Source organism: Phalacrocorax aristotelis, chromosome 17 (assembly GCF_949628215.1).
Source record: "Phalacrocorax aristotelis chromosome 17, bGulAri2.1, whole genome shotgun sequence".
In the NCBI taxonomy this organism is placed as follows: Eukaryota; Metazoa; Chordata; class Aves; order Suliformes; family Phalacrocoracidae; genus Phalacrocorax; species Phalacrocorax aristotelis.
Window position 1 is genome coordinate 11,024,741 of NC_134292.1, and position 137,311 is coordinate 11,162,051.

At 45.9% G+C, this 137,311-nt stretch overlaps 4 protein-coding genes across 9 annotated transcripts; 2 read left to right on the top strand and 2 right to left on the bottom strand.

Annotated features, from left to right (window-relative positions):
• Positions 1-838: 838 nt before the first annotated feature.
• On the bottom strand, positions 839-54,945 carry TTLL11 (tubulin tyrosine ligase like 11). 6 transcript variants are annotated; one of them, XM_075111745.1, is made up of 10 exons: positions 54,495-54,945; positions 47,486-47,582; positions 45,549-45,682; positions 37,124-37,699; positions 36,442-36,537; positions 35,804-35,922; positions 10,695-10,952; positions 8,264-8,370; positions 2,253-2,354; positions 839-1,933 (listed from the first exon to the last, which is right to left on the bottom strand). In XM_075111745.1, the coding sequence occupies exons 1-10, from the start codon at positions 54,840-54,842 to the stop codon at positions 1,896-1,898; spliced, it is 1,875 nt and encodes a 624-aa protein (XP_074967846.1). In that variant the 5' UTR covers positions 54,843-54,945; the 3' UTR covers positions 839-1,895. The 6 variants fall into 6 exon arrangements, with proteins under 6 accessions (XP_074967846.1, XP_074967849.1, XP_074967850.1 ...); XM_075111748.1 differs by lacking the exon at positions 54,495-54,945 and adding exons at positions 41,684-41,796; positions 41,959-42,116 and having other exon boundaries at positions 839-2,354; positions 47,486-47,510; XM_075111749.1 differs by lacking the exons at positions 47,486-47,582; positions 54,495-54,945 and adding exons at positions 41,684-41,796; positions 41,959-42,116; positions 44,876-44,926 and having other exon boundaries at positions 839-2,354; positions 45,549-45,619.
• Positions 54,946-64,037: 9,092 nt separating this feature from the next.
• LOC142065599 (carboxyl-terminal PDZ ligand of neuronal nitric oxide synthase protein-like) lies at positions 64,038-103,110 on the top strand. Its single transcript, XM_075111877.1, has 11 exons — positions 64,038-64,338; positions 68,261-68,332; positions 92,423-92,515; positions 93,207-93,265; positions 94,719-94,827; positions 95,268-95,409; positions 95,797-95,957; positions 97,608-97,775; positions 99,109-99,274; positions 99,662-100,019; positions 100,480-103,110. Exons 1-11 carry the CDS (start codon positions 64,234-64,236, stop codon positions 100,967-100,969), a joined length of 1,923 nt encoding a protein of 640 aa, XP_074967978.1. The 5' UTR covers positions 64,038-64,233; the 3' UTR covers positions 100,970-103,110.
• A 15,833-nt stretch (positions 103,111-118,943) lies between these two features.
• Positions 118,944-121,216, bottom strand: NDUFA8 (NADH:ubiquinone oxidoreductase subunit A8). The gene is made up of 4 exons (XM_075111775.1): positions 121,077-121,216; positions 120,824-120,987; positions 119,662-119,827; positions 118,944-119,190 (listed from the first exon to the last, which is right to left on the bottom strand). Exons 1-4 carry the CDS (start codon positions 121,125-121,127, stop codon positions 119,053-119,055), a joined length of 519 nt encoding a protein of 172 aa, XP_074967876.1. The 5' UTR covers positions 121,128-121,216; the 3' UTR covers positions 118,944-119,052.
• MORN5 (MORN repeat containing 5) lies at positions 121,178-134,988 on the top strand. The gene is made up of 5 exons (XM_075111776.1): positions 121,178-121,347; positions 121,430-121,577; positions 121,897-122,008; positions 122,916-123,047; positions 134,903-134,988. The coding sequence occupies exons 1-5, from the start codon at positions 121,301-121,303 to the stop codon at positions 134,980-134,982; spliced, it is 519 nt and encodes a 172-aa protein (XP_074967877.1). The 5' UTR covers positions 121,178-121,300; the 3' UTR covers positions 134,983-134,988.
• The last annotated feature ends 2,323 nt before the right edge of the window (positions 134,989-137,311 follow it).

The window sequence follows — 137,311 nt, forward strand, 5'->3', positions numbered from 1 at the left end:
CTCTGTCTTCACAGGACATCAATCACAAGATGAGAGAAACTGTAAGCTCTTTTCTAGTAACACACTGCCAATCGCAAGACAAATGTCAGATGTCACAAAACAAGAAGTAACCATTTTTCAACTTGTGAATGTCTTCAAATATATTACAATGAAAGTGTGAAAAAAATGACCCTTTCGGCTTCATTTGTTCTGACAGATGCCAGACCTTGGAGTCTGGCATTTTATCTTCATCCTGCAATAATATCTATGAAACTTAAACAAGGCTGAGGGCAGTAGCATTAGACTACAATTGTCCTCTTATGTACAATACATAAAATTTCAAAAAGTCTAGCTGTTGAACTAAAAAAGGCCATCTACTACTACTCTTACTGGTGTCTCAGAAAAAGACAGAGAGAAGAAGGGACGCCCACATCTGGTATTAACACATGCTAGGTATTAGTTTCTCGTGGGCTCCACTTGACTTCTGCATTGTATTGCCACGCTGCTGCTTGCCACTTAGCTAAAACGCATGCTGCTTAAACCTAACATCAGGAAAAGAAATTCTTAAACTCTTCCTGAAGTGAAAACTCACTCGATACCTTGTGTGCATTTAGTCCATGACATTAAATGGGTAGACTCCCTCCGCACTGACAGCATGCTTCCTGTGAGGGTCATGTTTCCGATACACCAGCCGTGGAAACACGTAGATATCAAGCTCAGGTCATTTTCTCCAATCCAAAGCTAAAGGCCCAGACACTGTGCCGTCTCACAGCTGGGCGATTTTTGACAGTATGGAGAACACTAGAACGTAAGTAAATTCGTTAACGTTAAAGAATAGAACACAGGAGAAAAAACAAAATCAGGTGTAGACATATATTCTTGTAATAAAATATGAGACTGAAAACAATTTGACCAAACAGCCCTGAAGTTCCAAGGTGTTCATGTCCTTTCAGCCAGTGCCATGTTCTGCTTAGGCCCCCCCAAGATGTGAGTGATTATGGCAGTCATGGTTCATTTCTTGAAAAATAAAGACTACTCTGTACAACTCCAGCGGTCTAGTCCAGCATTCAACAAAATATCCCGTTGAACAGTGTAAATCTAATTTGTACAGAGTTATACTGTTATTTAAGGGGAAAAAAGAATATGTGCAAAGACAAAAAATTCTGCTCTACATGTTACTGCAGGCCAATATAGGGTAACAAACACGCAAAAGGCAAAAAAAAAAGCAAACCTAGAATACAATTAGTTTAGCCTAAAGTCAGTGACAGGGCTGGTTTCACTGGAATTGAAATGAACTCTTAGGCCTCTACACTGTAAAGCTTTTTGCAGAAGCAGTGTTTAGTACCTGAAGACAAAACCACCACTTGATTCACCAGATTCAACTTAATGAAATTTTTTTTCTGTGAATAAGTATAAGCTTATTGGTTCTGTGGAAGCAAAAGGATAAACATCTTTAGTTTTTCTTTAAAAATTTAACAGTGTTTGTCATGGCAAAGACTTGTACAAAGAAGTAGAAGCCAAAATACGATTTCAGTGTTTTAAGACTGACTTAAAAAAATAAGTATATAGACAATGGCCACATCTGTATTGATTCCAACACATACAGTCCAAGACACCCGAAGAAGAGGGTCAAAGCCTGAAGTTTGACCGCAAACATAATTCCAGGTTTCAGTTTTCTGAAGTCTACAAATGGTATTTGGGATTGCAGCTCTGCTTACTCGGTTTCCATGATACATCCAGTGCATGCAAAGCAATGCAATTCCTTTGACAGGAGTGTGCCTCTTGATCAGTGCAACCAATCCCATGAGGCTGGTTATCATCCTCTGTATTTTGGTCCTTGTTTTCACAGCTGCTTTTCTATATACACACATGGTGTACTGTAGGTCCAACAGAGAAGCAAACAGCCATTGCCAGGGTCATTGAGAACGGGAGCTTGCAGTAGACTTTTTGAAGACTGTAAAGAAAAATGCTGAAGTAAGTAATTGTGACTATCACATGCAGGAATTCAAGAGTCTGTCTCTCCTCCTGCAGTACCACGTAGGTAGCTGGGGTTAATTCTCAGTTCTGTCCTGGTGAATTAGTGCTGTTAATAGCGATGATTTCTATGACCTGCACATTTACTAGCTGTGGTTGTGCCACTCAGGAGGGGTTATGTGCAGCTGGTGTAAGGTGCAGTCCATCTGTCTGACAAGGAACTACTGCACTTCGGCGCTCCATGATCCCACGGCCACAAACCAGGCGCCTTTCATCCAGGGCAGCCAGCTGATACTCACAGAAATCGATCAGCGATGCCACTTGCTCGTGAAGTGGGAGGGACTTGTATTTTTTCTGAGCCAGGCAGAAGAAAGCTTCGACAAAGGCTTGCAAACACATTCCTGCAAGGAAAAGGTGTTTACAGGAGATTCACAGCACAGTGTTCTCTAGCAAAATGCATTCTTTAAATATAATAATAATAATATCTCCTGTTTCTTTAGCACCAAGGTCAAATGTGTACATGCTGTGTGTGGGCGCATACAATCGTGTTAGTTAACATTTTCTAATTTAAAACAGCAGCCATCTAGAATGCTCACTAGGGAAAGAAATTGCCCGTCCTCAAAAGCCAAAAGACAAGGTTTTATTTGTACGGAACCTGCACATGAGCTCATTTAGTGTTTCCAAACAGGGTGAGCCCAGGCTGGGTTACAGACGGGTGATACTCTCCATCACTGACACCGCTTCTGGTTTTACAGACATCAGCCTGACCAGCATCCAGGGGCAAACTGGTACAGCAACAACCGATTTTAAGACATTGTACAATTATATTGATGAAATATCAGCCTTGATTTCTGCTGCCTCAAATATTAAGCTGAAACCAAATCAGACACACAGTAACATATTGAGCTTCATGGAAAACAATCCACCTGAAGAGAAAAAAAAGTTTATATCGGCAATTGAATTGGGTCATTTGGATCTTGTATTTTTAGAGATGGACCTAAAACAAAAGTTCAAACGTAAAACTAATGAAAACAGTATGGCATGTCAATCTGTAGCACTACAAAGATAACCTCATTACCAAGCATCACCTTACCACAGAAGTGAGTTTATTTAAGTGTTCCTTTCCCTCTGCAAAGACTGTACTAGGTATGAACCCTTAGCCTTCCTTTTGAAGGTGAAGAGGCCATTTGTTCAACCATACCCAGTAATTCTACAGTAGTAGTTTTGTTTCAGCTGAATGAAAAACAAACAGCTGAAGTGGGTACAATGGGAAAATGGTGCAGTGCCAAAAAAATTCTTTGCTATAATAAAACTCCCTGCTCTGCCCTTTCACAAACAGAAGTACCCTGCAGAAGCCACATGGTGCCGAACAGACTTCAGGTGTTGTTTGATCACGTCTTACTAATAACACGTTACCGCAGCCAGAGGAAAGAGGGGCTGCATATTAATGCTAATTATTGCATTTAAGACCTTGAAGTAATACCTACTCTAATTCTTAATTAAGAAGCCAGACCACAATCGGTTTTGCAGAATGCCAGCAACAAGGAACAGTTATAGCTGCTTTGTGCTTTAACTGGCTCTCCCAGTTTGAACATACACTTAAGAAGATTATTTTAGGATGAAATATTGAAAGGTCTGGGGTTTTTAACTTAATGTTGGCTTATTGATGCTGCAGGAAAGGCACCTTTTCAAAATATTACAATTACTCAAGAGAAATTATACTTCAGAACCTAAGACTGCAGCTGGGGTCGCTTACGATCTTGGCTGTAAAACAGCTTGCAAAGGAATCGTTGGGTTATCTGAAAGCAGCAGCTGCCAGCTCAGTAAATTATTTCATCAGTCACGGTGAGCTGCAGGCAGGGAAAGCACCTTTGGTAGCATACACACTTTCTCCCCTGTAAGTGACACTCATGTGAAGCATTTAATGAAAAAAGTTAGAAGTTGCTGTTTTACAACAGCAGCAATAATCACTGTATTGGTTACAGCTGGAAGTGGCCCAAACACAAAGCCAACAGAAATGGTTGGGTTGTGTTTTAACACCTACAAAACATCTGGTTCATTGCAACTCCCAAGAAATCTCTTTGACTTCTGAAAGCCTGAAGATTAACTTGCATTTCTATTTTTTTTGCTAGTGAAAGTCTATCAGCTAAGTGACTTATACCCGCCCTGAAACGCTAAATGCAAATACTCAAATTTTACGTGCCTGTGAAACTAAGGTGACCCTAACCTACCTGAAGTAGTACGGGAGTGCACACACCTCCTCTGCACTAAACTTTCATTTTCTCCCTTCTACTCTTAGGTCTGCATTTATTCTTTCTATCAGCCATGTGGACCGTCTATTTTCCTTATTCTCCTTTGCCTTATCTGACTTCATCTACACAGACTCTACAGGGTATTATGGGATACATACATTCAAGCAAAACAAAATACTTATCTATTTCATACAAATAGAAGCTTCATTAACGGTTCTGAAACAAGCTCAAATATTAAAGAAAAGGTTACACACAAATAATTTTACTGCTGTCACACCTGACCACCGATCATACGTGTATCACTGATTCTTGATGTTTTTTGCAAGGGAGAACTACAGATGTATTTTAGGGAGGTGGGGTAACAAATACAAAAGTCAGTCTCAACTTGAAGACTTTTGGTTGTTCTGCTATTTTAGCAGTTTTTAAAAAAAAAGATGCAGGAGTATATATATTGATGTCCAAGTTTGGTTTCTTATATAAAAATAAATTTTGAACCAATTTCTGGGAAGATGCCAGCTGCAGCTGGGACCAGCATGCTCGTTTATACCAGCAGCATCGAGGTGGATTTCTTTATCCCACGCTGATTGAAATGGAACCTTGACAATCCTCCCTGACGGCCATGAGAAGCAGTGGTATAAACACTTCCAGAATATTCCTGCTGCTGTTTCCCTGCTATCAGTGCCTAAAAAAACCCAATGATGTCAGGAACAACTTCTTGTTGCTGAGATGGGAATATTAGCACAATTGAAGTTATTCAACATTTTACAAAAGCTGTGGAAAAGTTGCCAAATTTATGGATTTATGTTCACACAGAAATGTCATAGCAATTTTAGAAATTAAGTTATATATTGTATTTAGGCCATTAATGTAACAAGAAAATAATCCCTGACCTCAGCTATTCGATAGATTACTGTCTCAGATCTAAAAATGTGACCAAAACAGATGGGGAGGTTATTCGCCACTGAAGGCTAGGTTGGCTGTTTGTTTCTCTAGCAAATTATACAAGGTTTTCTTCTGTTTATTCCTTTTCAATAGGTTTTCTTCATAGATGTCAATAACAAACTCACCAACTCATTGCAAACACCTCACAAAATGATATCTAAAATATATGGATCAGGTGCTCATTAAGCTTTCGAAAACGCCTTATGCAAATATGATTTCTTTAGCCAGAGAAACACTCTTTGTTCTCAGTTACTTCACAGAGAACTGCAAACCTTCCTTTGCATTAATAAGGCTGAGCACATAATAGGAATGTAGATATTCTGGAGCTTTCCAAAGAGTCTTGTCTTCCGACCAAAGAACTGAACGCCCTATTACTGTTATTAACCTCCCACTTTTTGCAGAGGACATTCTCAGGCTGTACAGCCTAGACCCCTGCTAGTGCACGCCCCCAGGCAACCCTACGAACACAGGAGAAGACAACAGAATGCAGACTTTGATTGTTTGAAGCAAAAATGCTTGAGAATCAACTTTTACAAACATATTTTTACAAATATTTGCCTCATACATAGGGATCTCGAACAAATAACAAGACTTAAAACTGAAAACACATTTTTAAAGCAAAGACTGACAATTATAGCTGGGCTGGCTGCACAGTCGGGGTTTTTAGAAGTAGAGCTGGGCTCCGCATGCAATGCTCTGCTGCCCTAGTGATGTCTACCATATGAACACCTCAATAATATTTCAGAAATATTTATGAAGCAAATATGTTTGCTTTAAAGACCGAAGTCCATAAGATAGTCAACAGAAGAAACCCATCCTTGATGTTCAGTAGTCACCTATTCTCAGAGGCAAGTAGTTTTCTTTAGCAACCTCAGGTAAACATGGAAATGCGACTTCTATTAAGAGACAGAAAATGGAGCATCCTGGTATTATCTCTGGCACCTGGTACTGCCAAGTCCTTTAATGCTGCAGCAATAGCGTGCTACCACTTAGGGAAAAATTATACCTTCAAACATTTACTAAAACTAGATTTAAAGAGGTTTTTTGTTGAGATAAATCTTTTCTGAACTTCAACACCTAAAACATTTACATCAGAAAGTTATCTCACTGATCGGCACGTACTAAGTCAGCTCTAGGGTCCGAGGGTTATCAGCGCAGATCCAAAGCTATTATAACGATTTCTCACTGTAGGGCAAGTAATTGCATCTAAGACCGCCTATCCTTCAGCGTGAGCAGGAGATACGCGCCAAACTCACAAAAGAAAACACAGACATTTTAATTAGTTTGTTTTCCTTTGAAAGGAATTTATGAAAAATCTTGTCTTATAAGCCCAAGAAGTGCATGTGGGTGAACTCTACTGTGGGTACAGGTAAACTGAAGACAGTTTGTAACCTCAGCCTGAACGAGATTTATACGGTCAGGAGTTGGGCAGTTGGAGGGATCTTTTTTTTTCAGAAGATGAAACTGATTTTCATGTTTATGTATAAATCCAGAAGAAATAACCAAGCAGCGTAGTCCAATTTTAAACAGAAACCCGAAGACATGAACAGAATACTCCCTCTGGCCTGCTTATTAAATTGTGAGGGATTTATTGTAATAGTTTAATATTATAAATGCAACTGTGTAATAGGAGAGTATTTATAGTCATTCTTGCAACCACTCAACTGCACTATCAAGAAGATACGTGACGGTAACACAGTAAATCACCAAAGAAGCTGGGAATAAGACCACAGTTTAATAAACATTGTCCTTTTGGCTTTAAAACTGTAGAAAATCCTTACTGCTGTTTAGCAAATGACTTCCCATAGCCTCTGTTCTTGGCTAACATCTTTAAGTAAGTGCTGTATTTCAATTTAAATGCATATTCCTAAGTCAGAAACAAGTAATTTAGATGAATGACTTGTGACGTTTCTCCCAGAGGCTGTTCAATGGAAAGGACACCAAGCGGCATGCTGTGGCACAGACCTGGCACCTCCTGCAGAAGGTGCCTCTGACCAGTTGAAGGCAAGAAGTGACAGAACAAGTGAATCCTTGATGGGGTAGATGAATTTCTTACAAAAGCCTTTGAGCCATTCTGAGTACACTCTTACACTGAGCGTTACAATCCAAGTTGGATGTAAAAATGTTTAAAAGTGACTTACCTGACTCATGCTCCTATATGAGCAAACAGGAGCACAGCTTCCGTAAGGGGTGCTTGTAGCAAAAAGCACTGCTGCTACTTAGGATGAGAGGAAACGGCCTCAAGCTGCATCAGGGGAGGTTTAGATTGGAGATTAGGAAGAATTTCTTTACTGAAAGAGTGGTTGGGCCTTGGAACAGGCTGCCCAGAGAGGTGGGGGAGTCACCATCCCTGGGGGAGTTCAAACACCGTGCAGATGTGGCACCTGGGAACATGGTTTAGGAGCCCTGGGGGTGTTGGGCTGTCAGTTGGACTTGATGATCCTGGTGATCTTTTCCAACCTTAATGATTCTGTGATTCTATGATTCTTAATAAAAGCCCGTTTAATAGCTGAGCACTGTGTGAGTTTGTAGAGAAACCTACTGTCCTTCCCTTTCCTATCACAAAGACAATGAAGATGAAAAAAGGGAGTAAGTACACTGTTGGGCAGGGAGGAGAGAACTCCCTGGGAAAGGAAAAGTAACACAGGTAGTTACGTTTGTCCACAAAGTAGCCTTTTTGGGGAACAGAATTAAATCAAAAAGAGAAGTTAAGCATACTTATTTCTACCTCCTGCATAGTTTTTTGTTTGGTTGGTTTTTGCTAGACCATGTAAGCTACTTTAATATGACGCACCTTCTTACATTGTAATTAAGTTGGCAGTTCCATGGGCAATGTTTTTAAATGCTCCTCTGCGAACAGCAGCAAGAATTACAACTGCAAAATTGCAAGCATAAAAAGGGGCTTGCAGAAGGCTTGTTCCAATCAATAAATTGAACAATAAATGACCTATTCTATAAAGGGAAACTGCCATGGAACTTAACAGAGGAATCTGTGTACATGCCTCAGATGTACATGCCTTGTTCCCATTATTTTTACTGAATGTTTGAGGTGTGCTTGAGCTACCAAAACTACAAAAAAACAGCTTCCATAGTCTTCAAATATAAAATAGTATTACCTGATTCTTTGTGGTCTATTCCCATGCTGTTCCACCTTCTTGTGATATCAATATATAAGATATCTACAGAAGCCATTGAAAAATTGCTATTACTCAGTTTGCAGTTTCTGTTAAAGATACACAAAGACAAAAAAATCTGATTACATCCAAACTTCCCAGTTAGGAAAAATTCTGCAAGGGGAACTGAGAGAACACTGGGAGACAAGTTTACCCATGTCCATGTCATATGTACGCACCCAGTGTAACACATACAGCAGACAGCAAACAAACTGTGTTCATTAAGTGTACACATCTGAAACGGAAAAGGCCCTGTTTCCACGGGCAGAACATCTCCTGTACGTACCTAGTGCTGCAGCCTGTTCAGATCACGCAGGCACCACCTCTGCCAGAAGCGGCTCTGGGCAGGAGCGGCCCTCTTTGATTCATGCATCTAAATCCGATTTGCACACGCGACCTCACGACAGCCTCCAGCCACAAGAAGGCAGCAGGTCAGATTACAAATTAACTGGTTTATTTTGGTTTTGCAACAAAGCAGAAGAGAAGAAAACGAAGAAAATCCTGAATATTTCGATTAAAATATGAGTTGACCATTACACACAGCCTTCTCCCAGGCTACTGCTAGTACTCCTGAGGCTGGAACAGAATGGAACCAATTGCGGAACATGAGGCAGAGAAATACTCTTGTATTTGACTCATTGATACTGTTTGAAAAGGGTTGGAGGAGAGCTTTCAGGCACAGAACTACTTCCTCATGCCTGAACTCTGAGCAGATTTACCCTGTGCATTACAGAACACGCCATGGAACACAGCAGCATCTCTGGATGCATCTCAGGCGTTTGGTGATAAGCACATGTAGGAGATCTGACGCTTGTGTGGTCTGAGCCCGCAGTCCAGCGTTGATCAGTATATGAGAATTAGCCATCTGTCCAGGATTTCCAGATGTCTGGCAGCCTGGCTGGAGCTACGGCACATGCCAAAGAGCTGGCCAAAATTTCTAGCCAGAAAAGAAAAAAAAAAACCCAAACCCCCAACTCCCCAATAATTTAAAAGCATCTTACTCTTTAGTAGCCTAAGCAGAACTCTCTTAAAACAGAGTTAAGGTCTAGCCTAGATAGTCCCAAAAAAATCTTAAGCAGCATCTGAGCAGGGACTAGAGCCACGTTCAGCATTTCCCTTTTAGTTGTTTTTTTGAAGGGGAACAGACTTTGATTAGCGAAAATTTGAGTGGATAGTCTCTGCAACCACTTGCCCAAATGCACACACAAAGAAAATCACATGTGTGCCATTTTGCTCTTGAAAAGTGATACAGCACGCATCTTAGAAGCATAACCTTAGTTCTGAAATGAGTAGTAATGACAGCATTTCAGAATAGGGCCTTATAGTTGGTATAGATCCTCTGGGAAAAAAATAAACAAAATATTTGCCAATATTAAAAAGTTTAATTTAACATGCATTAGGAAACTGCAAACGCTATTTCACTGAGACGTGGCAATTTATTTTAATATTCTTCAAAGAAAATGTTGGCATTTATTCTGTGTTCCTCTGACAAGTGCCAAATTAAGGCTGGACTAAACAATAGAAAATACAGAACTGGAAACAATCCTGTACTGGTCTGTGGATAGAGCAGATGCCTTCAGTCATTTTCTATATATCGTAATTTGTATAAATCAGATTGTTTGTATTCATTCCTGCCTGAATGGTAAATGCATCTGCATAGAAACAGGATCTGTATTTTAAGAGTACATCTGCTGCTGCTGCTTATTTCGTTTGTCATTGTCAATGAAAGACAGAAAATGAGATATTTGTACCATGACTAGAACAGATATATCCATAAAAAACAATGAAAAAAACCTCATAAATAAAAAGTAGGTGAAAAAATAAATTGAGTTCCTTGCCGTTGCAAGTTGCAATTTCACAAGGCAAATCCTCAGCGCACAATGCATCAGCAACTGGCATTTGGAAATCCTTTCCTGTGGCCCGGGGCAGGCGGCAGTGCCCCCACAGCCAGCAGATGCAGATCTCCAATGACCCAATTTCGGCTGTCACATTCTCACAATGCTATTCCTGCAACTTACTAGAACACAGCATGCGGGCTAAGACTGCAAATAGTATCTCCCCGAGTATCGCTGATCTGCTGTAGAATAAAGACCCAAGCTCCTGCTAGACACAGTTTCATAGGTCGGGTACTTTGGGAGCTTGGAATGATAGAAATACATCTGTTTTTATTAACAAACATGCAATGTTTCAATGGAATTTACAGGGGAAAGTTTCTTTAGACGGTATTAGTAAACCTCCAGGCTAGAAGTGCAGCATTGCTAGGCCTGCTCTTGCTCAACAAAACTTAAGATAAGCACAGGGAGAGCAGTGCTACCCCATAAGATCCTGAGTTTCTAATTTCTCGACTACGCTTTAAGCAATTCACCTTACTAACCTTATAAATGTTCGGAAACCTGTTGGCCCCAACTTTGTTGTCCCTTTTACACCAAGAAATCGGATAAACAGCGCGGCCACTCTGTCCACAAGTCGCAGGTAGTTAAACTGCTTCGCGTACTTGGGAAACACTTGCTTGAGACAAAGGGAGGGGAGGCCAGCCTCCGGGCTTTTGGTAGTGTCGTATTCCGGTCTGTCTGCCGGTCCTGCGCCCAACAGCTCTTCGCTTCCTTCTGACACATGCTCCAAAGTCTGACACCTGTAGCACACAACGTAAATGTATCTTAGGTTAACCTTGTTCTTACAAGATTCAATATGCTCTCTTTCTGGATTTTTTTTTTTTAATTATAAAACATTACTTTGAGATCTTTACAATAATGAAAAAAATCAAGAATAAATACTAAGGTTCCCTAAAGCCTTATAAGAAATCGTTATAGGAGTATGTAAAAGGATAACGAGCAGACCATTCTCTGATGCCAAAAATAACACCTATAAATACAACTGACAAAGAGACGCCGCATCATTACCAGATAAATTGTGAGAGCTACCGTTAACTCATAACTCCTGGGAGACGGGCACAATCATACCATTTTGCTGTAAGTTTAGAAATCTTGTTTCATACTAAACCACTCCTTTAACAAAATCTTGGGTTTACAACCCCAAGAAGGTAAGAATGGATGCCTGGTCTCCGCAACACCACATGGTCACCCTGACCCTGCGCGGTCCTTTTTGTAGGGACCTTTGGCTATTGCATCCGAGGAAGAGGTCAGCAATTTGCTACGCAGGTATTAAACTGTGACGAGTTCTAGCTGTGTATCTTCTGGGCACTGCCCAAGCTGCAGAAACCAATGGAAAACATTACCCGTGTTCAGAAATTCAGGGGGATGGCTATCAACCCGGCTACAAAAATATAAAAATGAGTATTTTTTTGAAAAGACAGGTGATTTTAGGACCTCAAAAGTATGACAATTTAAGACATTACATTTTCCATATCACCTTCAGCATTTTCTGGAAAGCATATTCCCTTAAATTATTTCATATAATATGTTCCAAAATTGAAACACTGACAAGTACTCAGAAGAGAACCTTGATCGAGGTATGCCTGCAGGGTTCCCTTACAACGCTTCAAAAATATTTATAGTGCGTTCATTGACGAAGACATTTTAGTTTATCTTTAATAACAGAAAGCCTGGACAGACATCAGATGGCATTGCTCCTTTTTGCACCTTGATCTGGACAATATTTTTCCTCTCATCCTAGTTTTTCTTTAAATTTTTTTTTCTCCTTCCCTGCTTACTTTTCCTTGCCCTAACCAGTAACGCTCCTTAAATCATTTAATAAAACTGAGGTAACAACAAGTTCTCAACAAATTGGGCCTTGCTAAATTATTTTTTTTCTAAAATGGCAGTTGTTTCTTTTTAATCCACATAGTTAAACATTAAAAGCCAAACATTTCAACCTTCCCCACATAACACAGAAATTTTTCTTCCTATGTAGATTCGTTGCGATGCTGTAGAATATCCATATTCCTGCCAAAAGGTCTTTACAACCCCACAAAAGGTAACAGAGTAGCTTCTTCCACCCAGATGAGGCAACACCAGATCGCAACCACATGTTGGCGTTATCAGCATTGAACAAATATATAGGTACGTAGAAAAAAAGATGAGTTAAATGGAATATTTCAAGGGAAATGTTTAGAGATTGTAATAATCTAATGATATTTAAGCGTATTTTCCAATAATGATTAGAAGCTTTTACCCTCTCTGATAAGTAAGGTACAAAAAGTACAGTAAGGTATATTTGCAAAGAAGAAATTCTAATGATGCATTCAGAAGCAATACGGTTCACAAACACACACAGACACTACTCAGAAGACAATTTCTGGGCAATCCCATTATTTTTTCTTCAACTCCTCTGCGCGTACCGTCAAAACACATTATTTCATCTTCACAGTCGTTGCCAATTCCCTAAATAAAGCTGAACGAGATAACGATGTTCCAAAATAAATGCTACGTGTTTATTCAGCATGACATATTTTTACTTTTTCCCCATGTTTGACATATCTAGATAAAATTCAAGACTGCTGTTCTCATGAGTTCAGCAAGTCGGGTAGGCGATGGTAATTATTTGGCACACACTAAGCATATGCATGTTTTCATTTTCTTTTCAGTCATTTTTCTAAGTAACCATCATCAAGCATAATTCACACTAGGTACTAAAAGAAAAAGTGCTTTTACTACATTGATCTTTTGTGTACTTGAGCAGATTTAGTGTCCTTCAGAAAGTTCTGTTCCAGCAGAGGATAATAATCAACGTAGTTATTATCCACCCACAGCATTGTAACAGTTATTAAGTCAAACCTACAGTAAATCTGTACCTTCCGACTTGAATTTCAAAAGGCAGCAGATTTCCTTAGCCCTTGTACAACCATCCTATAGTCATTCATCCATAACAAATATCCCCATGGGATTTGTAGCACCTCTTTCTACTTAATTTCCCTGCAAGAATTTAATCTGTTGCCCTTTGTAGTATTCTGTACTCAAAGTTATATTTTTACCTTCCAGTGAGAGGTACGTCGAACATAAATGTACGGCCACTGTAAGACAAAGGGCCCTTACAAAAAAAAAGTCATAGCAGCAAAAAGAAGTTTTAATACGTATGAGTTAAATTGTGATCTTTAATTCCTAAAAGATATTTTTGGGGCCAAGTTTTCAACCCTGCTTGAATCTGGGCTTTGAACTCATTCGCACCTCCAGGTGATACCTTCAAATGGCAGCAGCCCACAATCCGCAGCAGCACCTGCCCAAGCCGTAGCCGCGACTGCTCAGTGCAGAGCCGAGGCCGGGAACCTCTCCCTGCCCCAAACGCCACCTCCACAGTTAGGTAGATGAACTCTGAACGTTCGCAGAGGTCGCAACAGTTCTTTGCAAAAAGCATCCGTGTTGAGTCTCTTTTTGTGCTTAAGCACTTGTAACGGCCAAGCGGCTGCTGCTCGGATGGGGCCGTCGTGCCGCGATTCACGGAGCCTCTGTTCTTCTAAGACTATTGTTACAAACTTCTAAAGTAATGGTGCTTTTGTACCCACGCTTACATTCATCAATACTGAGCATCTGTAAACGTGATGATTTTTTTGGATAAAAGACTCTAAAAAGTTTTAAAAATAAATCTTAGGTAGCGCTTTGGTAATGTTCCTCATGGCTGCGCACAGCAAAGTAGAAAAAGAATGTTATTTTTGTCTTTACTTAAGTAAAGCTTAAAGTAATAAATGATTGCTTTTGGTTTTCCTCTTGTAAGATTGGATGGTGGTTTCACCGCCATCAAGTCCCCTCTGGCTGCCAAAAGAGCAAGAGTATGTACAGCCAAGAAACAATAACCATGCAGGCTTCTATTTTTGCTCTTAAAAGGTCTGTTCATGAATTTAAAAATTCACATCTTCAGCCAGTTGAACTAGACCTTGACCAAATGTGAAACCTTGCACTCAGTAGGAGAGAAGGTTGTGTTGTTTGTAACATAACTCTCGTTTTAATGATGCCTAGAAGCCCTGAACCCTTTCTTATTCTAAATTCAAGTGTTTTGGATTGTACATTATTCATTCATCAATAACGTTTCCAGTTAAAAAAATATAAAGCTTTACTTCAGAAGATGTAAGCAGACCTGAGGAAGTTTCACTAGATTTTTTTTCTTTTTTTTTTTTTTCAACAGAAACTCCTGAAGAGACTGTTCAAGGGATCAGCTTCAGAGAAATCAGCTACAGCCCCAGTGCTCCTGGCTCCTGTGCTGCCCAGCCGCGGGCGGGAGGCCGGAGCGCCGTCCATCCACCCCCCGTTACCGAGACAGAGGTTTGGCTTGGGGAACAACGGCTCTCGGCAGAGTCTTCATCGGCAAATCCATACCTCCCTCCTGCTGAAGTAACAGTCCCTGGAATGCTGGAGGAAGTACAGTAGTTTAAAAGAGTTTTTTTGGTTTTCAGCCTTTCTTTTTTTAACCCCCATCCTCAAAAGAAATGTGAGGTGGTCGTGAAGAGAGCACCCAGACCATAAGGGTAAACAAATACTCCAGAGACGCGTCACTGCTGGGAGCCACAGAAGGCTCTGTCTCCCTGACTGACGCAGAATGGACACAGTCAGATCATTAAATGGGGCTAAGTTTGGTTTGTATTAGGGTCATAGAAAATCGTGTTCATAGAGGAAAAATCCCAAACCTGTATTATGGTCAAAGAAAAAAATATCGTTGAATATTGCAAAGCAGAGGCTTTAAGTTACCACCTAGAATTTCCTTCTTCCTCTCTTTTCTATGGAGAAAAGCCTACAGCTCTCTTTGAGGTCATGGATAAAAACTCAAACCCAGCTTCTCATTTCCAGCTTTTACTGAAATAGCTCTTAAAAACAATATTTCATATTAGAAAAGTATTTTTTTAAAGAAAACCAGCTCTTTTTTTTATGCTACCGCATGTCTCCTTCCTTTCCGTTTACGATTCTATGATTCTGTAATTGGGAGAGTCCATAAAATATTTAAATCAGAACAAGAAAACTTAATTCTGATCTTTATTGCCAAATCTTGTATTTCCATTAAGTAAAAAACAGAGAATATAGTTCTTATTTCACTTTTACAGGTCACTGCTTTTATAAATTTTAATGATTTGTTTTCATTCTTTAGCTTCCCCCTATCCCCCAAGATTTCCCTAGGTTTCCTTTTCTAATGCACTAGAGCTTGATTAATTTCATCATATAATTTGGATTAAAGTAAAAGTTACATTTAGCACTTTTAATAAAGCTAAGACTTTCCGAAACAACCCTGCACAAGAGCTTGTCCGTATCTGTAAAACTGAATTGATACATGGACTTGCCTATTCCATGTGCTCACCTTAATGGCACGCATTCACACTGACTATATGCAGAGTATAATTCTCTGCTGCTACCACAGACACCACTTCAATAAAAGTTTATTTTCTGTAAATTTATTCAACACACTCGTATGCACCCAATCCCAATGTAGTCTCAACACGAGTAATTAAGAAAAACTGCCTAACTAGGTACATTACAGCCAGACTCGGTATCTATAAAAACAGGATTTTACTGCGATCTGCACATTTTTGCAAGGAAACAGTGCACAACATATTTTTTGCGCTAGCACTAGATAAATTACCCTCGCTTGCAATGCACCATTACATTTTCTTCTGTGTTTCGCTGCCATCTGCCATCGCCACACCATAAGGGTGAGCCGGATGACATAACTCCCCAAGGGTCACGCAATCAAAGACCAGTATAAGCCTTGGCAGTACACCTACACAAAGCAGAAACACAGCCCAAAGTCCAGCAACGATGAATACGTAAGGGGGATTTTCACCTCCATTTGTACCAGTAATTCATCAGTCCATTGGGAAATACAGAAGGACACATTTTTGTGATGTCACCTGTCAGATTCAAAGTGTCACTAAGAACTCCTACACCTATTTACCATCCAGTTCTTTAACTCCAGGAAGTGACTTCCAAGAAACAGCATATATATGGTGTCATTCAGGACCTCTCCTTGAGAGCCCGGGTACACCACAGGGCTCTCGTGCTTGGCCCTCGACTCCCTGAAAACCCTGCAAAACATCCGTGGACGTGCAGCAAAGTTGTGGGGAAGGGATCGGAAAGTCCAAAAGGCTGAAACAAATCTCCAGAAAGAGAAACTTGCACAGGTTTCCTCCATTAGTTCCCTTCTCAAGGGATTTCCAACAGGCAAGGGGAGGAGAAGAAAGCTGAGCCCTGCACTTTAAAGCTGCTCCTTAGAATTAATTGTTTTGACTGACACAGCTGAGTCAGGCACAATGAATGAAAGGTCAAATATAAGGTAATGCTTCTGTTGCCATACAGAATAAAAGCAAGGCTTAATTTACATACTAATGTCTGACCTCAATACATTAATTTCTCTAATTCTGCAGCTCCTGACAGATCTCTCTTTAGAAATGATCAACTGTGGAGACAATATTAACTGCGTCTTTAAAAAAATAATTTCAATTTTAATAAAGCTTATGGAAATGACATCTAAGACTACTTATCTTTTATACATGATTACTAATTTATTAATGTTTCCTCCATCTACATTTTATCCCTTTCATTGTGACCGGCCTTAATCTTTATGCAAATACAAGTTGCTAAGGGACAAACAAATTTGCAGCTACTAATTAAAGGCTTCAAAATTCCCAACATTTTGCATAGTTGCATATAAAATCTAGCTGTCAAGTTCAGAGTAAAATTAGGTGAGAATCGCAATATTAATATTTCTAAGAATGCTCACTTGATATATTTAAAATTTAGGGCATTGCTAGAAGTAAAAATTAAGCAATTTTTGTATCAGCTGACAACTGCTTACCTAATAAAAGAAAATAATATGTTCTGGATTCTGAAGCTATAATTATTCCCTCAGCTGAGCCGCTATTCTCAAAGCAAGGACTATGTTAACATAGTTAAAAGCAGAGAATATTTTGCATGACAAATCTATCTACCCACCCCTTTATCACCACAGTGTACGGACCTCCCAAGAAACAGATACGTGTGTGTTACTGGGGTGCGTAGGTATGAAGATGTTCCTGTGCTCATTCACAGCAGTAAATCGTTTAGGAAAGAGGAAGCCAAAGCCAGCACGGTGCCTGTGCATTATCACCCATTCAAGAATTCTCTTTTATGAACTAATCCCATTACTTTTATTAACACACAAAGATTTCTAGCACTCTCAGTACACGACAGCAAGAAGCTGCACAGTTTCAGTGCACGTTGTGTGAATCATCAGCACCTTTTGGTTTGTACCAGGCACTTACGAGTTTCATTTGAAGAAACTGAATACTCATCTCCTCTTCACCCTCCGGCGAAGCAAAACACGTCAACAGCACCATCATTTCCGCCTTTCATAATAATAATGAAGTTGCACAAAGACAAAAGTATTTTAAAAAATATTAAAACCCACAGCGGAAGAGATTTTTTTGAAGTTATATTACAAACGTTATTGCTCTTACATATAGTTTACCCAACACTTCAAGAATGCTTTGAGGCAGTCAAAGCAACCACAGTAGAGAGCCCATATTTCAAAGAGCAGAATCAATCACATGAAAAGTAAGGGCTGATAATCAGCACGTTGTCAGCAGCCAACTACCTTAGCATCGTACAAAATACAATTGGAAAACGCAGCAGCTATCCTGTCCCCTGGAAGCAGAAAGAGCTGAAAGGAGTTACAATTTCCACCTCTCTAAGAAAAGACAATGCATAGCTCAATTAGAGAAATAAAGCAGTTAAATCACCTCGCTTGGATTTTAACCTCATCGTGAGCATGACCATGTCTAACTTGGCTTGCACCTTCAAGGCCTAATAATGCATTCGCTCTGGGAGGGTGAAAGAAACGGAGCACACTAAAGTTGGTTTCTGAGAGTTGGCAAACGCATTTTAGGTGAATCTAAGGATAAACTAAGAATGTACTCCACAGCCTTGCTGTTTGCTTACCAAAAACAAAATAATTTATCAGATTTTTGAAAAAGTTAAATGGAAGCCCCTGCAGTCTGTCATCAGCAGCTCTCAGGCACAGCATCTGCTGGTTGCAGGCTTTCTATTTTCTGTCCCATGAGTGTTGTTTACCTTGTATCGTACTCTGTAAGCTCCACATACATCAGACCCCTTTCTGAGAAGGATGTTTTACTGCCTCTTCAGATTGGGTGGATTTATTATAAAAAGAAACACTTCTCATTAAAGATTAAATAGCTTTTGAAAGAAAGCAGAAGAGGCTCGAAGTTTCCCACCTTAACTCATTCTTAATGAGTGCTTCTAAGATGTAGAAACTTGGTGTGGATCCTGACTTGCTCCACACCAAGGACACACTGCGATGGATGAGAATATTACTGACATTTTCGTATTATAGGCAGAAAAGACTTGATCTCCACTTCAGACTCACTCGAAACCTAAGACAAGCTAACGTGCTGTCCTGCACATTTTGTTTAGGAAGAAATGCAGTTTGTATTGGGAAGCATCCAATAGCCGCCCCAGTGATGATACGCTTACTGCCATTATCAACAAGTATTATTCAAGGATTAACAGTTCCCTTTCAAAGGGGATGTACAGAGCCTTTCCTATTGGAATCACACAAAGCTCAGAGGAATGTCTGAAACAGGAGACGGTGCAGAGGCACACTGTGCTCAACTCTACTTTGAGCCTACAAACACGCAGTCACTTCTGTTCCCTCCTAGATGATACCATTCAAGATATTCTGGTCTACTTTTGTATGGAGAATGCTCCAGAAATAACAGCTTCCAATGGTCCATAATATAAGTAAATTTTTGGATTCCATTAAAAAAAACTTAAAAAAAATCACAATACGGGCAACAGGTAACACTGTTGCAGCAATCTGTAAAATACCAGAGCATAGGGAACAAGAGAGATTTACATCCTTCCCTTGGCAACACAGCCATGGAAGGAGCTCAGAAGATGACCCAGCCGGAGAAACCACTGGTTCAGAGAAACCTGAGAAGCCTAAAAGTCAAGTCATTCAGTTATTTGAAGAATTCTGCATAGTTTGGAGTGGATCTTAGTTGCCCTTATTAATAATTAAGGATTTGCTCCACTATCCTTTGGAAAAATCCATTCTAGACAGTTTAGGTGCTGGTGATCTTAGTATCTTCCAAGATCAGAAAGGGTTTCATTTTAGGGTGTTTTAAAAAGAAACATGTATGAAAAGAGCTGTTTAGGTTTTCAACAAGCCTATTACACAAATCAGAAGTCAAAAAGGCCGTGTTGATTTTAAACTAAAGCTCAATCCAATACACCATTTCAAACCTGCTATCCAACACCGCAAGTGTGCACCAGTGATACTGTCATTAAATCTAGCTTTGTGGAACACCTGCCTTACCAGGTGTGACAGGAATCAGTACAGCAGCACACCGGAGGGAGGAGAGACACCCTTTAGAGATACAAAGCAGATACTGCACACTTGGGACAAACATCCAGCTGGATGTAATAGCTGCATTTGACCTCTGTTTTTATTTCTGCAGCACTCCTTAATACATAGTTTAAATTATTGAAGTGAAGAAATGCATTTGAGGAGTTTCAGGTGCAATGGGCTGAAAAAAATAGTTATTTCCTAATTTTTAATTGAGATTCTTCATTTCCAACCTTCTCTTTTTAAGAATAATGGTAATATCAGTCTGCATTAGCTAAAGATTTATTCCTTTTAATGTAACAGAAGCAGTGAATGCTTATACTATTACCTGTCATCTATTTGAGTGCTGCAGAAAATATGCCATTACTATAATGAAATAATGCATAAGCAATGCAAAACCTGCATCGAAAGACTTTGTTCCACTGCAGCAAAAAATTATTATAGAACAAAGACTATTAAATATGGGCCCCAATACTTTATTTTTTTGTGGAGGTAGCTTTTATTATTCCTGGCAGATTTATTTGTGTTCACTATTTGCTTTTAAGGTACTTGTGTGCCTCATAATTTTTCCAGAGCTTCCTTTGTTTCTTTAGAAAAGCATGCCTTAAAAATAGTAATACAGGATACTGCAAAGGCAACCCAGTTGTAAAGCCTGGTAATATACTGAAACCAATATTAAATTAGACCACCAAGTCTCTTACAGTAGAACAGAACAAAACCGAAACCCCATGGTATTTCTTCTCATGTTGAAATTATTCTTAGAAAGCAGTCACGATTATGCTAGGGTAGAAAAGGAGCTTTACCCTGTCATCCAATGGGGGAGAAAGCAGCAGTGCAATCGTGGTTTATCAGCAGTAATCCTCCCATTAAAGCAGGTGAATTCTACATACACAAAATAACAGCAGTGTAATCATCAGTAGTGTTAAGTCATGTGCTTTCATTTTCTGGCAACTGGGTGCTAGGCAGTTTTATTGCTTTCTAATTTTTTCCAGAGACTAGAGACCAATTATTACTTAAAAATAAGCCAATCATCTCTCCTGCTAAAAGATGTCTAGCAGCAGAAGTTAAATTATAGAGAACATCACTGCCCCCAATACATTAATTTCTGTCACTCTGTCACTGTAAAAATTTACAGCAGATATAATCTCTTTGAAGGGGGATCAAGTCATAGAAAATATGAGCCTAGTTTTAAATAGAATTTTAATTTTAATGAAAGCTTCAGGGAATGATGTTTATGCTGCTTATCTTTCATACCTGGTGATTAAGTTAATTTATACTTAATGGAAGAGGATATTTCTAATCCCCAGACAGGCTCAACATCCGTCTGTGACTATGTTTTTGGAAGCCTTAAGCTGCTTGTGATTGATGTAATGAAACCAGGATCCTGCCGAACTGACACCTGAAGGATATCTGTAGGAGGGAAAAATGTTATTTTTCTGCTCAATGCTGATGCTTAAGTCAAGCCAAAATCCCAAGCACTTCATTTTGCTGTCCCTTAAAAAACTTGCCTTGCACTCCCTCGCCATTATTATGTGAGTATAAACAGGGGAATAAGCCAACAGTTCTCAGATATGGTTATGATCTAATATTCATACTCATTATTATGTGCAGCATCTGAGAACACGTAACTTTCTGATGGCCTGAAGCTGATGAGAATAATAAAGCTCCTGCAAAATCAGAAATGATCTCTGTTTTTCCTTCACTTCTCATCCCATGTCTATTTAAGACCAAACGCTAGCAATATAAATGCTTGCATTTACCCTGTAGTTACAACAGAAGAAAAAAAAGTCTTGAAAAGTAAACATTTTGCCAGGAAAAGACACAGTTTTCAACTTTGCCTCAACAAATCACTGTATTCCTGTAGAAGGAAAAACAAACAAAAACATTGGTATTTCCAGCTGTCATCTATATCCATGTTATTTTAAAGTGATGCTCTTCCAGAGAGGAAAGCAGCTTCCAGAGATTCCTACGAAGCAGTCCGCCGACACTATCACACATTGGAAAAATCTACGGAAGTTCAAAGCAACACAGAATGGAGGAAGACCTAGAAGGTAAATGGAAGTCAAGTAGCAAAAGAAAAACAGAGAAACAAAACTGCAGGTTTGAGTGCTTCATCTAGAACTGTTTCTGGAAAGGGATAAGATAGTGCCCACAGGTGCCTGAATAAGTCTCCCTGGAATAACTAGCATTTACCCATTAACCAATAAGCTGGGAACATGCTGAAGGAGGGCAGTAATATCTGAACTCCAATACTGCATCAAGTGTCTTGTAAGAATGTCTGACGTGCGTTGCTATGATTTCCTCAGGCCTAAAACCCCCTTGTTATATTAAAAATACCCTCCAAAATCTTATTATTTATATAACTTTATATTAAATTGTTAGTACAAATCATGGATTTTTCTCTCCAGTAAAGTAGTGGAACACTTAAAATGTTAGCATTACAAGCTGGACCCATTTCATGGCTCTGTTCTCTGACATCCTTGTTGGACAGCTGTTGACTGGGTCCATCCTGGCACAGATGGCCGTCCTGATGACCAGGGAACAGGCGGCCCAGACACAGCTGCTCACATAAAGCAAGGCTCCAGGTCTAGAACAGCAAACACACGTGTAACGCAGCACCACACCAACCAACGTACGAAGCACGGAACAGTCAATGCACCTAGATATGTCCCAAGGGCGCAGAGTGAAGTTTGCTTTTGCAAATTAGGAACCTGCCTTTAAACTCTGGCACTTTCTCGGCACCGAATTAATCTAAGTAACAATTTCCAGTTAAGCATCCATGTGGAAAAGTCTAATTAACAGGAAATTCTTACATTTCCCTATTCTATCAGGTTACATCTCAGGGAATCTCTTATTCACTTCTCCCTGTCTTCTACTTCTGTGAGCCCTTACGTTGATTTTCTCTCTCCTCCTGGTTCTCCTCTAAGGATTGTCACACAACTTAGATTTTACAGGACATACTTGTTCAGAAACTATCGAGTCTTTAATCCCTCTGGTTTTGGTATTTTCTTGGGAAGGAAAAAGACCCTACATTACATTTTGATATCCCACTTCAGAGGTTATTGGAGTAAAGAAAAACCTAGTGAAGCTTCATTTTAAAGGATGAAAAAGAATTAAGATCTCAGCAACCTCAGTTGAAAAAAGATTAATGACTGCCTGCGAAAATTAACTTTGCAACAAAAAACAGGATCCTTTCTATCTCCTTCCAGGTATCTTAACAGGTTTACTCAAAACCCTTTAAAAGCAAGAGGGCTTTTTCAACACAGAGAAACTCTTTAGACTGAAAAGAATACGATAACCTCATTCAAACACTATTGTCTAATTTTTACTATTTAAACATATGAAAAAATCATGCAGAAAAAAATTGCTTCAATTAAAATTCTAAATAATGTTAGAATTGAACTGACTTTTTTCAGTGCTCTCCCCAAATCATGCATCCAGGTCAGAGAAACCTGCTGGCTGAGAGTCGCTTTGCAGTCAATGGGAAGTACCTGCACTTACTTCAGTCCATCACAAAAGAAGAACGGAGTGTATTTTCTTCAAACTATCAGTACCAAAGTTGGGCTTTCATATTACAGTGCAGTGAATTAATGGTTTGCATCAAATGAAAATACATAAATGGTGTTATTTCTGATAACAACATGGGGTAATTAGATCATTAAATTTGCTCTATAATTCACAGCGGCACCAACACTGACAATTATTTGCTACGAGTTCTCCCATTCCTAACCCTAACATCTAAATACATTGCAAATAAATAATTCTCAGAAGGCACGTGCACGTAGGAACTTTTCACTGGTATTCAGGGATATAATCCAAGCCTATCCATTAATTTATTCCATTTTACTGTTACCTTGATAAAACACTGATGTGGCCCAGGAGCCCTACTCCACAGAAATTATGTCCTTCTTTTATTAGTAAGGTGATGCACCTTCATACACCCTTGGCTGATCGATTTGCTATAACATCTTCTGGGTTGCAGGAAATCTTTTCCTTTTTTTTTTTTTTAAAATCAATTTGTTTGTGGGCTGTGCCATTCCTGAGAGAACATAAAGTACACGTTGCAACTCAGCAGCCACATGAGGAACTTAAAAAGACATAACTGGAAACCACGACAAAGTATTCAGGGCTCACCCAACAGATTTCATGCAATCAAAACTATCACAGGCAGTCGTAGTTTCAGGTACACACAAGAGAGATTTTAAAGATGGCAAAGAGACAGGTACAAAGACATTTTTATACCATATACAAAGAAACACATAGGCATGCTGTATACACAGACATACATACACAAATACACACTATATACACTACAATTTATCTTTAAAACAAATGCTTGTACACTTATTTTATGAAAACTATCTGGTGGGAAGTAATTTAGTATTAGAAGGATTACAGAAAATTAGAAGTTACTGGAGTTATATATTATAGACCAAGTGGAAAATTTGATTTAAAAGCAGAGTTGCTTCTGTGCAGCACAAACATACATTCAAGAAGGTAAAGGGAAAAAACGTCAAATTAAATAGACATCTATCCTTAATTTTAGACAAGGCAATTAAGCTAACATTCCGAAAAATCAAATTTCATTCAAGAAGTATTTAACTGCAGGGTAGTAATGGAAACTGTGCCATATACAAAAGCCATGAAAAATCCATATATACTGAAGAGTGCAGCTGAATCAGTACTGCTGCAGTAAGTCAAGACACCACCCAAAAACCAGATTATGTTTGCAAGCTACAGGGTAAGTAGAGGTGAAGATTATTTTGCTGATAGCAGAAATTCAGCTCAAATGATTAGCATATTGAAGTGTCAGGAAGAAAACAATTTGCACTCAAGCCTGACTACTAATCACCTTCCCTGTATGAACATGGAAATTCAGTGAACCCACTTGGACAGACGAGGCACGCAGATGTTGCCTCTGCCCCATACTTAGAGAAAAAAAGTGTTTTTAACTTCAAAACACAACAGCTTTCTTGTATTGAAACTGAAGAGGAAATTATAGCAAATCCAAAGAAAGAAGATTTAGTACTGTCTCTTAAAAATGTACCCTAAAAAATACTGCAGTTTCCTTCACAAAGGAGACAACTGCTCATTTTCCTCCTCTTCTTTGCACTAGACAGGCGGTGATTAATGCAATCTAGCTGAGGAAGAGAGGAGATGGCATTTGTAGAATGAGTACAGAAGACAGAATAAACTTATTTCCTTTCCCTATACAAGGAACAAATTAGATTTCAATTAAATAAATTTTATAAGCAGAAAAGTAACTTCCTCAGGTGGAACGTTGCTGAACAGACTGCTTTCTGGCTAGATAGCATGCTAAGCCATGTTCTTCTCTGCCCTGGTACTCTCTTAGTGAATTCACTAGGCACAAATACATTTGTTTAGCTTCTACTACACGACAGTTTTCCAATTTACGAGTTAGTCCAGATTAACACTCTTTGACAAAACGTATTACACTTTCAGAGCTGGATGGACGCCTGGATCATGGAGGCAGAGAAGCCCAAAACAACCTGAGACAAGTACTGAGAATTAGTTGGAAATTAAGCCCTCAATCAACACACCACTAAACCTTTTCAGGGTTGAGATGTCAGCCTTGAAGGCTACATATGAGAAGCCCTGAATGGTGGAAATAATATCTAAGAACATCAAGGACTTCCCAACCATACTATTTTTGCAAGCCAGTTTATCTCTGAGGTAAAAGGAGAAGTGAATGGCCTGAACAACTACAGTAATTTCACCCTCTCAAAGGTACACAGAGCTAACTCTGCAAAACACTTCAGTGTGCACTTAAGTACTTGATGAATAAGGTCAAAGCTGCTATTTGTTTTACATCCTATCCAGCATAACTTGACCATCCTTAATGGGAATCTTCACTGGTTCCAGCTGAAGCTTGCCATCAGCAATGGCTAGATCCAGCAAACATCTGTACGCAACAGAGCCTGAGGGATGCTTTGAAGTATTGCAGAGTTTATATTTAAAAAAAAAACAAACCCAAAACAACACAAAAGATGCTTACTTTGTTAGAATTTAGTCAAAGCAGGAGCACAAGCCAAAGGAGCTCCAACATCTGTGCTGTCAGTTATGGAACGAGGCTTGAACAGCTGCTGAGCGCTGCAAAGCCTTGCTATCAAGCTTTTTATTACAGCTCAGTGAAGTCAATGGGACTCCTCTTGCCCCAGTCATTACTGCTGGTTACGAGGGATGCAAAACACAGCATGCTTTAAGCCAGATTCTCTTACTATTACGACTCACTTATAATCTCTAATCAGAAAACTGAATTCAAAGATGTACTTGGACCCACTGCCTCCACATTAATTTTTATGCCATTTGGAAGGAGACTAAGCAGCCACCCCACTTTATTCCTGACCTCCCTTTTTCCTGGGCAAACCCTGATGGTTGCAGCAACTTCTGGGGCTGCACTACACAGACTAGAGGAAAGTGACATATTCCAGTAAAACCTTCCTTCACAAAAGGTTTTCTTTTCATTTAAAAATCATTGTTGGGGAAAAGCAAGCCGAAAGACTTCTTAATGATCAACTTAAAATGTAACACAGTGTGAATATCTAAGAGATGTAATTGCTGTAGCATGTTTTGATCTATGAGAATGTTTAGAAAGTTCAGATTTTATGGAAACGCTCTTGACAGGTCACATTGCTCGGCTTATTTTTCAATCCTTCCTCTGTTGCTCACTAGAAATTTTAGAGGTAAAAAAGAGAGGTCAATAAAAATGTAATCAATTAGCTGCATCTCAAAACATTGTGATTCAAGTCTAACTGGACAAACTGGTCTCTGTTTGCAATTTGATAACATAAAACCAGGCTTCCGTTCACACTGGGGCACTGCGGCATGCCAATTAATGCAAAGGCATACTACGGTTTTGGAGCAATTAATTTCACAGTGCTGAAAACGAAACCTTTTAAAATTCTGCAACCCGTATCAATTCTTGTCCATTAAATTTTTTTAATTAACTGGCCCTGTCATCAGCTTGCTTTCTTAAGTATATTCTAAGCACTTCCAGCTGTCCCTCAATACGGGGTCATTTCAAGAGACTCAAAGTAAGACTGAATTCACTCTTTATGTGGCAGTTAATAGTCTTTACGTTCAAGACATCAGTGCTTAGAATGCAATATATGAGCAAACACAGACCAACTCGCAAAACCGGACTATGAATAACAGCACTTTTTGCAGCAGTGAAGGTTAAAATGGGAATAATCATAAATGAATCTGTTGTCAAGCATGGGGTTATTCAGTGCTGTGTTTGGGTGCATTCCACTGGGTCACGGTTTAACCCCAGCCAGCCAACTAAGCCCCACGCTCGCGCAGCCTCCCCAGGGGGTTGGGGGAATCCGAAGGGCAAAAGTGAGAAAACTTGTGGGTTGAGATCAAGACAGTTTAAGAGGTAACCGCGCACCCAGGCAAAGCAAAGCAAGGGATTCCTTCACCCCTCCCCGCGGCAGGGGGTGCTCAGCCATCTCCAGGGAAGCAGGGCTCCATCACGCCTAACGGTGCCTGGGGAAGGTAAACGCCATCGCCCCGAGCGTCCCCCCTTCCTCCTCCCTCCCCAGCTCCGTGTGCTGAGCATGACGCCGTGTGGTGTGGGACATCCCTGGGGTCAGCTGGGGTCACTGTCCCGGCCGTGTCCCCCCCCAGCCCCTTGTGCCCCCCAGCCCCTCGCTGCTGGGGTGGGCTGAGGGGCAGGAAAGGCCTTGGCTCTGTGCAAGCCCTGCTCAGCAGGAGCGAAACCACCCCTGGGTTATCAGCGCTGTTCCCAGCACAGATCCAAACCACAGCCCCACACTGGCTGCTGTGGGGAAGAAAAGTAACTCTACCCCAGCTAAAACCAGCACATAATGATATTCTGTAAGGTCTCTATTCTATTAGCAAAGGACTGTAAAAATGAGAAGATGAAAATAATACCAAAGAATGACATTGAAAAGAAAACCTTTTTTAAATCCTAATATCCTGAATATTCAAATAGCACACCATGCACCAAGTTATGATGTTATACAGAAAATGCAGTGACTCTAAGCACTCTGTATGGGAGAAAGTAAAAGATAAAGAGATGACTAATGACAATCAGGTTGGCAAAATGTGAAGAAAGCTTTGCAAACCTTAGTAACCACCAGGGACATTTACTGAAGAGTGTAGAAGCGGACCTAGAGTCTGCCACAGAAGAAAACTGAAGCTTTTCTGTAATATTTTTATACAATAACAAATACATAAACTGACCTCATATACTACTAAGCACAATAACAGGCCATATCCTGCATACTGTAATTTAGAAAGACTGGCAATGCATGGGAGAAAAAAGACATCATCCTCTTTTCACAGAATGAAAATGGTAGCAGAAGGCGAATGTTTTGTCTAAAGGTCACTGAGTAAACCGGCTGAATCAGGAATAGAAATTACATCTTTTATGTCCCAGTCCAGAGTTATTTCATAAAACCAACTTGTCCTGTGATGGTTTGATAGAGAAAAACGTTGAAGTGAATTACTGAATTCCTACTGTATCTCTGCTAGGGATACAGTTTTAGCTATTTTTGAAGAAACATTATTATTGCTTGTGTATTTACACATTTTTAGTCAAATAAAACATTACAGATTAAGTGTGAAGTAGAGCCACTTACAAACTAAAAGATCCGACCTTCTTTCTATCAGCAGATTTTATTTTCTTTTCTGTGTTATTAGAACTGCTGCCACAGCCCATTCAAATTATTTGCCACTGTTCTGCACTCAGTATTTTATTTTCTGTTGTTTTAGTAAACACTCTTGTGGTGCTCTCCTCTAAGTGGCTCTTAAAACCTAAGTGAACTATACCGTGAGTCAAGCACTACCAGATCCTTCCCTTCACGGAGGGACTTCTCACATTGTAGTTCCTGGAATTTCCAACAGAGCCGATCCTAATCAACAGGAGAAAGGTTTGAAGCTCCTAAAAATGAAGCAGATAAATAATTGGAAAAGCAAGAACAGCAGGTGAAGACCAAGGCACCCATAACATTTCCTTCACAAAACTGAACAGAGTAGCTGAGGCTAGTTCTTCTTGAGCAGGATGAGAAATAGCAGTAGAAATAAATACTCCCCAACTACAGAAAAACAAAGTTAACATTTCACTAAGCTGAACTGAGGTAACATTGACAAACATCACATTTAAAAGTCTCCCTCACATGTCTAACTCATCAAAACCACATGGGCTAATGTAACAGACAAGAATTGATACTGAAGTTGGCAGATTGCCTGATGGAGGAATAAACCAAAGAGCCCTCTAGGAAAGAGAAAGGGCCTAATTCGATGCACTTTCAAAGGGCTTTGGCAGAATGATCCCAGATATGAATGCTGGGTCATTTTGTCTGATGGAGAAAAAAAACCTGTGTCAGCCTCCAAAATGAACCAGATCAATCTCAAGAAAGCCGCACATATGAGTTTATACACTCACGGGCAGAAATAAGGCTTGGAATTAAGAGGTGGTGCTTGAGAAGCATTTGAATAGCTGAAAACCTGACCAGACTTCCAAGCGATAGCAAAGGCGTACAGGAATCAGCCTTAAGCTCTAGCAGTCAGCTCATAAAGTCAATTAACAAGTGGAAACCAAAACACTGACACTACCATAGCTACCTTTATTACATGCTTATTTCCATAAGCACTAAGCTCACCCCATTTAATGCAAGAGACACCGTCAACCCTGAGTAACGAAACCCTGTGGAACATAATAGTTACAGAAGTGAAAACTCAGACACATTAAAACAAGACTGAAGAACAGTGATTATTTTCTAATCAGTGATAGCTGCACCACCGGTATTCTCCCATTCAGTCCCTCCGTAAGTTTGTGCACTGAGTTTCTGACCCTCTTAAAACACCCCTCACACAATCATAACCTTAGGGTATGTATAGTGAGATAAACACAGCAATCAAGGGTAAGAATGGTTCTATCATCATCAAAATCTAGGATAATCATACTCTCGGGACATCTTTGCTCACTACATTTTCATATTTCCATTAAACATGACACAAACATCAGGGGAGGTTATGAAACGGAATAAAAAATAGCTGGAAAATAAAGGGAATACAGCTGCACAGGTGACTTCCTGAGTTTTTTTTTTTCCTTCTTTAAGGAAGTATAAAATTGCTCCTCAAAAATCAAGAGATTACAAATAGCATTAGGATTTGCAAAATGTCTTTGAAACATACAAAAGAGAAACATCACCAAAAGGCCCGTTTCAGTAAAGACCCAGGTTCCTCTTGCAATTCAGCAGACAAGGTCAGACCCATCGGTCACCAGCACAGCAGGAGACACCTCCTAAAGCAGCTGCCACTTTAACAGAAGTTACATTTCAGGCAGAAAGTATGTAAGTAGCATGTCCAGAAATTAAATCATGTTTTAATTTAATACAGATCACATATTTTCTTCCTAAAAACTATTAATTTTGCCCTGTATCAGAGAAAGAAATAATTTCAAGTGAGAAAGATCTGTAATCCTGCAGAAAAAAAAAATGAACCATCTTGTTTTGTGAGAAAAGATTAAGATCTTTTATGTAGTAAGTTCTACAAAACCTTGACTGGAATTTCTTCCTAACTACATAACACTTAGAGATAAAAAGCCAAACTGACGTACATTAATATTTACAGAGCGCTCTCCGAACAGAGTGACATTAGCCAGTGTTTGTGTGCTGATCTTGCAGAAATTTGAGAGACCGCATTGGGGTTCCTCCTGCTCAGAAAATTAGTTAATCACATTTGACATTTGCTAGAGCCACAGAATCTAGAGAAGAGAATTGTACCTGACATACTTTAAAAATCAAGGAAAAAGTAATCAGAACATCACAAATAAATTTCAAGGCTGGATTCAAATAGAAGCACACTGAAGCGGTACGTAGAGAGTCACACCCAAGAAAAGATAAACTAGCAAAGAAACGGCAATACCATAATAGGTAACAAAACAAAAGCACTCCATTTTGTGGGCACAATGAATTGATTGGTTTTGTAACGGCCATAGATTAGATTACTTTTCATTCTCAAAGTGTTTCAATTCTTTCTTCTGTCAATGGCTATTTCAGCGCTGAATAAAAGTCATTATATTACTTAGGGGGCTGCACCTTCATCATCTCTAGCATGTAAAAAGCAGATTTTATTCCATGAGCAACTCATATTTCTAATGACAGGCATGTCATAATACTATGCTGTCTTTATCAAAAGACTAAAATGCTTCTTTTCTGTCTTGAAATATGTAAGAAACTAGGCATGTGAAGGCAAGAGATCATACTGGGACACAGAATAAACAACAGCAATGAAGATATAAAGAAGTCTCTTATTAACACTGGATTAATTAGCCTTAATAAACTAGGGCACAAATATTTTTGACAGGACAGGAAAGCAGGTCATTAGCATTGATGAGATGATATAAATGATCTTCCTAAGACATGTAGAACAGACCCTCTCCAAACGATACTCACAGCTTGCAATTAACCACCAGGCAGTTTACATCTAACATCCAGTGGAGAATATACAGTATTTGCATACAAGACGAAGACTCCTTTTTGCTCCTCAAATCTAATGCAATTTTAAGATGAACAAGTTGCTAATAACTAAACACTGAAACAAAAACCTTTTAGTATTATACAGATTCAAAATCAGGCACAAAAAAAATTGGAGTTTGAGAAACCTTTTAAAATGGATTTTCTGTTGGAGGCACAACATAAACAATGATTTGCATCAGTGATTATCTTAATTAAACTGCTGTTTACATAAGTAACATTGATTTACTTTAAATGTTGTTCGGTGTCATTAGACCATTCATTTAATTGTGCAAATTTCCTTCAGCTCAAGTCTTCTCCCACCTTCAGCAGGCTGTGACAGCACCTCTGCTGTAAGAAGTGCATCCAGAGCAGATTTAATACTACACAAGCTTTATATAAGTTTCTTTGTAGATACATTATGGAGCACAGTTCAGCCCCATCCCCTGTACGAGGCACGTAACAAGGATTTCACTCAAGTCAGCGTAGCCAAGGTTTATGACCATGTTGCCTGTTACACACTTGGAAAAAAAATACATACTGTGACCCTAGGAAGGGACACGTGCCACCCCTGCTATACACAATGCTTTCGATATGTTCACTAAAAAGAAACTGCCTTCCCTCCCCCTCTTCTTTTTTTACATTACATTTCTCACTTGAGGAGGAAAGCTCCCTCCTGATGATACAGCGACCAGCTGGCTAATCTGGTGCTGAAGGTCTTTACTAGAACGTAAATTCAAGTCAAAAGAGCTACCATTGCTGGAAAAAAAAAAAAACAAACAAGCTGGAAAACCCACCCCAATAATTCTGAAATTAGCAGTGACAGATGTTCAGAACAGAAATCGAGATTACTGACCATTACCACCCCCTGAATTCACCCTGTAGTAATGCTGGAAGAAAGTAAGCTTTGTTTGATAATATTTAACAGATTTACAGGGGGGGTTTGAAATTCTGTGTTTCCAAGAAAACAGCTCAGCCACAAATGATTCTATTTGTTCCAGCACGTCACCAGCCTGGATGATTCCAGTGATCCACTCAGGCCTTAAAATCCATGACAACAGTACTGCTACACAAACAAAAGCAAAGAGTTAGGATCCTCCATATTATTTCATTAAATGTTTTAATTTCTTAATTACGAGTGAAACTTGACTTCCAAATCAGGGATGCCCAAGGAAAATGGGACTAGTCTAGGAACCAAGGCTAAGGGCAAAAAAGCTCTACGTTTTGCCTCCTCCAAAATTCCATTGAAATTAAATCAGAAACCCTCTTTTTATAACCATGCATTTTTAGCTGGATTTTGTTGTGGTTTTTTTTTTTAAGGGCAGAAAAGACGTAAAACAAAACACAAAACATGTAGTTCATTAGCTTCCACCTTTAACTTCAGAAAGGGCTGCCCCGGCTCTACGTGGTCAGGCAGAGCCAGACACCACTCACCCTCTGGGACACAGAAAGGCTTGAAAACAGTCTAACAAAGTAGCCTGCAGAGCCGCTTTCACATTCTCCTCTTGAGAGGCTCCGAGTCATCGACACACATCTTCACCCTGCAGAGCAGTACATGGCTCCAAGTCTCTCTATTAACAGTTACTTGGAAACTCTGCTTCCGTCGGACTTTGGCTACAATTACACTCACACAGAGGATTCGGAAGCACCAAGGATATTAGTGCAGCAAAGCAGGACATTAACCTTTACAGGGATACCTACTGCCTTCAGAATCTGCACATGCAGAATAGGTGTGCGGGATTTGTCCGGCAGGGTTTGTGCAGCGTCGGGGGGGAGCAGGCGGTGCACAGCACCCACCCTACTCGTGCCTCCCAAAAGCCTCATGTGTGCCTGTGTCACCTTTTATTCTGTTTTCATTCTTTATGTTCTTACATCACAGAATAACACAAAGCCTTTTCTCATCTCTATAACAGAAGATAGTTCCTCTATTAAAAAAAAAAATAATAATCTTTGCGTGAATTTAAAGTTTCTGTTTAAACATGCACAAAATATTAACCACATACCTCAGTACTTAAATGGCCAGGGCAAATTCTTAAAACTAAGAAAAGACCAGTCATGCTGTGGAGCAATAGCCACTAAGTACATTTAAATACATTCATTTGAACTTGTATCACTGCAGATTTTCAAATACTAATTATTGACTAGTAATTACTAGTGATTGGTGCATGTGTTGGAAAGAGAGATATGTATGGCATGATAAACTGATCTTATTCAACTTCACTGGTTTTTTTTTTCAATATTATGTCACATGAAAGGAAGGAGGAAAAAACCCCAAAACTCTATAAAGAGGAAAAAAAATAAACTAAAAAAATTTCTGAGCTATTAATCTTTCCTGATAATGAAGTATTTCAGGATGACTTCTAAAACTCACTTTCATTTAGATGCTTCATTTATTTTAATCTGGGAGATAATTAGAGGGAAATCAAATTCATCTCCACAGCAGAATATTTACCCAAGATGCAGCTTAGACTTCTCAGTATTTCCCCCGCGTGTTCAAAATTGGCATCATATATCTTTAAAACTTTATTTAGATTAATGTCCATTACTTAATTAGCATCAGAACTAGATTCTACAGTGTTTGCTGCTGGTTAGCTGTCAGAACAGGAATTCTTTCAGATTTTTTTTCTATTAACAGGCCAAATTTTGCTTTCCCTGCTGCCAGGCGCAATTAGACTAGCAGAAGTATTACAATGGATAGGCAAACTACTGTCCAGCTTTCTATCTCCAGTCAATTATTTAGTTGTTATCTTTGTCCTGCAAACAGAGTAACGATGCCATTGCTCTGCAGTTACTGGTAGGAGTGTTTGAAGAGGGAATGTGGGAGCACACACCAGAGTTGGTTGAAATGCACCAAAACGAGTGAGAGGCAGAACACAAAGCAAAAGCACTACAAAAACCTTTGCTAGTGAAAATGAGGCAAAAGCAACCGGTGCTCAGCTCCTCTCTCAAATGCTTTTACTTTGGTGTAAATCTCCATAGGTGATCAGAATGGGGTGCTTTACTTGAAGCTCACAGTAAGATCACGTCTCTCTCAAGAAGTCCTGTGCACCATCCGCAGTGCAATAAAAGCTACTGGGAAGCAGAAGGGGTAAATCTCAGCTGAACAGAGGGCACTTGTCACATGTGAGCTCCTGCATATCCACACAAGAAGTTATCAGAATATTGCCCTTTGCAGCAAGAAATAGGATTGGCTTATGGTGAAGACACGTAAATATTCATCAACAAGATGCTCCATTAACCAGATTATCCTAAAAAAAAGCTGTGTCACTGACAAATTCTTGCTGTGAAGAGCCAACGGTTTATCTCATCACCAACTAATCCTGTTATAAATTATCTAGTACTCTAAATGTATCAGAGGAGAATCCTCAGTTGAATGACTGTTCCACATACACTGGCATTCTCCAGGAATGTATTTGTAATCATCATTTGCCTTTTTCCATATCTAATATGTAGTTAATGAATGCCTGACATCATCTTCAGCATAAAAATAAAAAGACGTGACTATGCAATTACAGCTTAAAAAATGATCTTTTTTCAGCTCCGTGCACTAATGCAATCTTAATCGTGGAAGTCAAGTACAGACAACACACAGTTCAGATTGCTTTGCAAGACATCCTGTATACTGACCACAGCAACCGCCATGCGTGGCACCGCCCCTGAAAGAACAGTTTGATCTTAGGATAATATGACAATTATACAGAACTTGTGAGTATTATCAGTCACGTCTTGCTCACAGGACTCTGTCTACAAAAGGACAGCAAGTTTGCCCCTTGAAATCATTATAGAACTTGAATAACATATTTAAGCTTGCCACTAAGTGCCACGAGAAGAACAAACCCGGTGTTGTAGTGGGGAGGCAGGCCTATAAACAAGAATTTCTAGGGACAAGAAAAAAAAATCTCCCTTTCATGTGTTCAAGGAACTGCGTAAAACAAGGTGTTTCATCAAAAATGAAGAAATTATTTCTCTCAGCATGATCCCACCACAAGTATTTATGTGCACAGTGCTTCAGGCGGTTCCTCGTGCTTCCAGATCATAGATTTAACGATGTTTATTGTCACAGATCAAGGAAGCCATTTCTAAATACAATAGTCACATTTTTCAGCTCCAGTGGCGCAATTCATTGAGTAATTTGTGACTTTCAAGCAAATTAATACACAAATTTACATCTCATGACTATTTGGAATAAAAAAAAGAGGCCTCAAGTAAAAGTACAAATAAATAAACCCGAGTTACTAAATTGTCTGCATCAGTTCTGAATCAAAGGTAAGATACTTCAGGGGAACTGATAAAGCCTGATTTACTACCCATTTGTGGACCTTTTCAGTTCCCTGAGCTAGAGCACTTGCATGGCTCCCTCCACACGTCTGCGTTCCTATAAGGAAGGAGCATGTGAAGCGGTCAGCACCGAGCTGTAGGGATGCCATTTGGTCGACATGCTGCTACTAGAACAGAAAATATAACGAACTGATTTTTTTCTCCCTGGCACATCCACAAATCCAAGTACTCTTTCTGTACCATGCCACCAATTAATATCCTGCAAGCTTTTTTGAAAGGGCTAACATTGTAGATGTAAAAAGAGTCACACAGCAGGAACTCATGGTCCTGGATAAACTAACATAATTGGGGGGGGAAAAAATCACTTTTGTAATTATTGCAAGGCGCTAATGGAAAAAAAAAGGCAAGTCAACACACTTACTGGACATCTTTTCTCTTTTTCTTCTGAGGGTCCACTAGACGAAGAGTATCTCTAATAACAGCTACTTTTACTTCTTCATCAACAGGGCTTGGGACATTTTCAAATACTCCAGGAGAAAGCTTTAAATTACAGAGGGAAACAATTACCCAGCACTAAGGATTATTTATTCCACGTTTGCTCAAGCTTCATGCATGTTCTATGTTTTAAATACACAGTAACAGATTACAAAATACTTCTTAACACACAAATACCTTAACATTTTCAGAATGATATTACAACAATATTTGGCAAGTTACTCTAGTAAATTGAAATATTTAAAAAAGATTGTTGCCAGTGTTATAATTTATATTATGTACATAAACACGAAAAAATTATTAGCAATCCCCTAAACACAATTAAGTCAACTGCAGGGGATGATGAGTAAATGTATTTATGACAAAGATGATGGACAGCTTTCACAATTCCAGTATGTGATATTTCCAGTGTATACTATTAGCAGTGATTTCAAAACAGAAAATTACAGAGAACCTTGGAGATTTCATATTAGCAGACAGCTTTCATCTTTCAAAGAAGGAAAAAGCCCAGAAAACCAAATGTAAACAATTTCATTCCAATATCACTATCTTGTTCAGTCTTACCTCTTGCTCATGTTCTATTCTCATGCTGGGGTTTGCATTTACTTCTAGTAACATGGGCTTCAAGTTTTTCATCAGGAGAATGTCAAACCCTAGAATCTGCGCATAACAAGCAATGCGTTACTTCCATTCTACTCACAGTGTTCTTCTAGAGAACGCAACAGTCATCCAAACATCAGCACTCAGGAGAAAGAAGCATTTGAAGGACAAAGGAGAAGTGACTGAGAAATATGTTATATTGCTGAATAATTACTGATACCATGTCTTTGATACTAACGGCTACTTTCATGCTACCCCGACCTCTAAATACTGCATCTGTCAACATGGACACCGATGGCAAGCGCGTCTTAAAATTGCCATCATAACAGCTGTGTTAGGAAGCTGCGAAGCTCCATAGTTAAAACATCTAGAAAATGGAAACTGGAGTGAATACTGCTACTGATAGCCATTTGAAATTCTCCATATATGTTTATGCCTAGTAGTAACAGGAGCCAGATTTGTAAGGTAAAACTTGGGCGAGGAGAACCCAAGCTCCGAACCCACGCGGTGCTGTTCAGTGGATGCGCTACATCCAGCCAGTGATCAGCAACAGAACTCGAGATAGCTTTCAGAAAAGGAATTAAACAGCCACAAGATTAATCCATGCATAGGAACAACGGCATACCTGGCAGAAGTTCCAACCTACCTGGAAGCAAGTTGGCCCAGGCTTTCCTGCTGGTATGTCAGACTGATAGTAAACTTTCAGTTCTGGTGTCAGTGCAATAATTGTTTTAATCACCAGTGCAATTATATCTGACCACAGCTTTTTGACATCAGCTCCCCTGGAAGACAGTCTGCACAGAATGCTTGAAAAAGTCCTCTTGCTGCCAGTGTTTACGCTGTCAGAATGGATGAAATTCCCACTATGGATGTTTAGTGAATAGTTGGTTAAGTGCATAAAAACCTGGTGCAAATTTTTTAGAGTGGGTTCTTGATAGGGCTCTGTACAAAATCTAGAAAGTCCATCTTTGGCTATATAAATCTCTAAGGGTTCTAAAGATTTCAGTAAGACATAAAGACGAATATCAAATTTCAGTTTGTCGACAAGCAGTGGTTTGCAAATATATTCCTGGACCACAGCCAGCCGGCTCTGGACGCTTCCTGTCAGTCTGATGTCACTTGGGTCTTTAATGAGGTAGATTCCATCCCCCTGGCACCCTCCATCAGGTTTTACAATAAAAGTGGGCTTCCAGGATGGATCGCTGTCTTTCATCATCCGAACCTAGAAGGAAAGGGATTACGCTGAAAGACACTAATTGGGGGAAGGAAGGGCTGATACTATGAAAGCCAACAAACTGCATTCATAAACAAAAATAAACAAAAATAACATGATCACATCACTATATTAGTAAACACCGTGCAAAAAAGACAGAAGGTAAACAGTGCTGACAAGCACAGAGACAAACAAAAAGGTGTGAGTAGGGAATTACTAGTACAGATCAAAGGTCATTTTATTTAACAAGCCATTGTATAAATTATTTCAGGACCTCTTTTTAATGTTATGTACCCATTTACAGAATTAACTGCTGTGTATTTCATAAGATCCATTTTATTAGTCACTAATGTATATGAAACTGCAAAGTTAAACTTTCATGCTGCATTTTGAACAACTACTGACAAAGATAATCATTAACCTAAGGAAAGGCACTGTATTTATTGAGGTATGAATGCAGACAAACAGTACCAGAAGGAAAGAAAGTAAAAATTTGGCACTGACAATACCTTTTTCCACCACTGAATGTTTTTCACAATCAGATTCCCAGTGTTCGTAAAACTAACGAATATTGAGCCATGTACAGATATTAAGAAAATACCACAAATTTACTCAATAAAGCAGAGAGTTTACGCCTCAGTTGTTACCTACCACCATTCCCCAAAATGAAGGGTTTTCTAAATTACACCAGAATTCCCCTCGGGCCTGGCCTGCGATTACTACCTTTCTATCCAGTGCAAGATAAAAAACCATTCTATCATGATTTTGACAACTCATCTCAGTGGCTTTGGTTTGTATTAGGAAGATCTGTTCACAGAACGTGACAATTCAGATGCTTTCTTTGGATGTACCTAGTGTGAAATCAAAGGGAGGAAAGTTGGTGGAGAATGGGAGATGTCTAGTACCAAATGAAAACCTTTGGATGAATCTACAAAGCACTCCATGCCTGGCCTGCCGTTTCCTCAAGCTAGTGCACATGTTCAATCTGTCGTCAGATGTTCACCACGGCTGTGCTGGTTCAGTGTGAAACACAGTGTGCTCTAGTGCATGTCCTCGCCGACAGCCAACACCAACATCTACACTTTATAATGCATTTTAATACGCAAAAAGCTTAGAAAAGTCACTACACGAGATACATTTCACTTTCACAGAGAAATGCTTCCAGTTTGCAGATTTTTTTTTAAATAATGTCAAATACTCCTTACTGCTAACAACTTAAATTAATAGATTAATTCCGGAAAACATTTTTTCCAAAAGAAACACATTGGCAATTGAATTTACTACGTTTGGGTGATGGGAGATGCCCCTACTAGGAAGGAAACGGAAGGTAAGAAATGTTGACACCTAACACTCTGTGAACATGTATATAAAGATCATCAAGACATAGGAACAGCAAGAAAAGGAGAAAGGAGAAGAAAAAAAGGGAAGGTTAGCAAAGCAGTACCTTTCAGTATCAATTTCTTTCCATTGCTTGTAGTGCCTTGCCATAAAAGATCTCTGTTAAAGTCAACTTTAATACTTTCTAAGAACATTGCTGGAGGACTATATGACCTATTTCTGTATTGTTTACAGCAGTGTGGACCTCGATACTCATGTATCCAGTTCTCCTGCCGCTTTGTAGATATCCATGAGTACAGTACAAGCCATTATACCCATACCTGAGGGGTTATGCACACCGTGCCCTAGCTTCTTGGGGCGTATGAGGGAAATGGTTTACCACAAATAGACAGTGCGATAACAGTGATGGGGAAACAGCCATGGTTTGTCACAACCTCACTGTCCTACAGAACCCCAAATGTGGCCTTGGTAAGATGAAACACAAAAGTAAATTATAGGGTTACGGAGAGGTGTCTGCCTCCTCACACCGCAGGTGAGAAGAATAAAAAGAGAAAAGATCTAAAACTCAGATCTAGATCCAAATGTCTCAAATTCAAAAGACAGTTGAATCTGAACTTCTTGTTCAGTCCAACTGCCATTTCTACATACTGACACCAGCAGTTTCATTCCTGGGGCCTAAATAGGACTTGGCACTAACAGACCACAGCCTTTTATAGAAACTATCTTCTTGGAAGAACAGTAAACATATTTGGAGTTTTCTTTCCTAACAAATCAGTTATTTCATCTATGAGAAAATTAGATAATCCCACCTGAAACAGATTGTTAATAGTTTGCAGTCCAAAACATGATTATGATGATAAGGTTATTTTGGCCTTTGAACGCGTTAAACTGATACACTGATGTAGCAGGGAGTGTCTGGAGGCTGATGTCACTCCCAACTGGATACAGTGAGTCAGAATTAAACATGGCACCAATAACTAACCGCTGGATTCAAATCTGCACTTTTGTAAACAGCATATATTTACTCAAAATGCTCTCAAAAAACCCCCAATATAATTAAGAAACCTTTTTACATCAGTTAAAAGAAGAATTACACCATCTAAACTGCCTACAAAGCTTACATTCCCAAGAAGCAAACCTAAACTTTGCAAGCTTCAATGCATTTTATTTGAGGGTGAAAAAAATCAGGAAGACATTAACTAGGTCACCGTAAGGGCCTGACACATCTGCTGAACATCAGACCCTTCATGTCATGTGCATATTTCCCACTGCCTAAATAAATTTTATTTTATCTACTACTTGTATAGCAAAAGTAAGGACTGCAGAGATTTGGATGCGTCAGAAGTAAAATTGAGAAAGAAATGAAGTCAGGAAGGATTGAGAGTTATCTTAGATGAATTTTAAAAACTATTCATAATATACGGCATGTTTTACAACATGTAGCAAGGAAAGAATAAATGCATGTTTAAGCCAGTGTGTTAATGTGTCTCAGTGTTCAGAAGCATAGGAGGAAAAAGCAGCCACCTGAAGTATGGGCTGACCGAAGACCCATGTGCCACGTCTCCAAATCCCATCAGCACCAGCGGCGCTCACCGCTATCGGAAGCTGTTTGGCAAGTGGAATGTGAATGTAGAGACCCAACCCGCACATACCAAGAACAAGAAGAAAACCCAAGGGAAGTGGTATTACTTGGCAACTGGTTTGGAGGTCAAGGATTGAGCAAGCAGTGGAAAATGAACTGCCGCATTATCCTCTCAGGCAGCCCTTTAAGTTCATGGTAAAGCAACAGGACCCTAGTGAGAAAGCCTCTGTAGCTCCTCCAGCTCTATCACTGTTCTCTGCCTGTAGATAAAGTCCCTACTGGTGTAAATAGAATAGCACTGCATTCACAGATATTTAGAAGGAAATAATTTCTTAGAGCACAAACTGTAATTTATCAAAATGCAACTGTAAAATCCAGGTTTCAGTGAATAGACGCTGAAGGACCGTAGCTCATGAAACTGCTAACAGCACTGGCACAGGGAGCCCTAACAAAGAACGCAGCTAAAGAAAATGCAGAATGCAAGCTAACACGTTTATCAGCTACTCATGGGATTCAGAAGAATAAAGCACTTAAAATCTCTTCTTTTCAAAAGAGAGGGATGGCACAGTACAGACCACTCGTTTCTTGCATTCACATGTTTTATGGCACCAGACCTGCAGCTGCCATTCTCTCCATTCAGACAGACACATGCTGAAGGAAGTCTGTGATCTGGTTTTACACAGGCCTGCAGCTCGCCAGCAACAACTGGAGATTGACTTTAAGAAGCCTGAGGATACAAGCTAGCAAAGAAAAAACAATCAATTGCCTCCATCAGCCCTGGCACTGCAGAATAAAAAAGTCAGCACACAGGAAGAGGCTGAGCACTGGTCAGATCATCGTGAGTTTTGGACAGCACCCTCTGCTGCAACTACATTAGGCTGCTGACCCACACGAGAGGAGCAGCTCTGCTAGCAGTGATGTTCCCAAGGCCTGAAGGACTTCTGGCTCCATCCCATCCAGTTATTTCTTTCACTGAGAATCACACTGCTAACAGCCTTCCTACTAACTAACGCACAAACGCAAGACTAATTATTTAGACTAGGATTCTTCTTGTGGACAAGTGTCAAACTCACTCAGTGAAAGATCCTTCTTCAAAATAGGTCACTTTGACAGATAAAACGCCACAGTGGAGATCAGGTTTACATAAACGGTGCATTAATACATAGGTCCAAGTAGATCAGCAGACCTAGATGTGCAAAGAAGGAAAGCAGGATTTATGCCCTAGCCATTTGACAACTACAGAATAATCTTCCCCTGACGTGACATTACTTTGCATATTAGGGGATTCTCCCCAGTTCACAGGTTAAGTCAGCATCCCAGAAAGATATCCCTCCACAACTAAACATACCTTACTATGACTGCAGTTGCACGTACGAAGCGCCAGTCACGATCTACTGGGGCAGAAAGTAATAAAGAACCTCTGTGAAACCAGCCGGGGCAATCTGCCTCCCGTTCCCATGTCTGTTGTTCACGCCTCAGGCTCCTTCTGCTCTGCTACAGCAGCACCTTTTCAAAAAAGATAATGCTTTCTGGGGACTATTGTTAAAGATGCAGCAGCAACCTGCTTTTGAAGGCCTGCCTTTCAACAATCACTGGCCTCATAGATCTCCCACTTAACTCCTTCCATTTAGCTGGAAAGGAAATAATTTTCTCCATCACTTGCTAGTCCATTTTCTGATGGACCAGAAGGCCTGGATATTATTCAGGCCTTCTAGTCCATCAAAACTTACACATGGCAGATGAAGACACAACGGTGGGGAAAGGGGGAACAGTAATCCAGAGTCAGCCTGTTTTTCAGCAGCTTGACTGTCTTGAAGAAAGCAGATGGTTTCTTGATCTTCAAGGAAATTCCTGACAGTTATCTTCAAATTCTCCACAACCCCCTCAACTACAGCTTTCAAATTCTCATTACAAGGAGGCTTGTCCAGACTTAGAAAAGTCAGTCACGTAAGGAAATTAGTTCATATGAAATGAGATATTTCTGTGTACTTAGCCTGACAGAAGGATATTATCTTTAAAAACATGTTAACCATTTACAGTCAACAGCAAGAGGAGACTAGGATGTCTACTGGTATGAAAATCTGATTCAGTTGTGGGTTTCCCTTTCATGAGGAAACACAGGCTGAATGAATATAGCGTTCTGAAAAAAACACATATAATGGGCTAAAAGACTTGACAGCACAAAGACTAGAATATTCATGTCCATGCCTAAGAGGTATCCAAAAGCTGAAAATCTGATTAAACCACCAAAAATATATGCTGTGATGGAAATTAAACTGTCCAAATTAAATCTTATTAAAAAATAAACACACTAGGCCTATTCATCATCCTCACAGACAACAAAAAGAGTATGAGAGCAATCAAGGCTCTGGTTTGAGTCCCAAGCTAGTTGTTTTTCAGAAATTGGAATTTTCCTATCAGAAATAAGTTCTTATCGCACACATTCCAACAGATTCTTCTCCGTTAGTGAAGGGGTGATTACTGTAGCACTGAGATATTTCCTTACCATCTTCTGTTATGGTGACACATTAATACAGAATGTTTTAGAAGGCAAAAAAATAGGTGAATGTTGAAAATAGGTAAATATATATTTACTTAGTAAAATTAACTTTTAAGCCCTTGTTAAAAATACCTATCACCATTTCAGTTTAATACAAATGACACTAAGGGAACTACCATTTTGTTGATATTTCCCAATATAAAGGTCATTCCCAACAAACTTAGGAGCACAGCTCTCCCGCCAATTACTGGCTAATTAATATTAGATAAGCTGCAGTGCTTTCTACCTGGATTTAGGGATGGGGTAAAGTGAGAAAAGGTAACAGCATTTGATTTAGTTATTGATACAAACGTATACTAAAAGTTCACAATTACATCTATAAGTGAGGCACGGTAAGAATATTTGAGAGAGAAATTGTTACTGAAATATTGTAGCGCTTCAGGAGAAGGCAGCGAGCTTGAAATTCTCACGGAGTTTCTTCTTTCAGTAGTCATTTCTATTTCAGGCATAAAATCTCATAGGTGTTCATTTCTCAGCCCAGTCCTTTGCAACAAAATCCTATACTACAAACAGCACCAAACAATCTTCTCCTGTCTAACCTATACCTACACTGACTCAGAATTTGTGACTTTTCATAATTAACTATGCCCTAAAGGACGTGAACACTACTAGCAGCGAAAGAATAGCAACAAGCATTTCAGCATGACACACCTAGGGCTGCACGCTCAGTAGCTGCAGCCCATGACCATACAGCTTTACTTCCAGAAGTATCAGAGAGGGCTAAATCTTCTTTTGCTCAGGTAAACGTGCACATGGCATTCACGTATTCAAGCGTATGCCAGTTCCTATAGGGGTATGGCTAATATGCAGGCACCACCAATGCTGTATCGTACTTGCTTGACAATAAGCTGAAAATTCAGTCTGAGAGTTGGCATTTCCAACAGCATTAGGGTCCCTTGGTTGTAAAGCAAACAAACACACCTATGAACAAACAAACAACAGAAGAGACTGGAGAGCTCCTACTGAGAACTCATGAAACTGCAAGTGAAGACTGTTCTGAACCATTTATGGTTCACAGTGGATTTGGAATTTTTCATTTTGTATTTTTCTTGTTTTGGGAGGGTTACATTACAAACTTGTCTTAAGTAGAACATAAACTCTTACAACATAAAATATAATGTTTGATAACAAAAACTATGCTTTTCTCAAACACAGATGGAAGAACATATGCAAAGGAAACTCCTAGGAGTGTGTTACTGGACATCTGTTATTCTTGGAACAAAAACCGAATCATTTTCACTCCAGTAACCGTTCAACCAGAGAAAAGTATTTATTTGCAGTGCCACCTGCTGACAGCGTGCAGGTCTGTGCATTTAACCTGATGTACCCACCACATCGCTACACGCTGCTCAGTTAATCGGTGCTTTGCAACAGAGACAGGCACCATTCCCCAAAGAGTCATCGCTAGAACCCCAGTGCACCACTTTGAAAGTTTACTTCCCGTTATTTGCCGTTATCTACCTGTCATTGCTAATCTGGCTGGATAATTTACGCTCCTTTTACAAATCGGTCTTACATCTAAAGCAATAAGGCTGAAGTACTGTTGGAATTTTATTCATTTTTACCATTGCTAGCAGTGCCATGGCCATGGCCCAGCACACTTGAAGAGTATATATTAAAAGATGTTCATGGATTTAATCGGATTGTGGATATGGTAATTATCTTAAAAGTAACACAGAGTATAGAAGTCTATTAAAGTCCATACCTTTTTCTCTCACTTTTCCAAGCAGAGGATACTGTAGAATACAAGAACGCACTGGGCGAGTCAGGCAGGGTTAAAACAAACACATACAATATTTTAAAAAATATTTGTAATAACAGAGCCAAACACCAACACACAGCATCACTTTTTTTTCCAAACAAGCTGAAAAAGAATGGCATTTTAATACATTCCGAGTATTTAAACAAAGCAACAGTCTGACAAGAGATCCAAACAAACAAATATTCAGGAAGATGCCAGTACAGTTAACAACACACAGTACAAAATGCTCTTTTGCAGGATTTGGATAGAACAGGCTGGATGGACTAAAAAGACTTCAGGACAAAGGATCTGGCGAAGTACCACACCCAGTCTGTACTGGAGCTTCCCCAGCCCTCAGCAGAATATGCAGGAAAAGGGCTTGTGGTTCTACCGTGTTTAATTTTCAGACACCTCTTCTGGCATTGCAGAGAAGCATAATTGGTTTTAAGTTTATTCTAGAACGTAACAAACAAGAGCAGTTCATCCAGACTATGTCTGATCTCAGGGAAACTGCAAATGATGTCATCCACAGCACCCCAGTGTGACGTTAAATAATCCGGTAGGTATGAAAAACTAAAGAATGGCATGGCAACAATATCCAACAAGTTATACTATTCTGATAGTAAAAGTAATCTACCTCAGCCACAAAGAGGGGAAATTCTTCTGGTAGAATCCAGGATCGAGGATAGAAGTTATACTCAAGAGGAAATAGATCTTGCATTGTTCGCACTGCCCGACTCAGTGTAATTTTACGTACCATCTCTGTCATGCCTGGGAAAAGAACAGACGGTGTCTAAAGCGATGAAAAATATGCACTGAAGTCTCATCCTAAAAGTAAATTCTTGTATCATTACTCACCCTACTGGTAAGGCACTCGCAGTCATTGCTTTCAATAAAGCTGAAAACCTTTTAAAATTTAAAATCTGACAAAATATTTGTAGCATTCCCCTGCCATATCTCATATCGTATGTATTACTGTGTCATATTAGAAAATAATTAATTATCAAAAATACAGCTCAGAATAACAGAGGGAAAGCTTTAGTCAAATAGTAACTACTGTCTTTGCCATAATCCAAAATTATGCCCTAGCCTGCTATCGTTCCAGGAATAGGTAAAAAGGTCATTTCAATATAATCAACTGCTTTGTGTTTACTTTGCATTCATTTAAGAAACCACATCAGAAAGGTTATTTTGTGAGCAGCCAAACTTAGCTGCTTTCCTGCAGCTTTGAATCTCGTGCTTGGATCATGCCCTGTCCAGATCTGCATGAGCTCCCCTAGGAGCTCTTCCCAAGGTCGGGGCATTCAGGGTTACTCTCATGTTGTTTATTTGTTTTCAGATATTACACCTTATAAGGTTTGTGCTGCAGCTTCTTTCTCAGTGAGAACATCATCTGTGGGCTTCTTTCCCACATGGTCAGCAAATTTCCCCAAAACCTACAGGGACTCAGTAGACTGACTGCAAACCCCTGTTGAGTGCGGTTTATGTTGGCCAGAAGGTTCCAAAGGTACGAGGAGGACATAAAGTGACAGAGAACCACGTGTATTTGCTGAAGTCCTATTTCCATTGGGAACATGACTAAAAAGCTATTTTTATGGAAAAGTTTCTAAGTCTTTCTGAGGATTGACCCTTTCAAATTCTTTGAATCTCTCACAAGTAACAAAGAAAACCATCAAGATCTCTTCAAAAGAAAGAATTTAGTAAAACCCAGCATTAAGTTAGGGCAATATTCCTGGAAATCAGGTCTAGTTTTGAAGGACTCTGGTTTTGACTACTGTGCAGGCCACTCGCTTATGATGCAGAAACCAGAATACAGAGAGGGTAACATTCATCTGAGACAGATTTAAACCACCAGGAAACTACACCATCCGATACTCGAGTGTGAACTTCCCACGGACAGAAGAAAGTCAGGGTAAATAAAGCATAAAGTTTGATAGCTGAGGGTTCTTACTCTCAGAGCATACTAACAGCAGCAATAAATCTGAAGTGAAGGGCTTAGATAAGTCAATACCTAAGCTCTTAGCTCTTATTTAGAGAGATCTCAACAGGGATTAAACAAGAAAAAAGGGAGCTTAAAATAGTAGGAGAGTCATCATAAGATGAGGGCTGACATGAACTCTTCAATATTAAAAAATCCATTTGAGGAACTCCGCTTCCAGCTTCTCCTTGAGATAGGCCAGAGTACAAAACAAAGCAGATTCTTTCCACTTCGAATCAAAACCAAATCCAAAGATATGGCACTGTTATCAATGCTAGATAACAGACAACAATTGCATACTTCACTTAAATTATAGCCTAACACTCTTATTTTCCTGAATTCATACACATGAAGTATTCTTTGCATCAAACACACCTGCTCTCCAAAACAAATTTCTGCTCAGAAATTGTTCAAAACACCTATTCTGCTATTCTTACCCCCAAGCAGAAATCCCCTACCAAAACCAATAATAGGCTAAAAATACTCATCAGCTGATTAAGCTGATCATTCACACTGAAAAACAGTAAAACACAGGAATAGTTAAAATAATCATGTTTATAAAGCATTTGTTTAAAGTAGAAACAGAAGTAAGGTACCTGGAAACTTGTTGACTTGACCTGAGAATATATCATTATCATGAAATGATACCCCATGCCAATAGATATCGCACGGCAAGCGTCTGCCGAAAGGAAACTGGAAAAAGAGAGAGGGGACAAGTTTTGAAGCAAACTGGCAACACCTGTTCACTCCTTACTTTTCTAAGTGATCATATTAAGCATAAACCATTCGAGAACAGTCTTCCGACTGTCAAAGAAAACATGCTCTATATTTTGGTTGCAAAACCAAGACTATTCTGATCAGTTCAAGACTCCAGAAAGTTCAAGATGTGAACAAGCCGTGAAAGGTTTCTAGAAACTAAGAACAAATGGCTGAGAGGCGTGATCTGTACTGAGAAACAAACCCAGTTTGTTATCAACCACAATTAAGGCATGATTAATTTGTAATTTAAAATACTATTACAGGGAATAAAATTTCATTAAGCAGCACTTAATTCCAGCACATGAAGGCACAGCAACAGCAAGTGCTACAGCTGGGAAGTAAACAATCTCTGATGACGTTTTGGGTTGGGTTTTCTTCCTTCCCCAGTTCAAGGGATGATAAGCAACCATCGAGGGACAGAAGCGCTAGAGGTCACGGAGGAATTGTCATTACTGGTAGTTACTAAATCAACTCCTATTCTTAAAAAGATCACCATTTAATGCCGGGAGTCTCATGGCTTGTATTTGTGCTCCCCCTCTGCAGCTTGGTAACCCAAATCCCTTCCCCAGATTGCACCCGGACCCGCGGCGGCCCCGCACATCCATGTGCTCCCCGCTGGTCTAGCCCGAGCACTACATTTCTGCTCCCTAGAACTTTATTTCAGGCAATACATGTAGTCAGTAATACTGTTGTATATTAACAGTAAGTTGTAACTGCAAAGCACTTTCTCAGTAAGCTGACTTATGTTGGTGTCCAAGCTGCAATAAATTTAAAATGGATATTCAAAGCAAGATATTTAAGTTAAAAAACTATATTATTCATTTTTATATATTCAGTTATATGTACCAATGTACACAGTATCAATACCTTTCTGGTACTAATAGCCTCTAATTAAAAGAAAAGCTTACCATTTAATTAATCGTTCCTTGAGCATATATATTTCAACTAGTAAGGACTAAGGCAATTATTTCAACAACATTAAGTATTCCAACGACTTAAGAGCTTCTTGTCCCATTCACACAAGATTTCACTATGAATTGGAACACCGTATAGTTTGTTTTCTATTATCAAAAAGATCAACCTTTTTTTAAGCAGCCTGAAGAGCTCTGAAACAGCGCTGCCAATTACTGATCGGAAGTTTCTAACAGTAGCAAAGTGGTTTAAAAAACAACCTAGCAGCAGTAAGAACAAAAGCCCCAAGAATTAGCACTGTCAACAATCCAAAATGAAAACATTACTGTTTGAAATCAAACATTTGTAACCCATGTTATAACAACAATAAATAATTAGTTTTGTGTAAAAAAGGTACTCTTCCACACTTGTTCTCTTAGACACAGTCCCATTCATCGATCCAAAAAGCCATTTTATCTGCAGCTCCACGTAGATGCCTTTTAAATACCTCATGAAATACATTCACAAGAATGTCTTCTATTATTAGGCTACATCTTTCTCAAATGAACATGCTGTATTTCTGTACACAGCATTTTTAGCACACGTTTGCATTAAATACCTACCACCATCATCACGCAACGACTTCAGTACCACTTATTGAAAAAACTGCGGTATTTTGCAGAAACTACTTGTTCTTTACTCCAAATTTATTTTTTCTTGCCGTAAAACAGTTCTTTAAACACTGGAATTTTTTTTTCAATGTGACAGAAAAAGGAATCTCAAAGCTTTTGCGTGAATTGCTTTATTTGCTACTTTAATTAAAATTTCAGTTTCCTCAGTAAATAGCCTTGAAAAATGAATTTAAAATGCTAATTGAGCAATGCATCCTTTCTCTGCTCCCTTACTCACAGGGACGAGATACCCAATTTAACAGAGCCAGTGGATCCTTCACTTATTTCATTATTATTCAGCCTGCAAAATCTGTTTTTGTACAAGTGAAAATTAATCCTGTTAGGCTCTGAAAGACAATCAGTGGCCTTAACCTCTCTCCACAGGTATATCCAGAATACAGATGCAGTGTTAGGTCTCAGAGCGTCCTTCCCACTAAAACCTGAACCATTTATTTCTTTATTAAATGAAATCGGAATGAAAGGAATGACATTTGCATTTATATAACACCTTTCATCTACAGAGGATATCAAAGCACTTTACAAACACTGCACAGAAAGCATTTCACAGCAGATGAAGAGCGAACACCTCTGGACTGGAAAACGGAAGCACTGCATTAGCGATTCCGACAGCACCACAATGTCCCTACCCCTGACAAATCAAGATTATTTGGATAAATCCAACAACAGGATCAAACTCACCTCCTGAATGAGCTGGGAAGGATTCTTTACTGTCTGGACTACAGTTTTACATGAGAATAGTGTTTGGAAAGGAACAAACGAGTTCAACTATTTGGCTCCCTCTGGCAGTGTCAGGCAGATTAATTTATATCTTGTAGAAGAGGCCTTTCCGCCACCTCCCCAGCTCCTGGTGCAGGGGATTAGCTAAAAAGAAAGGTGGATGCTTGAAGCAGTCCTCTGTTCTCATCAGAACTTGTCTATGGCTACCTGGTCTCAGCTGGAATAGCCTCAGGTCTGTGCTAAGTGATGCCAAAGCCAAGGTGCTCACAGCCGTGGGGGAACGGGGCTCGTACGCGTGCCTGGAGACATCCTCGCTGCCGTGCCCATCCTGCCCAGAAAACCCGAGCGTCTGCTCCCAGGATCAGTCGCTGCAAACAACTTCCAGGTTGCAATCAATTCACTAACTCTTCGAAAAAATGTATCTAAAATCTCTCTTACCCAGAGCTGGGGGGCATTTGTCAGAACAAAAAACCCCAGGAGCCACAAAGGGAACAGAGTTGTTTTCACAACTTTGACACGATTAATAATCAATCACAGTCAAATTGGTCTGACAGGTCATTTCTACCTTTTGATTGGAAGCCAATAATTTAAATTGTCTCACGGGTCACATCAGTCTGTTCCATCATGTTTAATGACAAGTTAAATGACTCTTGTCTTCTAGTCAGCTTTTCCCAGCGTAAAATTTCAAACTATTTTTACGCCTCCATGCAGCCACTGAGCAGCGAGACAAATGAAACGCTTAATGCTGGGATATTTGATGCCTGAGACATCTGCTTCTTCCATTTTCCTGGTAATTGAAAGCTAGGTGAAGAAATAATTTATTAAGTGATGAATAAACTCAGGATGCAAGCTCAATTTGTGCCCATTATTTCATTTGGCATATCATGTTCATTTAAAGAATATGACACACTAGATCAGATACTCCCATCGCTAGATTGGACTAATTGCTTCAGTGGCACGCACATTAAAATTCTGCAATGCTTTTTAAAAGGTCCACCCTGTGTGTTACCCCCAGACAGGGCTGTCATGGCTGATAATTTAATTTCCTCAAAATTCCCACAGCTGAAAAAAAAGGAGGGTGTTTTTTTGTCTTTCTCTTCTGATAACAGACTCTCAATAGGCAAATTGCTCTGCTCTCTCTCGAACTCTTTCACCTCTTCCTCATGTATCAGTGCCACAGGATAAACTGTGCACCAACATTATCCATGTTTAGAGCGGTTTTTGTTAGTTTGTTTGGGGTTTTTTTGTCTTACAGTGGCATTTACCATATGTTAAATCACTAAAATCAACTACTACCATGTGGACAACTCTGTAATCACACAGTGCATTATGTCTTACTTCTACAAACCATCCGGGAGCACATTGCCATAATAGATTATTACCCTGACTTGCTGGAAGAGCTTTGTTTCAGTAACTACAGCAAGGAGATTTCAGAAGTACAACTTAAACCAAAAACCAAACCTAAAGCCTGTATGACACTGCAATAACGCTATCCATTAGATAAAGTTACCAATAAAGCCTAATATAGTGTCTCCTGTCCAACAAAATATTCAAGCGAACACATCCAGCAGCAAACGGAGAAGAACAGAAACAAAACAAAAGCAGCAATGGGAAAAAAAAACCAAACATAAAAGTAGTAGTGAGGGAAAAGGAGGATCAAATATACTAAATCAAAGCCCAAGGTGCAATCACCTTCAAAAGTAGTATACACGGGATGACAATAGAATACCAGCCCCTGAAACATCATTATTTAAAATATATGTATTTCATTACTACTTCCATGGTCTTTTTCCCATTGTTTTTATGGATCCTACGAGAAACAACATACGTGTTCCCTCTGCTGGTCCTGCTGTAACAGTGGAACTATTTCCAAGGCTCTTCGGCCATCAGTGCTGGTTGTTTGAACAGATACTGTAGTGCTATTTTTCTAAACACTTGGAAGGAAGAGCTTTCAGAATTACATGCAACTTTAATAAAATAATTTCCCTTGGATTTCTCTTCTCAATGTTGTTTATTTTTCTCTTCAAATCTAGCCAAGATCTTGTCTACTGATTCCCTGTGTCTACTGAAGTCTGCTAGCTTGAAATCAACAGTTTGTCTTGCTCCCATCCTAGAAGACTCTCACTTTCTTATTCACCCCAATGTAAAAAGTACTAGTTAAGTCTCATAGCTAATATTGGTTCCCCTTTCATTAACTCCACCTTTGGGGGGGGGGGGGGGGGGGGGGGGGGCGGACACCAAACCCAAAAACACCTGATCTGACACACATACATTGATAAGAGAAAATACTTTAACGGAAGATAATGTTACATTCATACATATTAACATCTTTATTATAATATAATTTGAAAAATTTAGGGAAATACATTACAGTGACTTGCTTACAAGGAATTCATTACTAGCCACTAGATGGTACGGTCAAATTGCACAAAATTCCATATTTGGTCTCCTCTTTATTAAGAGTATGAAGTGGCTAGAAGGGGAAGCAACAGACAAAATGGAAAATATTGACAAAACTAATGGATAGAGGAGAAAGGTGATTGAGGGAGACAGTAAACAAAGAAAGATAAAGCAAAGCCAAAAGCAATTGCTGCTGTGGGAGAGCAGGAAGGAGAACGCTGATGCGGCAGTGCAGATATTGAAGAGAGAAATAAGAGCATGTGAAACAAGCCAATTTGCAGGCCAGAACAGCAAGCGTGGAGAATCCAGGGGATAAGATATGCGAAACAGTAAAAGCTCAGGAAACAGAAAAGGCAAAATGAACGAATAAGTATGGCTCATTACCAACATACTCTGTGAGGCTAACTTAAATCAGTAATTCAGAAACACTCACTGGAATGGCACCGGGACTCCGAACATAAAACAGCCATAAGAGCCAAGAAATAAAGTGTGAAGTCCCCCTTGCTCTGTATGTCACCGAGCAAAACACAGAGCAAGGCTGCTGACAGACACTCCACAGGTGCAGAGGGGTAAAAAAGTAAGCGTAAGAGGTGTTAATTTCACACCCCTGGTATTTCATTACTATTTTGCCCTAGGAGCAGGAGTTGAGAACTGGAGATTTTGTGCAATGAGATTTTTTAATTCTCCCACTGGATTTAAATAAAAAATATCTTGAAATAAAGTTTTATGAGGACTTTATTATGAGAATGAGAAGGCATCACTCTTCCTGGCAACAAGCATATATATCTTCATGATATTAGGCATTTAGGACGTTATGAATAAACACAGGTAATATTTACTGCCACTCAATCCTCCAGAAAATAAATTTGTGGTGTTTAACTCTGAGGTTAGGAACAACACAGAATATACTTTCCTCTCCAAGTCTGTAAAAATTTGTTAAATAAAAAGCATCAGGTGCACAAATATATTAGTGTCTTGTGAGCGGGTACCCCAAAGACAGCTTTGTGAACCGTGGCAGGTGCCATAGACCACGCTGCAGCACCTCAGCTCCGCACACAGAGAAACAGTTCATCCTCAGGTTTTATCCTTCAACTTTATGGCCCCTCCAGCTTCCCTCTTCCAACTGGATTATACAAGTACTCTTTTTCTTACAGAAGTTCCTCGAAAATCTCCTAGACGCCATCTCAACTTCTATAAAGTAATTTATAAAGTTATTACAGAACGAAAAATCTTTACAATTCGAGAACAATTTAACATCTATAATAAGATACATATTAGAAATCTCCTCAGGATTTAAATCCGGAGTTCCAAAGCATCAGTTTTGTGCCAGCTCCCATGTTGCCTTGACCCCAGGTCCAGAGAGAGGCCGACACTGAACTCCTCACAGAGCACAGAGAAAACATATGACTCAAGCTGTGAAGGGGGAAAAAAAAAACCCCAACATATCTTCTCTACATACAATAACTTAGAAGGCTAAAGCCTGTAACGCATGCTTTATCAGGTGGTCTAATATTATTTAATTCACACATAATGCTCTTTGACACGCCTTCAAGATAATCTGCGATGCAGAGGCTTTGCCGTCGGATCAGACGGCTGATCTACCAGGTCACACTTTTTTCTCTCCACTGTCATGAGCCTTATTTCACATACCCGTATGATGAGGGAAGGGTGAAAGAAATGCAAATTGACACAACACGCCAAACGTTTCTACACAGGGGTAGGTTTCTTTCTTGCCCTTTCCAGTGATCGGTTTAAACTTTGAAGCGTAATATCCGATTACCCCTATTTTGGCTTGCATAACTGGCGAGGGCAGTCTTCATCATGGATCAGATCAGCCTCCAGACTGCATATTCTCATTAGAAATAACCCCAGCGCCGAGACGACACCCGCCGGGATGGGCCCCCGGCTGCCGGAGCCTGCTGTGGCGCCGGTTCAGGGAGGCAGAAGGAGGAGGAGGAGGGAGAAAACGCTTTGCCAGAGGCAGACCTCAAGGCAAAGGAGGGGGGGCTTCCCCAGCACCGCCGGCGGAGCGAGGGGAAAGGCCGGAGCTGGGGCCGCCGCCGAGCCGGGGGCTGCCGGGGCCGGGAGGGGAAGGTGGCAGCGGGCAGAGCCCCAGGAGCCTCCCGGGGGCCGGGCGGGCGCTCACCTCCCTCCAGCGCAGCTGCCGCAGGCTGATCTTCAGCGCCTCCAGTGAGGTCTTGGCCTTGGAGCTGTCTACCGTGACGCGGGGTCGCCGGCCGGTGCGGCCCCCCTCCTCACCCCCGCGCCGGCCCGGGGCCCGCCGCCCCCTGTCCCGCACCGCCCGCCCTCCCGGGCCCTGCGGGCCGGCACCGCGGCGGCACCGCTCCCGGCCGGGCGGCGCCCCTTCCTCCGGCGGCGCCCCGGCGGGCTGGCGGGCCTGCGGCTCCTCCACGGGGAGGGCCGGGGACCCCGGGGGCTCCTCCGCCTCCCGGGCCGGGGCGCAGCGCTGCGGCGGGGCCCCGGCCGGCTCCATCCCGCGGCGCTGCCTCGGCCCGGCCGCCGCCGCCGCCCCCGCCCGTTGCCATGAGAGCGGAGCGGCGGACGGGCCCCGCCAGGGCCCAATCGCCGTCCGGCGGCGAGTCCCGCTCGCTCCGCCCCACCGGTAATGACGTACTGTAGCCGCCTCGGCCATTTTGGGAGCGGGCAGAGCCGCCGGCCTCTTCCGGGGAGGCCATTTCGTAACGGTGCGGGGCAGCGCGGCCATCTTGGAAGTGGGCGGCGGCGGCGGGCGGGAAATTGCTCCCGTGGGTGGTGGCCGCCCTGCCGCGGCAGTCACCGCCTCAGGCCGGCCCTGTGGATGTGGCCGGCTCTGGCAGCCGCTGCCTTTGCTACCGAAAACCCAGCCCAAGTGGCTTGGAAATTAAATCCATTCTTTACTGCGTGGTGGAGTGATTTTCACGTGAGGCGGGGGCTCCGAGACCCCGCCTCTCTGCCTCAGACCGACACCGCGGCTCAGCTCTTGAGTTTCCTCACGCTCGTCCAGTAATGACCAACTTGCTGTCCTGGACTAACGCCCACTGTGTGGTTTGATTAGTTTCTGTATTTTCTTGAATTGTTTTTAATCAAAAGTACCCTGGAAAGCTCATGCTGGGGCGTGCGGCTGGCAGAGCAGCACTGGGCCTCTCGCTCCGAGGCGGGAGCGTGGGGTGCGTTGACTGAAGGGCCGAAGATGTACTGGAAACGTCTCCTAAGACGTGTGTTTACATGGTCTGCTTAGTGTTGCAGAGTGTCAGCTGAATATCGTGCTGCTAGAGTCACTTCAGTCTCTGGATTTTAAACACAGAAATAGACTGAGTCAAACGCACAGCAAGAAAATAGGAAAACCATTTTTACAATGCCAGTAACGGAATAAATAGTCTTACCAGCAGTCCTATGAAACCCTCACGATATTAGGTAAGAGGCAGTGAAATTGAGAACCTGTGAGTGAGCCGGCCGTTGTCTGAACGGTAGCAAAAACAGCTCTGGGGAGTTCAGAAAGTGCAGGGCCGCAGCGGCAGCGCGGGCAGGCGGTGGCGCTGCACCCTGCCAAATACCGGCTGCGAGGGAAAAGGGCAAGAATCAGGATTCTGTGTGAAGGAGCCGTCACTGAAGTCGTCGTGCTCCTGATACGGAGCAGGACCGAAACAGGACATCAGAAAAAATCATTTAAATGAAAGGAAAATTTAAATAAATGCAGCAAAAAAGTTGGGACTTACAGTTATCTGCGAGTTAAAATAAAAAGGTTGAGTTGAGACTAAGCTCCTGAGTGTGGAACTCCTCAGAGCAGGAGGAGATATGAATCTTTCACCCGGCTAGATCAGGCTTTAGGAACATCTGGATTAATCTCTCATTCTCATGTCACATGCTCCCTGGTATTTTACAGGCACAAAGACAGGAGACACAACGTACCAGTAACTGCAGTTCCGTACGTTGGGACCCTTTTCCACACGTCAGCAGTAGTTTATTAAGAAAGTTTAATCACCAAGATACTGTCTTATTTCAACAGCAAACTAGAGCCTCGCTTGCAATCCTAACACTACCCATATTTTTTCAGTGCATCACCCATCTTCTGCCTTTACCTTTGCAGGCAACAAAGTAATTAAAGAATTAGTGTTGTGTCTTACAGTGTGAATTGACCAGGAAGGCTGAGGTCACGTAGTTTGTTATTGGTTGCTCTCAGGTTGCTATTAGACGATGTCTATTTTTTTAATAGCTGTGTCAATTCTTAATTAAAAACTTGGGAGCATTTCCCTGTGTCTGCAGGAGCTCAGAGGGGTCTGTAACTTCAGCAAGCTGATCTGTCCAGGTGGTGTCTCTTCCGTGTCCAGCACCGAAGGGCACATCCTGGTTGTCTCACCAACCACCACCAGATGATGGTGTCTGCCAACTGGAGTGTGATTTTAAATGATGACCTGACTCTGACTGTCTCTTATTTTACTGCCAGGCCCGTGGATGAACGTTTTTTAACATATATTAGAGATTTAGCCTCACCAATGTCAGCAGTGCTGAAGGAAAGCCAGGGAAATAGTTAAGATGGGCCAAAGCATTAAGAGGCTTTGGAGCATAGGAAATACCAAACAAAATTATGGCAAAGGAGAAATATATTTATATCTAATTATTATCTATCTGTATTTCTTACAGGCTAATAATGTACTAGTTGTTCCTCTACCAAAGAAACTGTAATACATCAGATACCTGGTTTGCTCTGTATTGTATGGATAAAACCTTCATTTCATGTTGAGATAAATAGAGATGGTCTGTAGTGTGCAGCATGAAGTCAGGCTGTACATGGTATTCAGGTACTGCAAGGTAGGGGAGTAAAGTATAGGTTGAGTAGTAATAAGGTAGCAAGGTAATGCAGGAGGAGAGTGTATCCTGCTGAATACTGCAAGCTGGATCTAGCAGCAGGAGAGAAAACACATGAAACTTCAGATCATCTGTCCCCTATGAAGAGAGGGGCAATTTAAAGTCACTGTGTACTCTTAAACACAAGCTTATTTCCTGAGACCCTTGCTCAGAAGGAGTTTATAAGAACAAATTGTTACTGTCTTGTGATAACAAGTGAACAAGAATGTGTATTCTGTCTAGACGAACTGTACATCTGTTAGACTGTGCTGGGAAAAATACCAATTTTTTTCTGACTCATCTGCCAGTGTCACAGCGGTGATGGTATTTCTAGGCAGGACAGAACAAAGTGTGCTCTCCCGCACAGGAGGGAGTTTGGCAGAGTATTGGCATACATGTAGAGTTATCGGCACAGTATCACATACCTTCAACAGAGATTTCATTTCAAACCTCACAGTATTTTGGCCTTGTTAGAGTCCCGATCTGACTCGTAATGTAATTTCCCTGTACTTTTATTAGTTACATTCAGATATCTAATGTAACAGAGGTGCTAGTCTAATTTTACGGGAATGGGAGTGGGAAAGGACACTGTTTGATTGTACGCTATTTTACTCATCTCTTAGGCCAACAACTTCACTTTCATTTACCCTAAATTGTAACTTACTGGGTCATTATACTATGACATGGTTAACCTGATGTTTGCATGTGCAAATACGTGCCTTCCCATGATGTGCATAGGTAACGGTCAGATCCAAGGATGAGTCTGCTGATAAAGCAGCTCTGTCGATGCCACCACTGATGGGTAACATACCGGAGTATCACTCCTGCAATCGGCCTGTCTCCCTGAACGGTGCTAGCAGGTACTCTCTGTGTATTTCCAAGAATATTCTCACTGAAAACCTAATTCTAAGAATTACACTTTCACAGCCAGTAAACTGAACAGCATGGGTTTCACATCGTGATAACGTGCTGATCCAAGCAATTCATACTGAGGGTGAACTGTACTGCCAACTCGTGGTATACAGAATTCATGAGTTAGACATGTGAACACACCAAGCTTATGAGTTTAATAAATAACATTTTTCTTAAATCATAAATTTGACTTCTAGTAACCTGGTTACTGAGTCTGGATCAAGATTTCTAGCTTTTATCTAGCATCGTAAGGACAATAAACGTACTCTTTTCCACATGTTTCATTTTTAAAGATAGCCAAGACAAGGAAAACATCAAATAGCATGTAATTTGCAATGAGAACATACAATCTTTTTAAATATCATATAAAAATGGCATCCTGCCAGGGGCAAAATAAGCATGATTTACAGAAATACTTTAATTTTCCATTTTTAAAATGAACACATTCCTCAAGCTATTATATATATATATATATAAAAAAGTTACTTATTAAAAACTATCATCCATGTGTGAAGTTCATAGCTCCTTTTGCGATGATGGTAGGTATCTTTTGTCAGTTGTAATTTCACAAATCAATAAGAAAGCAATGCTTTATAAAATGAAAAGTCAGAAGAAAACATATTTAGTAAATAGACTTCTCTTGGAAAATCTCAGTGGTGGTGTTATGCTTAAGACTGGATTTAAATCTGTGTACATAAATTTGTGCCTCCAATGTTTATGTTAGACCACTGAAGATTTGTGGTTGACCTACATATGCAAACAAAACATTTGCTGCATACTTGGGGTGGGGGGATTTGCATGATAGAAGATGATGAAAATATGCATAATTGTGGGTGACATTTTTCATTCCCGAGCCCTGCTGCACAGAACTTTGGAACTGGCCATGCATGAAAGAGGCTTGCCTGGTCATGCTGCTACGCCGAACCTTCAAGACATGAAGCTTCTGTTTCTTCATGAGCAACGCAAATCTGGTGTAATCATCTAACCAAGCAGACCCTGTGCTCGCAGAGGACGTGTATGACACTGAGGGGGCTGGAACAATGACAGTTCCACATGTCACGTCTGAGGTTGTATCATGGGGCACCTTCAGAGACTCAGAGATTCTGCTTACAAGTTTTCTCAGTTTTATTCGAATTCCCAACACAACAGAGGGTAACATCACACAGTTTCAATCAACAGTACCTAATTTATCTATTCTTGCCTCCATATTTCAGCACCCAGCAGCATTTATAGGGAATGGCTGGTGCCCCCAGGCTTATGTGGTTAAACAAAGATTTTAGTTTATCACCTGGTGATCATGAGTGATAGAGTGTTATCTGATGTAAAGCAAACAAGAGGAACTGCAGGTCAAAACACATTTCTAAACTACTTCATCCATCTTTATTTTGCTAATTTACCTATACAGAAAAGTTCAGATTTGGCAATGGTTGGAGTTTCTGATTTGTCCCCATTTTTTCTCTTAAACTGACGCTCGAGATCAATTCATTTAAATGAAGGTTGGGCAGTTACATAGCAGGGAATATAAACCTTTACCTCCCTTTGCTTCCAGACCTTTTTTCACTAGGGGAGAGCGCAGCTTCCTAGAACAACAGAAGGAAAACCATATACATAACCCTCTGACCTTGCAGTAGCTTTGTGTGACATTTCATGGTTGTGGAGAACGCCTGACATGCTTTTTGCCTTAAGTCTGCGTCTTAACTTTTGATCGCTGACTGTCTTAGGATATCAAGAAAAGCCAACAGATTTTGCTGTGCAGTAATACTGCTTAATGTTGCTTCCCTGAGTAAAGAAAGCAATTGTAAGGGAAGTAGAATGTGTCTGAAATTTTGGAAATCCAGCTGCAATACACAGTTTTTTGCCTCTGCTAGCAGAGCACGTTATTCCCATAATGTGCTGTCCTCCCCTTCCCCCACATCAGCCCATCCTGCTCTGTAGGACAGAAGCTGGTTGTTAGTGTTATGCATAAAGCCAACTCCCAAACTCTTAAATGACTATTATATATAACTGAGATGAAATCCAAAGTCACTGAAATTAGTGAAAGGTTTTATTGCGTTGATGCGCACCCCAGATGATTTGCCTGTATTCATCTTTCTGTCCCATAAAGCCATGAGTAAGTCAGTTAAGTCCCTTTGGTCTTAACTGATGAAAACTTCACGGCAGTAACTGCTGTTTCTTAGTCACTATGAATTGGGCATGCTTTGCTTCATTCTGCCGCTTTATTCAATGTATACAGAAAAATCCTGCTTTCAAGCAAATACACATCTTCTGAAGAACGGCAAGTGAACTCAGCTGCTAAATCTCAAAGGGATGTCCACGGGCACGCTGCAAGTCTGCTAGCAGGACAGTACACAGGAGACCTTGCTCTAAAGATTGCATCAGCACAAATGAGTATTAATCATGTTGATAAAGTTGCGTGACAAAACCAGATCTGCCAAGCATGCACAGATCTCTCGGATCTTACAAGCTGATATGGAAGTGATTTCCTGTAACAGAGATTTTGTCTGCCATTACTGGACGTCTGTCTGGTTGTTCTTGCTATATCACATCTTATTTATCATTTAAAATCTTTGCAGTTCTGCTGTGCAGAAATAAGTGCTTAAAATGGTTAACAGAAGGGAGGAAAATTCCTTGGCATCAAGACCAGGTCTCCTCTGGAAAGCACACGGTGCCTCTGCAACTCCTTTATCTGAGTTGTGAAGGTGGGTTTGGAAGGAACCTGACAGGATCCAACGGGAGCAACAGCGACCTTCCCAGCAAACCAACTAACAAAACGAAAGAGCACCCTGCATGTAGCACCCACTACCTGATGAGCACCACATTCAAGGTCTCTTCAAACAACTCAGCTATATGGGAAGAGGGATTGCCTTGCAGAGTAAATGTTGATGCAGAAGAAATGTGCATCCATGTGAGAGAAAGAGAAGGAAAGAAATCTTGGTAGCCTGCGCCTGAAAAAGAAAGCCGATATAAACCTGTTCTCTGCAAAACCACTTGAAGCTATGTGCCAAGAAGCTGTCTTTGGTGCTTCACTCCTACTGTGTTCAGAGAAATGGGACTCTGTGTGTGTGCTTTGCACATCAAAGGAATAACGAGCTCAGTACCTCCATCTGATGCAAACACCCACTATGAAGTTTGGCTAACTGTTCGCACCGAGAAGGGGTAATGCCAGTAGGGATTTGTTTATACTAAATCCGTGACGATGTGCTGTGTAACTGTTTAATTCTACATATTTGCCCAGTTTTATTATCCAGAAGAAAAGGCATACAGCTTTCTTACTTGCAATGGAGTCAATGAATCTTCTTTGCCCAACAAACAAAGTAGAAAGTTAAGAGCTTTTTAAGTTTAGCAGCCTTCTAACTCAATTCTCAAACACAGATCCAAACCATTAACCTTGGAAGAGCTAAGCCCTACGAAAAGTTCACGGAAGTTAATGAACATGAAATATTAAACACCTCCATTCAATTGTGATCTAACGCAGTCTGGCACTGCAAGCTTTATTAAATCACAGTCGCCTTATTTTTCTCAGGATTCCCACGAGATGTTTCTTTCCCCCTACCCAAAGGATTTTATAATCTGCGGGATACTGGAGAGCACCAGAACAGAAATAAAAATACCATTCTTTGTTATTTCATCCTGCCCTGTCTATCAGATTTTTAAAAAGTAACTATCCCAAGCGAAGCCCATACGCTCCCACTTCTATAGGAATGCTCTTGTGGCAATAGGAGGGTAATGAGGACGAACTTCCAGCGGCTCAGCACCATGGCAGGTTCGTGCATGCCTCAGTTAAAATGCAGTATTACAGAATCAATGTGGAGACTCACCAGCAGTGGCTGCGTTAGGTTTTTTTCCCTTACTAGTTGAGCTTTGCTGGCGTTAGCATCAAAGGAAGCACAGGCACAGGCTGACTGGGTGGCATCTCCTCCGCTGTGGGCTTAGGAGAACCTGAGGCCTGAACCTTGCTCAATCACTCCGAGGACATTTGCACACAAAAAACTAGGTTATTCATTCAGGTCAACAGATACTTTTTAAATCAAGATTTGTACAAGATAAGAAAAGTACCATGAAGTGTTCTAAGTACACACCAGGCAACAGCGTAAAGACCACATTAAAAAATCACCAACAAACAACTAAACTGATGACTCCGCAGGTGAGATGTGTATCTGGAGTAGCATGTTGGACAGAAACCAATTTAGGTATTTACATACCTGAAACAAACCATGTTGAGTTACACTGTATAAAAGAGGGACTAGCACAAACATGTGAATATTTAAATGAGAGGGTAATGCAACGTTATAACTTGGAAGGAAAAAAAAAAAAAGCAGCCTGTCTGGAAACAGAATAACTTAGCAAAGACAGGAGGCTGACCGCAGAACCCATCCCAGCACAGGTGCCAGAATGAGCTGCTAATACCACAGAGTACTTGAACATGTAGGGTCACAGTCAGTGAAACAATATTAATTCTTTGGGCTTTTTCTCTCATAATTTTAAGTTTCTGGATTTTTGACTCTTGCCCATCTCCCACTGACTTACAATTACTTAGAGATACCAAGAAACTCAGGTTTATGCTCCCAAGATGGAGATGGGGAGCCGTGCGCTGTCCACCTGTGGCCAAAATTTTCTCTCTTGCTAATGTGAAAGCCACATAAAAAAAGGTGGCGTCCAACAATGTTCAGGCATCCAACAGGGGAGTTATTTGTATGACAAAAATTATAACTGGTCACTCAAAAATTAATTCTGGGGAACCCAGATGAGGTCAGTTGGAGCACATATAAGCCTCTGCCCCTTGGATTCTACACAATTCACATTTCTGATCGTTCCTGTAAATGGCAAAGAGCGCGGCTGTACTAACAGTAAGAAGACAAGCCTTGGGTCTTGCCATGACAGCGGTGCACATGCCTCTGCACCCATCCCTTATCCACGCCGGTGCCTGTTGAGAGCTCGGGCACGTCGGGCATCCCAGAGCGGCATCCACGAGCGCTCACCTGGCACCGGCGGTGCCTCACCACCGAGACGGAGCTGGAAGGAGAGAACACCATGAGTGCACAGGTACAGCAGCAGCATCACTCCTGACAGTACATTGAGTCCGTCAGCGGACACCAACTGTGCGACAGGCTTCTGACAGCGGGCACGTACCACCGGAGCTGTAAGTCACGCTGACACTGGACATACAAAACAGTGTTAGCCTACTGTTCCTGTGCAGCAGCTGCAGTGCGATCCTAGATCATTGTGTGCACTGTCTTTTTAGAATTTCTAACACAGGAAACAGAGCAGGTGCTGCTGACATGATACAGCGTGACTTGCACTACCCAAAAAAGCAAACAATTCGATTAAAGAGAGACTCCGTCCGTAACCCCGGTTGTTGGGAGCACAGCGCTGCAGCTCATGGCCAAGACGCCACCACCTACTCCAAGGCATGCTCAGGACGCTTCCTCGCTATACATTTACAGCTGGGAGCTGGGGTTTTGTGCCTTCGGAGGTTACAACATGGTGCTGTTCTTCTGCATTAGAAAGGCACCAGGATAGCCCCAGAAAGACAAAACCTCCATAAGCCAAACTTCAACTCGATGCTTGTTTACTGTCGAGCCTACAGAGAAGACACTGCAAGGTGAAACCTCCCTTCCAGATTCACCGAGCTCTGCTTCTTCCAGAGGGCCCAGGCCAGCTCTTCCCGGCTGCCCAGGCCAACGCTGAAACCGGGATTAGCAGAGCCAAGGCACCGCAAGGCCCGGAGCGGCGGCTGCCCTCCAGCAGCGCCGTGCGGCCGAGCTAAGGCCGGTCGCTTCGGGAAACCTCCGCGCCGCTACAGCCGAGCAGGGCCCCGTTACGGCGGCGCTTCCCCCCGGAGCCACCGGGCCGCGGGTCCCGGCGGGGCCGGCCGAGGCGGGGCGGCCGCGGGCAGGGCGGGCTCCCGCCGCATCACATGAGGGAACTTCGGGCCAATGGCGCCGCGGCGGGGGCCGGGGCCCCGCTCGCACCCGCGGACGCTCATTCAAAACGCGGCCGGGCTCGGACGCCGGCAGCCCCCCGACCCCCCTCCCCCCTCCACCGGCCGCGGGGCTCCGCGGGGCCGGGAGCTGCCGGCGGGGATGCCCGGCGGGGCCGCGGCCTGAGGCGGCCGCCCGCCCGCCGCCATGCCGGTGAAGAACCGGTACAACCTGGTGGACGATGGCTGCGATTCTCGCGTCCCGCTGCACAACGAAGAGGCCTTCCAGCACGGCATCCACTTCCAGGCCAAGGTGAGCTCCCTCCCCGCGGCTCCCCCAGCCCCGGGCGGCGGCGAGGCCCTGGGTCGGGGGTCTCGGCAGGTCCCCCCTCGCCCCTTCCCGGCGGCTCCTGGGGGGGGCTTCGGCAGAGGTCGAGCCCCCGCCCCGGGCCGGTTCCCCCCGCAGCGCTGAGCCCCGTGTGCCCCTGCCTGTTGCAGACCGACCCCGGGCGCAGGGTCCCCGCGGGCCGGGGGTCCCGGGCCGGCCCGTTGCCACCGGTGAGGCATGTGCTGGCCACGGGGCCGGTGGCACCGGGGGCTCGAGGCCGGGGCTGGCCGTGCCCCCTCCAGTCCTGCCCGTGGTGTATTTCCTCAGCTCTGCAAGTGCCCCGAGCCCGTGCAACTGTGTGCCAGGTCTAAGGAAGTCTAAAGGAAACACCAGTAAATTAGGAAACCCTTACGCTTAGTTATCACGATCAAACAGGTTCTTGCTCTTTTCCTAGCGGTTTTTTTTTCAGCTGTTGAATCCCTAGAAGCCACCTTGTGCGCTTCATTTGAGAACGGATCTGCAAAGACCCCTCCTGCCAGCGCAGTGGGTGCTGCCTGTGCCCCGTGCACGTCCTTGCTTGATCCGGTGCCTGTCCTGTCCCCCATCGGGCAGGACCCCGTTCCTGCCGCGGTGAGCTGACAGCTCCCGATTCCCCTGGAAACCAGCAGACTGCTGCATGCTGCCTAAAACCACATTACTGCCTTGTTCCATCTGACTTGTTCCCTGCATGAAAAGCTGGTCAGGCAAGGTCTTCATTTAAATGCATGCAGTCTTCAGCTATCAGAAGGAAATACTGATATTGTCAAAAATTTTGTATTGATCATGAAGAACAGCCTGGCAGCGCAGCATCACTCTCAGAAAGTGACTCCATTGGAATTGACATTCTGTAGACAGCGCAGGGAATGGGTTTATAATTCAGCTGACAAGAAGAATTGCATTTTGCTGGAACAACTCTAGGGTTCCCTTCCCCTCTTTGCAGGTGGCCTAATACAGATTAGAAATGGAATTCACGCCTGCTGTCTCCTGAGCTGGAAAGAAAAGGCATATATATTAAAATAAAGCTTTGAAATGCGGATTTTGTGCATTTTGGTTTTCCTGCTAGAAGAGCTGTAAGATTTAAGCAGGATGTAGGATGGATCTGAATAGATAGTCACATTTTAAAAATATTTCTCTTCCTTAGGGGAGAAAACCAATCTTTGATTTCCTTTTTTAAATTAACATTTACACTATGCCACAGATTATGCTGAGGAGAAGAAAAATCCTGATTTTGATTTTTTTAAAAGATGTGAAGCAACTGTACCTTTAACTGAGTGCAATGGACTTCTTCAGATTGACAGCTTCAGGCATCCAGAGCTATTCAGAGAGTGGATAACATGCGGTTAAGATGTGTGGGTCTGAGGTGGGGTTTGCATTACCTTAGTAACGTGCTTGCTCATTTCTGCTCTAAAGTCTGTCTCTCCCAGTTAGGACGCTCATTGTGGGCACATCAGTCAGCTGCAACTCTGACAATGACAGGGCTGTTACTGGCTGCCAGGTGTCTCACACCAGGCAATCTTACTGACCACATTTAGTCTTTAATCTCCACATACCAAACTGTCTTACTTGCCCTCTAATCTTCAGGGACAAACTTCAGGAGGTCAGTACTGGGAGCTGCTTGTGGAAAGGTGGCTGTTTGTGTAGAGCTTCATGAGCTGGCAGGCCTCTGCACGAGTACCCAAACTCTGCAGCACAGCCAAAGCAGGGAATCTGGGAGAAGCTTTTCTGGCTCAGCAGTCACCACCTCTCCTGCTGCCCCCACCTATTAATTTCTTTGGTAGCATGGCCTGTTCCCCACTGCAGCTCTGTCGCCTGCAGACAAAAGGCCAGCCAGCTGTGCTGAATTGATCTGGATTACCTGTGACTGTGCTGACAGCCACTGCGGAGCAGGGAAGGAGGTGTCTGCAAACCAGAGACCACAGATCTGGAGCGATACAAATCCACCCACACCACCAGGGCAGAGGGAAGCCCTGGCTCTGTGGCTTCTTTCCCTGCTGCCCTCAAGATCTTGTGGTCTGAGCTGTTTGACTGTCCTGTAGTTTACCAAAGGCTACAGCTGAACTTACTGCTATTAAAAATGCTATTTTGCAAAGGCTATTTTACAGAAGCATCGGGAGAGCCAGATGACCTTTCAGATTGCTTGCGGTGTTTATGTCAAGGCAGACGAAAGAGCCGTAAATACCGAGCCAAGAGAACTCATCTCTGAAAACCCTATTAAGTAGAAGCTTTTCAAACTAAAAACCCATTGCAAGCTGCAAGCATAACAGCAGAGCAATAAAACCAGAGCTATGTTAGTAACAGTGATGGCTATGAGGCTGCTATGGGGGAAGTATTTTGGCTCTGTGATATGTATGTATCACCTGAATGTTTGCAGGGGTCTCCTGACTAGCTGCCAGGGAACAACTTCTAATAAAACTCACAACTTGAAACCACACAATCAGACACGATTCATGAACCAAACACTCTTGAAAGGGGAACTAAGCTTTGTAAACTGCCACCTGCTAACCTGCCTGCGACAGCTGCGTGGTCACAGGAGCCCACCAGCGCCGAGCCCAGCACCCTGCCCTTGGCTGTGGGAGCCACAGGACCGCACCCAGCACCAGCCCGTGCTGGCAGGACGCTGGCATTTCTCATCAGGCTGCTCACCCTTTCACTCAGATGGCATTCTTCTTGCTCTCATCAACGTGCCCTTGCCATGCAAGTCTTTCCTCAGAGCTGTGAGCCATGCCGCTTTACAACATTAATGGCCTTTTACTCCAAACATGTGGTGACTGTCCAGGACACTGGGTATTTTCCTCATTCCCAAGGCTGAGCTGGCAGCTTTATGCCTCCCCCGCATGGCAGCAGCGCGGGCAGCACTCCTCCTGTGCCTCTGTGCCATGTGTGCTTTCACAGGTACCACCATGCTGCAACAGCAGGTGCACAACCAGAGCCTGCTTTGGCACACAAGCGTTACAACCCAGCGTAAGGGGAGAGTACAGGCGCCACAGGGAACTGCACACAGGAGGGAAAAACATCAGCAGCAGGAAGCTGTCTGCCTGCAGGTCTTCCCTGACAACCCACGTAGCATCAGCCGCATACTGACACTGCGTGCAAGAGAACGGGCAACCCACTTGCAGAGAGCTGTGCGTGTGTTGAAGTGGTAGAGGCGGTGGTGCTGAGAACCCGCCATCTGCCCGCGTCTCAGCCCCTGAGTAAGGGACACTGCAGCCCTGCAAGGATGATGCTTGCACTTAAATGCAGGCACCCAATGCCAAGGGCAGCCGCTATCTCAGATCAGCCAGGCACCTTGTTTAGGAGTGCACCTCTCATAAGCATAGTAAAAAAAACTAGCTGGTATAGGACACAGATAGGAGCGAGTTTACCAGGATTCTGCAGACAGCTGAGCTGGTCCAACCGAGCAGTGACAATGGTGTCCAGAGGGAGGATAGGCCAGGCTGAAAAGTTAGGCCAGAATCATGAGCCTTTTCTAGGAAGGCCAGTGGCTGCACATCCTGGCAACTTTCCAACTCATGTCCTTTTAGTTATGAGTCTTTTAAAAGCAGGTGTAGCGAGGAATGACAAAGGATGGACAGTCCCATTTGCAGACCTGCAGGATCACAACTTGATTAGCAACAGACACTGCTCTGCAAAGCCCGGGTAAAGACGCATCCAGAATCGGAATGAGGTCAGAGGCTCACACCCAGCATTAGAAATCCATGAACTTCTACCTGACTTTGATATTATCCACAGCAGACATTCCTATCATGCCCTGGGTCAAGAGTCTAACTAAGCAGGGACTAAATTAATGAGAGATGTGTTTTGTTTTGAAGAAGCCTTTACCATTAACTTGTACATTACTTTACAGACATCTCACTGTTCTGTCTTTCAGTACATCGGTAGCTTGGACGTACCCAGGCCCAACAGTCGCGTGGAGATTGTGGCAGCCATGAGAAGGATTCGGGTAAGTTCAAAAGAGCTGAAGCCCACATGGAATAGGAGGTGACATTCACTGGAGCGACTTGGTAGCAGTGTGCTGTTATGCATTCCCCTGCTCCTTCCTACCTGGAGCTCAAATCTCAGCACAGTCAGGATTGTAACAAGCTTCCCCAGAAATTCCCAAGGCATATTAGGATAGACCCATCCCTGCTCTTTGCAAAAGAATCAGTTAGCAAAACTCAAACATAAAACCCTAGTCTCTGCTGAGCAGGTATGGGGATTCGCCTTGACCCCAAGAGATTTATTTAGCCTGTCTGGGTTTTTGTGTGTGTGAAAAATAAGATATACACAATCTGCTCCACAACAATATTCAAATTCATTGTCAGCTCCAATATATTATGTTATTATACACTGAAATATCAGTGGCCTGGCAGATGTTATGGCTGTAAATCCCATCAGACTAGGCTTTGTGGATTCTGCTGCTCATGGAATAATTTGCTGCTTTCCCCCATCCTCCAATACAGTTTTACAGTTCCTGTTTCTCATCATCAAGTCTGCGCTCTTCCTCCTCTAGCCCTTTATACTTCAGGATAGCCTGTGAATGGCCACCAGGTTTAGCTATGGTTAGCAGGGTGGCTAGCTTACATCTGCTCACGTATCACCAGTTCAAGTGTATCTACCTCAAAAGGCAGTGCAGCTGTTGTGCCTGGCTGAAGTTTTTCAGGGGTCTTAATTCTGAGGCTGTTCATGTGTCTCACATCAGCTGAAGCAGGTTTGAGAATCTTCCATTTAAAGCTTTGAAGGGATTATCCTATTCCCTGCCCCCTCCCCACCCCCCACAGTGTTTAACTATCTAATTTTCATTTAGAATAGCACTTTTTAAACTTAGCCTGTGACTGGCTGGGGAGCTGATGTATTCATCTCCAGCCAAGCTCAGAAATGACATTCCCCTGCCTTCGCCTGCTCAGACTATTAGCACAGCTCTTGCTCAGAACACAGTGCAGCAGCAATCTAAATTGCCTGGTTATTTATGGAACAGGTGAACATCTATAGGAAGCAAAGGCAATAGGTGAGGACTACCAGGGCAGTTTAGATGCTGGCGTAATTATTGGTAATTTTTTATCTGAATCAATATTTAGCATCAGATTTGACACTGCACTTCTGCTGATCTTTGACTGGATAACACCCTCGCAAGAAAAAGCAGGCAGTGTTTTAATATTGGGTTTTGGAAAGTATTGAATTGTTTTCACACCTGCTATTGCCACGATGGTATCTTGGTCTTGGCAGTGCAACAGCATGCTTGAGTGCTGCGTGAAGCATATAAGAAACCACTCTGCCTTCATGGACACCATCGGTTAATCTTATCACACAATATTTTTAAAGTAGGCATCCTGTATTCTATACTGGGTTTTTAATCTTGGAAGCCCTTTCCAAAAAGGGAGGGCTTCCCTTTTCATGTGCGTATTGTACAGCAGGATCTTATTCAGACACTTCCTGGCTGCTGAGCGGAAGATGCTCCTCTATTGAAGATAGTTAATTGGCACCAATCCTTAATTAGAGCATAAAGAATGAACTGGGAGGTCTTTGAAGAGAATTCTAGTGCACAGAGTACACAACCTAGGAACTGAGGGAAGATGGGGGTTATTTATGTAGCGTTCATTTGCATGCAGGGGCCTTGTCTATACTAGAGGTTTTTTTCCCATGGACTCAGCAGCACCAGTTGCAACTAGGAGGAAACACTGGAAGAAGCTATTGGTGGAAACTAGTATTTTGCTACCATCTTATTGTGAGTGGTAGTGCCTGTTTGCACTGCAAGAGCAAGAAAGGTCCTGCAGCCCTGCCAAGCGCTGGCAGGGGCACATTGTGCTGAAGCTTTCATCTTTTGTGCACTCCAGTGTTCCACTGGAATTCTCTACTAGAGCGGAAGAAAAAAGTCACATAGTACAAGCCCTAGCACAACATTTCCTATGCTGCTCTCTGTGCCCTGCGACACGGGAGGAGGCAGCGTCGGCCGTCACTAGAGCAGTCGGTGACGGAGCCAGCTGAGCACGGGGGCAGCCCAAAGCACAGGCAGGCTGTTACTCATTGCTTCTGCCACTCCAGAAGGGGACCAGGGAGGAGGATGAGGAATCACAGCCCTGTGTTTTTCCAGGCTCCAACGGAGCTGGTTACTCTAGTTGTTCATTAGTAAATTGATACAAGCTCTGAAACTGCCTTCCTACTACTGTGTCTGATTCTGGTCTCCAGTCTGTGATTTAAAAGTGTTTGCCCCAGGGGAAAAAAACTTGAGCTGCCTAGCACTCACAGTTGTCCTTAGAGTGTGGGGAGAGAGAGGGTGGTAAGAGAAGCAGCAACTCCAGTTGCTAAGTCTACCCCTTGGCATCCTACTGTCTTGTGTTTTGTCCTGGGCGCTTTTGCCAGTGGCATATGAATTACACCAAGGAACCTGGGAGGAGTTCAGTGGTATTCTCCACACATTAGCGCAGCAGCCTGCTTGCAGAGCACACAGGCTATGGGGACATTACTCCCAGGGAGCCTCAAATTACATGTTTTAGCATTAGTCTGTTGAAATCACGACCTGCTCTTTGGCAGTAGGTATTTAAGATGCACTCTCATAGTAAAGCTTAAATCCATATTCCTGACTGAATGGATGCTTGTAGAATTGCTAGCACTACTCCATTAGTCAGACATTAGATTCCCATTTCATAACAGATTGGAAAGCCTTGTCTCATCATGTTCTATGCTTCCACTGGAGGTAATGCAAATGCAATAGGTAGGACAGGGAAGCTGCTGTTCTTAGCTTCCCATTATGCAGAGCCAGACAACTTTAAGTTTGCTAATCCTCCCAGTGGATTATTAGCTGCATACAGCTGCCATGTTATTATATGATCATCAGAGTTCAAACTAATCCCTTTACCTCCTTTTGCCCTGGCAGGGGAGATGATGAAATTAGTTTGCTACTTGAATACACTGTGCTCTGACAGGCACGTCAGGTTGCTCTTTATGAGAGTCCAATTCATTGCGCAGCTCCAAGCACCCAAGTGCAGGCAGGCGTTCCTCCATCTCCCAGGAGAAGTGGCATGCCACATCTGCTATCTGCTGCTGCCCGAGGCCATCCAGGTCCAGCTCTCTGGGAGCACCCACTCAAGCTCCTGCGTTCAGTCAGCGTTCTGGTGGAGCTGGCTTTCTGCTGAAGTGGATTCATCTGCAAATATTTGAGCCCTCTCAGCACTCTAGGGAGCTTATGTACAAGACAAGATTTTTCTTCCTGCAAAAGTCGAGTGGCAGCTAATGTGAAGAATGTGAAAGTCCTTCTCAAGGGCCCAAGTAGCTCCCTGATTCAGCAGGGTCACCCTTTCCCTAGACACACTACTCCTGGTTGCCTGTTAGCAAACAGCGAAATAGCCGCGTTCTCCCCTTAGCCAGGTGAAGGCTGTCACTGAAGTTGAGAGGAAAGATGTGGAGCCCACACAACACTGAAACAGTACCAGGAAGGCTTTGCTAAAGATGCTTATGGCTACAAGCCTAGGGGTAAGGATGAGTTTTGTGAAACACAAAACATTTCCTTGAAGCTCCTGAGAGCTTGCTTGGGAAAAATCTTGCCTTGGGAGACCTGGGAGTGGATGGCTTTATGTGAAGGGTTAACACCACAACATGTCCCGCATCCATTCCACAGAGCTAACGCTGACCAGAGGAGAAACAGTCAGCTGTTACCTTCCTCGAGCAATGCTACCCTCAGTCCAGCACTTCACAGCCAGTCAGGCAGCCCTAGTGAAATGCTGCTATTTTGAGTGGCGAGTTGTACAGGGACATGGTAGGAGTAAGCGTCAAAGCCTGTCATCCCCACAGACAGCCTGCTGCCAGCAATTCCCCAAGTCATTCCATTTAATTACCTTTAAGGCACAGAATCAGTTTCCCTGGAATTTGCACTTAAGATTCTACGAAGCCTAGAAATTTCAGGCCTTGGAAGGTCTAGCTTGGACCTAAGCAGGTATTAATACTCAGAAAGGAGCCAGATGTTGGATTATTTAATAATTTCATAAGGGAACAGCCAACGGGTGCTGTGCCCATCCAAGCACCAGGATGAACAAACAGGAGGCAGGCAGCCACACTAATGTGTTTCTTCTCTTACCTCCACATTTCTTAGGCTTAATTTAATTGAGAAGTCTTTTTCCTCAGAGGCTAGTGTGCCAGAGAAGCAGAAACATTTATAAATCTTGACATGGGATACATCAGAAATGCCTGATTTCTCCTTGGCATGAGAACTGGGTTCTCACTTCAGCCTTCCTCTTTTTCTGATCATCCTTGCTGCATCCATGTGCTTAAGCAGAGCCTCAATGATCTGCAATTTCTCCACACGGTATTCTAGTGAGGAAGTACAATCTAGCCACACTCTAAATCACATTGACTGCCAAATATCAAACGGTAGTGTTCAAGTGTGACATGACATCAGCTTAAATCAGGGTGAGAAAAAGTTACAAGCCTACAGTGCAACCTTGTGAAGCAGAGGCAGTGGGGACAGCCACACAGAACCCGCCTCTCCTGCACCTCAGTAGCTCCCAGTCCGATAGCTACGCTGGCTTCATACGGCAGCTTACACTTAAAGCCGTGCCAGGCTGTAAATTGCAATGGTCAGGAGCAAATATGGATGTCATTTATCTGCTCTTGCTGCAGAAGGAAAGGAACCAGGTGGTCAGCTGGCAGAGGGCAAGGTGACTGCCTTCAGCCAGCCCAGTTTAATTTATCACTGTGTGGCAGACTTCAGAGGCAGCGATGTTTCATCGCCTTGCTCATGAGATTCTTTAATAACACAGTTCCTTCAGTTTTCTCAGGCAGAATGCCTTCTTAATGCAGAAGAGAAGTTCACCAAGATAACCGCTGCATAGATTCCTCCGATATATGCTGCCTATAAGCCCTTCCTGAGTTATTATGCTTGGAGCTAAGTTTTGCTGCCAGCTTCGTGTTAATCTGAGCTGAAGTTGTGATCAGTACTAAAAAAAGACAGAAGCTGAACTCCCAGCTGCTGGGTTTCTTGGTTAGTCTTTGCAGCCTCTCCCACTGTAATGAAGTTATTTGGTCTGCTGCAGCTGAAGCACAGACTCAAATGTGGAAGCACAAACTGTTGGAGCACTTGCCCTGGTATAGACCTCTGTAGCTGCCTGCCAGGATCTATTGTTGTTGGATGGGAGTTTGTTCTGCTGCAGTTCCTGGAGGGCTTTTCCTTTCAGCCTCTTTGGAAGAGCATCCAAATGCTCACTTAATGGCAGCCATGGGCTGTGAAACAAAACAGTCCTAGCATCTTAAAATAGTTCAGCAGTCTTCAGACTGCTGGCGTGGACCTTTCTTTAGTTCTCAGAATACCACGCACCTTCCTTTCATTTACAGGAAGGTGCAGGAAGAACAGATGGCAGTTCTTACATGGTTAGAGTGTAAAACACAAGCATCACATGTGTCTGCTCCAAACTGCTAGCACACCCTGAGCCAGTTAGGGACAGTGGTGGTGGAGAAATGCTCCCTGCACGTTGTTTACCAAGTCCCATTTACTAGATGCTTTACAGACAGCAGACCTGGACCATGTCAGTTCACCCAAGGCCTTTAAATAAACATTGTCATCACATAGTGACATTCACTAGATCGCGTGAGGAACGGTACTGTAGATGATAGTCCCGTGCTGCGGTCATGGGTCCAATCAACATTTATACTGGCAAGCAGACAGGCAGACAGCAAACCTTATGGGAGGATGAGAAGAGGACTTCAGAGAGACAAGCTTTCCCAAGCCTGCACATTTCTCTTCCTCCTTCTCCCCCGTACCAAAAGGTCAATGTTTTTACACCAAAGTATGCTCCAAGAGAGCAACTTTTTCTAGGATACCTTCCCTGCTTCTTTAGAGAACCATGCAAGGGTTGCTTACACTGATATATGTTAAACTGAGCCTGTGGCCTCCGAAGAGAACAGTGGTTTTAGGTATCCAAACCAAGAATACCTGAGCATGTATGAACTTGCTCTGATAACTTTGCAGAAAGTCTGGTGTCAGTTTTGGCTCTTCCCCAAAGCACAGGCCTAAGAAAGGCTCATACAGCTTCACACAGGCAGTACACGATCAGACTATAGTTGGTTCTCCTCAGCACAGCCTACAAGTCTACCACAAAAAAACCCAAGGAACTTGCACTAGTGACTTGGAAGGAGATTTACAGGTGAACATGGATGGCTTTGTGTCCTCTGTTTCTTTCTGTACTTCTGTCTCCCTGTCCAGCAGCCCACATACCTTTGCTTGCAGCCGCACCTGCCATCTGCTTTATTTAGGGAGGATACCAGTCAACACAACAAGCTACAAGCGCAGAGAAGAACAGTCTCTCAGACAAGCAGGCTAAGAAAGCAGAGACTGGCACGAGGGCATCAAGAGCAGAGGGAGTGATTTGGCTCAAGGCATAGGGCCCTCTTCTTCCCCAGGCACCTGGTTCCCCGAGCAGGGCTGTCCCCCATTACCCGACCCACCTGCAGGACTGCTCAGCTACAGGCACTACAGCCCCAGAAACACCAGTTAACTCCCAGGGTCCCATCCATGACAGGCATCTGAGGCAGTTTAAGGTTTCTACCTTAAGATTAAGCTAATTGGTTTTACCTTTCCAGGCCCTGGCAAAATACAGCAAGTGTTTTCAGAATTGTAATTAAGTGTTAATTGCAGCTAAGTTTAGCCCTAATGCCTCATTAGTTTGTTTTCCTCTATTTGTTGCAGCTATAGCAGAGTCTCCTGTACAGGGATGGGGATCAGGCTAAGCTTCCCAGGAGGCAGACTGGTCCTGCAGCGTGCTGCAAGAGTCCTACCTGAGCTGTGCCAGGAAGCCTCTTACCTCCTCCTACCCAAGCAGAAGGGATCTGGGTGTGGAGACAGGGGCCCTTGGACCCAAACGCCCTAATTACTACCTAGGCAGCAGCTCCGCAGGGGTCTCTGGTGTGCCCAGACACACACATTGTCCCCTTTTCATGATACAATGGATTTTACATCTCTTCCTATTACTCCTTTTTGGAGCCTTCACTGCCCCAACTCCCTTCGCAGGTTCTTTGCCCTCTCCCATGCCAGAGGACTAGTTAGTGGGTTTAACAAAGGCAGGCAGTACTGAACCTACTACTGTTGAGTGCCCTGCTCTACTGAAAAGCATTTTACTGTTCCACACTGCAAACAACACCTGAATTTAGTTCTCACAATCTGTTGGTCTTCAAGAAGAGAACAGACCTGATAGAATAGCCCTGGGGAGAAGCCACCTTACATTAGGAGATGACAGCCCTGTTATGGGTCTTACCTTTCTGCAGCTCAGGCGCTGCCAGAGTGCTGAGGAAGGAGGCAAGCCCTCTGGCAGAAGATCTGGCAAGAATCCATTTCTCCAGGCAAAATGAGCAGCCGCAGCTTGAGACTGCAAGGCCTCTTCTTGCAACTGGCAGAGCTGCAGCCTCCCAGCCATTACTCCTTAGCCCCCTCCCACCTCATCTCCAGGAAAAGCTTCCTACCTTACCGCTGAGTTTTATAGCCTCTCCCCTTTCCCAGTAAGCCCTGATTAGCTAAAACACCAGGTGGGACTATATCTCCCAGAGGTCCCTTGCCATGAAGGCCTAAGGAAGGGAGAAGGCTGCAGTAGCAAGATTGGGGGATGCAGGTGTAGCTCCTCACACCTCTCTACATGTGTTTGTCCAGTCTATGGTCACTTTGGCAGGCTCATGTGTGTTTCATGCATATGCTGCTTTACTAGCCTTACAGAAAACTTAATTTTCACATACTGAAGAAATGGCTTTAAAAACATGGAAGCTGCTTTTCTAGAAGAATCGAGTCTGCCACCTCAGACTAATCCAAGCTTGTTTTATTCAGTTTCTGCTCTTTGTATTATCATAATGCAAAGGGAAGAAGCCCTTAATGAGATGTTTTTGCAGTGGCGTCATGCACAGCGTTTCTAGGCAGCATTGTGTGGCTATGGTGGAGAACTGACTACGCTCTGCTTGTATGGCTTGAGTGGGAGGAGAGGAATAAACACCTTGGAGATTACACGAGAATCCAGCCTTCTGCTCACTTCTTGGGGATGTCTCACCGTGCCACAGAGCCACCCCACTGATCTATAATCTCTTACAGGTCTCCACCCTGCTCATCTCCAACCCTAAATCACCTCTGGACTTCTTGCCAGAGCATAATGATTAGTTATCTTCTGCCACTTAACTTCTAAGCTGAAATGAGTGGTGACTGCTGTAGCTGTGAATACAGGCCACTGTAACAGAAGACAACTCAGAGCTGTCAGTATTTCAGTAGCCACATGCTATGACCTAGTTTTTGAAAAGTGACTGGTGATTATAGATGCTTCAGGTCTCAGACCCTGTTCAGAGAGCACGCTACATACGACTGATAACAGATGGATGGAGGGATCAGTCAGTGAAATGTGGCATCTCTAAGCAACAGTGTCCTTTTAATGCCTTCTTCAGAGTGCTGCAAACTGGATGGCTTCTCCAACAAGGGGGTGGAACTAGTGAGGTATATTAGTATTGTTTTGCATAAGGCATGATGGACTGGACTTTAGTTGAAGGCTAATAAAAGCAGCAGTTAAACAGATAAAAGCTAAATTAAAAGTTAGTACTAAATAGAACAAGACAGAGCTTTTTGTCTGATGCTAAATCTTGGCAATGAGGCAGGTACCTTTTAATTGTAAAATAAAGTGGCTTTAACAGTATTATTATATTACTGAAGCATTTGATTTCACTAGCTAAAATATCAGCATATGAGATCTCTGCAAAGCTTTTATCGAGTTTGAAATAAAGTAGCTTTTTCAACAATTATGTTACTGGTTGTAGAGTGTTACAGAGATTAAATATAATGGCTTTCAAATTACATTCTGGTGTAGAACAATCAGCCACAACTCAAAGCTGCTTCTTTATTGGTGTCTGAAAATATGTAATTGAGATGGAAACCAGAGTGGTAGCGGGCACATTGGATTAGCTCATTAACGAGGAGGTGCCTTAATCTGCGTGACAGCTGCACGGGCAAGGGCACAGGGGCTGGGGTCGCGACGGCGTGGAGTGCCTCTGCTACGCCGGTGGAGCAGAGACCCTCCTTATGCAGCTAATGCAAGCGTACGCAGTGATTTCCATCAGAGCAGGCTGACATGTTTCAGGAGCAGGAACAAACCAGAATGGTCCATGAAAATACAAACACTTAAACCTGCCCCATGGGTGAAGTTGTTTACATTGCTGGTGGGGGGAGGGAAATCAGCTTGTAGCTGTGGTGTAACCTCATGCTTTGACCTCACCCTTTCCAGTTTGTAGGTTAAGAGTGCCTGCACTGGACACAGGAGGAAGGCTAGACCTAGTGCCACAACAGTGGGTACCTTTGTAGATGCTTTCTTGATTCCTGTCTAGTGCAAGGGCCGTTTGTACATTATGGATTGGTGTTCTGAGGAGAGGGGACCCTGAGGGACCATGACCACAAAGCAAAATTCTGCCTAGTAAAATGAGATTTGCTAACAATAGCTTGGTTGTATGCTTGCGTTCTTCGTTCTGCTTTTGCTCCGTACTAAATGAGGCCTGAAGGCAAACAGAATCAGTGCTACTTAACATAATACTTTGACAAGCTACTTCATGTTTTGGCCAAATAACTCTATGATAAATGTACAGAATAAAAAACTTGAATGGGTCCCTGGAGGGAAGGATACTTTGATGAGGGAGCAGGGATTTTTCAAATGCATTACAGAATGTTTTTCTTTCTTTCCTGCAGCAGTGATTAGACATTCTCTAAATGGCCTTTCCCTGGGCCAGATGGGTTATTTGGACTAATTGGCAACCGCCTGACTGTTTTCAGGACACCTGAGTCACTTCTCCCTTCCTCCATCCTTCTGTCACTCTGCTGCCGCAGAGACACTGCCGCGCAGTAGATCTGCTGGAGGGGAGGATGTGGCCCTTAGCATTGCAGAGGGCATCACAGGCCAGGGCCCCAAATCACCCTGCTGCCTGCACAGCCAGGTCCAGCATACCCCCAGAAATCCCACTAAACCCTCTGAGCTCTGGCGTTTTCCTTCTAAAAACAAATTATTTTTGTCACAGGAAGAAGAGCAGTGGGACATGTTAAGACTAGATGCAGTGTGATAGAGGGCTAGACTTTTACAGCTGGCTCCAGAAGGGTGTAAGGCACACAGTTACTCTTCAGGCACATAGGTCCTTTGGTAGAAATGGCCCAAACACCGGTGTGCCAGCAATACCTGCTACCTCACCTAGTGCCCTGTACCTACCACAGAGCCATATGCGGTTCACGAAGCACTAAGGTTCAGTGATCCCAAGCCATCATGGACCAGTTCAGTCCTGCTGCAGCCTGTGCTACTGCCATTAATGATTACAGGGCCTAAAATTCCAGCCCAGCCACATTTTCTTATTTTCATGTTGTTGCCCCCCCAGGGCAATGCTGGTCTCCTGCTTGTCTTGCTTCCTTGCATCTAAGCCCAGGGCAGGAAAAGCTGGGTGCAGGGAACACTGGTTAATCACTGACCTGTACAGGAACAGCGCAGGATGCATTAATGTCCACAGCTTCACACCTAGCTGCTGACACTGCTAGCCCAGGGACACCGGGAGCAGCACCGGGGAGTGGAGCAGGCAGGAGGAAAGTGGAACAGAGCATCAGCCCCGAGGGTGGCTGCTGGTCGCTGCCGAGCAGAGGGACACCACAACATGCCATAGCTGTATTTGCAGTGCGACTAGGGCCCACCCAGGTGGGTTCCCACTCCTCATAGCTGCTTTTGTGGGTGTCTGTAACAAGTCCTTCCTCTTTACTTACCCATCTGTGAAGTGGCTGCGTACCCAGCTGAGGACGCTGGCGTGCCTCCAGGAGACCTGGGCACACACACTGCCCAGCACTGCGAGCCTGCAAGCGGCTGACAAACCAACCATCCAGTGGCCTCTTGACCAAGAGCCTGAAAGCCCAGCCCAGGCTGCTTGCCTCTGCCTGAGCACTCGGCTGTGATGATACAGTACAGTTTTGATAACAAAACCTGTGTGACAATAAATACTGATATCATAAAACCCTCTTTGTCCATAATTCCCACTATCTGAACCCAGGCTGTTTCTCGCTTCATGATTCACTAACGTCAGTAGCTCCCCTGAGGCTAACAGAGTCCTTGAACCGCTTAATATTCTGGAGTTTTAGAAATGACACAATTAGCATTAATTTTTCTTTCTCTTGCAGTAACAGTCTTGTTTCCAAATTTGAAAGTAGGATTTTATGGACAGTTTGAGGAGAACCCAGAGACCTTCCATTAGATTTACAAATTGCCACAGAGAAGGGTTACCATAATCTATCGGCATTTTATTAGCATTCAATAATTTCTAACCAAGGACCGCTTGGTGAGAGGCAGCGTGCCGCAGTGTCGTGCCTGGCTCTGCTCAGGTCTTCACACCTGGGTAATACCTGGGTGCGAATGACGCCTGCCCAGGGGCAGCCTGGCAGGGGAGGGGTGAACCCCCTTCTGTCTTCACTTTTGCTGGATTCCAGAAATGCACAGTACAGGAGCTCTTGAGCAGATTTCAAAAGACATTTGTGCCCCATGTGTTTTCAGAACCACCAAGATTCCTTCTGAAGTCAATGGGAATTAGGAATTGCATGCTTTAGAAAATCCCTCTTAATAGCTGTGTCTGAACATCAGACCTGACTCTGCTGATTTTACTGAAGTGGCAGGATCTTTCAGCACTGCGTGCCAAGTCTTTGCTAATAGATCTTACGCACACAGTCCCTGTGGCCCTACAGTGACTGACCCCCTCCAAGCTCAATGGCCTGTTCCTGGCTGGAATTGCTATGCTCTTGTTGTTCAGATGCAGACACATCCTTTCTGTGCAGCGCTTGGAGGCTGACTATATGTCCCTGGGCTTTCTGTAAGAAATGTTTTCTCAGGTGGAACTGTTGGAGATCAACAGTATTAACAACTACACAGAAAAGTCTCCTTCCCTGGGAATAAGGCAGGTAATCAGGGGCTGAAATAGTCTCAGACCAGTAACAAGGCTGTTCACGAAAGTTGCTGGCATTGAGAAGTAGAAAGTTTCAGCTGCACCCAGGGCTTGAGCTACCAGAGCTCTCTGCCATGAGAGAGAGCGAAGCCTGATTGCACCTAGCAAACAAGGCATGAAACCTGGTCTGCACATAGCAGCACGCTAGGCAGCTCGGCATCCCTCCCATTTTCATTCTGGTCTAGTTTATAATCAAGTGCTATTTCTGAAAGCAAATGGAGATCAAGTCTTCGTTCTGGCTTGAATTCTGCTTGCTCAAAGATAGAAGTGCCAAGTCCAGCTTCCTACCTCTGCTGAAGATACGCAAAGAAAGTGCTAATTTCCCTAGTAGGTGGCTAGGAAAAACCACAAGACACAGAGCTGGAGGACAGCACCCAAGATGCATATGGTGTGTGATAGCAAGTTTAGAATCCAGGAGACAGTTCCTACCTGCAGCATTTACCAAAAGCAGGTGTTAGTCATACAGATGTAGCTTCTCCATTTTCTCAACAGCAAACTAGATTCCTCCTCCCCCGGATAAGTATCTGCCCTGGGTGGACATGCTCAGCATCACCGTCCCCCACATGCTGAAGTCTGAGGCTTTAAGGAGGAGGCTGCAGCCACATGGTTTCTCCTGGCTGCAGAGCAGCACGGGTGCTGGAAGTGAAGAACCACAGTAGGTCACGTCCGGCCCTCTTGGGAGCAGGGGCTGGGTTCACTTAGTTACTGGTTTGAGCACAGGGGCCTTCTCTGCTCTGCCTTGTACATCCTAACCTCGCCTGCTTGTACTGAGCCTCAGGAGCACTGACACTGCCTCTCCACCCCCGCACGCAGAGCGTGGCTCGCCCAGCCTGCCACTCTAGCTGCCTTTGCCACCAGTTCGCCGTCCTCCTTTGCTTGGACTACCTACGCTAAAATAGCATCATTACATAAATGCCGAGGGAAGTGTTGCATTATTTAGAGGCCTGAAATCCTGGCACCTGCCTTTGTCAGAGCCTCAGCATGGTGGCGGGATTAAGATTTCTCCCCATCTCGGTGCTGTGCTAGTGGGAGCTCCTGCCAGGGCCCCCATTAAGCACCCCTGGAGCCCCCACACTGCAGCTCCCTCCACCTGCATGGCCGCACCATGGTGGATGCTGGTGACTCCCATGGCCTTAGACTGCTCGCGATCTGAACGGGTGCTCTGGTCCCTGAAGAACAACTGTCACAAACGCTCCTGTGAAGAGCCAGAGAAGAACTAAAAACTGGCTTTCAACTTTTATTCTCTCCCCAAAGAAGCAATAAACACCAGCTCCCAGAGAGAGAGCGAGCAAAGCTGTCCTGTTAATCACCCCATCCTATCTCCCCCTCCTGCTTCTGTGAGGGCATCAGCTCATCTTTTCCCTCCCTGCATAGCTTAGCCATAATATCAAGGAGCATCTCCCCTGCTGTTGGCTCATAGAGCTCGCTGATGTGCTGCTGCATTAGCAGCCTGTCAGGCTCTTGGGGAGGAGTGGGAAGGGACTGAATGTACAATAGGGGTTTTGGAGTCAGCAGCAGAAACCCTCGGTTGCTCCTGGCTCATGTCTTTGCACAAGCAGTATCTGGTGGCCTGGTCCTGCTGACTAGGTGCTGGGTAGCTGTCACTTAGCAGGGGACTGGCTGTAACCAGAACAACTGAATGAATGAAGTAGAAAATGAACATCCTTGCTTTGTGGATGAGAAACCAAAGCACAAAATACTCTGTTACCTTCCCACAGCCATGTAGGGGGTCTGAGGCTTTTTCATGAAGCTCTGAGCCTGCCACAGAGTTCTGGCTCCTGATCTTCTGAGCTTTGTTGTTTGAACATTGATGAACAATGTTTAAAAAAAATTCAATCTCCTAACTTGCCTCTTGTCCTACATACCAGACTGGAGGGCAACCAGGATATGAAACATCATGTGTACAAAGACAGGACCTTCTCTGCAGGAACTCTTGACACTGATGTTTATAGGGAAATACAGACTTACTTGAAGGTATCACAGTGTATAATTGCAGTTTCACTTCTAAGGGTTATTTCAGGTAAATCTGACCTGCTTCTAATGAAATTAGCACTTTTTATCTGCAGTAACCTAGCAGCTCTTTGAGGTAGGGACCATTTTCATGTTCATGTGCACTCAGTGCCTGGTACATGAGACTCCATTTGGGTGGGGTCCCAAGACACTACTTCATTAGTGAAACTAATTAATCATCCAAAGCACTGCAGACAGCAAAGGTAATTTGTTTTCTCCTGCAAAGTGAATAGAGGTAGGGAGGAAAATAAAACCCAGCTTCCCTGTGAGCTGGGGTTGGCCTGCCCTGGCAAGACAAGGACTGAAGGGCTGTGTGTGGGAAAGCTCCCTATTAAACCTGGGGACAGCAGGGGGTTCCTGGAAGTGACAGTCACACAATGATGCTTTTGTCAGAAAGGCACCAAAGGCCAGATGATGTCACCTTGCGCTGGGCTGCGAGGCTGCTTGTGCCTCTCGGGATGGAGCTCAGTGGTATTGCAATATCTCTTTAGCAGGGAGGAGGCAGTGAAAAGGCTGCTTTTATTCCACCCTTTTTTAAAAGCAGGCGAAGCATCTTTGTTCTGGAACAGCCTGCCTGTTTTCAGAGGTGGAAGAGACTAATTAAAGAGCCTCTGCTGGTCTCCTCACCACCTCCCATCACCTGCAGGAGCTCTGGTCTCCCCCATGGGTGTAACTCAGACCACTCTTTGCTCCACATCCTTTTGACTGGCTTGGAGGAACATCCAAACTTCAGCTGTAACCTTTGACTTCTCCACCTCACCTTTAGGTGGAAAGATTGAGCTATCCTTAAAGGCTGCCTGAGACTCCAAAGGTCAGAGACCTCCCCGCCTGCTCTGTGCCTGCAGGTCAGGCAGCACCACCGGCCACCCCATCCAAGCCCTCGCAGCTTCTCTCCCAGACGGAGGGGTGGAAGGAGGCTTTTAAAGGTTTAATGACCAAACTGAAGCACAACCCATGGCAACTCCTTCTGTGTGATCTTGGTTAGGGCAGCCCTCCTAGAAACCTGTGTTTGTCAGGCCACACAGTACAACTGACAGATCCCAGCCATCATGAGCAGGGAGGCACCAGGCAGAGCTTCACCTGGTCTGTGCACCTTGCTGCAGAGGAACAGACCTCAGTTCCTACTGATGTAAGTGGGTGCCTGCTTGCATTTCTCCATCCTCACACTAAGGAGAAGCTTAGTGTTTCTCAAAATTCATCTATGCTGTAAATAGGCTCTCAGAGGGAGCATGGCTCAAGACTACAGGGTACAACAGGGTCCTGCGCTGCTCCATAGGCGATTGCTGGGTGGCCGTGGGGCTGCAGCCCCGCTGGGGATCACGAGTTCGTACATGCCCTGCAGTGGGGATGTGTAATCCTCACCGTGAGTGGGTGCTGGAAACTCCCGATGTCAGCTGGCTGCTCTGCCTTGACTTGCCAGATAAACTCTTGATGAATAAGCCCGCCTCAGTTTCCCATATTTGAACTGTAGCTAATGTCTGCCCACCTCAGGGAAAAACTACAGCCTAAGACTCATGTCGGTGAAAGAATTTGAAGCATGGAAAGCTTTCTTCAGGGAAGATCTTCAGATTAGTCAGCTCCCAGTGTGGCTGGGTTTGAATATTTATGAAAGCAGAAAATTGTCAGGCATGTTTTGCTGAGCTGTACAGCTTCTTTCCTGAAAGGAACATTTTTCCCCAAACAGTGCTTGGAGGCTTGTTTACCTCAGTCTCTCCATGAACCTTCAGCTCCACCAAGGTGACAGGCAGGAAGAGTCTGGGATGATAGCAGGCAGGGTGTCTGCAGGGGGACGCAGAGGGCACACAAGCTGTTTGGGCTGAAGCAACCTGTCAGTGCTTTATTTCAGTGTACTTGGAGCCCTAAAGCTGTTGTTGAGAAGGAGCATCCACACAGCCTGGATCCACAGGTCGCTCTCCTATTATCCACAAACTGCTTCTCTGAGGCTTACAAAACCCTGGCAGGAGGGTGGCACTTTGTACTGCTTCTTAAGGGATTTTTTTTTTTTCCTCCTCACAGACCCTAAGCACTGTTGTGGCTTCACTCACATGCATCACCCCAGAGCACCCCCAAAGCTGAAACAGGAGGCAGCCAGGCCAGGCACGCCCTGCATTCCTGGTGGTGTCTTTTCCAGAAACCTCTGTCCCCTAAAGAGCATCCTAAAGGGAGACAGAAAACACCTGCATCTCTGCAGCAAGCTGGAACACAGCCAGAGCCAGGACTAAGAGGAGTGGGCGAGCTCGCATGCCCCTTTCCATTTACAGGCAGCTTTCAAGAAGCTGCAATTGTGAGCTAAGCCAGGAACTGGCTGAACACAGCTGAAGTACCCTCGTGCTGGCTGAGGGGTTGTGGGGCACAGGTCCAAGAAGACCTGCAGATTAGACCAATTAAAATAGTGCTGACAATACCAAATGGGAGACTCCAGAAATGCAAATATTTTCTTAGCTTAACTCAGGCTTCTACAGTTTCCTCCACTGCCCTTCATCCCTCCTCCCCCCTCAGTCTGCATCAAGGCTCACTTTTAGTTGCGGTGAGGGACCGACCACCAAGTTTGGGCATTAGTGAGGGGTTTGGCTGACAGACCCCTCATTAGTGAGGTGCTTGTGCATCTCCTTGCACCAAGGCAGCTGTGCAAAGGGCCACATACTGCCCTGTGGTCAGGGAGCTGCAAGGGTGACTTTGCTCCCTCAGCAAGGAGGAGCTGGAAGCTAACCACAGTAACACGGCTGGTGGGGCAGGGGCCTCACCAGCCAGGGCCCCATCCCATCATACCTGAGTGAGGTGAGCAGAGCAGACCCTGAGTAGAAGCCAGGCTCAATCAAGAGTCCAGATTATCAGGCAGGTCTTATGCTGCTGAGACAGATCCAAGGCCAAGGTGGGAGATTAGTCTGCAAGTCAGGATCAGCAGGTCCATGGCCAGGCATGGCTGTGGCTGAGCTGGAGACCAACACTCCTACACTGGAGCTCAGGAAGGAAGAAAGAGGCCAAAGCTGAGCTTAAATGGAGCTACTGTGCTCATGGATAGGGTGTCCATGGAGGCCCCAGGTGAGGCTGGTCAGGACCATTAACACCTCTTCCCAGCTGGTCACTGTGGGAAGAGCTGGAGGTGTCAGCACAAGTCACCAAGAGATGGTCCCAGCAAGGCAGCTGGGCTTGGTGGGAGGCTTTGGAGCAGGAGGGCTGTCCTCCAGCTAGACCCAAGTGCTGGGATTCCATAATCTTGGAGTCTGACTTCCACCCCTTGGCCAACCTACAAGTACCTCTGCTTCCACTTTCCAGCTCTGAAAGAGCAGTTACCTGTCTGACCAAGCCAGTGTTGGGAAGCAGATGGTTTTATGTACCTTAGACTTGGGCTTCTGGAGAGGTTTTGAGCTCGTGGACTGGATTGTCCAATTAACCCTTTCATCACAGCTATATGACAAGATGTCTCCGGCTCCTGCACCTGAGCAGCATCTGCAGAGCTGCCATGTGTGGGGCACCAGCACCAGGCTGGCTGCAGCAACCCTATCAATAAATCATCTGTGGCTAGCCTATCCCATGGTGCTTTTCTTGCCAAGACTAATCAAAGCTTAGCTGTAAGAAGTTCTCTGCAGCTCAGGGTGCAGCCAGCAGCATCGGCATTGCTGAGTGGGTTGTGTGGAGACTGAGCCTGTGATTTAGGTGGAGTCCTTGGGAAGAAGCGTATGGAGCTCCCCAGGGAAAGCATGCTGCGCTAGGGACCCTGCTTCTGCTGCCTGCACCTCCGGGGGGGTCATCCGTGTGAACTACCAGGCAGGAAAGGATCAATGCATGGGAGTCCTGGGGAGGAGAGTGTGGTGGGACCTTCTGGTGGGTGATCACCCGGGTCCTGAACCCTGGGGATGGTGCTAGGAGGGGTGAGGGCACGATGCCAGTCACCAGAGGTTGCACTCAGGTTAGGAAGGGGACAGAGAGGGTTACACTCAAATGTGCAAACTCAGCCCTTGACCGGCCAGCTCTCGAGAACTGGGAAAGGAGAGAAGGGGGTTGCCAGGCCAGCCAAAGCCTGCAGCAACAGGCCCTGATCCAAGGTCTGGCGCAGAAGCATGCACAGATAGCTGCTCCCCACAAACGAGCTGAAGCCACGTCCCAGCACCCCAGCCCCAGCTCTGGGGCTGGAGCACAAACCTGCAAATGCTGTCCTGCATCATCAGAGAACTCGGAGTCCTGCCTGGCTCTGCGGGCAGGGAGCACCACTGCCAAAGCACAGAACTAGGAGTAAATGAATGAATCCTGCGTGGTGAACTGTGGTCACATTTCCTTGCTGCCCTTCCAGGGACTCCCAGAAACCCAGCGGGGCCGTGATAGCTCCTCAGCCCCCTTCAGCTCACTGCATGGGGAGTGGCCTGCGGTATCTACAGAGAATTTGTTGGATGGTGGAAGGAGCTAATTTAAATGAGAAAAAAAGACTTTGGTTATGTTGCCAGCACTCTCCTTGCCTATTGTACTCCCCCTTTGGTTTCTGCTTTCCACTGAACAGTTTTATGTTTCCAAAGATCATAAATTCTCATTTTTCCACTGGGCAGGAGGTGCACGCCTGGACTCCACTGCTTCCTGCGTCGCTTTTGTGTCCATGTTGCCCAGTTACTGCAGCACAGACCCAGACTATGCCCGGCCACATTCACACCGGCCACGTCCCTGGGAGTGTGCGCCCCGCTGCCGGGCACTGGGAGTTCATAGGATTCAAACAGGCACATGCTTCCCAAGACGAACAAAGGAAAGGCCATAACCCAGCGGTCTCCAGCCGGAGGCCGTGAGGGATCGGGCTGCAGCTGACCAGTGAAAATGCCGCTGCCTGGCAGGGCTGTCGCAGGAAGGTGTGATGTGATGCAGAAAGGGCCACGGTGACTCGGGGGATTGGAGGCTGGACCGCAGCCTGCGGTCCAAAGGGTATGGGAACTGACACTGCTTGTTTGTCAGCTCCGAGGTGGCGTGCAGCGCTCGGCTAAGCTGCACTTGCTGGGAAAAGAACTTGGGAGTTTTCTGTAGCATCAGTTTCAAGCGGCAGCACTCCGAGCATCAGTAATTCAAACAGCAGTCGAGATAACACCATGTCCTCATGCCGTGTGGGTCAGTTTGATTTGAAATTAATAACATTCCTGAACTTGAAATCCTTGGATTCATCATGGCTTTAGTTCCTAAAATGGCACTCACGGCATCGGAGGTTGCATCTGCAGCGGGAGGGAAGGATGCCTCCCGCACGCTGGGATGCAGCCGTGTGCCAGCCTGGGAGCAGGGGCAGGGACTGGTGGGTCCTGCCAGGGTGATGCTGCCCAGAGCCCGTCTGTGGGGCAGAGCTGAGCAGATTTCCACCTCCTCATTGCCATGCTCCCTGTGTCTGTCTGACAGGCAAGGTTTGGGAAGGGGCTGGGACTCCTTATTGTTGTGGGGTTGTTTATGGACACATACATCCTGCAGCCTGCCAGGCCAGGGCTGGGGCGCGGGGAGGCTGGGGGCAGGACAGCAGGCTGAGGTCTGGCTGCAGAGTTTACAGCTGCAGGAATAGCCGTCCATTTCCAAGCCTGTGGCATCTTTGGGCACACAAAGTACTTACCCAGCAGCGATTTGGAGGACTGATGTGCTCCCGTTTCAAAAACCTCAAGAGCCTCTCTCTTGATTTCCCTTACTACAACTTGGGCTGCACAGCAGCAAACGAGCCGTGGCAGGGAGCGTGTCCTGGCTCTGCCGGCTCTCCTGAGTCTGGCCCTTCTGTTCTTTGTTAATGAGGAAAACGCATTTTTTTGGAAACAGAGGCTGCCTCTAAGACTTGCAAACTCTCTATTTTATGACAGTTTTCATTTGCATAATGAAGGCCCTGATACCTTCAGTAATTAATCACATTAAGAATTGCTTCCTTGAATAACGCTATTCATGCAAGTTGTTCTTAGTGCTGGAAGCTGCATATGATTTCCAATGTGCATTAGCCCAGCTCTTTCATCAGCAGATGGAAGCTGGTAACTGCATGTGTAATTTATATCTGCTTGGGTGGAATTATCAGATGAAATATGCATTACACGGCACCATTAACATTTCTAGTCATACAGTCTTTAGCTCCTGGGTAAGTTAATACTACATGCCAACAGTGTGTGGGACTGTATGAAAGGCAAGGACTCAAACACAGGGATTTAAAAGCAGAAATAGAAAGTATTCCAGGTCAGACACATCAGAAATAGAATTAATGAAGCTGCTAAATTAAATGAGAAGAATTGCCCTTTTTTGACCTGCGTTTTCTTATAAAGTGTCGCATCTTGTCTCCGTAGCTAAGGCGGCTGCCAGGCTTCCTGCTGAATCGCCACTTGTAAGGGCAACGCCAGAGCCTTTAACATCTGGAAGGCTTTCCCCCATAGGCTAGCACGAGCAGCAAGAGAATAACGATTGAATCTCAGAAGGCAGCAGAGAAGATGAATGCTGCTGTGTGGGTTTGGATTTGTTGGTAACATTGACAAATTAAAAAAAACACATCACATCAATACTAAGAAAAAAAACTATCAGTGACTAGACTTTGCACTCTGATGGCAGTGCCAGGAAGCCTCGTGCTCAGATGTATGTTCATTTATGCGTGAACATTCTTAGAGGAGATAGTCTGCTCTCCTGGAGTGTCTTTTTTCGTGTGCTTTTTTGTCCTTATATAACTCACAGTTAATTAAAATACTGATTCCTGCTTGATAGGAAGCAATTAAATGACTGAAGCTTTATCCCATCTGCCTCTTGTGCGTAGAGATGGAGAGAAAGCCCAGTCCAAGCTGGTGTGGCGTGGGCTGTCGCCCAGCCCTGCTCTCAGGATCGTGGTGCTCTTGCCCAGCTGGCGTTACTGCTGCGCATGCTGAGCAGCCGGTTGGGGCCAGGCCATCCCACGGCTCCTGCTGCTTCAGGGTTTTCACCCATTAGAAAGGGTTTTGGGGCCCAAGGAGTTGTAACTGTTTTCAGGCCAGGCTCCTTCTGCCTATGGCTGGGATCCTGGCACCTCTGCTGTGGGGAGCGTGGCCATTGGCAGGCGCTCTGGCGAGGACGCAGCAGCAAAGCGCGAGCAGCGGTGGCCATGAGCTGCACGGAGCGAGCAGGACCAGCAAACTCATCAGCCTCCTCCGTGCTGATGATGCTGTGGCAAAGGGCTGCATCCTGAGCAGAGCCTGAGGGTGCTGCCTGCAGATTGCAAGGGTCAGAACTACTTCAGATGCTGCATGCAGAGCATGCATGCTGCTGGGGCAGGGGAGAAGCTCTGAGCTCTGCTCCTGCCCACCCCGTGTGCCTCTCCAGCCCCAGCTGCAGCTCAGCACCTGCCTGGGGAAGGGGCAAGGGCAGAGCATGCCAGGCAGCTCACACCAGCTATACAGCTCTGCTTGGAGCTCAAGCCCCATACCTGTCCTGGAGTCAGGCTGGGGTGGGGTGGTGCTGTGTGGTAGCTGGCTGAAGTTCCCTGGGTGTACAGAGACTTGCCATCCCTCCTGGCAGCACCCGGAGATGCGCTGCCGCTGCTCCCAATTGTTCCTTTCTGTCCAAGAGAGGAAAAAAAAGCATCTCTGCAAAATCCAGTCTTGGACTTTGCTTAAAGCCTTTGAGTAAAGAGCCTTGTTTGAATGTAATTGCACCCCTGTTGCTACAAGGGGAAAATACACTGTATTGCTCTCTCTTTCTTGGAAAGCTCAGCTAGTATTTTCCCAGCCATTTGTGTATAAAGAAAGATAAATAGCTCTTTAGCGGGCAGAACAATCTATCCCGGTTTTATTGGCATTCATGCAAGCAGACAAGGAGAAACAGTTTGGCGGTGCTGAGAGTAGGGGAGGGGGAAGCTCCAGCCTGGCGGAGCTGGGAGCACTGAGCAAGGCCGGGCTGGGGGTGCCGGGGCACCGAGGGGCTGTTGGCGTGGAGGGCAGGGGAAGCCCTCTCGAGTGCCGAGGCCGGCGAGCCCGGCCGCCTGGCCTCAGGCCCACAGATGTGCGCCCCTCCTGGGGGTCCCCCCTGGCCCGCGGGCAAGCTGAAGGATGCACTCGCCACCTCACCCATCATTTCATCCCTCCCTATAAATAAAAAACGTGTATAGCAAATTTAGCTCTAGCTTCACACGCCATGGTGCTATAGATAGATTTTTAAAGAGCTTGTCTCAGAGTAGTAATTCATGGGGAGATCAAAAAGCTGTGGTTTAATCCAGGGTCTGTCTGATACCGTAAATCTTGCTGAGTGCTAAGTATTCAGTGAGCAGCATCAAAAGCCTGATAAACATGAAAGCCACCAAGTTTTCTGCCTGTAAGGCTGGAGTGGCTTACAATGGGTGCTGAGGAGATGGAAAGATGCATATCTTCCCTGCAGTGCTTGGGTGCCATGCTGACATGGAGCCACACACAGAGCCCGTCAACCTCAGGCTCCTGGAAGAGGTGCCTGGACTCCCATGATGTCTCAGTTGCTACCTGCAGCTCTGCCGACTGTATAAAGAGATAAGATTTCTAATTAGATGTCTAATTACATGGTGTAGGTAGGCTTCAGGCTGCACTCCATTGCTTGGCATCGCCTTGTCCTCCGTGCCTACGAACCACGCAGCCTGCACTGAGTCTCCAAAGCGATGTGGCAGAGACATCCCAGGAGGCAGCGGAGGCTTGCGATGGAGTGGAGGCACCTCCTGTCCCCTCGAGTCCATCAAGGTGGCGCAGCATTCCCCGGGAACGCTCGGTGGCACGGTGCTCGCCAGTGAGGTGTCTGTCTGTCCTCAGGGGGACAGGATGCCACAGAGGGGGCTGCAGGGTCTGCGTCACCCTAGCACCTTAGCAGGGAAAGCTTGCATGCTGCCTTTAATTTGAGAGACTGCTGGAAGGTACGGCCAGAGCCTACGTACATCCCGCTTTCTGGTAGACCATAACTAGCAGCACGTGCAGAGAGCCCAGAGGCTGTCACTTAGCTCGGCCACGCTCGCTCCAGGGCAGCTGCTGTGGTGTGCCTGGGTCTCCGTGGCCCTCGCAGGGTCCTGAGCGATTCAGCAGCCCACGCAGCATCCACGTCTGTAGCCTTGCTGCGGCCGCTCGCACGGGCAGAGCCCACAGGCAGCGGTGTCCCCGCGATGTCCCCTTTGCCGAGTCCCAGCTCCGTTACAGCACCATTGACATTATTAGACTGTTAAAACAGGGGATTTTACCTCTGCTTTCCAGCTATGTTAACTGTACATCGAGTTAATCCAAAGGATTTATTTTTAAATATATACATGGTGACTGTTACTGTAGCGGCACTGATGTAATGGATGTGCTGTTTTAGATAAATTGAAGATCTGGCCCAGGGAAGCTGGATTTCAGATAGGGACTGTGAAAAATATGGGGTATCAAAATGCTGTATTTGGAAGCCAAAAATAGTGCCTAAAACAGGACCAGTGAGGATCAGTGCTGTAAATACAGGTCTCCAGAGTGGAAGGGCTCTGCTACACTTCTAGCTATCAGCAAAAGCAATATTTAAAAGCTAGCAGTTTAATTTTTAACACAAATGGAGCTGAGTTCAGACTGCAGACACCTGCAGGTGAGGAGCTGGGTTTTTCTCCAGAGATACCGAGCCCACTGAGGTTAATGTGATTATGTAAATGACTGAGGTATAATTGCGTTATTGCCACCCATCTGGCCCTCCCTGCAATTCGTAAGTGATTTTATATTCCCCATACACTGCAGCACTGACATACAAGGGCATTGGAGATGCCATAAATCACTGCTTGGTATTTGCTGCAAGTGCCATCTCCACGTTCAGCCTCTGGTGCAGAGTCCCACCGGACAGGGCATGGCCAATGCATCAGGAAAGTCCTTCCCAGATCCAAATTAACTGTCTCTTGATCTAGTCCAGAGGATCAAGCTCTGCTTGGCCTCTCCCAGGCGATGCTCCTGACAAAGCCAGGATTCAGCCCAGCATCCCAGCTACGGCAGCAGGTCCTTCCCAATGTGGATTTTCTTAGCAGGGTAAAACAAATTCCCACCTCCCGCAGCAGTCAGGATTAAACACAAAACTGACATTTTCATGTAAAACACTGACTAATACTGCACACTGTCCCCGGTAGCCCCCCCAGTCCTACCTCTCTTCTAACCTGGTTTTTTTTTCCCATCAGTATGAATTCAAAGCCAAGAACATTAAGAAGAAGAAAGTGAGCATCATTGTGTCCGTGGATGGGGTGAAGGTGATTCTGCGCAAGAAGCAGAAGGTGAGACTTCTCCAGCCCCACCGGGGCACTCGGGGCCAGAGCAGCTGGGCTGGTGGCTTTGACCATGTCCCAGTATTACTGCTGCTCAGAATGGTCAAACTTCTAACCAAAACCGGCCTTTTCTTAAAAATCACCTGATTTTTTCACAAGAAAACACTGCGTTTTTCATCAAACTAGTAATAAAACCTTGCTGAAAAAAGAGTGGGAAAATTACACTGTGGGAAGAGGATATTTTCCTATCAAAAAATGTCAAGCTTTCAGGAAATATAGTTTCTTGTCAATACCAGGAGGCTTCTTCCGTGCTGCCTGGTCTGAGCACCCCTTAGCTCGTTGCTCAGGCTGTGCTCCCCACCGAGCCGAGCCGGCAGCCGGACCCAGACTTCCTAAGCCATAGCTCAGAGCCTTCTTCCACAAAATGTATTACTCTTCTGCATATTTGATGCTATAATTAATCTTGGGGACCACTTTCAGCCCTGAAGGCTGTGATCAGATGACCAGATATGATAAATGATCAAAGAAATCTGTTTTTATCCAAGATACTAATGAAACAGCCATTGTTCATACAGTCAAACTGCAGCCTGGATTTGGCTTGGTCCAAACGCACCCTTTTCCAGGGTTCCTGCCCATCAGCCTGGTGGAGTTTCATTTTGACTTGGCTCCCTGTAATTTTGTTTCTGCCTTCTGCTTACAGAGAAAGGAGTGGACCTGGGACGAGAGTAAGATGGTGGTGATGCACGATCCTGTGTACAGGTACGCGGCAGGGGATTTGCACCAGCTAGGTCCGATCAGCCCTGAGCGATGCGTGTCCATCCTCCCGCTTGCTGAGTTACCTCCACCAGGGCTGGCTTTCCAAAGGACCGTGAAAAATTAACGAGGCTGCAAAATTACTACTAATGGGGAACCCTTTTCATACATTTTTGAGAGTGAGCCGGATTGATCTAGCTTTGAAGCTGGCTCTGCTTTGAACAGGGGTCAGACTAGATGACCTGAATTACTCTCTGATTCTGACTCTGAAGACAGGCTTCTTGCTGGTTTCCTTCAGAGCATGGCTCACCATGTGCTGCTGAAGAAGGGCCTTACTCTGAGGTGTACGTGCTTACAGGGAATTAACCCATACAGGACGAAAGATAGCACTGACTTTCCATAGCACCTGCCATGGGATCTCTAAGTATTTTGGAGACCACAAGTTCCTCCCAGAGGTTTATGCTGCATGTAAACCTGATGCCTCAGGAGCTATCAGGGATGGCTTCCTTGAAGGCAACCCCAGCAATGGTGCATAGCCTGCGGACACAGTTAAGAGCACAGGTTGCACCAGGATGTTAGTTCTGCCAAGTGAATAATTGTACCACGAGTGCAAAGCCCAAGCCCCAGGGGCTGGGATCACCAACAGTGGCTTTCTGGGTCAGAGCCCTTGGTGAGGAGATACGGAGCGGAGGACGTGCCGACACATTGTCCGAGCCTACCTCTCCCTTCTGGCGTTTTTTTACAGATTATTACAAGATGTGGTACATGGGCAATAATTGCTCCAATTGCAAGCTCAACACAAAAAATTCCAATGACAGAAAAGAGTAAAAGAAAAAACATCTCACGAATCCCTTTGGTTTCTTCTCTATTCAGAGCTGAACTCACTTGTCACATTTTTACCTGGTTAAATCAAATGTATAAAAAGATCTTTAAAAATGGTTTTGCAGCACAGGGAGGAGAAAAAGTCAGCCTGAACAGGGAAGAAAGAAATCCTCCAAGTACGCTCAGCATCCCTGGGAGAGGCATCCAGGGGATGCTGGCTTTTGTGCTGTGCCACCACCCGGGCTGGGTCCCCGGGCTGGCTGCACCGAGGCAGACAGGACATTCTCTGTACAGGCATTTGCACCACGCTCCAGCGCAGGCAGGGATTAATTGCTGGGGCTAAAAATAGCCACACACTTTCCAATACTATAGATTTTTTAGCTTTCCCACAGCATCTTTAAAATGGTTTTGCCTACTTCAGAAACCAGAAGGTTTTCCATCACGCCAGAAACGCTCTCAAAATCTGTCGCCTCCTGCCTTGAAAATCGCAGAAGGAGCCATGCACTGGCACCACCTTGTTCCTCCGGCGCTGGGTGCTATGAGCCAGCCGTCCTAGGGACACACGGGAGCCTCCAAGGTTGTCGGGGGGCTGAGACACTCCATGGTGTTTAATTCCCTTTGTCTCTCTCCCACCTAGAATCTTCTACGTGTCTCACGACTCGCAAGACCTGAAAATATTTAGTTACATCGCAAGGGACGGTGCTAACAACTCCTTCAGGTGTAACGTCTTCAAATCAAAGAAGAAGGTAGGATGCTGCCAGGGCTACAGCCGGGTCCTCCCCTGGTGAGAGGTCCCTGAGGGACCCCGCACCTTCCCATACAGGAGCCAAAGTGACCGCTGGGTCAGAGGGTGCAGATCCCTGGGAGAGGCTGAGGCAGCACCAGTGCTGGATGTCGCCAAAAAGACATACCTGGTGCTTATGTCCTCCTGCCCAGCCTGGGCAGCAGCACAGCCCACCTGCCTCAGCCCACCCAGAGGTAAGAAGCACCCATCTCCAAGAGCAGGACACTGGGAGGGATGCCCTGTGTCTGGTCCAGCGGTGGGCAGCAGTGGAGCCCCCCACCATGGGAAGAGATGGCAGTGTGGGGCAGTCCTGGGGCAGGAGGAAGGCTCCCAGTTTTCCCATCGGCAGCGGGGTGGCAGCGTGGCCGCTGCAGGGCTGAGTGGCACGGGTTTGCTCCGCAGAGCCAGGCGATGCGGGTGGTGCGCACGGTGGGGCAGGCCTTCGAAGTGTGCCACAAGCTGAGCCTGCAGCACGCCCTGCAGAATGCCGACGGGCAGGCGGACGGCGCCAGCGACAAGTCAGCCGAGGAGCAGCCGCTGGAAGGTGACGCGCGGCTCCCCGCGGTGCACGGGCAGGTCCCTCCCTCAGCAGTGGCAGCAGGGATGATGTGGGTGGGGAACTGCAAGGTGGCATGTCCTTCATGGGCCACCTCTGGTGATGGCAAGCGCTTTGTGCCCCTTCGGATGTGGGGCATGGGGAATCCATCCTGCCTGCCCACTCATCCTGGGCACCAGGAAGGCAGAGGCTGAGGGTCTGCAGGCACCAGCCCCTCGGCTGGCCCGCTTCTCCACAGCATGCCAAGACTTGGAGCAAGTCCTGGCCGTGTCCCTGAGCTGCCCTCCTGGCTGCCAGCCCTGCTTAGGGCCCAGCTCCTTGCTGCGATCCTGTGGCGGGGGGGGGCTTGGGTTTATTTATCCATCTCGTTTGAAGTTCACCAGATAAAGGGCTCCAAGATCATGGATTCAGACGAGGTTGGCATCGACTCTGACGGCATCTGTGTGTCCGAGAGGGGACCTGGAGAGCTGCCTGCTGCCAGGGGGGACCTTGGCATGCTGAAACCTGGGCAAGCCTCCAAGGATAAGAACTGCCAGGTAATGGGGGGTGGGGTGGGCTGGGGACGGTCCACACGCTCTGCCACTGCTGGGGTCCCTCTGCTTGGGGACACTATCACAGCTTGATGAAGAGGGTCTTTCACAGACACCCCACTGCAGTCACCCCCCCGGCTCCCTTCTCTCACAGCCCCCATGGCAGGACAGGGTGTTAAGCTCCTAGTTTTCCCACAGTTAAGCTGTTTCCCAGCACTGGGGCAGAGGGAGAGACGATAGCTGGGAGTGGGGCCATGGCGCATGGCTGAGCGGGCTTCAAACACAACCCGGGAGAGCCCACCGGTGCAGGCAGGGCAGAGCACAGAGGGGCCCTGCTGGAGCCATCACCCAGTGCTAGAAAGGAGAAGTGAGGCAGGACCCCTCCTCTCCTGCAGCAGCATCCACAGAACAGGCTGAAACTCACTCGAGGCGTCTCTGGCAAGGCAACAGTTTCCCCACCACGCAGGGTGGATTTCTGTGACCCCAGTGCCGCTCTGCGACAGTCACTCATCCAACTGTGCCGGCAGTGACCCTCAGGTTCCCTTGCCCACCCCAGGCCCAGGGAGCAGCATCCCGAGGGGGCTCAGCCCCAGAAGCACAGGCACCCAGGGAGCGTTTGGCACGAGCAGTGGTTTCGCTGTAATGAATAGCTGCTCTGCAGAGCTTCTCCGTGAGCGCTTCCCGGTGGCCTGAATGGCATCGCTTCATCTCACACAATTGTATCGCTTGCAGGGCCTGGCTGAAAACAGCTGCAGTGAAACGCACTCAATGGGATTCATTTCCGTGGCTGGAAAGGCAGGGCTTTCCTGCGCTTTCCTTCTGGGTGCTGGAGCTGCCCAAACAGGGGAGGGCAGGGAGCAGGAAAGGCAGTGGCCATGGGCAGGGCACGCTGCGAGGGCGACCACCCTAAAACACCCGCCGCTGCCAGGGTGGGAGGCTGCCTGCCGGGGGATGCGCTGCCTGGCTCTGGGCTGCGTGCCAAGACACCCGGTGCTACAGAGGGCAGGGGAACTACACAGGGGGGCACTGCATGGTCCCCAGGACACAAGAGGTGGCTCAGCCCAGGGTGGGTGAGCTTGCTGCCAGCAGCCCTAGGGCTTTGAGCACCATGCCTGAGCGTGGGGGCTTGTGGCTGGGTCAGGGGCTGCTCTGAAATCAGTCATTGTTTGCACTGCCCTTCTCACGCTGGATATCTCCAAGGGCTGGGACCGCTGTCCTTCAGTAGCCACACCACCCGCCTGCAGTCTTTTAATATGCTGGTGGCCCTGTCGCTGGACCTGCTGCCACTGGCACGTGCTTCAGGCAGCAAGAAACCACCCAGCCTGGGCAGCCCTGTCATGGGGAAGGTGGTGGGGTATCCGGGTCGCTCCCCAATGTCTCTTGGCCGGGGATCTGCCCTCCCTGTTTGGAGCTACCGCCAGATGTAGGTGGTGCAGCCCTGCCAGCTCTCTGGGAGCGGGAGTCGCTCCGAAACATGCTGTCCTGGGGATCATGTAGTCATGCAGTACTTGACACCGAGCACCCCTCAACAGTCCCTCGGTGCCAGGGTTGCGGGGGCCACTCTGCCACGCTGGGGTCAGTGCTGTGGGGAAGCATGATCTAAATCCTGGTCTGAGCTGGTCGGTCAGCTCACCCTACCCATTTCTTTGTGCCCAGGATGCCGAGAACTGCTCCCTCCACCCAGCCGGCTCCCAGCAGCTGCTTAGCCCAAGCAGCCCCTGCTCCTCGGCCTCCATCACCCCGCTGGCCTCCCAGCACTGCCTCCAGCTGCTCCAGCAGCAGCTCCTCCAGCAGCAGCAGCAGACGCAGGTGGCCGTGGCCCAGGTACGCGTCCTGCCCTCCCCTCGGGTGGCATCAGCCCTTCTTCTCTCCCTGCTCCAGCCTCCCGCCAGGCTGGGCTGGCAGCAGGGGCCAGCACCCTGTGCTGGGGTGCGAGCGGTACGGGTGGCTCGCAGCATTGCTCGCAGCACGGCTCGCAGCATGGCTTGCAGCATCGCTCAGCTCCCCTGGACATGGGGCTGGCCGCACGCATAAGCCCAGGCCGCTCTGGCAGGGTCACGGGGGCCCCCACAGAGCCACCAGCTCCCGATTCATCCCATTTTTGGAAGCCCCACCACCGCCGTTCCTCTTCCCCCAAACCAGCATCAGAGCAGGGAGCCCGGTGCCCCCCCCCGCTTGGGCACCCCGCCCAACTCGTTTCGTGTTGCTGGGGAGGGGGGAGGCGCAGCGGATCCCCCTGTATCCCGCCGCCCGCAGCCCCACCGGGCTGGCGCCGCTCGGTGCGGGGGGAGCCGCGGCGGGGCCGGCAGGGGGCGCTCGAGGCCCGCTGTTCCCGGGGGATCCCGGGGATGCTCGTCCCGCCCCGCCCCGCATTGCCGTGTCCTGCACCGCCCCGCCCCGCATCACCTCGTCCCGCCCCGCATTGCCGTGTCCTGCACCGCCCCGCCCCGCATCACCTCGTCCCGCCCCGCATTGCCGTGTCCTGCACCGCCCCGCCCCGCATCACCTCGTCCCGTCCCGCATTGCCGTTTCCTGCACCGCCCCGCCCCGCATCACCTCGTCCCGTCCCGCATTGCCGTGTCCTGCACCGCCCCGCCCCGCATCACCTCGTCCCGTCCCGCATTGCCGTGTCCTGCACCGCCCCGCCCCACATCGCTGTGTCCTGCACCGCCCCGCCCCGCATCACCTCGTCCCGTCCCGCATTGCCGTGTCCTGCACCACCCCGCATCACCTCGTCCCGTCCCGCATTGCCGTGTCCTGCACCGCCCCACCCCGCATCACCCCGCATCACCTCGTCCCACCCCGCATTGCCGTGTCCTGCACCGCCCCACCCCGCATCACCTCGTCCCGTCCCGTCCCGCATTGCCATGTCCTGCACCGCCCCGCCCTGCATCACCTCGTCCCGTCCCGCATTGCCATGTCCTGCACCACCCCGCATCACCTTGTCCTGTCCCACATTGCCATGTCCTGCATCACCTTGTCCCGTCCCGCATCACCCTGTCCCATCCTGCATTGCCATGTCCTGCACCGCCCATCCCGCATCACCTTGTCCCGTCCCGCATTGCCATGTCCTGCCCCATCCCGCATCACCTTGTCCTACACTGCCCCATCCTGCACCGCCCCGTCCCACATTGCCCCATCCCACCCCGTCCCATAGGTGCAACTGCTGAAGGACCAACTGGCGGCCGAAACAGCGGCGCGGATCGAAGCGCAGGCCCGCGTACGGCAGCTTCTGCTGACCAACCGTGACCTGCTGCAGCATGTCTCCCTGCTGGTGCGGCAGCTGACGGTGCTGGAAGCCCGGGAGCAACACCGGCAGCCAGGTGAGCGCAGTGGCCCTCGCCCCTGGGTGGGGGTTGTTTGGGTGCTATGGGGCTCCCAGCACCATCCCTTCAGAGCATCTCTGCACCTCTTGCGGTCATGCAGAGCAGGTGGGATGCTCCCAGCACCAGCCTGCCAGGCTCTGAGGGGAGCTTCAGAGGATCTCTTCACCCCTTGGGGTCCTGGGAAGCAGTGGAATGCTCCCAGCACCATCCCTTCAGAGCATCTCTGCACCCTCATTGTCCCAGGGAGCAGCTGGGGTGCTCCCAGCACGAGCCCTGCAGGCTCTGGGGGAACTTTGGATCATCCCTGCACCCTTCGTGGTCCAGGGCACCACCCGAGTCGGAGGTCCCCAGCTCTTCACATGTTCCTTCTCTGTCTCGATTCAGTTGACCGCTCCTTGCAAAACCTGTCCCTGGCTCAGTCCCTCTCCCTGAACCTGAAGAACCACTACAGCTTGGACGTCCACCTGCCGTCCACCTCCACCCCCGCCAGCATCCTGGGCAGCCCCGTGGCCCCCGGCTCGCTGCCAGCCCTGGGCCCCGGGGACTCCTACCTCAACCTCGTCAGCCTGGAGAGGGGCGGCCACCGCTACAGCAGCAAGGAGGGGGACGAGTGCCTCGCTGTGCTGGAGGGGCAGGACGGGTTCAGCCGGCGCGTGGAGGGCTCCGAAGTTAGCGAGTTCGCTCTGCTCAATGGGAGCAGCCGGCAGAAGGTGGATGACACCGACAGAGGGGACGAGGACAGGTAGGATGTGCCAGCTCTGTCTCCCGCTGGCTGCAGCAGGAACACCCCAAGCAGACCCTCCTGCTCCTCCCTGTGGCCCCAGCAGGGTTCCTGCTGCACAGGCTGTATTTTAGAGGGCTCACAGCAGCAGAGCCTGCAGCAGGGGCTGGGGAGGAAGGGCTGTGTTCTGGGCACTTAGGGGCATGGACAGGCAAGGCCAGGGGCTGCGCGCTTGCTCAGGTGCAATAAACTGGGGCAAAGAACCCACCATGTCCCCTGTGGGGTTGCTGCCTGCCCTGCGCCTGTCCCCCTGCCATGAAATGGTCATTGCCACATCACCCCAGCTCCAACGTTTGTAGGTGATGCGTTGCACTGATGGGACCCAGCAAAGGTCTTTTGGAGAGCCTGGATCAGCCAGCCTAAGCCCCGCATGCAGGTAAGTACTTGCACATCACCTCATCTCTCTGCTTTTGCTTCCCAGGCGGCAGCAGCCCATTCCCAAGCTCAACCCACCACCACCCATCCTACGCAAAAGGTCAAGCAAGACCTCCCCAAGCCTGGAAGTGGAGGTGAAACCCGAGAGCGCTGCCCACATGAGCTTGCCCAGCTCCAGCATTTCCAGCCTCACCAGCGTCGCTGCCAGCTCGCTCACCCTCATGGACCCCGAGGCAAGGACTCCTGCACGGAGCACTGCCTCTGGCACAGAGCCCGTCCCTGCTGGGACCTGCCAGCGCGCTCTGGGCAAGGACAGGACTGGAGAGAGCGGGCAGATGTCCCCCCTGGCCAGCATCCGTGACCCTGCAGCCAGCGAGGCCCTGGCCAAGGACCTGGCCACCCTGGCCAGCCCCACGGACAGCATGCTGCCCTTCTCCCCTGCAGATGACACCTGCTTGCACATCAGCTTCTCAGAAGATGAGCTGCTTGAACCAGAGCTGGACACTGCCGTGGGGCCCAGCAGGATCCCCTCTTAGTGGGACAGCAGTAGGTGGCAGCTGGCTGGTAGGCAGTCCCAGCAGCTCCGTCCACACCACTCCACCAGCCCGCACTGGGGTTGTGGGCCCCCATGCTCAGGCTGGGAGGCAGGTCCCTTTCCTATCCCTGTCCCACACAGCTGCTCCCCCAGCCATGCATGGGGCTGCCACACAGGATGCAGCCTGGCCAGCCCCTGCCCTCAGTCTGCACCAGCTCACGCTGCCTTCCTGCTGCCCCATCCTCCCGTCTGCTGCCTGTCCTGCCCCTGCTCACACAGCCAGGGGTGCCGCACAGGGTCCCTGCCGCCGGCAGCTCTCTTTGCTGCCGCCTGGCAGAGGCACATTTCACATTCATCACTACATCCCTTCTGCTGGCCGGGTGGCTGCAGGCAGCCCCGCACCAGCCCCAGCCTTTCTGCAGCAGATGGGTGCCTTTCCCAGCCCTTGGTAGGGTATGTGCCATCGCCATCACCCGCCGGGCAGCTCGGGAGGGTGAGGAGCTGGCAGATGGCACTGCTGAAGTCCAGGACATACTGGATGGGGATGGCACTGGTTTGACTTGCTCTGGGGAGGTTCCCACCCAGGCAGCATTCCCCACGGGATGCTCTGTGGCAGAGAGGTCCCCAGGAGCCGAGCAATGGGAGCCCCCAGGCTGGGGCACAGCATGGCACAGGGCTGTGAACACCCATACAGGAGGCTGCTGTCACCAACACAGCCCACCAGTTACCACCCGTGGTAGCGGCAGGAGCGGGGCCATGTGGCACAGCCGCGGTGCCGCTCCCCGGCCGCCTCCCCAAGGTGGTGCCAGGCTGCCATGGGCCAGGTCTCTCCAGCACAGCCTGTGTCCACCAGTGCCACGCTGCGCCCAGCTCTGCTTTTGGGGATGGCAGCCCCACCACCATGTCCCCACATGGCAAAACCTCCACTGCCTCCCCCCACAGGTGCCTTTTCCCACACCCTGGCACCCACTGCCCAACCAGGCTGGGGCCACCCCCCCCAACAGAGGCCACTAATTGGGTGCTGGGCTGGCCCTGGGAGCCTGCTGCTGCAGTGGGTGACCCCCTTAGGGAGGGCGCCCCCAGTGTCTTGGGGTCAGGGTGGGAGAGCCCATCTGTGCCTCTGAGCAGCTGCTGGCTGCAGGCAGGAGGCTGCTCCATTGTGCTGATTTTAGCGGGTAATGGTGTGGTTTGCGTTTGGTCTCGGGGAGCGTGAATGTCCTGGGATGAGTTAAGGTTTAAGAAAGAAGCCCAGCCCTGGGTGAAAGGCCAAGGCAAGGCCCTGGTGGTGCTGCACATGCCTCTTCAGCCAGGGCAGGTTTGGGGAAGGACCTGAGGAGATGCTCATCTCCCTCAGCTGTTTGCAAGAGGGCATTGGGAAAGTGTTGGAGGGTCAGGATGGGGAAGTGTTGAGCAGAAATGGAGACTTGGAGCAGCCACGCTGCCTATTCCTGGCACAGCACTGCTCCCATGGGTCAGAATGGAGGGTGACAGGACATGCACCCCAGAGCCACCTGCGGCAGTGCCAGAGCTGGCCAGGAGGAGCCAGGGGAGGGCTGGCAGCATCACCACCGGTGACTGGGCCAGGCAGCTTGTAAAGCTGTGGCTGGGCTGTCCCATAGTGTGGTAGAGACAGACCAGCCCATCTGTAGGAATAAAGTACGCTGCAGTTTGGTAACTGACTTTTAAAGAAAAAAAAAAATAATAAAGGTGTCCAATTTGCCAAGTGTTGTGGTCTCTGCCCCACTGGCGCCCACACACAGGAAGCCCCAAGCTGCTGTCCCCGGGTGCGGATTGGGGCCCCTCCCAGGTATTCCCAAAGGAGCAAGATCCCTGCTGGGAACCAAGGCTGCCCTGAGCTACCAGCCTGCCGGTTGCCCGGCCACAGCCCCATCTGCTCCCCCGTGGAGTGATGGTGGCAGCAGGCCACCCTGCCACACAGGTGACAGGTTCCTCAGGCAGGGATGGAGCCCATGTCCAAAGCAACCCCTGCATCATGCTGTGTGGCACCAAATGCTGCCTCCCACCACAGCCCCCAGGCAGGACCATGCTTCCCACACACCCCCTTTGCCCTTTCCTGCCCTCATTTCTCATCCGGAAATAATTTGGTCCCCAAACCAAGCCCAGCCTCACATGCAGGGTGGGAGCACTGCAGGTGGAGGTAGATCCCAGGCAGGCAGCAAAGCCTGATGCTGCGGGATGTGGTGGGATGGGACCAGCCGCATGCCGGGACCCCACAGGGGCTGCACACAGCCAAGAGATGCAAGAGCCCCCTGCCCTCCACAGCACCACAGCCCCTCCAAGGAGGGGGAGGAACCCATGGGTGATTCAGCAAGGCCCTGCAAGATCATCTCCCCACACAGCCTCTGGAGGGAGGGTGGCCCCCGCTGGAGGGACCCAGCCCAGCCCTGGGGGTTGGATGGACCCAGCACCTGGGACCTCTGCGGGGGTCTCAGGGCCACTCTATACCCCTCCACAGAGCGGATGCATCCTCCAGCATGACAGAGCTGGGAGCCCTTTCCCCAGGCCCACCGCAGACATCTGCCTGGGGGGGCCGCCCGTGTAGGGAGGGGGCACTTCCAGCCCAGCGTCTTATTATGCTTCCTTCATGGGAAGAAACTTTTTCCTTTGCTGTCTGGTAAGCTGCTAGCAATCATCAGGCAGGCAGGTGGTAAAGATTCATATCCATCAAACAATGCCATTTAGTTTGTAACCTGTGACTAAATCTGGTGTTAGCTTTAATTTCAGAGTCTGCTTTAGGGCTCGCTTGTTAATCTCTATGCAAAGCAGATGAAATGAATATGCAGCATTTTGGATGTAATTGTACGGCTTCAATTCAGCACTATAATTTTCCAAACAGGATCTTGCAATCAAGCTTCTATTCATTAGTGTATAAACAATTTAGTTTCTCAGCTCTCCAGTATGCCAATCATCTCAATGGAGTGAGCATCTCCAACAAAAAGAGGAGGAAAGTTTCCTTTGTGTAACAGAGGTAAAAGTTGCTCCGTACTTCAGACAATTCCCGCATGGCAGATGCGGGCCGTTCCCACAGAGACGGCCGGTTCCCGGTGCCCCACGACACTGGCCAGCTGCAAAGAACATCGCTGGGGGACCGATGCCCCGGTGTCCTCCCAGCCCACGGAGCCCCAGGCCCTCCAGCAGTTCTGCATGTGAGATCCCCGCAGACAAGCCCGGACCCCACAGGATCAGGCTGCCTTGGAAAGGTGCAACCATGCAGCACCTTGGTACCCGCCTGCAATGCTCGAGGCTCCCTGGGGAGAGCAGCCCATGGCTCTGGGGAGGGGACAGGCCCACCAGCCAAAGCCCCATGCATGTCCCCATCTCCCCCACACAGGCTCAGCTTTCCCAACCACCCCCACAGGACAGGGCACCTGGGAACACCCCGCTCCCAGAGGCAACGGCGGCTCCCCCATGAGGGACCGGGCCAGGCTGGCGCAGCGGCGGGGGGCAGGTGTCAGTCTCAGGGGCTCAATCCCCTCATGGGCCGGGTGCTTTCCTCGGTGGGGACCCCAGGGTGCCGCAAACACGCAAGCGTATGCAGCACCCAGCTGCATCCCCATCCCTCCGTGCCCATCGCCGCTCCTCCGAGGCAAGGAGGGACCAGCCGGGAGCCTCGACAAAGGGAAGCGCTGTCGGTGGAGCCGCTCAGCGCGGTCTCCGTTTCCAAATGAATATCGACAGCGCTAATTACAGGCCGCCATGCAGACAGCTTATTAGCTTGTCACAAAAAGATGGTATTGAACTCAAAGCCCGTGGTATTCACAGAGCACAGCAAGACGCTCCCCAGACAGCACAGCGAACCAGGCAGGCGAACAACCTCCAGCAAAACTAATTACTTCCTGATTGTCTACGGCCACCCACTGGGTATAATAGTATAGACTAAATTTGGCATATACATAACTAAGCACTCAGCACCAATTTGGCGTACAATAATCATCCTCTGTGTTGCATAATTAAAATCTGATCACTTGGAATAATTATTTCATATTCCCGGTATCGGGTGAGGATTGCATAATGCGGCATGGCAGGAGCGCGGGCCCAGGAGCAAAACCAGCCGCTTTCACACCCGTGAGCCCCCCAGGAAGGATGTTACAGCTCTGGGCACAGCAAGAGACCTGCTTAGCACCAGCTGCCTCTGATGGGTGCCAAGAACCCCGCGGGCAAGGTGCAGCAATGCCCCGAGGCTGTTGGTCAGCACTGGCTGCAGAGGAGCTGGAGTCACCTTAACTCTGCCCCTCCACAGCAATGAGCCAGTGCTGAGCATGGCCCCCACGAGCCCTCCCCTGGCGGGGAAGAAGGACGATACCCACTCAGGACAGGCTGTCCCCATGTCCCAGAGCAAACACTCTCCGTATTGACCTTTCCAGGCAGGCTGCTACCCCCCCAGCCGGGATGCTCACCGCCCGGCCCATTGTGCTTGTGCGTCTGCTAAAGGCGTTTGGAAAGACACGGCAATAAAAAAATAAAAATCAAGTGGAACGTGTGTGTCCAATCCATTAACTTCCTTTGGCAGCTCCCCGGGGACCCTGTGAGGAGGAGAAAGAATACGTGGATATTGCACGCGCCCTGGCACCTTGTCCCCGGGCCAGCCCTGCTGCTGGCCGCTGCCACAGGCTCATAAATCACGGTGGGCGACAGCGTTTCACAGCTCGCTTCCCAGCCAGGATATGGCCATTCCTGCTGATTACACAGCCAGCGTGCGGGGGAAGCTGCATCTCCCACTTCCAGGAAGGGAGGCTCCGCAAGGAAAATGCATTGATAAAAAGAAGAACGAAATCAGCTTTGTTCACGTTGCGAATCTCCCATTGTTCCTGCTGCGGCCGTCGGCCCTCGCTGGAGAAAGTATTTCCTCAGTGATAAATCTCCTGGGGTCCTCATAGCCCTCGCCTTGGCACCAGACCCTCCTTGCGTTGTTTTGAAAGAAAAAGCAGCTTTTGCGACAGGCCCCCGATGGGGTGTGTGCTGGGCAACTCACGGAGTGATTTTGGGGGTGAGGGACCTTCCCGGGGCAGGGGAGGGGATGCCCATCCTGGGGGTCTCCAGCCCATTTCCACAGCCAGAGCCTCACCAGGGGACCTCCACTGCTGCTCCCAAAAGCTTTGCTCCGCTCCCATCCCGCATAGCCTGTGTCCTCCCTGCCGACCCAGGGAGAGCAAGTCTGACCGGGGCCCCGCTAATCCCATCGCCGAAACACGGAGCTTGCGGAGGCCAAGCACTTGGAATACGGGAGTTGGGCTGACACTCGTACAAGAAAAATAGATCAATTTTCCAAGAAAATAGAGGCAAGCTGATCTGATTTTCATCAGCATCTTCAGCTGCCTTTCGGGAAGCCCCAGCCCGCTCCTCATTCCTGCGCTCTGCTTTACAAACCACTTAATTCCTTGTTGCTTTGGAAACCCTCACAAAGACCCTCTGCATCCCCCAAAATAACAAGCAACAGATGCTGCTTTGACCTCAGCAACTTCCTGGAAATATACATTTGTCAAAATAAAAATAAAAAGATTAATGTGAGGAAGGCTTTTAAATTATAAGGAAATAGCAGACAGAGAGCCTGGCTGCGCATGCCTGCCATCAGTAACAGCCAAGCCCTCGGACAGCAGAGAAACCAGGGCTGGGGTGGGGGAGGCCGCGGGACCGGGGGTCCCCACGCCCCTGGGGGTCCCAGCACCCCTGCTGCCCTCGGGAGGGGCTGCAGCCAGCGCAGGAACAGCCGTGGGCTGAGCTGGCACTGCAGGGTCCCTGCCCACCGGGGGCTCCTGCCCAGCCCCACCTGGAGGGGCTCTGGTTTGGGAGCAGCGAGCCACGATCTTGCTTCAAGTCAGGTTTTCAAAATAGTTTAAGAATAAATACAAAAATAAACGCTTTCAGCATGAAACCTATCCCTGAGCAACCCTCATCACCAGAAGGGCCACGGTCTGGCAACACCATTCGCTGTGCGAGTTACTCCAGGTACAGGCTCGGTTCTCATCCCTCCCACGTTTCTCAGCTTATAGGAGTAATTGGTCCGTTCTACAGAGTTTTAAAACCCCTTTGCTCATCCTGCAGCGGGAAGGAGGTACGCAAACAGCAGGGAACCAGGAACTTTTTGGTTTTGGGTGCTTGAACGCCAGTGGATTTCACCCTCGCCCTCTGGCTACAGACACCTGGCACATCCCAGGGGATGGGGCTCGTGTGTGAGCACAGGCAGTCGCCCTCCAACGGCGCACACGATGCCCTCCAACAGATGATGGGTCCTGCCAGGGCTCATGACAGCCACCTGGTGAGTGACACAGCCCAACCTGAAGCACAACCCACCCCCCTGCAACCCCGAAGCCACAGCACTCACCAGAGGCAGGCAGGGCAGCTCCACAGCTCCAGGCAAGGGAAGCCCCTTTTCCCTCCCAGCTTTATAGGATCAGCCAGAAACGAGCTGCTGGGAAGGGCTTCTCCATGGCCTGGTGGGAGGTGGTGGGTCCTGGGGGTTTGGTGCACCTGGGTTATGGGCACATTGGGCATTTCCCATCCACCTCCTGGTTGCACCCAGCTTTCTGCTGCTGCATGACAAGGCCTGACTGTGGGACCTGAGGGGCATCCCTCCCATGAGGGTGTTTTCTCCCTGGGGACCCCATGACCAGGCTGGGGGTGCCCCCGTCTTGGCGAGAGGCTGGAGCGCCCCAGGGTGACGCTGCCGTGCAGCAGCCAGCAGCTGCAGGATGGTGAGTGGTGGGATGGCGTGCTGGGGGACTGTTCCCCTCCCTGCGCTGGGGATGTGGTGGTGGCGCAGGGGTTGGCACAGCCTGACTGCTCTCGTGCCAGCGCCGTGGGGTTCGCAGGGTGCCGCTGCACTGGGAATGCAAATCCTGACCCAGGCTGGGCCGGGGGCTCTGCCTTCCCCAGCACCACCCAGGATTCCTGCTGTAGCTATGGCAACGGCCATATACATTTACATATTCTTCGTTAATCACAGGGACATCCAGAGCAACTGTCTTTGCCAGGGGTTGTTTCCATCCTGCTGAAGGAGGGCTGAAGTGTTCCCCACCTCATACCCGCGGCCGCTCTCCCACACGGAACAAGTCCTCCGCGTCACCGCTTCCCCGGAGCCCCCAGCGCAGGGTCAGACTCCCCCAGCCCCCTGCCCGCACAAGGTGCCCAGCACGGCAGCGTGTGCCCCGGTGCCATGGGCACCAGCCTGCATCCAGAGTCCTCCATCACCGCCGGTGCGGGGCTGTCCCCGAGCCCTGCTGGGGTCGGCTGTGGTGGGAGCCAGCAGGAACCCCCTGCAGCAGCTGCTCCTGTTTGGCCCTGGGGTCTCGCTCCACCCCTGCACTCTGGCACCTCCAGGCAGTGGCAGGGCAGCTCAGCCAGATCTGATGCTGCCCTTGTGCCAGCTCCTGGGTGAAACCCCTTAAGGAGACAAATCAAACCCTTGGCTGCTCCGGATGTATTTGTCTGACCTCTGTCATCAGTACAGGACCCGGAGCGGTCAGATCAGCTGGAGATGTCCACACTTATTCACATCAACCCCACCTCAGGGGTTTCAGTTCCCAGTTTCCTCCATCTACCCACCACAGCTGTCTTTGCCCATCAGCTCTTCGGGACCAAACACAACCCTCTGGCACAGGAGATGAGAAGGTGATTTACCCCCATGTTTTGCTTCAGCTGGAGCAAGCAGCAAACGCCGGGCAGGGAGAGAGCAAACCCCACGTGAAGGAGGCAAAGCAAAGCAGTCCCCGGGGAGGATGTACCGCGGGGGCACCGAGCTTCCCAGAGCCGGTGCAGCCATGGGGTGGCTCTTGCCAGTGTGGAGGAGATCCTGTGCCCTGCGTCTCGTGGGAGATGGGGTGGGGGCCCTGCTCGGCTGCTTGGCTCTCAAAAATAACATCCAGGGAGTGTTTAAAAGCTGGCAGGACCTGGAGGGTGCAGACTTGCCTCGCTAGATGAAGCAAAGCTCAGCAGTGCTGTCTGCTACCTGCAGGGACCAGCTAGGAGTCAACTCTCAGTCTTAAAAAAAAATAAAGAAATTGGAAGATTCTTCTGCATTATGTCCTGTGGCCTCTTCCCTGCACATGTTTTCCAGGGTGGGCAGGCTGCCCTCCCTGGAAAGGAGAAGCCTCCTCCAGCACACCCACCGGCCAGGGCAGGGTGCTGCAACTCATGGGTGGCAGAGGGGAAAGGGCCCAAAAAATTACTTTCCATCCCATTAATGACAGCCAAGAAATTGCCGGTGAGCTCGTTGGTGCTGGCAGGTGCGTGTGGGCGCTGCCAGCTCCCGACACCAGTGCCAGGGGCCTCCTGTGCCAAGGGATAATGAGCGCCGTACCGGAGCGTGGGCACAGCCAGCCCCGCTGGCTGCAACCACGGCAGCGTGTGCCGAGGACGGCGGCTGAGCCCCGGCTGCCTTCTGTGTTGCTCACCCAGAAGGTTTCGCCTTGCAGGTTACAGCTGGCAGCACCCCTGCGCTGCCAGTAGCTGAGAGGTTTAGTCCTGAGCCAGGAAGGGAGCTCATTTGCTGAGTTACAGGGAGGAGAAAAGCCATTAGAGCGGGTCATTTTAATTAATTGCTGCCTTGCATGGAGCATTGCACAGAGCTGTGTCCACAGCCCCATGGCTGGGGAGCGGAGCCGGCTCTCGCAGCAAGGTGCAGGGAGCCGAGCACTGCACAGGGACACTGTCTGCTTTGCTACTGCCTTCCTCCCTCCCAGCTCGTGGGTGCTCGAGGGGCACTGCAGCACCAGGGCGGCACTGCGGCATGCTGTGAGCGTGGCATCGCCTGCAGCACAGCCTCGGTTCCCAAAGAAGTGGACAAACGCCTCGGCTCCCCATGCAGGCAGGCACGGCAGGTCCCGCTGGCTGTATGCACTGTCCTGCAGGGCCACGAGCCACCACGCTCGCCCCGAGGGTGCCTCAGGGCTTTCTGCCCTCTGCACAGGTCCGTCAGGCTCTGCAGGGGTGCTGAGGCCAGGGCAGCCCTGCCTGCAGGATCGCATCCCTGGGCAGCCCCTGAGGGACACCTGATGGCTGCTGCCCTCGCCCCGAGCTCGCAGCATGCACCGCTCACAGCCCCGGGCACATCTTCCCTGCGTGCGGGGTCTGCTGGAGGGCTCAGAGCAGCCCTGCCCCGGCCCCATGCCGCCAGGATTTAAGACCCACCAGTTTCCTCTGCTCTTTCCACTAAACCAACCCACAGAAAGTTTTATAAACTTGAGGAAACGCGAGTCAAAGCAGAAGGAGCTCAAAGCTGAGCCAAAGCGTGACCTCAGCAACCTCCCCTCTTTGTCCAGCCTGGGACCTTGTTATTATCTGTCAGCATTTGCTGAGTCTCCTCCTTTGGGGGATGCACCAGGCCCTTCCGGAGCGGGGCCTCGCCACAGCCCGCGATCCTCTAATGACTGTTATCTCTGCCATTTCCAGTCCAGCTTCCCTCCGCCGGTGGAGGGGTGATGCCCTCCCCGGGCTGGCAGTCCCAGGGGAGCAGCGCCCCAGCCCATGCCTGCACAGACCCCTTGAAGGACAGCTTCATCCTGCTGGTCTGTGGGGCTTGGGGCTGTGGGACGGGCTCTCCCTACACTCAGCGGGGCAGCAATAGGGTTGAGGGTTTGATGGAGCAGCTCAAGCACTGCTCCTGGTCACAGCTGAGCATAAGGCTCAGCTCTTCGCCAGCTAATGCTGTCCCATGGATGCTACTCCCATCCCATCCCATCGCATCCCTGCTCCAGGCCTGATGGAAGGGAGGCAGAGCCTGGCAGAGCAAGAGCTGAGAGATGATGGAGCATAGTTTGCTGTCTGAAGCGTTAACCTGCCTGTCTGACACGAGGGCAGTGACAGGCAGGGAGTGTTTGGTGCAAAGGAAGGAAATGGAAGAATTAAATCCACAGAACTTCGAACTTCCCTGCTTTTGTTCTCCCTCCCACCCCCGCTCTTCTCCTTGGCCGCTCGCTCTTCTCGCTGGATGTGTATGGCTTGATACTACCCAAGCAAGCTGGAAATGGGGTATATCAGCTGAAAGCAATTTACTTTGAAATCCAGCTGCCAGATTTTCCTTCATTTGTTTACTTTTAAATGCTTTTTTAAAAGCCAAAGTACACAAGGCAGCCAAATTGCTGACATGTGTGCCGGGCTGGTACCCCGCAAATGCTGCATTCTTTCATGTCCTCCTGGGCTCAAATCCACTCATGTTTATTTAAAATACGTAGAACACTTCAGCACTGTTAAGGACCATGTTTTATAGTAAATGGAAAAAGATTTCCTCACAGGCCAAGGGGAGAGGAAAAGAATCACTTCAATTCAGTTTTGTTCTGACAGCACTTTGCCTGCCACACCAGGGCCCAGCCACCCACATCCCGCCAACGGGCTCGGCCCAGGGCCAGGACCCAGTAGCTCCGGTTGCTCCTCGGGAGCTGCCGGTACTCTGGAAATGCTGGAGACAGGTGGACATGGGGCTCCAGCAGCGCCTGTGGGGCTCGGGCCGTTCTCCCCCATAGATCCGTGGGGCAGTCGGCCTGTGGTGGCTGAAAGAAACCCCAGGACAGGGCTTGATGTTATCGAGGTTCTCAGTGGCTTTGGAGTCTTGCGGGTGTCACGCTGCTACCTCCACCCACCAGCTTTCAGCTTAGCCCAGAACCCCCTCTCGTCACTTCCCCGTGTCTATACATTCGCCCCTCACGGCTTCTATTTAAGCACACAATGTCACCTATGAACCGCGGATGCTAAAGCTATTGGTGCGACCCCGGCTACAGCTGCAGGACAGCCCTTGCAAATCAAAAGGAGACGATCGGGTAAGGTGACAGCGCACAGGCAGGCAGGTGCAGGTTTGCTGGAACACTGAGAGGTAGCGGAGCCGTCAGCTGCAGAGAATGACCCGCTACAGACTTATTACAGATGACACGTAATGATGCGTCCTCTCAAAAATACGATAAGGTGCTGGAATGGATAGCAAATACATATTTTAAGGACAATAACAGCTAAATGGGACTATATCCAGCAGATATTCGAATTTAGATTTTAAGTGTATTGTTAATATGGGCATTTTGAGAGGGATTGCAGGTGGAAGGGGCATTTCCAGCTAATGCTGCCTTTCCTCAAACCACCCCTCTGTGGTTGACACAGGCTGAACTCTACAGAGTAACATAAGGATGCGCATCAGAGAGTGAAAATGTCAACAAACAGCAAATAAATCCTGCAGGCTATTGTCACTGCTCAGGCTTAGCGAAACGCAGAAAGGCAAGACACAGAAAGAAGCAAGGAAGCGACGTAGATTTTTAATCCAATGATCTGCTACCAGCAACAGAGATGGACAGTGGCTTTGTGAAAATGTGTTAGCGTGTCTCTGACAGACCTCCTTCCTAAAAGACCACACCACTGACGTAGCCAGAATTGCTCTGGTTTGTTTCCTAGCAAAAAGCACAGAAAGCAGAAACCTCCACTTACTAGCTGTTAATCATTTCGAGACCAGCACCTTCATCGCTTTATTGTAATTAGCCAGACTAGTAAATCTTCAAAAGGATTCCTCCAGTGGAGTCACAGACTTGGATTATGTCATGCCCTGAACAACATCCCACAACTGGTTTCATTCATGGTTAGAAGAAACAAAGGCTCCGAGGAAGTGATGATGGGGAGCAGAGCAGGGTTTGCGAGGACAAGCACAGTGCACTGGTGCTACATGTGTTTGGGGGACTTTGGCTCCTGCAACCACCTCCCTGGCTCCTTGGCTCCCTGTATGCAGCCGTTCCCACACGCCGCGCTGCCACCACCGCAAAGAGCGGCTCAGAACCGAAAGCAGGGTGTTGCCCTTGTGATCTCTGAGAGGCAGAGACCTGTGATGTTCAGAATTGGGAAATACCCCTCCAAGACTGCTCAGAGTGACACTTCTCACCTTCCATCCCTCAGTGGGGGACACCTCCCACTGCCTTCACCATCACAGAGCTGCCTGCCTGCCGGCGTGCTTAGAGGGCAGAGCAGGCAGAGCCTGCGAAGGACGGCATTTCAAACAGCAGGCAGCTGCTGGGCTGAGCGACGAGGGCAGGGTGACGGACCCGCCACTTCTCCCTGCACCCCACGCCCTCGCTGTGCCGGCTCCTGCTGCTCGCTCTGGGGAAGGAGAACAGCGCTCAGCTGCGGCTCCCCTTGAGCGAGGGCTCTGTGCCTGCCGTGGCCATGCAGAGCTTCCCCTAAGATTCCTCTAAAGCACTTCACAAGGACAAAGACAAGTAAACAAGCAGAGTCCTGTGTTGGGTGGAACCACCCCATCGCAGAGGAGCCAGGGCAGAGGGGGAAGTTACATGCCCCAAGGCCGCACAATGAGATAGTGACAGGCAGGAAAGGGAAGCCGGGTAGCCTGTCCCCCAGCGCAGGGCTCTACCCTCCTGTCCGCGTTACTCCTGTATTGCTCTGTTCTGTCCCCTCTGCAACACGCCGGTGTAAGAGACAGAAAACAAACACGTGAAAGCCTGTAACAATAAAGAGCCCAATAACTGATATTAAAGACTCCAGCAGCTGTAAAGAGCCAAAAGCTTCTTGGAGGGGCTTGGATGGAAGCTGAGTCTCCCTCCCTGCTTGTATTGTATTTCTTTCCTCTGCCAAAATGTGCTTCCTGAATCTTGGGCAGAGCTCTCTGCTGCTGACCCTCACCTTCCTCTGTTTAGCCTGGAGTGCAGGCTTGCCACGAGCGCCTGCGGCCGCGCCTGGGGACGGGCAGAGCCTCCCGCTGCGTGCACATGGCCAGGGTCAGGCCTGCTGTCAGCAGCTTCCTGACAACGAAAGCCAAGTCGGGCCACACCTGACCGCGTCCCGCAGGAGCAGCCGGGCAGAGCTCAGACGCGGGAGCCCCGAGAGCGCCACAGGCCGGGGACAGGAGGGGTGGTGTGGGGGCAACGGTTACAGTTGATGCGATTCACGTTTAAGGGCTCCATCCAGTCCTTTTCTCCCAGACAAAGACAGGTCAGGTTCCACTCTCCCCACAGCTGTAAACGGGAGGCAGCGAGAACAAAGCAGAGGTCAGACAGTGCTCTAACCAAAAGGGTAATTCTGACTCCATTCAAATTCTTGCTCCCGTTTGCATGGAAGCAGAAGGCTGCGCTACTACTCATAAAGAGCTGAACCACCCTCAGGGTGACTCATAGCCCTTAACAGAGCTGCCATGCTGATTTTACAAATATTAGAGCCGTGCCTCAGAGTCAGTGTTTTGTACGGTTTAACCTATCAACTTGGGAGCAGACCCATAGCTCTTTTATAAAGCTCCCCTTCCCTGTATTTTATTTCCATTCTCGGTGCCAGAACAGGAGCCAAAGCCAAGCTTAACAAAGCAACAGGCATGGCCGTTCTTCCCAGCCCTCATTTCCCCTGGTGTGAAGGGAGAAATTAATTTAAACCCTATCAAAACAGGGAAAGCTGTTTGCCATTTTGTGCTGCAGAACGCAGCGTGAACGAAATGCTCACTTGAACCATCTGCGTTTGCCAGCCCAGCCAAGGGCACAGGAACACACAGGTTGGAATCCTTTTGTTCAGGCATCTGCAGCAGACAGACGTGATCTAAACTATTTCGCAGGCAGCAAGGGCAGCAGCAATGGAGAGACGCTTGGGATGCAGGCAAGACAGAAGAGCTTTTACCTTATTAAATGCTATCGTTTCTTTTCCTTGAGCCCTCATTCCTGGATCCAGTCAGGTACAGCAAAGCTCTTCACGTCCCACAACCTTCTGCTTCTGCCCCGGCCCTGTGACAGCCTGCACAGCTCTCGGCCAGCCGGGCACTCGGAGCACACAGCCAGCACAGCTCTCCACGCTGCATTGCTCTCGTCAAGCACAGACCTCACATGCAAGAGGAACCTGCACCCATGCATGCGCTGGGCTTGCCAAAGCTTTTGTAACACATGTAAGGGAGCGGAGAAACTTGTTATTGAAACAGAAAGAAAGCAAAACCAGGAATAACTCCTGCACCGCCGGGCGAGCTGTGTCGCTGACCTGCCCTTGGGGTCTGGGAACCACCCCCCCTTTCAGCATCTGCTTGGTGGGCTGACTGACCGCCTTAATACCCAAAACAACACTACAGGCTTTTTGCTTCTAGTTTGCTGGTCTGCATTTTCTCAGATCTTCTCTCTTCGCCGGAGTACTAATTGTACCACACTCAACCACACTGAAGGTGTCTTAGAACAGACTCAGGTCAAGTCCCCAGCTAGGAGGGCTCATGTGGAAAACTATAACCATAAAACTATTAGCCGAAGGGCAAGGTTGAATTAAGACCATTTGGTAAGGTCAGGACTATTCCTAATAAAAAGAATAACGTGCTTTTACAGTAAGTTAAATATTGCAGTTAACCTGCTTCCCATGTTCGCCTGTCACACTGCTAGCACTGGCCCTGCAGGTGCAGAATCATCCTGTTCTCTGCAGCACCAGGGACAACCCCAGTCTGGATTCAGAGAAGCAAATATAATCCACATGGGGGTTTCCCACCAACCTCCACCTACTTTGGGTCAGCCTTAACTTCCTTCAGTCACATCACATGTGATTGAGACGATCAGGACGTTTTCAAACCATTTTTCTTCCTCTCCTCACTTCATGCTGAACTCAAGAGTTTGCATATGTAGGACAAAATCAAGTTGAGACAACGTTCAAGTGGATTTTGCAGCAGAGACAAAAGACCTAACCAATTTCTATTAGCAATACTGAAGTAGCCTTTGGACTTCCACGATGGCAAGATCTTCCCACAGATGCCCAAGATCAGCTTAACACAGCCACAAGAGGGAGTCTTAAATCTCCTATTAATATCCAGATGGATTCTAGTTTCAAAATGCTTCTAGTACAAGAGTATGCAGCAAGCTTCCAAAAGGATTTACAAAGTTATTCCGACCTCCTAATTTCTTCTCTGCCTTTACAGGAGTATCCTTGTTCTGAAGGTAAAGGTTCTTTAAAATTACAAATCCTTGGTATAAAGACACAGCGGGGGAGGTTTATGAGGTGTGTGTGTCAGAGAATTACCTTATTTACCCATTCTGGAACCATACTGCAGTTGAAGGCAGGGGAAGAGAAGTATGTGAATAGTTTTTGCCCCAACCGACCTCAGTTTATAACCGCTTGCAAGGCCAGTTCCACCTGAACTGACTCCTGGGAGTCTCTTTTTCAGCAGGGATATTATGGGTAACCCGACATGCAACAGAATTATGAAACTCGCAAGAGAGTTAAATAAAAGCCATTACTTCCCACCGCTTGCTCAGATTTGGTGGCTGTCAGCGGAGTGGGAGTTGCTGTTGGACTCCCGGCCTTTTTGGCTAACAGTGCACCTTCTCCAGCCCTTCTGCTCCGGGAGTTAAGCAGAACCATCTGAGACCAGAGTACGTCAAACCACCAGGTGTCTTGGAGGGGGACTTCCTTGTCAGAAGGGTGCTGTCACACTAGCGCCAGACAATTCCGCTGCACGAGCAACGCATGCTCCCACTGTACTGAGATCAGGGATTACACTAGGATTTTACTCTTCCCATCCATAATCTGAAAGAACGCAGCAGGTTCTGCCTAATCTAACCCATGACACTGGCTTAGCATTTTGTTAATTTGACACACGTGATTAGAAGCTCTGGCAGAGCTGGGAGCTTACAACATAACAAATAACACTTCTCACATCACCAGCAAAATATCTGCGCTGAATCTGTACGCGCCTGCTCTCCATCTGCCAAAAAAATGTCAAGATACATTCCTCAAAAATACTTTTATGGTCCTTACTCAATCTTGACATTCGCTTGCTCTAAAGTTTCCAAGAAAACATTACTGTTCCAAAGGGGGCATCTATGTTTGAGCAAAGCCACACAACGATTTTGAACAGAAATATCTACATACAGGCATTGTGGGAAGCGTCAAGAAACAGACCTCTGGCAACACTTCCGCAGAGATTCAGCCAAGAGATAAAGACAAGAAGCAATTATCCCAAAGAGGTTAATGAAGGAAGTGCTCACAGTACAGCTGAATTCTACTTGACTTTATCACTTCATTGTCCTCCTCCGCCGTTCTCTTTTGTACATTCACCTGCCCACTCCTGCTCGAAACTGAAGAGGGAACGTAAGCAAGCAGTTAATTCTGACTTTCAAATGTGGTCAGTGCATCGTTACTGCATCAACCACCTCTGACCCAAGAGGTAGTAGATTCAGCTGTCATGAACAAGATGAACAATCTTAAACCTTTGAGGCCGCAGCATAAATCACTTTTTTTTTTTTTCTGCTTTCCCTACTAGCCAACTTAAGGGTGGGGTTCGTAAAAGGCTGTTTAAAAAAATTGCCCCCCTATTTATGCATGTCATTCTTTTCAGAAGCAATTTAATGGGAAAAAATACTCTTTAATTATGATTAGGGGCTGACTACTGGAACGCCCATGCCTGTTTATTCAAAAGCAGATGTTCAGCAGTGCAGTGTTTCATGCATTATGCTGACAATAGTAAGTTATTAGCAAAATATAGTAAGTAATACCTAAAAAGTCTTTCTGCAAGGTTCCCTAACTCTTGGAGTGGGTCAGCAACAAAAGATCAGATGTGACACGTGTTAACATCCCAGAACAATTTATCCTCTACTTGGCCAAACCTCATTCACTCACTCAGCTGAATGTAATTAGACCTTGAGCTTGTCCTAATTTCAGTCTCTGCAGAAAAGAGGTTATCCTTCTTCAGTAACACGTGGCTGCTCTGAAACACTGGCAGTGATCTGGGAGGAGAAACTGCAGAGGTGCACACCATCTCTCAGGTTTAGCCAAGGAGCTGCTAAGACAGTATAATACGTACATTAAAATGCAAACACATATGCCACAGCATCTGCTTAGACTTTCAGTCAACGCACCGAGGCAGGAAGTAGCAAGAACCCATGAGCCACACAGTGTACGAGCTATTTTTAGATAAATATTATACAATTTTCCCTCTAGCTCCATGGATCAGAAACATATGCTGCCACTACAGTCCCATTACAGTTTAATTCCACCCCGAACAAGGAGATGGTAAATCTTCAGATCCTAATAAAGGCTAGGCTACTCGAGGAGCAAAGCACTAGTCAAGCCTTCACTATGGTTCAGGCTACTCAGCCTGGCCCAGAGCAAGCTGAACTGCACATGGCTTTGTGAAAACAAGTTCATTTAATTTTTTCTGTCCTTTGTAATAAGGCTCTTGCTATTGGGTAGAAGTGGAGGAAAGACTAGATCCACTTCGTATGAAGCATGACTTTCAGATATTGTAGAAAAGAAAGCTGATTTACTCCTCTATCAAAAAAAGAGTAAAACAGTGAAACAATGGGAAGAATCTACCCAAACCCCCTCAAGTCAGGGCCTTGAGACAAAAGACAAGCCACCTTCTCACACTGCTTAATGGGACAGGAAGATACTTTAGGAGATTTTTCCTTAAAGTTGTTGAAAATTTAGTGAGATTTTTCTGATGAAGTAGCTTGTGTGTGTCCTCCCACCCCATAAAAAACACACCACTAAAAAAACCAACAAACAAAACAAAAACTCCATAGAAGCCACTAACCTAGCTGCATGAGGAATGAGTAGCTGGTAAGAACAAGGATCTTTAGATCAGAAACAGTACCGACCTTGTACCTAGCAAAACCCCAAAACTCAGACTACATCCTTGCTCCAAGACAGACTTTAGGTTAAACCTATAGAGGAGGAGTCCTTTGGGGGGGGGGGGGGGGGAAAAAGCACAATTATCGGTTGCAAGACTAAGGGAAGACATTAACAACGTGTTTGTTCTCAAAGTTTCCTTGATCCAAGTGACAATGTTCTCAATAAGTAAATAAAGTCTCATGCCAGTTTTTGTTTGAAGCAGTCAAAGACTCAGACTACACTTATACACGTCTCAGCCAAGCCCAGTAGCCACTACCAAGTAACGGATGTTACTAGTGCTAAGATGGTCCTAAGGGCTGTACAACTGCAAAGCACGCTGTGCAAAACAGGGAAACACTTCTGGTTTTCAGTTGTTATGATGTGTGAGTATGTTTAAAGAAGTCTACTAAGCCATGTAACGGTTTGGGGTTCTTTAATCATTAAAGTTATACCCAACACGTACTGGACAATTTACATTTGCAAGCAAATCATCTTTGCACTTGAGTTCACAGCAGTCTGCCCACTTTACCAGGACCAGAAAAAGAGCCTACTGCCAAACAAAGAAGGCTTCAGCTCTCCTTCAATGGGTGGATTTGGCTCTGGTCTAGGTCTAGAGTGATAGGCATTCTCAGGCATAGGACGGTCTGTCTTCACTTTTGTAACCTGGAAAGGAAAAAGAAGCATTTAATAGAAGAGCTAGGTTGAGCCAGAACTTAAAGGAAGAACTGCCAAGAAGTACCAAACAACACTAAGGACACACTGTTGATCTGATGAGAGCTCTTATCTCCAGAGGACTTCTAAAAAAAAAACCAGAAGGGACAGGCATTTCACTCATAACTACCAAGTAGTTCTACATGTGTGTAAGCGTCACTACCAAAGGAAAGGTCTCTGTGCTAGGAAAAGTGAAAAAGTACGAGTGAGTGGCGTTGTCTAAGAAAGGCACAGGTCTTCTGGGAAAGCAACCTTGGTGAACACTGACAGAGTCCTGACTTCTAGTAAAGTCCACAAGCTTCCAGGGTTGAATTCATGAATTGCCTTCTGGCCAGGAGAAGAGTTTGAGACCTGGTCTGGACAAAATGTCCCTAAGAAGGGAGAGAAGAATCTGGCTAACCCATCAAAAAGGTATGAATTTACCTTAGAGAGCTCTCCCAGATCAGGTCTCACCCAACCCAAGTTCTCCAGCACACAGTTATCAAATACTGCCTGCTGCTTTCGGCACCGCCGGAGCTCCTGCAGGTTGGTATAGTCAATGCACGTCCAGTACTCAGTAAATGGCTCCGCACAGTGCTTCTTAATCTTCCTGGAAGAGATCACAGAAAGAAAACTGTTAGCAGGTGTTGTGATTTTAATGCTTTTCTCCTTACTCATTCAAGCTTCAACTTCTAAATAAAGTGGTTTTTCGTAGTTTCAAGTTCTCGGGTACACTTAAAGTCTTCAGAGAAGTCAGTGTATGGAGCATCGTTAAACAGAAATTGATACCAACCCCAGTAAAATGTGTATCATTGTAGCTACAAGTAGGGACAGCAATAAGTTAACTAATCCATGGAAGGTATTCTTGCTAGGTAGGTGTATGCAGCTCCTCCACATGAGACCCTTGTCTTGCCAAATAACTCAGTGTACACTATACAATGCTCTAATGCTTCCTAATTAATCTGATGTCTTAAGCTCAAGAAGACATGCCTAGAGCGAAAGGTTCTGATTACTAGCTGCTATACTGGAAGTGGACACACTTTGAGCTAATTAAACTAGGCCTTTTACCAGCCACTTCAGATCATGACACTGGCACATGCCTTGGATCTACGTTTTTGGTCAGAAGAGACAAATGGTGTATTTACTCGAGCTGTCGCGGTACTATGCCTGTGAAACAGAGAGGAAAGACAGTACAAAGCTTAGGACAGTCTCCTGGATTTCATAATATAGTTGCAAGGTGCAGAAGCAGCAAGCCTCGCACCATCCCACTGCATTCCTTTGCTAACCTGACAAAAACCTAGGCCGCTTACCCTGGAACAGCAACCACAGAGCTTCATATGAAAGGATAAATTCATGTATAAATAAACAAAACGGGCACAGCCTCTGTCCCCAAGAGTCCAAGTTTATGAAGCAAGGGTAAAGACTTTGAAGGTCGTGGCAGTGGCAGCAGTTTTAACTAAACCCAGCGCTCGAATAACAAAGCTCGGCGATGGCTCCTACACCGGGTGACCCCCCGAAACACCTCGGCCTGCAGACAGGGCAGACGAGGGCCTCGGCCCGGGGGGCGTCCCCTCGGCCCCGCCGCCCCCGGGGACGCCCCGCTCACCTGAAGAAGTCGAGGGCACACTGGTTGACCTGGCGGCCCTCCCGCAGGCACTTCCGCGGGTCCTTCTCCTCCCACCGGCACAGCATGAACTCCTTGTTGGGGCGGTCGCACTGCGCGCCGTAATGGTGGGCCGCGGCCTTCAGCACGGCCGAGCTCACCGACACCTACAGCGGGGCAGAGCGGCAATGGGGGCGGCCCGCCTCGGCGCCGGCCCGCGGGGGAAGGCCCCCGGCGGCGGCGGGCCTTCACTCACCTCCTGCACGTCGAGCTCCTCCAGGGAGGGCACCTGCAGGGAGCCCGCCATGGCGGCGCCGCCGCTCTCCTTCACCTCCCCTCAGCGCCCGCCGCCACCGCACATGCGCCGCCCGAGCGGGGCGGGGAAAACGCGCATGCGCCGCCGCGGCGGGAGGCGGAGCTTTGTGTCCCAGCGGCGCCCCGGTAGCGGCGGCGTTGCCATGGCGACGTGGCCGGGCCGCCATGGCGGCGGCGGGCGGGCGTTACAGCGGGGGTAGCGTGCGGGGCAGGTGGGCCCGGCGGGGCGCGGTGGGGGGGGGGGGCGCGGGGGTGTCCGCCCTCCCCCGTCCCCAACCGCCCCGTCTCTTGCAGGATGGAGGGACAGGGCTCCTACACGCTGCCGACGGGCACCGAGTACCGGGGATCGCTGAGGGACGGGATGTTCGACGGCGAGGGAGAGCTGCTGTTCCCCAACGGCGGCACGTACCGGGCGGTCTGGCACCGCGGGGTGCCCACGCAGGTACCCCGGGAGGGGGGGCCGGCCCCGCCCCGCCCCGCCCCGCCCCCAGGAGACCCCGCCGCCGGGGAGCGGGGAAGGTTTGGGGTGAAATACACGGATTTCCGAGCCGAGCCGGTTTTTCACCCCCTCAGCAGCATCTGGCGCCCGGAGGTGTGAGGGCGAGGCTGCTCGCGGCCGGGCGTCTCGCCGCTGCCGTTCCCAGCGCCGCTTAAACCCGAGCTGAACCGCGCGCGCGGTTTTGGCAGGGGGAGCGCTGGCCTTGTTCGTACGCAATTCATCCATCACGCTTATTAACTCGGTGCTTGGACGTGTTTTGCAGGGGAAATACACTTTTGCAGATGGTCTCGACTACAAAGATAAAAAATGGCATTACTGCGATGGCTACGACAGAAGATTTTATACAGAAATCTGTTCTGGTCTTAAACCAGCAGGTACTGAATTGCATTTGCAATCCTAAGAGTCTGGAAGGAATTAAACTAACAACTTTGCTTAAGAAAGATTAATTCAGCTACATGAGTAACATGGAGCAGAAATGCTCTGGCTAATTTCAGGACCCCACCGTGCGACGCTGCCAGAAGAATGCTGACACCACCTTCCACCAGCGCAGCACGGGATGCAGCGTTACATCCACAGCGTGGTCTCTTCTTGAGTGATGACCTGCAGGACAGGGCTTTCTTATCTACAGCTTCTGATATCCTGATTAACCCTTCTATGCATTTCACCTCCGCTGCATTAGCAGTCCGCTTGTAATATACAAAAGTTGAGCAAAAACAATTAGTTTACATCCAGGACATCAAATAAAGTTTGAATGCGTCTGTCCCACGTAGCTTTTTAGTAGATACCAAAATAAACATTTGTGTCCAGTCCATATTTTTGCCAAAGACTTTTATAATATTATTATTTATCTGTAGTCAAAAGGTGAAAAGATTTATAAGGAACAAGTGAGTAAAACACAGAATACATAAAATAGTCTTCTATATACATAGAATATTTTAGCAATGACGTGTAGTTCTGTGAGGCCAGCAAGACTCCCCTGGCCCCGTTTTGGAGTTTGGGGACATATTTGTAATGATAGCTTAGCGGGCTGAATCACAGGACCATGAATGAGGAAATCAAAGCGATATCTTTTTATCGCACGCTCCTTGTGTATGGGTTTTTCCATTTTCATTTTCTCCATCTGCAAAATTGGCAAAATGTTTCATACAATTTATTGTAAGGTAAATGCATTGTTTTTATGGCAGATGCCATGGAGGTGTAATAGTTGTTCGTTATCTTAATCAAAGGCACAAATGCAAAAAAAAAAAAAAAAAAGCAAACCCTTTTGTTTTTTTCCTTCAGGCATTTCTCAGCATACAAACCTGGATCCTCCCCAGAAAATCCCAGAAGGCTGTTATGACTGTGGTGATGGATTCTATAATCCTGAAACCAGAGTTATTGTTGACTACAAACTCAGGTTTCTGAGAAACGCAGGTATGATTAACTACTTCTGCAAGGTAAACTAAGATGAGTTTATTTGTCCTATCTTCTAGGATGCGTGATTAAAGCTAAAACATAAAAAAAGTCCATGATTTGGTTCTGTTAACATTGAGTTAAAATATTTTTTACTTATTTATTTTTATCAGCGATTTATGTATCCCCAGAGTTGTATAAATCATATTTTGCAAAATTACAATGCAGTATTCCCAAGCAGATATGAATAAATATACTTTATTACCGTTTGGTATGTTAATCTCAGGAAAATCTTCCATCTCTTGCATTATGATCTCAAGCAAGGGAGTGGTTGTAAGGTGTACATCATTGATCCTGAAAGCTAATAAACTCTGTGTTGTGAACCAGCAAAATGCTTAAGCTTGTTCTTATCTCTACATGTTAGAATAATCCATTTTATTGAAATGAGTCTTAGGGCTATGTTTAAATACCATGCTGAACAGGAACCTTTCTTGTCGCCTTGAAGAGCTGTGTTTTGAGTACAGTCTGGCAAATACTGGGTCTCATGGATAAGTGCCCAAATTAATAAGCCTTGGGGAAAACCAGTTCTCATCAAGGCAAAAGAGAAACTTTTCAAATTAAAACCACACTGAAGATCCCCAAACAGTTGACACTGGGATAACTCAAAAAATGTAATCTGACCTGAACCAAACGCTTTGTGTTCTGGCTATTTAACCTTTGTATTTATCACCTTTTTAGTGCAGATTTTTTAAAATGAAAATGATTTCTGAAAGCAACCACCCACCCACCCCCTTTTTTTTTTTTCTAAATGTCCAAATTGCAAGACCTGTTTTTTCTAGAAGCCAGAATATTTCATTTCCAGCATGCCACAGTTTAACAGTTTTGTTGCTTGGAAACTCCATTTTTCAGCAAATTTACTATTTGTTGAAAAAGATTCTGCTCGGCTCTACTTTCAAGAGCTTTTATAAGTATGCAGTGTGATACTGGAGGAGGGAAGTGAAGGGGGGGAGTTAAATGAATTGGAGATACCATCTGCTATAAAATATACCCTATGATACATGGCCTGTTTTATAAACGTTGAATAAAAACTGATCTAGATTATTACAAATGGCATTGATCCAAAATACTGGAATGCAGTGGGCCTACTGATGAGGAAGATAAGCAACATGCTTTCCAAAAACACAGGAACCTACACAGATTAGTACAGGAGGGAACGCCTTGGAATTCAATTTATTGTTTTTTAATCTGTTCTTTGAACTCATTGTCCTTTATGACATTTATCTCAAACCCTACAAATTATATCAATCAATATTCGCTAACCAGACGAGCGCAGCGTGCAGTCTGACGGAGTTGTTGGAGATGTGCTTTGTGTGGCCGTTCCACTGAGCGCCCGGTACACAAAGTTAAACTTGTTGATGTGAGTGTGAAGAAGGAATGTGTCATGTAGGCCAGACCCTTCCTCTCGAGAACATGAACACAATTGAAAAACCCGGCACTTGCTCAACATCAGAGGAACTCTTACCGCCCCAGGAGAGATGATTCAGGGCACAAGGCCACTGCAGTAAAGAAAAAAAAGAATTTTTAAAAAAACCCAGCTGTAAGCAGAAGAAACTGAGGAAGAGGCTGGGATGACAGGGAACAGATCCAGAATTACTCCGTTATAGGTTGGGCAGGAAAGAGCAGGAAAACCTCCAGGCTCCCAGCCAAGTCTTGAAAGCATCAAAAGCAGATGGTAGGAAGCATTCAGGAAGTTCTTACAACAGCTTGACAGGTTTACCAAAATGACACTATCTTCCTCAGGCCTGGCAGCAGGCTTTCAGAATACTCCAGTTCTCACCTTTCACCCTGGCCCTATTATGAAGCAATTTCTGATTGTTTCTTGGCTGTTTGTGAAAGAGGGCAAGGAAGCATCCAGCCTTGGCACTGAGTTGCCTCCAAACTGGCAGCATCCAGGTACTATTCCAGAAGAGAAGAAAATAGATGCCATTTGAAACTACTGAGTTTGCTTCCACCACTTCTTCGTCAAGATGAGTGGATGTAGAGTACCGTAGAGACTCCTGTTAAATTTGGCAAGCCTTGCATTTCACTAGCGTGGAGGTCTGATACTCATTTACTTAAAGAGCTCTTACTGTTAAAGCAGTGCAAGGGCCCATCATGAAAACATAATCAGGCCCAGGGAATGCAATGACAGCAACAGTTTTGTTATACGTTTTTATCTAGCAGAGTTTTCCAAATTCTCATTACAATCTTGCAGTTATTACTCCGTCCCTAAACCTCTGTTTCCCCCGGGATGCTCAAATTTCTCTTGATTCTCCATGTGTTCTTCAATCTTTTCTTTTTTTTTCCAGTATTGCGAAGTACGCAAAATTGGACAGATAAATAAGAATGGGAATGCTCATTTGTAAGAAGATACGTTGTTTATTTTTAATAGATACTAGGACTAGACTCCTGTTTCACAAGGAGTATTACTACTTTTTTTTTTTTTTCTTTCCAGAAATAGGATTCCTGGCACCTCTGTAACAGCATTTGGTCAATAGAAAGATGGGAAGATTTCCCAATTTTTCAGTGAAAAGCAGAAAAAACCATGATGTTATGTTTAATGCAAAGCAGAGAGGCACAAAGGCAGTGACATTCAGGTTTTAGGACCCCCGACTATTGGAGAAGCCCTTAGTTTTCAAAGAGAAAATACCATCCAAAACAGAAATTTTATTCTACTGAGATGGAAGAGATAATAGGAGATTGCCTGGGTCACCTCTCTTTTGATGAAAAGTAAAGATAATTCTGATGAAAATTGCTCTGGTTCTCCTATGGTTCTCCCAAGGATAGGTTAAATAATATAAAACATGCTTTTGCTCTTCACAATATATTTGTGCTACTGCTTTCATATTCCATCTTCAGGTTTAATTAGTATGTGCAAGGTGCACAGGGTAGCTTTCCATACCGCAGTCAGCGTTACCTGAAATATACGCATCTCGTCATATAACATCAAGAGCAGGAAGACACAAAGCCTGCCTTGACACTAAAAGCTCCACCAGGTAACAGAATTAACGTGCGTGTTTTTAAGGGCAGGATTAGGCCCAGAAAACCAGGACAACCTTATTAAGAGGAGAGGTTTTGGTGTTGCTGCAATCCCAAACCAGCCAGCAATTGGCTTAGGATTTCTACAAGCCTGAGAGTCTTGTAAAAAGCAGCAGGAAAAATCTTGCTTCTTCAGGAATCATTATGAGCTGAAAAAGTCAAGATTCAAAAACGTTATTTTATTATAGTTTAGAAAAGTCTGGGGTTAGAATGTCTGAGGTTCCTTGGTTGTGAGGCTGACCCAACTCCACAGGCAAGGGGGCAAAGCCATTTTAATTCTAAGCCTTACTAGTCACAGATTTTCCTCACATTGTTACCTTGGGATGAAGGTTCTCCTGCTTGGTCTGAAAGAATTTAGAAGCAAAATTTTTTGGAAAGTCAGCGGTGATGTATTCATCCATTTCAGGTTTATCCAAGTATGCAAAGCCATGAGATAAATCTCCTACATTTAGACCTTTTTTTTTTGTCTTACAACTCAGAGCTGACTTGCACCAAGTGCTTTTTGGGAAACGTAGACTTTGACTTGTCTGAAAAATGTAGTTGAGAAACAGAGCCATAACCACTCAATAATTACGCAGGGTAATATTTCTGTACCTACCCTCGTGTACCCCAAATACATGCAGATGTTTGCGTGCTCTTTCTCATAAACTACTGCAGAACTGGGTGTGGGATGAGGACCTGGCAATTTTTCAGGCCTGGAGTATTTCTGGAAAAAAGACAGCAAGTTTAACTTGAAGTCGACTGTGGTGCAGGAAAAAAAAGATTGACTGCACTTAGGGATCATGCACGGAGCTTTATTCCCTGTTCTTCTTTGAAATTGCCCATTCTGATGATGGAGGGAGTGGATGAACAGTCTGATTCCAGGCTAGTCCCTAGTCATTGCCTAAGAATGTAAGAGTTGTTTTGGCAGATGCCCTTAGCAATGGAGAGGAAAGCCCCAGCAATACACGTACAGGGGGAATATAGTATTTTTGTTCAAATGAATTTAGCTTCCCATAGATTTAAATGTCTACTTATAACGCAGGACCATTTAATCTTTTGTACATTTGTTTCTTTTTTATTTGACTTAAGATACTGAATTTAGATGAGGTTTAGTTCCTACATATTGAAACTCTTAAAAGCTCTTCAAATAATTGTTCTTTGGATACTTGTTAAGCTAAAGAAATCAGTTTTGATCGGCAGTAAAAGTTCATGCTATTTTAAGTGCAATGCTATAGCTATTTTCTGTTGTATATTTAATCATTTTGAATTATATGTCATGTAAAAGATTTTAGCTCTGGGGCATTTGCCAGATGGCTGATTCTGCATTTCACACAACAAAAGAAATAATGTTTGTGTAAAGCTCTTAAAAATAGTTGGTAATCAGTATATTCTACAACGAATAGGATCCAGACCTGTTTGGAAAAAAACCCCAGCTTTTGCAGAAATTAATTTAGAGGATTTGGTCTCTACCTCTGGGCTCTGAACAAAACAAATTGTGTCTATTGTTTGCTGATTTTTTAACATTTAACAAGTTAACTGCATTGTAAATTTTACTCATTTTTATGTTAAGTGCCGTTTATTGCAATCCATTGATCTTTTTCTCTTTACTTTGGCTGACAAACTTATTTCTGAAAACAGGGTTTTGTAAAACAGAGCCAATACTACTCTCCGTTTACACAAGTAGAGCATACCAATGTGAGTAGCCCTTTGCTTTTCTTGCAACAGCTGGAGCGCTTGTCCTTTTTACTGCTAACTCCTCTTTCTGGCCTCTTTGATTCATATTCCTCCACAATACCATGGCAGAAAATGTTTCCTCTCTCTGCCATGGAACTCAGCTTGGGTTCTTTGCCCTCAAGGCGCTACACAAGTCCATACAAATTCACCTTTTGGTCTTGTCTCCTCTATCTCCCATATAAGTTTTTCTCTTGTGTCTAGTCCCAGGACATAGTTTTTCTGCCCACATTCATACAGTTCCAGTTTGCTGGTACTTGCTTTCCAAACTCGCTGCTTCTATGATAGTCAGAAGATTTGAAAAATATTACATTAAGAAAATTATTACATTAAGAAGAAGGTTAGAAACTGTATTGTAACTCTTTTATCTGGATCTCTGAGCATCTCCTGTCCATCTCTTCCTACTTTTTAGTTAGCTAGATAGCTTTTGTCCTGCACTGAGAGCTTTGGACCTAAATAATCTTCAATGCTTAACAAATAAATTAGTTGAGGAGCCAAATCTTAGGAGGAGGAGAGGCAGAATGTTATCAAGCATCAAACTGGGGACTGCTGAGTGGGCAAGGCAACTGAATGAGTATTGAAGTGAAGATGGCAGAAGGAAAATGAGTCTACTTCATTTAAAGAGGAGATCCTAGACTCCTACGAGAAGTAGCTTCCTGTCTATTCTTACTCTACCCTAAACACTTTTTAAAATGTTGAACCAATTCTCCTACCCATCATATGCTCTTTCCATATCTTTTTATACCGCAATATGTTAACATCAGGCACATTTTGAATGTCATTGCAAAATGCATACTTATTATGTCTTTCTCAGTGTCAAAGTCTGCTCAGGTGGCAGAGATAGAGACCTCTCGTCTGTGTAACCAAGAAAATATTTTTAGATTAAATTTGGCTTACATGTTTTAATATAAAATGTCCTCCATTCAGTAAAACATATCATGAACCAATATGATTTATATTCAATACTATAACCAACAATCATAACAGTAATATATGCATCACAGCGTAGGTTACTACAGTAATTTCAGTAGCTATAGCTTTTGCAGATATATTGTTCCTTGTAGTTTCCTGGTCTTAAAATACTTATCATTTTGAAAACTGTGAAAGTTTCAGTTCCAAATAGCAGCATGCCAAGAATAACAGCCTTGTGTGCTAGCCATCCCATTGTGAATCCATTAGATAGGTTATACACAGGTCTCATATGCACTTACATTCAGCTATACAGTTCATGTGAAAACAAGTTTTACAAGAGACGGAAAGTTCATTTGGGGGCCATTTTGGAATTACAGTAATTAAAACTAAATGGAAGGGTGAGAATTTGTGGGTGGAAGCAAAGGTTAATTGAAAACGTATTTTCCATTTTCTTGCCAGCCTTGATGTTGGTGGGGTCAGGTGCAGTAAGGAAAGTGGTGCTAGGGACCCGGAGGGGGCAGTGGAAATGAAAGGGGTGTGCCAGGCAGAATCCATGGCTGAGATGCTATCGCATGTGATTGTAATTGTGTGGTGGAAGAACACGATAAACTGCGCTGCGAGTGATGGGAGTAGTCAGGCATGCGAAGGAATTAAATGATATTGTTGTTTACAGTGGTCTGTGTGTGCTTGGCCTTTGCAAACAGAGAGGAAACGCAGCTCTTGTTCAAGGATTGTCTATTGTAAACTCACCCTCTTACAAACTGTAGTCATGGAAAGCTGCTCTTTAGGGTACGCGGGAGCTGTGAGCTTCTGGTTGTCCTGATAGAAGCCCATACCAGGGCACATCTACTTCCCTCCTTGCTCACATGGCCTTTAACAGAAGCGAGAGTGGACCAAGGGACGATACCCACTCACAGTCCCAACTTGCCTTCGGGCAGAGGAGGGAGCCAAGGATCTGAATTTCGGAGTGCACTGGGAGGTGCAACAGGCCTCCAGTGTAGACAAAGCCTTTAAGACACCAGGAGCACAGACAGCTACAAAGTGCAGTACGAAGACCTAACACAGAGTCAGATAAGGATTTTAAGGTGAACAATGTAGGTTTTTCCCTCCGTAAGCCACTAAGCATTCTAATTTCGATGCAGTACATCTTCCTGCGCACCCCTAGGTGGTTGCCTGGGAAAGCGTTAGTTAAGAGGGCAAATCTGGAAGCCTACATGACAATCGTGCAGTTTGCTGACAGTCTCTGCTCTGCATCGTGGCAGACACCTAAGCATGCAGAGTCCTAAGAAGTCTCTCACAGCTGAGCTTTCCATAAGCAACACAGAAACGTGATAGCTAGAAGCAAATAATTCTAAACTTAGCAATATGCATTTAATATAGGAAAATTAAATGCACCTAAATTACAGTGTATCTTCAAGTCATCCCTTGGAAGCACCCTGAAGCAAGCCCCCCCTGTATTTTCAGCTGTTTCTAATCCCAGCTGAGAGAGAAATCTGGAGCGTGTAGCTGGGGAAGTCTCTTCTGCCACTACTTTTACACTGAACATTGAAAGTTAGACAAGTGGTTTCATCCTGCAGAGATGTTGAGCAGAAATCCACTGACTTGAGTGGGCTGCAGTTTGAGCTCACCATGGAATACACCTAACAGCATTTTTGACAGACACCTGTTTGGGCTTTGCTGGTGTTTGGAGCTTCCCCTAAAGCCACCCAAAAGAAAGAAACTTGCAAAGCAATATTTGTTGAGAAAAACTAATTTTGGAACAGGCTATTTATAGGGACACAGGATGACCAACAGATTTAGTTGGGTCTTATTTGCCTAAAGATACTCTGTCCAAACCGACCTGTTGAGGGTGCAGACAGTGCCCAACAGTAGGTCAGTAGGACTTGCACCCTGGTTAATCTTCTGCTGTGGGCAGATGCTGTATCTGGGGATCAGCTGTGCGGGTGGCTACCAGGGTTAGCTCCATATGCCTCTGCCTGCTTAATAAAAACAGCCTGAATTAATTACAAAAATAGCAGAGAAGCTATCGCAGTTTGGGCTGGCTGAGGATCTGACGCACCATATTCAAAATAAATTTTGTGGGTGCTGGAAAACTGATCTTATTTTTGATTGAGACACAAGAAAATAATTCAAAAGGATCGGTCAATACTTACATATATTCTAACAGCTCACCCATTAAGATCTCTCGCTCTCCATTTCGAGATTTCAATGATATGTCATGATAATAATCATTATATTTCACTAACTTTGGAAGAAATAACTTATTAGCAAACGTTAACTGAACAGGGATACACCAGATTGCAATAAAATTTTCAGACAAAGCTTTTTTTCTTTACCTTCAAATCTCAACATGATTAGTCCTGTTTCAGCAAAGTCTGTTCCACGAATGTTTATTCTACTGAGGAAAAATCTAAAAAAAAATATATAAACTTTTAAAGATAAATATGCTGACACAAAATTCAGCACACAACGTGAAGAACCCTGTACTACCTAATTGTGCACAGGGTGATAATTTACCACTGATTAAAGAGTTTGTATTTTTTTCAAATCTTTTTTAAAGGGAAAATTACTTCTGAAGGTGAAGATGTGCTTAGACAATCATATTAACATATTCAAACAATTGCAATTTGCAAAATAGTAATTACAACTCACTATCTGGTAGCATTAATCAAACTTCAAGGTTTAATTCCATTTTAAATATTGATGAAATGTGATTCTCCAATCTAACCCTGGTGTTGCAGGGTTATGGAAGCAGCCAGTGACAGAAAAAGAGGAACGTGTAGTTAACAAGCAGCTGCCACAAAGAAGGATCGGCATCTGTGATTTAAATTGTTAGCTGCACAGTCAGGTAGAGTGTAAAAAGGGTAGTCAAGAGGCTGTTAAGTCCATTGCTGCCAATTACTAACAATCAGGGAGGAGCTTTAAGACTTGTTCAGTACAATAAACCCAGTTTGTCTTGTTTCAGGGGTTACTACTGAAGAGGTTGCAGCTGCACTGATTCAAATAGCCCTAAAACTACAGTAATTATCAACCAGTCTTCTTTAGTGTAGCAAAAGTATGTTTTACCATAGCTTAACTCTTTACATTCTAATATTTCCCTGCCTCTTCTCACATAGCTAGCCCTGGAGCCATTCTCATCTCTGGGTTTGTGGTTCTTCTCGCTATGCTGGATCAATTCTTTCATTTCCCCTTACCTTGACCAAGGAGCACTGGCGCGGTGCACTGGGTCGGATGGCAGTTCTAGGGATTTGCTTTAGGTTATTTTTTTGAAATATTGAGCCATTACGTCTAGTTTTCCTTTTCATATACAAAGTTGAAATTCATCTAGCTCATTCAGTTTTCACATCTGATTAAACTATATGCAAGTTAAGCAGTGCTTATGAGCATGTGTTTAATTTGCATGGCATCAGATCACTGCACGAACCGAGAGATTTTGGGATGGCTCCGGGTAGGCTAAAATCCTTAGCGCAACCTGCCTTGCAGGCTTTCCTAGGAGACCATGAACACCGAGAGTGCAGAAGGAAGCAATCTAGGCAAACCAAGGATATGTTGGAAACCTGTTATATGAAGACAAGCGAGCATCTGCCTTTCTTAGTGCTTCTACCCTTGACGCTCAGCTGAGCGAGCACTGGAGGTTTCTCACTGGAAGGCAGGCTGATTATTTCTAGCGCTCAGGTGAGCCACGATGATCTGTACCCGGATACAAGCTAGCTGGTGGTGGTATATAGCACGTTTTGTTTACTCCTTCACCGTGCAGAAATAGACAAAGTTTCATTTTCATGCAATTATTACAAGCTCAGATAAACTATTTTTTTTTTTTAGTTGAGGCAATTCCAGCTAAAATCACATAGCTACCCAGGCTGGACAATATCTGTTATAGCCGAGGCTCACGTGATCATGTCTTTAGCATGCTAGAACACCTAGTGCATAGAACAAAAGCCAGCACATTGATTATGGCTTTGATGTTGTTTTTAAGAAAGCTTAAGGACCACATTTGCATTCCTGCTGCAGCCCTCAGTGGAATCTCTGCTTCTGTAACGATTGCGTGGTCTTTAAGCAAGATTCAGCACTCATCTTTTTAATTTCCCTTTTAGCGTATTTTTTCAGCATTTATTTTCTCCTAGTTTATACCCAGATAAGAAATGTGCCATTAGCAGGATGTTTTGTTATCGACAAAATACCCTGTTAATGGACACAGGGAATAAAAAGAAGAGATTATGTCAGTGAAACACAGAAAGCTGAACTTAGCTCTATCCAAACAGCAACCATTTGTCAGTCATTGAAGCAAACCTACACAGGCTGAGCTGTTGGAACAATGGCCGTACAAGCGTGCTCTCCAACCCACTCACGGTCACGGGGGTGCTGCTCAGAGGTGGGTGCTCCCCACCGAAACCGACCTTCTGCAAGCCAGCACCCTCGGGTGGGAAATGAGAAGAGGGTCAGTAGGCACAGGCCAGCACTTTGCTGGGAAACCAGTGACTGACTGCAAAGAGCAAACCGGAGAGCAGGCTCTGAGGGAAAACCTGTGATTCACAAGCCTTTCTGACTACCGGTTGTCAAGGGTGGCAGACGAGCGCTGCCGTTCAGGACAAACGCCTTGGCACATGCTTTGCTTCAGCCTGCTTTTGCCAGGATGCCACGAGAGCTGCGTGTGAGCAGCGCCCTAGGAGAAGCGAAGGCCCGCACTCAACTCACTTGGCCAGGAATGAGAAAAAGGGGAAGGTAGCATGAGCAAAAAAAAAGGCAGACAAAAAGGAAAGTCAAAGCGGACAATTCAAAACCCACTGCAATCAGTAAGAGTAACCCCCAAGCTTGAAGACTTGTGCATCAGACCTAATTTGTCACATACCCTTCCGTGATCTTTCACGTCTTAGTTCAGCACAACCTCATTCCCAGGACCTTCCTACTTTTTGCATTTCAAATACTGCTATGGCACTTTAACTTAAAAGCCCAACTCTATAGTCAAAAGATCTCCATGAAAATGTGACTCTGTACAAGCCACATGCTTCCTTCTCAACCTGTTTTGCCCTGCCTAAGCAGGGCGCTCAGCTGCGCAGGGCAGCTCTGTAAATGACTGGGGTTATGTGCGATGCCAAGCAATGGTCACAGTACCGGGACTACAGCCCCCTCGGCTCCGTCCTTCTCGCAATCATCTGTTCTTTCAGGTAACAAGGGCTGCTACAGACCCATTAAAATTTAGATGGAGGCAGGTTGTACGCACACAACAAATTCACGTTAGCTGCTTGTGATAAGACAGTGGTAAACACAAGAAGCAGCTCTAATACATCTCATGTATATAAAAATAAATACAGGTATTGTTTTAAGTAATACTTTGATTTTTTTCATGGCTTTTTGAAGTTTGTTTTTCCTGGTCTACTACACAGATCTCTTTTCCCCTACACAAACACAAAAGAAAAGGCAGTAGAACACTTTCTGGAGACCAGACTATTTAAATCCCTGGAACTAAGAAGCCACAACTACACATTTGCCAACTTATTTTTTTGTAATCATACACAAAATTTCTATTCAAACATTGCTGGACAGTTGTTTTTCCCTACATTGTCTTTGATTTTTTTCTTTCCACACTGTCATTATGCTCTGAGACTAAATATGACAGACATGAATACGAACAAGGGACACAGAAGATGGTCTAAAATACATCTATCAGCCTCTCTATCAGCTTGTCAATACTTGCATAACGTACATTTCAAAAACAGGATTGAAAGAAAAGCTGGAAGACAAGAACCTAGGTTGACTATAGCTTTTTCTTTACCTTCACTTTTCATAAACCAACAAGCAGCATAGACATAGTATTCAAAAAAAGAGTATATCTTCATTTCCAATAGTTTCAAAGTATCTCCTGCGCATCTGCCAAGAAGTCAGACACCAAAATATAAACATGTAAATCTCATAGTTCCGCCCAGGCTGATCTTACCACACAGGCAAATAATCAGAGTCAGTGCCACAGACCCAGTGCCTCCCACCTTGACAAATCCCAACACAACAGCAGACAGTCTTTTAAGGAAACAAAAAAAATGTGTTCCAAGAGATGCCAATGGCTAAAACCGGATTTATTTCCCAAAGGAAAAATCACTTGTTTGAGCCGGACCCTAGTGACGCAAGAAGCAGACGTGACATGGTCATATTTGGTGTTTTCTTTCTCTCCCTTTTAGATGATGATGAGCATGAATGGATCATTCGGACCTGCCGGAAAGCTTGGGATGAAACAACTGAACAGAAACTGAAACCATGAAAACAGTTTTTGCCAGACAATAATATTCCGAAACAGGTAATCTGATTCACAATAAGTCTAATTTGTCCTTGTGGATTTGTCTCACCCTTTCCCTCTACAGGAATATAATCTTTTTGTCATCTTTGTCAGCACAAACAAAAATGGAAATAATCATTTAATCAGTCATGCTGAGAAAAAGCCATGGAAAAAAAGCAGACTGTACTCACAGTAATATTCCTGAGAGGTGTGTGGTGTAGTATATACACACGTTATTAAGCCTGAAAACAATTTGTTAAAAGGAGTGCCTCAGATTCAGTGTTGAAGTCATTCAAATCCATCTTAATCAACATTATTTTCCCAGATTTTAGTTAGCTGTCCTGGTGAATTCCTTTCCTCTCTTTTTGCTCAGTACTTTGATATTGATTGATCATTGTAATAACGTACACCAGAGGTATTCTTTAATGACTGGTTTGCTAACTAGGAAATTATATCCATTTACTACGAACGTTTGTTGAACTCTCCTGAAGCCAGAGTTTAACAAAATAATAAAAGAGGAAAACTGGGTGGGTTGCTGCTTGATTAGTAAGCCAGAAAGTATTTAAAAATAAAATAAAATGGAATTACATCATTTTCTGGATGTAAGTGCCAGCACTTCTACTTGCATTAACTTTATTTATTACACAAATAAGACATTTACAAAGCACAACATTAAAAGTATGTAACAAAACAGACATTGGTTTTACAAAAAAGTGCTTACAATTTAGTTTTACTTTTTTTAAAATAAATATTAGTCTTGACTGTCCACTCATTCAGAGAATTTTTTTTTAACCATTGTAGCCAAGACATGCAGAATTGCAACATGCTACAACAAAATGATTGGTGGATGGAATAAAACTGATGTGTCTATAGTTGGCATCCTACAGATATATCACTGATAGTAGTGCAGGATTGGTTCCCACTCCCCCGTCCCAACTAGTAAGTTGTGTAAGCACCTTTAGCTCGGGCATTGGGGTTAACCAGCATGAGCCAAAAAAACCCAAAAATGGTAATAAAACTGTAAACTGTTCCACTTTCAGACCCTAGCCGTATTTAGTTACCTTGTTAAACTCGAACATAAAGCCTTTCACTGGCTATCTTCGTTGGATTTTGTCTGCAAAAGGTTTTGTAAATAGCAACTGGAAAAGTTTAGTACATGGAGTCTGCATTGCTGCACCAGAACCCATCTGGCAATTACTGAATAAACTAAGAAAATTAGAATGATTTTGATTTTATTTTTTTTTAATCTACAGACAGGAGATGAATGCAAATGACCTGAGATAAGGTTTGGTTCAGTGGCAACAGTGTGAAATATGTTGTGAAACAATGTATTGAATAAATTAGAGGATTTCTTACATTCTTGGTACAGTTGAATATTTTCCATACACATAATTAGCTCTAAAACTGCACAAGCTGAATTGCTTCCAGTTTTTGCAAACAATTTGGGCTTAATATAAACAGAGCCTGATTTCTGAATTAGCAAAGTTGCTCCTGGCTACTTGTGGGAGAAAGTGCCCCGGAGCAGAGCCCGCGTGGGGCAGTTCGCCCCACGGGTAGTGGTGAGCCTACTTCCACTGGAGGGAGGCACCTACGCTCCCTTGGCCCTCTGCTTTGCACTCCAGTCCTGTCAGTGGTATCAGTTACAAAAACTTGGATATACAGTACATTTCACAAGGGGTTGGTTTTTTTGATCAGTAACTAAGTTGATATTTAGCAGATACATATTTAATAGTTTCCATTTCATTGCACGGCCGAGACAGAAGAGAAATGCATCAAACCATCTTCTCCCTCAACAAAACAGTTGTGGAAATCTCAAGTACTATGGGATGTCAGGTCAAGTTAGAGCCTGAAGTCTCTCCTTCAGTCTTAAATTGAATAGTTACCCATGCGTTTATGGCACCAATTCCACAACTAAATGATCATTAGGATGTGCGAGCACAAACGGAGAAGAAAGTTGGGCCCCAGTGACCCTGCCAACCACCACCAACATCTCAAGGCTATCACACGCGGACATAATCCACTTCAACCTCCCGGTTACAACCGCTCCACCACCAACCAAGAAACGGAACACCCGTCCTGAGCTCATTGCTACAGACAAGGAGAAAAATGACTGCAATGGGTGCAAATTGTGACCATCCCCTCCCTGACGGGACACTTCTGCAGCGGTGGTTCCAGTCAGGGCAGGCGTGCGGGAGCGCCTGGTCTCTGGCTACACACTGGAAATGGTTATTCGCACACCAGGAGGTGACAATAATACTTGGCGGACTTAATTTCCTCTCTCCTTTCAAAGGTTATTTTAAATTGGGAATATAGC

Bases quoted from the DNA above. Each gene is read 5' to 3' on its own strand.
- TTLL11 (XM_075111744.1), bottom strand. From the start codon at position 54,842: ATGGAGCCGGCCGGGGCCCCGCCGCAGCGCTGCGCCCCGGCCCGGGAG. The intron at 47,583-54,494 runs GTGAGCGCCCGC...CTCTTTTTCCAG, and splicing joins GGCAGCTGCGCTGGAGGGAG to TTTCCTTTCGGCAGACGCTT. The intron at 36,538-37,123 runs GTAGGTTGGAAC...TGTTATGCGCAG, and splicing joins CTGGGCCAACTTGCTTCCAG to ATTCTAGGGTTTGACATTCT.
- LOC142065599 (XM_075111877.1), top strand. From the start codon at position 64,234: ATGCCGGTGAAGAACCGGTACAACCTGGTGGACGATGGCTGCGATTCT. The intron at 95,958-97,607 runs GTAATGGGGGGT...CTTTGTGCCCAG, and splicing joins CCAAGGATAAGAACTGCCAG to GATGCCGAGAACTGCTCCCT. The intron at 100,020-100,479 runs GTAGGATGTGCC...TTTGCTTCCCAG, and splicing joins GACAGAGGGGACGAGGACAG to GCGGCAGCAGCCCATTCCCA.
- NDUFA8 (XM_075111775.1), bottom strand. From the start codon at position 121,127: ATGGCGGGCTCCCTGCAGGTGCCCTCCCTGGAGGAGCTCGACGTGCAG. The intron at 119,828-120,823 runs GTGAGCGGGGCG...GATCTCTTCCAG, and splicing joins TGTGCCCTCGACTTCTTCAG to GAAGATTAAGAAGCACTGTG. The intron at 119,191-119,661 runs GTAAATTCATAC...TTTCCTTTCCAG, and splicing joins ATCTGGGAGAGCTCTCTAAG to GTTACAAAAGTGAAGACAGA.
- MORN5 (XM_075111776.1), top strand. From the start codon at position 121,301: ATGGCGGCGGCGGGCGGGCGTTACAGCGGGGGTAGCGTGCGGGGCAG. The intron at 122,009-122,915 runs GTACTGAATTGC...TTTTTCCTTCAG, and splicing joins TTCTGGTCTTAAACCAGCAG to GCATTTCTCAGCATACAAAC. The intron at 123,048-134,902 runs GTATGATTAACT...TCTCCCTTTTAG, and splicing joins CAGGTTTCTGAGAAACGCAG to ATGATGATGAGCATGAATGG.